This window comes from Pseudophryne corroboree, chromosome 1 (assembly GCF_028390025.1).
Source record: "Pseudophryne corroboree isolate aPseCor3 chromosome 1, aPseCor3.hap2, whole genome shotgun sequence".
Taxonomy (NCBI): Eukaryota; Metazoa; Chordata; class Amphibia; order Anura; family Myobatrachidae; genus Pseudophryne; species Pseudophryne corroboree.
Genome location: NC_086444.1, coordinates 876,542,313 through 876,686,491, shown reverse-complemented (window position 1 = coordinate 876,686,491; position 144,179 = coordinate 876,542,313). Strand labels below are relative to the sequence as shown.

Sequence of the window (144,179 nt, the reverse complement as noted above, 5' to 3'; positions counted from 1 at the left end):
GCACAAAAGGAGGTTGTATATGCAGTACCCCTTTTACAAATGTCTGAACTTCAGGTACTGAAGCCAGTTCTTTCTGGAAGAAAATCGACAGGGCCGAAATTTGAACCTTAATGGACCCTAATTTTAGGCCCATAGACAGTCCTGTTTGCAGGAAATGGAGGAAACGACCCAGTTGAAATTCCTCTGTAGGGGCCTTCTTGGCCTCACACCACGCAACATATTTTCGCCAAATGCGGTGATAATGTTTTGCGGTTACATCCTTCCTGGCTTTGACCAGGGTAGGGATGACTTCATCTGGAATGCCTTTTTCCTTCAGGATCCGGCGTTCAACCGCCATGCCGTCAAACGCAGCCGCGGTAAGTCTTGGAACAGACAAGGCCCCTGCTGGAGCAGGTCCTTTCTTAGAGGTAGAGGCCACGGGTCTTCCGTGAGCATCTCCTGAAGTTCCGGGTACCAAGTCCTTCTTGGCCAATCCGGAACCACGAGTATCGTTCTTACTCCTCTCCTTCTTATGATTCTCAGTACTTTTGGTATGAGAGGCAGAGGAGGGAACACATACACTGACTGGTACACCCACGGTGTCACCAGAGCGTCCACCGCTATTGCCTGAGGGTTCCTTGACCTGGCGCAATATCTGTCTAATTTTTTTGTTTAGACGTGACGCCATCATGTCCACCTTTGGTTTTTCCCAACGGTTTACAATCAGGTGGAAGACTTCTGGGTGAAGTCCCCACTCTCCCGGGTGAAGGTCGTGTCTGCTGAGGAAGTCTGCTTCCCAGTTGTCCACTCCCGGAATGAACACTGCTGACAGAGCTATCACATGATTTTCCGCCCAGCGAAGAATCCTTGCAGCCTCTGCCATTGCCCTCCTGCTTCTCGTGCCGCCCTGTCTGTTTACGTGGGCGACTGACGTGATGTTGTCCGATTGGATCAATACCGCCTGACCCTGAAGCAGGGGTTTCGCTTGACTTAGGGCATTGTAAATGGCCCGTAGTTCCAGAATGTTTATATGAAGAAATGTTTTCATGCTTGACCACAAGCCCTGGAAGTTTTTTCCCTGTGTGACTGCTCCCCAGCCTCTCAGGCTTGCATCCGTGGTCACCAGGATCCAATCCTGAATGCCGAATCTGCGGCCCTCTAGAAGATGAGCACTCTGCAACCACCACAGGAGAGACACCCTTGTCTTTGGTGACAGGGTTATCCGCTGCTGCATCTGAAGATGCGAACCGGACCATTTGTCCAGTAGATTCTTGCATGGAATCTTCCGAATGGAATTGCTTCGTAAGAAGCCACCATTTTTCCCAGGACCCTCGTGCACTGATGCACTGACACCTGGGCTGGTTTTAGGAGGTTCCTGACTAGCTCGGATAACTCCTTGGCCTTCTCCTCCGGGAGAAAAACCTTCTTCTGGACTGTGTCCAGAATCATTCCTAGGAACAGAAGACGTGTCGTTGGAATCAGCTGCGATTTTGGAATATTTAGGATCCACCCGTGCTGACGTAACACTATCTGAGATAGTGCTACTCCGACTTCTAACTGTTCCCTGGACCTTGCCCTTATCAGGAGATCGTCCAAGTAGGGGATAATTAATACGCCTTTTCTTCGAAGAAGAATCATCATTTCGGCCATTACCTTGGTAAAGACCCGAGGTGCCGTGGACAACCCAAACGGCAGCGTCTGAAACTGATAATGACAGTCTTGTACTACAAACCTGAGATACCCTTGGTGAGAAGGGTAGATTGGGACGTGGAGATAAGCATCTTTGATGTCCAGAGACACCATATAGTCCCCTTCTTCCAGGTTCGCTATCACCGCTCTGAGTGATTCCATCTTGAATTTGAACCTTTTTATGTAAGTGTTCAAGGATTTCAGATTTAAAATTGGTCTCACCGAGCCGTCCGGCTTCGGTACCACAAACAGCGTGGAATAATACCCCTTTCCTTGTTGTAGGAGGGGTACCTTGATTATCACCTGCTGGGAATACAGCTTGTGAATGGCTTCCAGAACTGCCTCCCTGTCGGAGGGAGACTTTGGCAGAGCAGACTTCAGGAACCGGCGAGGGGGAAACGCCTCGAATTCCAGTTTGTACCCCTGCGATACTACCTGTAGAATCCAGGGAGCCCACTGCGCGTTGAAATTCTTGAGACGGGCCCCCACCAAGTCTGAGTCTGCTTGTAAAGCCCCAGCGTCATGCTGAAGACTTGGCAGAAGCAGGGGAAGGCTTCTGATCCTGGGAAGCGGCTGCATGGTGCAGTCTTTTTCCCCTTCCTCTGCCCCGGGGCAGAAAGGAATGGCCTTTTGCTCGCTTGTATTTATGGGAACGAAAGGACTGAGTTTGAAAAGACGGTGTCTTTTTCTGTTGATGTGAAGTGACCTGGGGTAACAAGGTGGACTTTTCCAGCCGTTGCCGTGGCCACCAGGTCCGAAAGACCAGCCCCAAATAACTCCTCCCCTTTATACGGCAATACTTCCATATGTCGTTTGGAATCCGCATCCCCTGACCACTGACGCGTCCATAACGTTCTTCTGGCAGAGATGGACATAGCACTTACTCTTGATGCCAGGGTGCAAATATCCCTCTGTGCATCACGCATATATAGTAATGCATCCTTCAAATGCTCTATAGTTAACAATATATTGTCCCTATCCAGGGTATCAATATTTTCAGTCAGGGAATCCGACCACGCGACTCCAGCACTGCACATCCAGGCTGAAGCGATTGCTGGTCGCAGTATAACACCAGTATGTGTGTATATACTTTTTAGGATATTTTCCAGCCTTCTATCAGCTGGTTCTTTGAGGGTGGCCGTATCAGGAGACGGTAACGCTACTTGTTTAGATAAACGTGTGAGCGCCTTATCTACCCTAGGGGGTGTTTCCCAACGTGTCCTAACCTCTGATGGGAAAGGATATAGTGCCAATAATTTATTAGAAATTAGCAGGTTTTTGTCGGGAGAAACCCACGCTTTATCACATACCTCATTCAATTCATCTGACTCAGGAAAAACTATTGGTAGTTTTTTCACCCCCCACATAATACCCTTTGTCAAAGTCAGAAAAATATCCCCATACACACTGCCATATTTGCACCGCACACTGGTCCGCGCTGCGCATGCGTACGCTCTCCCGTGAAGGCGCATACCCGCAATAGCGTGCACCCGCGGGCGCACGGTATGCGTATTTACGGTAGAGTTTATGTAGTCGTAGCGTGCGACTCATTCGTTACATATTTTCACAATTAATGTAGTTTGTAGATCATGGTCCCTTTGATAGATTCTGAAAGTTTGGTTAATATAGAATGTCCCCGAGCTGAGGAATCCCTCTTTGTATCGTAGGAAGGGTCTAACAGGAGTCATGCAGTAGTGTTTGGTACCCATCGGAAGAGTATTTAAATAGCAATATTCCGGTGTTGGTTTGGAGCGTATTAATCGCTCGTGCGAATAGTTATGGACATAAGAAGTTTATGTCCATTTCTACTATTTACTCATACTCAGGTATGCGGCGGGAAACCTAGTTCCCCACCCACCTGAGCTGTTTGAAATCGTCACAGCCCACCTGTATGAATCAACCTATGACCTTTTGTTATGATGCAGGGCCGAATTCCGACGTCCAATGGACAATGGGATTGTAGGGACTGTAGGATTGCATTGTGTGTGGGGCATAAATAGGCAGGCCGACCACATCCAGCTCTCACTCTTCAACGGTTCTCATTGCTGAAAATCGGGTGCTGGATGTCCAGGCGCATGCGATCGTTTACCCTTGTGCGTAAGTTTCTCTCCGTAATCATTGTCTTTCTGTGAGCCATTTCTCTCATATATATATCTCTCTCTCTCTCTCTCTTCTCCTTCTCTCGTATCTCCCATTGACTAGTATTGTATTGTATTAGATCAGCATAGTATTGTATTGTATTTCTTGTATAGTTATTTGGTTAGGAAGTCTCTGTTATATTGTAGTGTATCATTTGTACTGTGATTCTTTTTGCAAGTATATTAGTTATAATACATATAATAGGCTTTGGACCCTAAACAAGTATCTGTGTATTTCCTATAGTTTTAAGTGTTCACTTGAGCGTCGGTGACGCTCAAGCAGCTTTGTAGTTAGTCAGGTTACACAAGGTTGCACTTACACCCTGTATTCACATTAAGGTATTCTGTGTATTTCATTGTCAAAGATATAGATATCAAGGTTTAGCGTTGTGAGCGTCTGCGCCGCTGGTGACCTCCTCGTGGTCTCAAGCGTCCGCTACGCCATAGCGAAGCATTACGTTTGTCTATAGCCAATAGCGTGCCTGCCTGTGATCATTTACTCGTGAGTAAACGTGACGCCTGAGCGTCTCGATCACGGCTAAGCGATCGATACGCAAATAGCGTACCTTTACAGTACTTCTCACGCATTCAGCGTACAGTGTTCTTAGACCTCATAAAGGGTTGTTTATACGATAAAGCAATCCAGAAGGCTTTGTCAATTGGGGGCCGTCCAGTCCTTCACATATCTGCACTAGGTAGATCAGCAGACATTATCCCTCAGCAAAGGGCGGGAGGTTGTCTCGCAGTGCTGATGGGATAAGCGTCTGCTTCGCTTAGGTAAAGGGTGCTGAAGGAATCCGGGAACCGGAGGTAAGAACAAAACGCTAGTGTTTTTTAAAACTGTTTATTTTTCTTCTGTCTTGCGTATATACGCACGCATACATATATATATCTGCATTTCTTTTCCATCTGTGTATTTCATTTTTCGTATATCACTATCCTGTTTGCCAGTTTTATAGTTGATAGAAAAGTGCCAAAAGAGATTTGCTGTTATTTCATAGTTCAAGAATAGAGGTAATAGTTAAAGTATAGACCAACACACGGTTTGCCTGGGAGATAAGGCGAAGTCAGTGTGGTGTGTGGTAGATGATCAGGGATCATCTACATTGATAAAAGTATAAATTGTGTTACGGTGGATCTTTGCTTTGCGTACACGTGTCCCTAACTGAGACTTGCGTACGCAATCCAAAGGCCGACGCACGCAGTGTACATTACGCAACGGAGCGTCTGTGTACGCCCACGTAACTCAAACCACAAGCTGACTTTAACAGGCGATAAATAGCGCAACGCGGTAAATAGCGCAATGCGGTAAATAGCGCAAGGCGATAAATAGCACAAATTGATTTCAGCTTTCCAAAAACTTAGTTTAAATACCTTACTTTACTGTAATACCTCTGGGGAGAGCTATCAGACTACGGGAAATGATTTTTCTGATCAGAAAACTATAAGAATGATATTGGTTTGAAAACGGTATGAGTGTATTGAATCCCGCTTTGTGGACTTTGTGATCTATGTGATAATCCCGCTTTGTGAACTTTGTGATCTATGTGGAACGTGATGAGCACGATCTGAGTGAAAACGTGCAACAGAGTGTGATAAAGTTTTCGTTGTATTACGCTCTGGCTGTTTTGGAGCACAGTAGGGAGACTCCAATGATCCTACCATTTATGGGCAACAAGTGTCTATAAGTGGTACGATTGGACCGCACGGTTGTATGTGTGACCAATAACGCAACGTGATATGAGGTCATATATCCATGCGTAAATCTTGCCCTCATACGTGTTGTAGGGAGCACATGCAAGCGTGATTTGTGTAAAGAAAAATGGAAAAGGGAATTTTCTCAGGAAAATCTCTAAAAATAGGGCCTGCAACGGCTACACGTGTCTGCTAGAAGGCGGACCGGAGATACCCGGAGCAGAAGAAGTTCAGTGGAAGAGCTTTAAGGATTTCCAACGAAGTTCTGTGTTTGGTGCATTTTAGGAAGTTTTTCTGTGTTAAAAAGGTCCACAATGGCAGCCAAGTGCACAATACAGAGACGGTCGGAGGTCAGGATTCAGACTCCAGAGGCTTGCAGACCCCGAGGGTCTGCTCGGTTAGTAATGTGGGGGAAATATGGTCCCCACTCTGAGACCTTTTGTGATGAATGGACACGAATGACTGCGGGGGATAAGGTACCATTTCCCGGGATAGGTAGTTTTGACTCAGAGGTGTTGCATAATTTAAGGAGAAGGATATGTCTCATTAAATCAGCAAAGAGACGAATCAAGCATTATGATTGTTTACAGATATGGCAACAGGAGGGTGAAATGCAAAGAAATGTAACTTACTTACCTAACTTTCATCTTGAGAGGAGAGAAATGGCAATGGAGGGGATTGTGGTTGCGGAGAAAAGCACAAGGGTGAACAATAAAAACGCTCTTAGCAACTGTAGTATAGATGATAAGAATAAGTGTAATAAATGTAACAAAGATAATTGTAATACTGTTGAATGTACAACTATTAACCCATGCAAGTCGCACCCCATGTTAAACTTTCCTCAGGAACACCAACCAGAAAGTGAACCCAGAACGATGTCGGCACCTCTTCCAGAAGCCATCACACAAGACGTCCAGGTGGACGCGACCCAGTCGGTAAAAACTGTAATCAAACCCCCTAATGGAGGGTCAGGTGAGGTCGTGTCCACAGGTATGTATGGTATTATACATCACGCACAAACAAATGTACCTTATATCTTAGAATCAATTCAGAATGACATTACTGGACTTAATCCTGTTAGGGTAATTGCAGTACCAAATGGGGAAACTGACTCTTCAGGAATCACTCCTGTCAGGAACATCGCCATGTACTGCCCTTTTTCCCGAACAGAATTAAGAGCAATTCTGTCTGAATTTCCTGATCCCAGGAAAGACTTAGTTGCTTGTCAAAGATACATTAGAGTGCTAGGACATACTGCAGAGCCAAGTAACAAAGATTGGAGGACAGTCTTGAGGGCATGTTTACCCCCCGATGTTGATTCATTGAAATTTATCACTGATTGTAAGCTAGATGAGGAAGTGCCACTAACAAACAAGTATAACCAAGATAATGTAAAAAGAATCAATCTACAGTTGAAAGAATATTTTCCTACAGTAGTAAAGTGGAATAAAATCTATACAATAAGACAAAAAGAAGGTGAATCCGCAGAAGAGTATTTTCACCGGGCTCTGCAGGATATGGCTAGGTACACAGGTATAGATGACATTGAAACTAATGTACACCACAGAGAGGTAGCTGTGTCCGTATTAGCGAACAACTTAAAAGACACACTAAAAATTAGGGTACAAACTTCAATACCTCATTGGAGAGGTATCTCGGTGGCGGCATTAAGAGAGTCCGCTATCGAGCATGACCGAAATATCCAAAGAACCAGGGAAGCGCAGGGAGAGCGGTTGATGACACTGAACATCCAAGCACTAGAGGATGCATCAAGTCGACCGGAACCCCAGGCCCCTAGCACATGGAGAAAGCCAAGGATTTGTTACCATTGTAGAAGAGAAGGGCATTATGCCAACAACTGTAATAACCCACATAAAGTTAGACCCCCTAGACCAAGAAATGAGCAAAATTACAACACACACCATTATAATCAGAGATCAGATAGGAGGAATTTTGAGCCACACCCATGATAGGTAGTCAAGAAAGGTGATCATACGACGGATGGTAAGCCTGAGGTAACGGTTAATAAAGTGGGAGGTCATTCACTGAAGACACAGGAATGACCAGGTGAAACGTTGTAAATGTATTTGTGAAGAAAAATGTTTTTCTCTCTCTCTCTCTATCCCCATCTTTGACGATTATCGGTAAGAATTCACACATTGCATATCCACTTGGTCCTTGCAGAAGTCTACCAAACCCCAGCATGACCTCCGCCACAATGTATTTCTGGCCAGATACAGACAGTGGAGTAATGCAGGTGCTGGTGGGGAGGGACTGCTCAAGGAGACCATTAGACACATAGATATGACAGCCTAATAAGTCTGACAATGTTTTTCTAATGCTAACAATGTTTTCTTAATGTTGACAATGTTTAAAAATGCTTTGTTTCTCTTTTCTTATTGATGGTTATTGTCGAGTTATGTAATGTATATATGCACATGAATTGTTCTCTATCTCTTTTGTTTTTTTTTGTGTTTTCTCTCTCTTCTCACTCATGTTTCCATGGTTTAAAGATGCTATGTCACCCCTCAGTTGGACCAATGGTAATGCCAGATTTTTGCTCCTTACAGAAAGATCGTCGGTTAGGAAGGGAATATTGCATCACCAGAATGTTCGTTTGGAAGACTGAGAGACAGCACCTTTGAGAGGACAGCAGAACAAGAAGAACAACAAGACGAGAGAACTTATTATCGTAACAAGTTCTCTCCCCCTCAAACTGTTTTCTTATACCCCCTTTACAAATTTCTTCTTTTCTCCTCCTGTAAGATGGACTTGCCCCAAGAGACTGTGATATGGATTTTTCCGTTAACCATGATGTTGACCAGAGCAGTCTGTTTCGGTGAGAGTACCAGTGAGGTCGAGAAAGGATCCAGACAGGTCCTGATGACTGAGACGGAGGTGTAAATTTCCAATAGCAACCCAATCACCAAGCAAAGGCGAGTACCGGGCACGATCTAACAACCATGTTATTTGTAAACAATTGTGAAGGATTGTTAGTTCAAAAAGAAAACTGTATCTGTAGGCTCTGTAACTATAATGCCAATCCAGTTTTAATATCCATATGGACCGGCATCCATTGAGTGACTATCACTCCTTAGTGGGTAGTGTGTTAAATAAAACAGATTGTTGGGTATGCTCTCAAGTACCTCAGGGTCATAGTAAATCAGGGCTAGTACCATTTCCTTTAACGGTAGGGGAGGTACTTGAGCTAAATGGTGGGAGACCGGTGGACAGGAGGTTTAATATCTCCAGCCCTCCTAGTTTGAAGCTCCACCAATACCATGTGGATAGGTCCCTCTTATGTTTTAATATCTCCAATCCCCGTAAGCCGGGAAATTGGGAAGTGTCATGGAGCAACCTTACCATGACCTTTTCACACAGAGCAGATAGAATGCCTACAGATACAGAGCTTGTACGCCACATAGCCAGTAGAGGAAAATCTTTCCGGTATAGATACACCCTAGGAAATAGAATTACTAGAGTTGGAGAAGTATCACCAGGATACTGTGCACATATCGTACAGTCTGATACGTGCATTAAGCAGATGGAAGAATTAGGATCAGGAGATTTCACCTGGAAGGTGTGTAATATGGTAATGTCCTTCTCCGTCCCTTATGTTCTCCCCGATGATGCATATTTCAAATGCGGGAGAAAGGCGTACAAGTGGCTTGCCCCAAACTCTGAAGGATTGTGTTATATTGGAAAAGTATTGCCTGAAGTGATGACTGTAACACATGACAAAATGAAAGACATACACCGTGGTGCCCAAGCTCCTTATACTCACACTCATTACGAGCACCGAGTTAAAAGACAACTGTCAGAAAGGTTAGAGCATCCGGCCTCTGATCTTATCCATGAATCCACCGGGATTCAGGTTCTGGTAGCGTTAGATTTCACTCGCACCGCTCGGGGAGTGATGAATTATAGATACATTTCCGCACTCGCCAATTTGTTAGATAATATCACTGAAATGTATGATGACACGTTTAGATACACCGGAAGAGAACTCCAAGCCTATAAAACAGAACTGGTACAGCATAGAATGGTTCTTAAATTACCTCACAGCAGTGACAGGCGGATATTGTGTTACATTGGCAACGCAGTACGGCGTGAAGTGTTGCACGTATATCACAAATAGCACCGAGGATCCGGTAGAGGTCATAGACCAAAAGATGGACGATATTCTCCAATTGAAGTGGGAATTTCGTCAAAAACACAATCTCACCCTTGCTGCTGTAGGTAATGAGCTGACTAGTTGGGTGTCATGGTTGAACCCGCGAAATTGGTTCTCCGGTTTGGGAGACTGGGCTCAAGGAGTCATAATGGATGTTGGAAAGTTTCTCCTATGTATCTTGGGTGTTGTTATATCTATTGGATTGATATTTAGATGCGGGCAGGCTTTAATGAGGTGCAAACAAAGTACAAGAGTGATGAGCTTGAGGAGTGAGGAAACTGTAATTAACCTGGATTTGATTTATGACCCAATGATAGAAACCATGATGTGATGAAAATGCGATTATAAGGTCCGTTTCTTTCACCTGTTTTTCTGCTTTTCCCCAAGATACAAAGACCCCCTTGGACGAGGAAGTTGACGAGACGCTATACAGACAACAGACAAGCACCAAAGATGAAGTTTTGACCACTTGAGAAATGGACATTTGATGAACTTTGCCATGGATCCCCAGTTTCCCTAGTATTTTTAAACTCACGCTAGCCCAACATTTTTTTTGTAAATCTGATGGCACTGACAAAGCTATTTGCTCATGCCCAAGGAGCAATACAGCGCAAAGAAGACGACTCTCAACAGATACCGAACAAAACTTCAACGACAGATGTACATTTACCTGACATAGAATATCATTGCATTCCCCATAAGTGTTCTTTATCTTCATCTCTACAACCCTCAGGTAATAACACACATAGTAAAGGGAATGCAGGCACAGATATCAGCAATCACATATCCCCCCATTCATGTATCATCAACTAAAATGTGCTCCCCATTTTGTTCAAAATCCGAAAAGAGCTCGGTAAAGTTTGACAGCCCATCCACAGACCTGTACCACAGGATAAGAAGGAATTCAAATGTATACTTCGCAATACCTCGAAGCTTGATTTACAACACGTACGGCACGATGATACATGACCCCCCCAAACATGGACTCATACACACATGCTTCTGCTATCACACTAGGTCATACCCTCTTCACACCTACTCCTCTCTCCTCCCTCACCCAACCATGGAAATGAATTAACCCCTGACATATATTTTTCTCCTTTTGAAATGTTTTCAGGAGGTGGCAGTTATTATTGACTGCCAAAGGGTGGACTGTCAAAGTCAGAAAAATATCCCCATACACACTGCCATATTTGCACCGCACACTGGTCTGCGCTGCGCATGCGTACGCTCTCCCGTGAAGGCGCATACCCGCAATAGCGTGCACCCGCGGGCGCACGGTATGCGTATTTACGGTAGAGTTTATGTAGTCGTAGCGTGCGACTCATTCGTTACATATTTTCACAATTAATGTAGTTTGTAGATCATGGTCCCTTTGATAGATTCTGAAAGTTTGGTTAATATAGAATGTCCCCGAGCTGAGGAATCCCTCTTTGTATCGTAGGAAGGGTCTAACAGGAGTCATGCAGTAGTGTTTGGTACCCATCGGAAGAGTATTTAAATAGCAATATTCCGGTGTTGGTTTGGAGCGTATTAATCGCTCGTGCGAATAGTTATGGACATAAGAAGTTTATGTCCATTTCTACTATTTACTCATACTCAGGTATGCGGCGGGAAACCTAGTTCCCCACCCACCTGAGCTGTTTGAAATCGTCACAGCCCACCTGTATGAATCAACCTATGACCTTTTGTTATGATGCAGGGCCGAATTCCGACGTCCAATGGACAATGGGATTGTAGGGACTGTAGGATTGCATTGTGTGTGGGGCATAAATAGGCAGGCCGACCACATCCAGCTCTCACTCTTCAACGGTTCTCATTGCTGAAAATCGGGTGCTGGATGTCCAGGCGCATGCGATCGTTTACCCTTGTGCGTAAGTTTCTCTCCGTAATCATTGTCTTTCTGTGAGCCATTTCTCTCATATATATATCTCTCTCTCTCTCTCTCTTCTCCTTCTCTCGTATCTCCCATTGACTAGTATTGTATTGTATTAGATCAGCATAGTATTGTATTGTATTTCTTGTATAGTTATTTGGTTAGGAAGTCTCTGTTATATTGTAGTGTATCATTTGTACTGTGATTCTTTTTGCAAGTATATTAGTTATAATACATATAATAGGCTTTGGACCCTAAACAAGTATCTGTGTATTTCCTATAGTTTTAAGTGTTCACTTGAGCGTCGGTGACGCTCAAGCAGCTTTGTAGTTAGTCAGGTTACACAAGGTTGCACTTACACCCTGTATTCACATTAAGGTATTCTGTGTATTTCATTGTCAAAGATATAGATATCAAGGTTTAGCGTTGTGAGCGTCTGCGCCGCTGGTGACCTCCTCGTGGTCTCAAGCGTCCGCTACGCCATAGCGAAGCATTACGTTTGTCTATAGCCAATAGCGTGCCTGCCTGTGATCATTTACTCGTGAGTAAACGTGACGCCTGAGCGTCTCGATCACGGCTAAGCGATCGATACGCAAATAGCGTACCTTTACGGTACTTCTCACGCATTCAGCGTACAGTGTTCTTAGACCTCATAAAGGGTTGTTTATACGATAAAGCAATCCAGAAGGCTTTGTCACCTTCTTACTGGTATTTGTAGTGTCAGAAATGTGCAATGCTTCCTTCATTGCCGTGATCATGTAACGTGTGGCCCTACTGGACATTACGTTCGACTCATCACCGTCGACACTAGACTCCGTATCTGTGTCTGGGTCTGTGTCGACCCACTGAGGTAACGGGCGTTTTAGGGCCCCTGACGGTGTCTGAGACGCCTGGACAAGCACTAATTGATTTGCCGGCTGTCTCATGTCGTCAACAGTTTTTTGCAAAGTGTTGACATTATCACTTAATTGTTTGAACACGATCATCCAGTCAGGTGTCGACTCCCTAGGGGGTGACATCACTAACGCAGGCAATTGCTCCGCCTCCACATCATTTTCCTCCTCATACATGTCGACACACACGTACCGACACACAGCACACACACCGGGAATGCTCTGATAGAGGACAGGACCCCACGAGCCCTTTGGAGAGACAGAGGGAGAGTCTGCCAGCACACACCCAGCGCTATATATATATACAGGGATAACCTTATATAAGTGTTATTCCCTTATAGCTGCTGTTTATATTGTCATTTGCTGCCAATAGTGCCCCCCCTTCTCTTTTTTACCCTGATTCTGAAGCAGGACTGCAGGGGAGAGTCAGGGAGCCGTCCTTCCAGCGGAACTGTGAGGGAAAATGGCGCTTGTGTGCTGAGGAGATAGGCTCCGCCCCTTCACGACGTCCTTATCTCCCGCTTTTTTGTGTAAAAATGGCAGGGGTTAAAATACATCCATATAGCCCAGGAGCTATATGTGATGTATTCTTTTGCCACCTAAGGTATTATCATTTATATTGCGTCTCAGGGCGCTCCCCCCCAAGCGCCCTGCACCCTCAGTGACCGGAGTGTGAAGTGTGCTGAGAGCAATGGCGCACAGCTGCGGTGCTGTGCGCTACCTTAGTCTGAAGACAGGATTGTCTTCTGCCGCCGATTTCACCGGACCTCTTCGTCTCTTCTGGCTCTGTAAGGGGGACGGCGGCGCGGCTCCGGTGACCCATCCAGGCTGTACCTGTGATCGTCCCTCTGGAGCTAATGTCCAGTAGCCTAAGAAGCCCAATCCACTCTGCACACAGGTGAGTTCGCTTCTTCTCCCCTTAGTCCCACGATGCAGTGAGCCTGTTGCCAGCAGGACTCACTGAAAATAAAAAACCTAAATTAAACTTTTATTCTAAGCAGCTCAGGAGAGCCACCTAGCCTGCACCCTTCTCGTTCGGGCACAAAAATCTAACTGGGGCTTGGAGGAGGGTCATAGGGGGAGGAGCCAGTGCACACCACCTGATCCTAAAGCTTTTATTCTTGTGCCCTGTCTCCTGCGGAGCCGCTATTCCCCATGGTCCTTACGGAGTCCTAGCATCCACTAGGACGTCAGAGAAACTCCCTTTCTTCAAAGGAGTATCATCATTTCCGCCATTACCTTGGTAAACACCCTCGGTGCCGTGGAGAGTCCAAACGGCAGCGTCTGGAATTGGTAATGGCAATCCTGTACCACAAATCTGAGGTACTCCTGGTGAGGATAGTAAATGGGGACATGCAGGTAAGCATCCTTGATGTCCAGGGATACCATGTAATCCCCCTCGTCCAGGCTTGCAATAACCGCCCTGAGCGATTCCATCTTGAACTTGAATTTTTTTATGTATGTGTTCAAGGATTTCAAATTTAAAATGGGTCTCACCGAACCGTCCGGTTTCGGTACCACAAACAGTGTGGAATAGTAACCCCGTCCTTGTTGAAGTAGGGGCACCTTGACTATCACCTGCTGGGAATACAGCTTGTGAATTGCCTCTAGCACAGCCTCCCTGCCTGAGGGAGTTGTCGGCAAGGCAGATTTTAGGAACCGGTGGGGAGGAGACGCCTCGAATTCCAGTTTGTACCCGTGAGATACTATTTGCAGGATCCAGGGATCCACCTGTGAGCGAGCCCACTGATCGCTGAAATTTTTGAGGCGGCCCCCCCACCGTACCTGGCTCCGCCTGTGGAGCCCCACCGTCATGCGGCGGACTTGGAAGAAGCGGGGGAGGACTTTTGCTCCTGGGAACCTGCTGTTTGTTGCAGCCTTTTTCCCCTACCTCTGCCTCTGGACATAAAGGACCCGCCTTTTCCACGCCTGTTTTTCTGAGTCCGAAAGGACTGTACCTGATAAAACAGCGCCTTTTTAGGCTGTGAGGGAACATGGGGTAAAAATAAGATTTTACTCACCGGTAAATCTATTTCTCGTAGTCCGTAGTGGATGCTGGGAACTCCGTAAGGACCATGGGGAATAGCGGCTCCGCAGGAGACTGGGCACAATTAAAGAAAGCTTTAGGTCACCTGGTGTGCACTGGCTCCTCCCACTATGACCCTCCTCCAAGCCTCAGTTAGGACACTGTGCCCGGACGAGCTGACATAATAAGGAAGGATTTTGAATCCCGGGTAAGACTCTTACCAGCCACACCAATCACACTGTATAACTCGTGATACAATACCCAGTTTAACAGTATGAAAACAACTGAGCCTCTCAACAGATGGCTCAACAATAACCCTTTAGTTAACAGTAACTATGTACAAGTATTGCAGACAATCCGCACTTGGGACGGGCGCCCAGCATCCACTACGGACTACGAGAAATAGATTTACCGGTGAGTAAAATCTTATTTTCTCTGACGTCCTAGTGGATGCTGGGAACTCCGTAAGGACCATGGGGATTATACCAAAGCTCCCAAACGGGCGGGAGAGTGCGGATGACTCTGCAGCACCGAATGAGAGAACTCCAGGTCCTCCTCAGCCAGGGTATCAAATCTGTAGAATTTTGCAAACGTGTTTGCCCCTGACCAAGTAGCAGCTCGGCAAAGTTGTAAAGCCGAGACCCCTCGGGCAGCCGCCCAAGATGAGCCCACCTTCCTTGTGGAATGGGCTTTTACTGATTTAGGATGCGGCAGTCCAGCCGCAGAATGCGCCTGCTGAATTGTGCTACAAATCCAGCGAGCAATAGTCTGCTTAGAAGCAGGAGCACCCAGCTTGTTGGGTGCATACAGGATAAATAGCGAGTCAGTTTTCCTGACTCCAGCCGTCCTGGAAACATAAATTTTCAAGGCCCTGACTACGTCCAGCAACTTGGAATCCTCCAAGTCCCTAGTAGCCGCAGGCACCACAATAGGTTGGTTCAAGTGAAAAGCTGATACCACCTTAGGGAGAAACTGAGGACGAGTCCTCAATTCTGCCCTATCCATATGGAAAATCAGATAAGGGCTTTTACATGACAAAGCCGCCAATTCTGACACACGCCTGGCCGAAGCCAAGGCCAATAACATGACCACTTTCCACGTGAGATATTTTAGATCCACGGTTTTAAGTGGCTCAAACCAATGTGATTTTAAGAAACTCAACACCACGTTGAGATCCCAAGGTGCCACTGGAGGCACAAACGGGGGCTGAATATGCAGCACTCCCTTCACAAACGTCTGAACTTCAGGCAATGAAGCCAGTTCTTTCTGGAAGAAAATCGACAGAGCCGAGATCTGTACCTTAATGGAGCCTAATTTCAGGCCCATAGTCACTCCTGTTTGTAGGAAATGCAGAAATCGACCTAGTTGAAATTCCTCTGTTGGGGCCTTTTCGGCCTCACACCAAGCAACATATTTCCGCCATATGCGGTGATAATGCTTTGCAGTTACATCTTTCCTGGCTTTAATCAGCGTAGGAATGACTTCCTCCGGAATGCCCTTTTCCTTCAGGATTCGGCGTTCAACCGCCATGCCGTCAAACGCAGCCGCGGTTCTTGGCCAATCCGGAACCACGAGTATTGTTCTTACTCCTCGTTTTCTTATTATTCTCAGTACCCTTGGTATGAGAGGCAGAGGAGGGAACACATAAACTGACTGGTACACCCACGGTGTCACCAGAGCGTCCACAGCTATCGCCTGAGGGTCCCTTGACCTGGTGCAATATCTCTCTAGTTTTTTGTTTAGGCGGGACGCCATCATGTCCACTTGTGGACGTTCCCATCGATTTACAATCAGCGTGAAGACTTCTGGATGAAGTCCCCACTCTCCCGGGTGGAGGTCGTGCCTGCTGAGAATGTCTGCTTCCCAGTTGTCCACTCCCGGAATGAACACTGCTGACAGTGCTAGTACGTGATTTTCCGCCCATCGGAGAATCCTTGTGGCTTCTGCCATTGCCATCCTGCTTCTTGTGCCGCCCTGTCGATTTATATGGGCGACTGCCGTGATGTTGTCTGACTGGATCAGTACCGGCTGGTTTTGAAGCAGAGGCCTTGCCTGACTTAGGGCGTTGTAAATGGCCCTTAGTTCCAGAATATTTATGTGTAGGGAAGTCTCCTGATGCGACCATAGTCCTTGGAAGTTTCTTCCCTGTGTGACTGCCCCCCAGCCCCGAAGGCTGGCATCCGTGGTCACCAGGACCCAGTCCTGTATGCCGAATCTGCGGCCCTCTAGAAGATGGGCACTCTGCAGCCACCACAGCAGAGACACCCTGGTTCTTGGAGACAGGGTTATCAGGCGATGCATCTGAAGATGCAATCCGGGCCACTGGTCCAACAGGTCCCACTGAAAGATTCTGGCATGGAACCTGCCGAAAGGAATTGCTTCGTAAGAAGCACCATCTTTCCCAGGACCCGCGTGCAGTGATGCACCGATACCTGTTTCGGTTTCAGGAGGTCTCTGACTAGAGATGACAGCTCCTTGGCTTTCTCCTCCGGGAGAAACACTTTTTTCTGGACTGTGTCCAGGATCATACCCAGGAACAGTAGACGTGTCGTCGGAACCAGCTGTGATTTTGGAATATTCAGAATCCAACCGTGCTGGTGTAGCACCTCCTGAGATAGTGCTACTCCCACCAACAACTGCTCCTTGGACCTCGCCTTTATTAGGAGATCGTCCAAGTACGGGATAATTAAAACTCCCTTTCTTCGAAGGAGTATCATCATTTCCGCCATTACTTTGGTAAACACCCTCGGTGCCGTGGAGAGTCCAAACGGCAGCGTCTGGAATTGGTAATGGCAATCCTGTACCACAAATCTGAGGTACTCCTGGTGAGGATAGTAAATGGGGACATGCAGGTAAGCATCCTTGATGTCCAGGGATACCATGTAATCCCCCTTGTCCAGGCTTGCAATAACCGCCCTGAGCGATTCCATCTTGAACTTGAATTTTTTTATGTATGTGTTCAAGGATTTCAAATTTAAAATGGGTCTCACCGAACCGTCCGGTTTCGGTACCACAAACAGTGTGGAATAGTAACCCCGTCCTTGTTGAAGTAGGGGCACCTTGACTATCACCTGCTGGGAATACAGCTTGTGAATTGCCTCTAGCACAGCCTCCCTGCCTGAGGGAGTTGTCGGTAAGGCAGATTTTAGGAACCGGTGGGGTGGAGACGCCTCGAATTCCAGTTTGTACCCTTGAGATACTATTTGCAGGATCCAGGGATCCACCTGTGAGCGAGCCCACTGATCGCTGAAATTTTTGAGGCGGCCCCCCACCGTACCTGGCTCCGTCTGTGGAGCCCCACCGTCATGCGGCGGACTTGGAAGAAGCGGGGGAGGACTTTTGCTCCTGGGAACCTGCTGTTTGTTGCAGCCTTTTTCCCCTACCTCTGCCTCTGGACAGAAAGGACCCGCCTTTTCCACGCCTGTTTTTCTGAGTCCGAAAGGACTGTACCTGGTAAAACGGCGCCTTTTTAGGCTGTGAGGGAACATGGGGTAAAAATGCTGACTTCCCAGCAGTTGCTGTGGAAACTAGGTCCGAGAGACCATCCCCGAATAACTCCTCACCCTTATAAGGCAAAACTTCCATGTGCCTTTTTGAATCTGCATCCCCTGTCCACTGGCGAGTCCATAAGCCTCTCCTAGCAGAAATGGACAGTGCACTTATTTTAGATGCCAGCCGGCAGATCTCCCTCTGTGCATCTCTCATGTATAAGACTGAGTCTTTTATATGCTCTATGGTTAGGAGAATAGTGTCCCTGTCTAGGGTGTCAATATTTTCTGACAGGGAATCTGACCACGCAGCGGCAGCACTGCACATCCATGCTGACGCAATAGCAGGTCTAAGTATAATGCCTGAGTGTGTATATACAGACTTCAGGATAGCCTCCTGCTTTCTATCAGCAGGTTCCTTGAGGGCGGCCGTATCTGGAGACGGTAGTGCCACCTTTTTAGACAAACGTGTGAGCGCTTTATCCACCCTAGGTGGTGTCTCCCAACGTGACCTATCCTCTGGCGGGAAAGGGAACGCCATTAGTAACTTCTTAGAGATTACCAATCTTTTATCAGGGAAAGCCCACGCTTCTTCACACACTTCATTTAATTCTTCTGATGGGGGAAAGACTACGGGTAGTTTTTTCTCCCCAAACATAATACCCTTTTTAGTGGTACCTGGGTTTATATCAGAAATGTGTAACACCTCTTTCATTGCTTCAATCATGCAACAAATGGCCTTAGTGGACATTAGACTAGACTCATCGTCGTCGACACTGGTGTCAGTATCCGTGTCGACATCCGCGTCTGCCATCTGAGGTAGCGGGCGTTTTAGAGCTCCCGAAGGCCTTTGAGACACTTGGACAGGCACGAGCTGAGAAGCCGGCTGTCCCGCATTCGGCATGTCGTCAAATTTTTTGTGTAAGGAGTCGACGCGTGCACGCAATTCCTTCCATAAGTCCATCCACTCAGGTGTCTGCCCCGCAGGGGGTGACATCCCTTCTATATGCAACTGCTCCGCCTCCACCTCATTATCCTCATCAAACATGTCGACACAGCCGTACCGACACACCGCACACACACAGGGAATGCTCTAACAGAGGACAGGACCCACAAAAGCCCTTTGGGGAGACAGAGTGAGAGTATGCCAGCACACACCAGAGCGCTATATAATGCAGGGACTAACTGAATTATGTCCCCTATAGCTGCTGTTATATATACTGCGCCTAAATTTAGTGCCCCCCCTCTCTTTTTTACCCTTTTCTGTAGTGTAGACTGCAGGGGAGAGCCAGGGAGCTTCCTTCCAGCGGAGCTGTGAGGGAGAAATGGCGCCAGTGTGCTGAAGGAGATAGCTCCGCCCCTTTTTCGCGGACTATTCTCCCGCTTTTTTCTGGATTCTGGCAGGGGTAATTATCACATATATAGCCTCTGGGGCTATATATTGTGGTATTTTTGCCAGCCAAGGTCTTTTTATTGCTGCTCAGGGCGCCCCCCCCCCTAGCGCCCTGCACCCTCAGTGACCGGAGTGTGAAGTGTGTATGAGGAGCAATGGCGCACAGCTGCAGTGCTGTGCGCTACCTTGGTGAAGACAGATGTCTTCTGCCGCCGATTTTCCGGACCTCTTCTTACTTCTGGCTCTGTAAGGGGGACGGCGGCGCGGCTCCGGGACCGAACACCAAGGCCAGTTCCATGCGGTCGGTCCCTCTAGAGCTAATGGTGTCCAGTAGCCTAAGAAGCCCAAGCTAGCTGCAAGCAGGTAGGTTCGCTTCTTCTCCCCTTAGTCCCTCGCTGCAGTGAGCCTGTTGCCAGCAGGTCTCACTGTAAAATAAAAAACCTAAATATATACTTTCTTTCTAGAAGCTCAGGAGAGCCCCTAGTGTGCATCCAACCTCGGCCGGGCACAAAATCTAACTGAGGCTTGGAGGAGGGTCATAGTGGGAGGAGCCAGTGCACACCAGGTGACCTAAAGCTTTCTTTAATTGTGCCCAGTCTCCTGCGGAGCCGCTATTCCCCATGGTCCTTACGGAGTTCCCAGCATCCACTAGGACGTCAGAGAAAATGCTGACTTCCCAGCAGTTGCTGTGGAAACTAGGTCCGAGAGACCATCCCCGAATAACTCCTCACCCTTATAAGGCAAAACTTCCATGTGCCTTTTTGAATCTGCATCCCCTGTCCACTGGCGAGTCCATAAGCCTCTCCTAGCAGAGATGGACAATGCACTTATTTTAGATGCCAGCCGGCAGATCTCCCTCTGTGCATCTCTCATGTATAAGACTGAGTCTTTTATATGCTCTATTGTTAGCAGAATAGTGTCCCTGTCTAGGGTGTCAATATTTTCTGACAGGGAATCTGACCACGCAGCGGCAGCACTGCACATCCATGCTGACGCAATAGCTGGTCTAAGTATAATGCCTGAGTGTGTATATACAGACTTCAGGATCGCCTCCTGCTTTCTATCAGCAGGTTCCTTGAGGGCGGCCGTATCCGGAGACGGTAGTGCCACCTTTTTAGACAAACGTGTGAGCGCTTTATCCACCCTAGGTGGTGTCTCCCAACGTGACCTATCCTCTGGCGGGAAAGGGAACGCCATTAGTAACTTCTTAGAGATTACCAATCTTTTATCAGGGAAAGCCCACGCTTCTTCACACACTTCATTTAATTCTTCTGATGGGGGAAAAACTACGGGTAGTTTTTTCTCCCCAAACATAATACCCTCTTTAGTGGTACCTGGGTTCATATCAGAAATTTGTAACACCTCTTTCATTGCTTCAATCATGCAACGAATGGCCTTAGTGGACATTAGACTAGACTCATCGTCGTCGACACTGGTGTCAGTATCCGTGTCGACATCTGCGTCTGCCATCTGAGGTAGCGGGCGTTTTAGAGCCCCCGATGGCCTTTGAGACACCTGGACAGGCACGAGCTGAGAAGCCGGCTGTCCCGCATTTGGTATGTCGTCAAATTTTTTGTGTAAGGAGTCGACACGCGCACGCAATTCCTTCCATAAGTCCATCCACTCAGGTGTCTGCCCCACAGGGGGTGACATCCCTTCTATAGGCATCTGCTCCGCCTCCACATCATTATCCTCATCAAACATGTCGACACAGCTGTACCGACACACCGCACACACACAGGGAATGCTCTAACAGAGGACAGGACCCACCAAAGCCCTTTGGGGAGACAGAGTGAGAGTATGCCAGCACACACCAGAGCGCTATATAATGCAGGGACTAACTGAATTATGTCCCCTATAGCTGCTGTTATATATACTGCGCCTAAATTTAGTGCCCCCCCCCCTCTCTTTTTTACCCTTTTCTGTAGTGTAGACTGCAGGGGAGAGCCAGGGAGCTTCCTTCCAGCGGAGCTGTGAGGGAGAAATGGCGCCAGTGTGCTGAAGGAGATAGCTCCGCCCCTTTTTCGCGGACTATTCTCCCGCTTTTTTATGGATTCTGGCAGGGGTAATTATCACATATATAGCCTCTAGGGCTATATATTGTGGTATTTTTGCCAGCCAAGGTGTTTTTATTGCTGCTCAGGGCGCCCCCCCCCCCAGCGCCCTGCACCCTCAGTGACCGGAGTGTGAAGTGTGTATGAGGAGCAATGGCGCACAGCTGCAGTGCTGTGCGCTACCTTGGTGAAGACTGATGTCTTCTGCCGCCGATTTTCCGGACCTCTTCTTGCTTCTGGCTCTGTAAGGGGGACGGCGGCGCGGCTCCGGGACCGAACACCAAGGCCAGTTCCATGCGGTCGGTCCCTCTGGAGCTAATGGTGTCCAGTAGCCTAAGAAGCCCAAGCTAGCTGCAAGCAGGTAGGTTCGCTTCTTCTCCCCTTAGTCCCTCGCTGCAGTGAGCCTGTTGCCAGCAGGTCTCACTGTAAAATAAAAACCTAATTATATACTTTCTTTCTAGAAGCTCAGGAGAGCCCCTAGTGTGCATCCAACCTCGGCCGGGCACAAAATCTAACTGAGGCTTGGAGGAGGGTCATAGTGGGAGGAGCCAGTGCACACCAGGTGACCTAAAAGCTTTCATTAGTTGTGCCCAGTCTCCTGCGGAGCCGCTATTCCCCATGGTCCTTTCGGAGTTCCCAGCATCCACTAGGACGTCAGAGAAATATATATATATATATATATATATATATATATATATATATACACACTGGTAACAACAGCCCGGCACTCTCTAGTAATAAAGGATGTAGAATGCCCCGGTGCCCTCAGGATCAAATGCGCACAACTTGAAGAAAAGGACTGCGGCACTCGGGGACGTTTTGAAAAATCACTGTATTAAATGCAATACATCGTACATCGACGTTTCGGGGATTTTAACCCCTTCCCTCAAGATGTGGTAGAGACAAGAAGAAGCAGAGAATCCCACTCACCTTTAAAGAATAATTTTGATTATTTACAGTGATTTCAATATGTGTGGTGATGGGACCTGGAGGATATATCCCCAGTTGCCACTTTCCTTATGATACAAGGTTACGGGTCTACCTACTATATATTAACATTTGAATTTCTCCTTTCCCTTTTTCCACACTTTGCATGCAGGGCATTTTTACCTTCTGTATACATGCTTTTCTGGGGTTAGAGATATCATTGGTGCCTGACTGTAATCTTTAGCCTGTAACAGCACGGTGTTTTACAGCAGCCAACTTGTACCTAGTGTATAGCGCTATGTTGTATGTCCCTTTTCTCTTCCCGTCCTCCAGTCTCCGGCCTGCGGGTACAGCGTCTGCGGTTGCCAGGTTACGGGCTTCCGCGCTCAGCAAAGACGTCACGGCATGTCATCTCTAGGCGCATCCCTCACGCCGGACACGGGGCTCCGGGACGGTACGCACGGGTGTCGTGGCGGGTTCTTCTTCTTTAAAGGTGAGTGGGATTCTCTGCTTCTTCTTGTCTCTACCACATCTTGAGGAAGGGGTTAAAATCCCCGAAACGTCGATGTACGATGTATTGCACTTAATACAGTGATTTTTCAAAACGTCCCCGAGTGCCGCAGTCCTTTTCTTCAAGTTATATATATATATATATATATATATATATATACACATAGAGGGTACCGGCTCTCCCATAAGCACTTTACAGCTGAGCGCCGGGTGCCTGTGCAGTAAGGCGTATGTACATGCAGAAAATGGCACAGCACTCCAAGGCGACTTTAAAATGAATCACTCAGTCAGCAGGGATACAGCAACGTTTCAATGTATTAACATTTTCCTCAGGCTTAACAGATATAAAGACATTACTTACATATATAGTAGACTCTCACCCGGTGCAGAACGCCGTCCTTCCGGAAACGGGACAAACACCCGCCCAGCGGCGTGAACGTCAAAAATGACGTCATCCATGTGCTCCCCATCACCATGGTAACCCGATGCACTGCAATTGAACACAGTTTAGCTACAATAGTACACAATGATAATCCAATATGAACGATCGTGAACCATATATAAGACCAATGCGTATAGATAAATATATGCATAATTAGTATAATATTAAGATATCTTCAATCTACAGAAAAGAATCTTATTTATCTAAAATAACTGAGAGTTAGATATTCATTTAAACCTCGTGGAGCCACAGTGTCCAATCTCTGGATCCACTGGGCTTCCCTCTGTAGCAATTTTAACCCTCTGTTACCACCTCTTAATGAAGGTGGGATATGGTCGATCATTCTGTATCTGACCGTGGTTAACGGATGGCGTGCCATACTAAAGTGGCGTGCGACAGGCTGCTCACTTTTACCCGTATTTATGGCTGCCTTGATGGCCGACCTATGGGCTGCCATGCGTTCCTTGAATGTTCTTTCGGTTTTACCGATATATGACAGCCCACAGGGGCATATCAATTGGTACACCACATACCTGGACCCACAAGTGAGTCTATGTTGGATGTGGTAGGTTTTACCTGTGTGTGGATGTTGGAATTTGTCACCTGGTATTAAAAACTGGCATGTCGTACAGGTACATCTATAACATCCCTTTCTCATGCCATAAAAAATGGATTGGGGCCTCGGATCATATACATCTGTTCTGACTAAGATGTCATGTAAATTTCTTGTTCTTTTATAGCAGGGCATAATTCTGGACTCAGACAACTTCAAATCAGGATCTGACTGTATAATATCCCAGTGTTTTTTTACTGAAGATTTAATAGTTTCACTTACTGCATTGAATTCCTGTACCCAAGGGATACAAGACTCAGATGCTGAATTATTCTGGGGGTATAGAAGTTGGTGTCTGTCCAATGCCAAGGCCTTAGTTTTAGCTGCCTTGAGCACTGTAGGATGGTAGCCACGATTTTTAAATTTATCAGACATGTGGTCAATTTGCTCCGCTGCTTTTGCTGGATCAGAGGTAATACGCTTGGCCCTAATGAATTGAGAGTAGGGGAGACCGCGTTTCAGAGGATACGGATGACAACTTTTAAAGTGCAACAGGTTATTCCTATCTGAAGGTTTTGAAAATAATGATGTTATTAGTCTACCATTGTTAACGGTTAATTGAACATCTAGATATTGGATGGTGTCTGCAGATATCGAATAAGTAAGTTTAATGGGATGCTCTCTCTGATTATGGATATCAATGATAGATATCAGTGACTTCCTGGAACCTTGCCAGATGACCAATAGGTCATCTATATACCTACAAAAGAAAATAATGTTTTTGGAAATCTCCGTATCCATAAAAAACAATTCTTCCTCTACGCCAAACATATATATATTCGAGTACGACGGGGCCACACTGGACCCCATCGCACACCCTTGTCGCTGCAAGTAAAACTTCCCGTCATATAAGAAGTAATTGTGACTTAATGTCATTTCCAACAATCGCACACATAAAGGAATGTCTGGTCCTGCATAATCAGCTTGAGCCCTAAGGAACTGGGCAACGGCCGCCAGGCCTCCCTCATGTGGTATAGATGTATATAAACTCTGTACATCAATAGTACAGAGTAATATGTCATCTGTCAATAAAGGTAATTCATCCAACCGCCTTAACAATGTACTCGTATCCAACAGATATCTAGGATTGCGCTGAATATACGGTTGCAAGATATCATCAAGAAAAATTGCTACTGGTTGGAATAATGATCCCCTCGCCGATATAATCGGTCGGCCTGGGGGTTTGACCATACTTTTGTGAATTTTGGGTGTAGTATATAGTACAGGAACAATGGGATGAGACGGAATCAGCGCATTTCTGATATCTGCTGGAATAAGATTAGACAATACAGCCATATCCAAACAATGTGTTAAATCTCTGGTGAATTGAGCAGTTGGGTCACATGTTAGCTGATAATACGTACAATCATCCGCCAACTGTGACTCAATCTCCTGCTTATAATCATTCAAATTTTGTACCACTAATGCTCCGCCTTTATCGGCCGGACGAAATACTAAATTTTTATTGGCCGCTAGTTGGGTCAGTGCCTCTCTTTGACCTTTGGTAAGGTTATCACGAACTGGCAATGGTTTTTCAATCAGCTTGTCACAGTCCTGTTCCACCAGCCGCATAAATGTACGTATAGACGCATTGTTTGATTGCGGATCAAATGTAGATTTAGGAAGAATCTTCTTGAGTTTTTCCGGCATTTGTATAGAAGGTGGATTTGGAGTAGGTGTAGCTGGTTGAGGCTGTTTAGCAAAAAATTCTTTTAATTTTAGAGTCCTGTTCAAATGATATTTTTCTACTTTCCATTGTAGTGGCTGTGGTTTTGGCATAGGGACAAATGATAGCCCTTTGGAAAGAACCTCCATCTCGACTTCATTAAATGTGTAATCAGACAGGTTGACTATGAGGCTTTCTTCACTTTTGGAGGTTTCGTGCCTCTGCCTCGCCCTTTGTCTTTTCCACTGTTGGCCCCGCCTCGTGTATGCTCGCCATCTTGGTCGCCTGGTTCTTTGGCTCGGGTGGCTACTCCTAAAGGGCCCCGTCTTTGCGATGGTGCTATAGTGGCCTCAGATTCACTCGCTGTGGAGGTATATTCATTAGATGACTCTTGATATCGCCTATTCTCTGGGCGACGGCGAAAAAATGGTTTCTTGGGACCATAATGCTGCTGGTTATCGTTCCACCTATAGACATTGTTATTTTCGTAATCTTGATCAACTTTAATTTTTTTGTCAGCTTTGAATTTGATCAGATCTCTTTTATAAGTCTGTAACTGATTGCTTAGTTTCTCATACCAATCTTAAGATTCTTTTCTGTAGATTGAAGATATCTTAATATTATACTAATTATGCATATATTTATCTATACGCATTGGTCTTATATATGGTTCACGATCGTTCATATTGGATTATCATTGTGTACTATTGTAGCTAAACTGTGTTCAATTGCAGTGCATCGGGTTACCATGGTGATGGGGAGCACATGGATGACGTCATTTTTGACGTTCACGCCGCTGGGCGGGTGTTTGTCCCGTTTCCGGAAGGACGGCGTTCTGCACCGGGTGAGAGTCTACTATATATGTAAGTAATGTCTTTATATCTGTTAAGCCTGAGGAAAATGTTAATACATTGAAACGTTGCTGTATCCCTGCTGACTGAGTGATTCATTTTAAAGTCGCCTTGGAGTGCTGTGCCATTTTCTGCATGTATATATATATATATATATATATATATATATATATATATATATATACACTGCTCAAAAAAATAAAGGGAACACTAAAATAACACATCCTAGATCTGAATGAATGAAATATTCTTATTAAATACTTTGTTCTTTACATAGTTGAATGTGCTGACAACAAAATCACACAAAAATGATCAATGGAAATCAAATTTATTAACCCATGGAGGTCTGGATTTGGAGTCACCCTCAAAATGAAAGTGGAAAAACACACTACAGGTTGATCCAACTTTGATGTAATGTCCTTAAAACAAGTCAAAATGAGGCTCAGTAGTGTGTGTGGCCTCCACGTGCCTGTATGACCTCCCTACAATGCCTGGGCATGCTCCTGATGAGGTGGCGGATGGTCTCCTGAGGGATCTCCTCCCAGACCTGGACTAAAGCATCCGCAAACTCCTGGACAGTCTGTGGTGCAACGTGGCGTTAGTGGATGGAGCGAGACATGATGTCCCAGATGTGCTCAATTGGATTCAGGTCTGGGGAACGGGCGGGCCAGTCCATAGCATCAATGCCTTTATCTTGCAGGAACTGCTGACACACTCCAGCCACATGAGGTCTAGCATTGTCTTGCATTAGGAGGAACCCAGGGCCAACCGCACCAGCATATGGTCTCACAAGGGGTCTGAGGATCTCATCTCGGTACCTAATGGCAGTCAGGCTACCTCTGGCGAACACATGGAGGGCTGTGCGGCCCCCCAAAGAAATTAGAGATGAGCGGGTTCGGTTTCTCGGAAACCGAACCCCCCCGAACTTCAGCCTTTTTACACGGGTCCGAGGCAGACTCGGATCTTCCCGCCTTGCTCGGATAACCCGAGCGCGCCCGAACGTCATCATCCCGCTGTCGGATTCTCGCGAGGCTCGTATTCTATCGCGAGACTCGGATTCTATATAAGGAGCCGCGCGTCGCCGCCATTTTCACACATGCATTGAGATTGATAGGGAGAGGACGTGGCTGGCGTCCTCTCCGTTTAGACTGTAGACTAGAGAGAGAGTAGAGAGTGACACTTGATTTACTAATTTTGGGGAGCATATTAGGACGGAGTACTACTTGCTGATAGTGTGACCAGTGACCACCAGTTTAATCCGTTCTCTGCCTGAAAAAAAACGATACACAGCAGTGTGACACAGTCACATACCATATCTGTGCTCAGCCTCAGTGTGCCCTCAGTGTGCTGCATCATCTATGTAATACTGTATATCTGACTGTGCTGAGTGCTCACTGCTCACACAGCTTAATTGTGGGGGAGACTGGGGAGCAGTTATAGCAGGAGTACATATTTTAACAGTGCACACTTTTGCTGCCAGAGTGCCACTGCCAGTGCCAGTGTGACTGACCAGTGACCACTACTACTTGCTGATAGTGTGACCAGTGACCACCAGTTTAATTAATCCGTTCTCTGCCTGAAAAAAACCGATACAGTGTGACACAGTCACATACCATATCTGTGCTCAGCCTCAGTGTGCCCTCAGTGTGCTGCATCATCTATGTAATACTGTATATCTGACTGTGCTGAGTGCTCACTGCTCACACAGCTTAATTGTGGGGGAGACTGGGGAGCAGTTATAGCAGGAGTACATATTTTAACAGTGCACACTTTTGCTGCCAGAGTGCCACTGCCAGTGCCAGTGTGACTGACCAGTGACCACTGACCACCAGTATATTGTGATTGTCTGCCTGAAAAAGTTAAACACTCGTCGTGTGGTGTTTTTATTCTATAAACGCATTCTGCTGACAGTGTCCAGCAGGTCCGTCATTATATAATATATACCTGTCCGGCTGCAGTAGTGATATATATATATTTTTTATATCATTATCATCCAGTCTATATTAGCAGCAGACGCAGTACGGTAGTCCACGGCTGTAGCTACCTCTGTGTCGGCAGTCGCTCGTCCATCCATAATTGTATACCACCTACCCGTGGTGTTTTTTTTTTTTTCTATCTTCTTGATACTAGTAGCTTACTTTAGGAGTCTGCAGTGCTGAGCTGACAGTGTCCAGCAGGTCCGTCATTATATAATATATACCTGTCCGGCTGCAGTAGTGATATATATATATATATTTTTTATATCATTATCATCCAGTCTATATTAGCAGCAGACGCAGTACGGTAGTCCACGGCTGTAGCTACCTCTGTGTCGGCAGTCGCTCGTCCATCCATAATTGTATACCACCTACCCGTGTTTTTTTTTTTATTCTATCTTCTTGATACTACTAGTAGCTTACTTTAGGAGTCTGCAGTGCTGAGCTGACAGTGTCCAGCAGGTCCGTCATTATATAATATATACCTGTCCGGCTGCAGTAGTGATATATATATATATATTTTTTATATCATTATCATCCAGTCTATATTAGCAGCAGACGCAGTACGGTAGTCCACGGCTATAGCTACCTCTGTGTCGGCAGTCGCTAGTCCATCCATAATTGTATACCACCTACCTGTGGTGTTTTTTTTTTTTCTATCTTCTTGATACTACTAGTAGCTTACTTTAGGAGTCTGCAGTGCTGAGCTGACAGTGTCCAGCAGGTCCGTCATTATATAATATATACCTGTCCGGCTGCAGTAGTGATATATATATATATTTTTTATATCATTATCATCCAGTCTATATTAGCAGCAGACGCAGTACGGTAGTCCACGGCTGTAGCTACCTCTGTGTCGGCAGTCGCTCGTCAATCCATAAGTATACTAGTATCCATCCATCTCCATTGTTTACCTGAGGTGCCTTTTAGTTGTGCCTATTAAAATATGGAGAACAAAAATGTTGAGGTTCCAAAAATAGGGAAAGATCAAGATCGACTTCCACCTCGTGCTGAAGCTGCTGCCACTAGTCATGGCCGAGACGATGAAATGCCAGCAACGTCGTCTGCCAAGGCCGATGCCCAATGTCATAGTACAGAGCATGTAAAATCCAAAACACCAAATATCAGTAAAAAAAGGACTCAAAAATCTAAAATAAAATTGTCGGAGAAGCGTAAACTTGCCAATATGCCATTTACCACACGGAGTGGCAAGGAACGGCTGAGGCCCTGGCCTATGTTCATGGCTAGTGGTTCAGCTTCACATGAGGATGGAAGCACTCAGCCTCTCGCTAGAAAAATGAAAAGACTCAAGCTGGCAAAAGCACAGCAAAGAACTGTGCGTTCTTCGAAATCACAAATCCACAAGGAGAGTCCAATTGTGTCGTTTGCGATGCCTGACCTTCCTAACACTGGACGTGAAGAGCATGCGCCTTCCACCATTTGCACGCCCCCTGCAAGTGCTGGAAGGAGCACCCGCAGTCCAGTTCCTGATAGTCAGATTGAAGATGTCAGTGTTGAAGTACACCAGGATGAGGAGGATATGGGTGTTGCTGGCGCTGGGGAGGAAATTGACCAGGAGGATTCTGATGGTGAGGTGGTTTGTTTAAGTCAGGCACCCGGGGAGACACCTGTTGTCCGTGGGAGGAATAGGGCCATTGACATGCCTGGTGAAAATACCAAAAAAATCAGCTCTTCGGTGTGGAAGTATTTCAACAGAAATGCGGACAACATTTGTCAAGCCGTGTGTTGCCTTTGTCAAGCTGTAATAAGTAGGGGTAAGGACGTTAACCACCTCGGAACATCCTCCCTTATACGTCACCTGCAGCGCATTCATCATAAGTCAGTGACAAGTTCAAAAACTTTGGGCGACAGCGGAAGCAGTCCACTGACCAGTAAATCCCTTCCTCTTGTAACCAAGCTCACGCAAACCACCCCACCAACTCCCTCAGTGTCAATTTCCTCCTTCCCCAGGAATGCCAATAGTCCTGCAGGCCATGTCACTGGCAATTATGACGAGTCCTCTCCTGCCTGGGATTCCTCCGATGCATCCTTGCGTGTAACGCCTACTGCTGCTGGCGCTGCTGTTGTTGCTGCTGGGAGTCGATGGTCATCCCAGAGGGGAAGTCGTACTCGTAAGCCCACTTTTACTACTTCCACCAAGCAATTGACTGTCCAACAGTCCTTTGCGAGGAAGATGAAATATCACAGCAGTCATCCTGCTGCAAAGCGGATAACTGAGGCCTTGGCATCCTGGGCGGTGAGAAACGTGGTTCCGGTATCCATCATTACTGCAGAGGCAACTAGAGACTTGTTGGAGGTACTGTGTCCCCGGTACCAAATACCATCTAGGTTCCATTTCTCTAGACAGGCGATACCGAAAATGTACACAGACCTCAGAAAAAGACTCACCAGTGTCCTAAAAAATGCAGTTGTACCCAATGTCCACTTAACCACGGACATGTGGACATGTGGACAAGTGGAGCAGGGCAGGCTCAGGACTATATGACTGTGACAGCCCACTGGGTAGATGTATGGACTCCCGCCGCAAGAACAGCAGCGGCGGCACCAGTAGCAGCATCTCGCAAATGCCAACTCTTTCCTAGGCAGGCTACGCTTTGTATCACCGCTTTCCAGAATACGCACACAGCTAAAAACCTCTTACGGCAACTGAGGAAGATCATCGCAGAATGGCTTACCCCAATTGGACTCTCCTGTGGATTTGTGGCATCGGACAACGCCAGCAATATTGTGTGTGCATTAAATATGGGCAAATTCCAGCACGTCCCATGTTTTGCACATACCTTGAATTTGGTGGTGCAGAATTATTTAAAAAACGAGAGGGGCGTGCAAGAGATGCTGTCGGTGGCCAGAAGAATTGCGGGACACTTTCGGCGTACAGGCACCACGTACAGAAGACTGGAGCACCACCAAAAACGCCTGAACCTGCCCTGCCATCATCTGAAGCAAGAAGTGGTAACGAGGTGGAATTCAACCCTATATATGCTTCAGAGGTTGGAGGAGCAGCAAAAGGCCATTCAAGCCTATACAACTGAGCACGATATAGGAGGTGGAATGCACCTGTCTCAAGCGCAGTGGAGAATGATTTCAACGTTGTGCAAGGTTCTGCAACCTTTTGAACTTGCCACACGTGAAGTCAGTTCAGACACTGCCAGCCTGAGTCAGGTCATTCCCCTCATCAGGCTTTTGCAGAAGAAGCTGGAGACATTGAAGGAGGAGCTAACACAGAGCGATTACGCTAGGCATGTGGGACTTGTGGATGGAGCCCTTAATTCGCTTAACAAGGATTCACGGGTGGTCAATCTGGTGAAATCAGAGCACTACATTTTGGCCACCGTGCTCGATCCTAGATTTAAAACCTACCTTGGATCTCTCTTTTCCGGCAGACACAAGTCTGCTGGGGTTCAAAGAACTGCTGGTGACAAAATTGTCAAGTCAAGCGGAACGCGACCTGTCAACATCTCCTCCTTCACATTCTCCCGCAACTGGGGGTGCGAGGAAAAGGCTCAGAATTCCGAGCCCACCCGCTGGCGGTGATGCAGGGCAGTCTGGAGCGACTGCTGATGCTGACATCTGGTCCGGACTGAAGGACCTGACAACGATTACGGACATGTCGTCTACTGTCACTGCATATGATTCTCTCCCCATTGAAAGAATGGTGGAGGATTATATGAGTGACTGCATCCAAGTAGGCACGTCAGACAGTCCGTACTTATACTGGCAGGAAAAAGAGGCAATTTGGAGGCCCTTGCACAAACTGGCTTTATTCTACCTAAGTTGCCCTCCCACAAGTGTGTACTCCGAAAGAGTGTTTAGTGCCGCCGCTCACCTTGTCAGCAATCGGCGTACGAGGTTACATCCAGAAAATGTGGAGAAGATGATGTTCATTAAAATGAATTATAATCAATTCCTCCGTGGAGACATTGACCAGCAGCAATTGCCTCCACAAAGTACACAGGGAGCTGAGATGGTGGATTCCAGTGGGGACGAATTGATAATCTGTGAGGAGGGGGATGTACACGGTGATATATCGGAGGATGATGATGATGAGGTGGACATCTTGCCTCTGTAGAGCCAGTTTGTGCAAGGAGAGATTAATTGCTTCTTTTTTGGTGGGGTCCAAACCAACCCGTCATTTCAGTCACAGTCGTGTGGCAGACCCTGTCACTGAAATGATGGGTTGGTTAAAGTGTGCATGTCCTGTTTATACAACATAAGGGTGGGTGGGAGGGCCCAAGGACAATTCCATCTTGCACCTCTTTTTTCTTTCATTTTTCTTTGCGTCATGTGCTGTTTGGGGGGTGTTTTTTGGAAGGGACATCCTGCGTGACACTGCAGTGCCACTCCTAGATGGGCCAGGTGTTTGTGTCGGCCACTAGGGTCGCTTAGCTTACTCACACAGCTACCTCATTGCGCCTCTTTTTTTCTTTGCGTCATGTGCTGTTTGGGGAGTGTTTTTTGGAAGGGCCATCCTGCGTGACACTGCAGTGACACTCCTAGATGGGCCAGGTGTTTGTGTCGGCCACTTGGGTCGCTTAGCTTAGCCATCCAGTGACCTCGGTGCAAATTTTAGGACTAAAAATAATATTGTGAGGTGTTCAGAATAGACTGAAAATGAGTGGAAATTATGGTTATTGAGGTTAATACTTTGGGATCAAAATGACCCCCAAATTCTATGATTTAAGCTGTTTTTTAGGGTTTTTTGAAAAAAACACCCGAATCCAAAACACACCGGAATCCGACAAAAAAAAAATCGGTGAGGTTTTGCCAAAACGCGTTCGAACCCAAAACACGGCCGCGGAACCGAACCCAAAACCAAAACCCGAAAAATTTCCGGTGCTCATCACTAAAAGAAATGCCACCCCACACCATTACTGACCCACTGCCAAACCGGTCATGCTGGAGGATGTTGCAGGTAGCAGAACATTCTCCTTGGCGTCTCCAGACTCTGTCACGTCTGTCACATGTGCTCAGTGAGAACCTGCTTTCATCTGTGAAGAGCACAGGGCGCCAGTGGCGAATTTGCCAATCTTGGTGTTCTCTGGCAAATGCCAAACATCCTGCACGGTGTTGGGCTGTAAGCACAACCCCCACCTGTGGACGTCGGGCCCTCGTACCACCATCATGGAGTCTGTTTCTGATCGTTTGAGTAGACACATGCACATTTGTGGCTTGCTGGAGGTCATTTTGCAGGGCTCTGTCAGTGCTCCTCCTGTTCCTCCTTGCACAAAGGTGGAGGTAGCGGTCCTGCTGCTGGGTTGTTGCCCTCCTACGGCCTCCTCCACGTCTCCTGATGTACTGGCCTGTCTCCTGGTAGCACCTCCATGCTCTGGACACTACGCTGACAGACACAGCAAACCTTCTTGCCACAGCTCGCATTGATGTGCCATCCTGGATGAGCTGCACTACCTGAGCCACTTGTGTGGGTTGTAGGGAGGTCATACAGGCACGTGGAGGCCACACACACTACTGAGCCTCATTTTGACTTGTTTTAAGGACATTACATCAAAGTTGGATCAGCCTGTAGTGTGTTTTTCCACTTTCATTTTGAGGGTGACTCCAAATCCAGACCTCCATGGGTTAATAAATTTGATTTCCATTGATCATTTTTGTGTGATTTTGTTGTCAGCACATTCAACTATGTAAAGAACAAAGTATTTAATAAGAATATTTCATTCATTCAGATCTAGGATGTGTTATTTTAGAGTTCCCTTTATTTTTTTGAGCAGTGTATATATATATATATATATATATATATATATATATATAATATATATATGTATATGTGATGTGCACCGGAAATTTTTCGGGTTTTGGTTCCGCGGCCGTGTTTTGGATTCGGACGCGTTTTGGCAAAACCTCCCTGAAATTTTTTTGTCGGATTCGGGTGTGTTTTGGATTCGGGTGTTTTTTTACAAAAAACCCTCAAAACAGCTTAAATCATAGAATTTGGGGGTTATTTTGATCCCATAGTATTAACCTCAATAACCATAATTTCCACTCATTTTCAGTCTATTCTGAACACCTCACAATATTATTTTTAGTCCTAAAATTTGCACCAAGGTCGCTGGATGGCTAAGTTAAGGTTCACAAGTGGCCGACACAAACACCTGGCCCATCTAGGAGTGGCACTGCAGTGTCGGGCAGGATGGCACTTCAAAAAAATAGTCCCCAAACAGCACATGATGCAAAGAAAAATGAAAGAAAAAAAAGAGGTGCAAGATGGAATTGTCCTTGGGCCCTCCCACCCACCCTTATGTTGTATAAACAGGACATGCACACTTTAACGAACCCTTCATTTCAGCGACAGGGTCTGCCACACGACTGTGACTGAAATGACTGGTTGGTTTGGGCCCCCACCAAAAAAGAAGCACTCAATCTCTCCTTGCACAAACTGGCTCTACAGAGGCAAGATGTCCACCTCCTCCTCATCGTCCGATTCCTCACCCCTTTCACTGTGTACATCCCCCTCCTCACAGATTATTAATTCGTCCCCACTGGAATCCACCATCTCAGGTCTCAGTGTACTTTCTAGAGGCAATTGCTGCTGGTGAATGTCTCCACGGAAGAATTGATTATAATTCATTTTGATGAACATCATCTTCTCCACATTTTCTGGAAGTAACCTCGTACGCCGATTGCTGACAAAGTGAGCAGCTGCACTAAACACTCTTTCGGAGTACACACTGGAGGGGGGTGGGGGGGGCCAACTTAGGTAAAATAAAGCCAGTTTCTGCAAGGGCCTCCAAATTGCCTCTTTCTCTGACGTCCTAGTGGATGCTGGGACTCCGTAAGGACCATGGGGAATAGCGGCTCCGCAGGAGACAGGGCACAAGAATAAAAGCTTTAGGATCAGGTGGTGTGCACTGGCTCCTCCCCCTATGACCCTCCTCCAAGCCTCAGTTAGATTTTTGTGCCCGAACGAGAAGGGTGCAGGCTAGGTGGCTCTCCTGAGCTGCTTAGAATAAAAGTTTAATTTAGGTTTTTTATTTTCAGTGAGTCCTGCTGGCAACAGGCTCACTGCATCGTGGGACTAAGGGGAGAAGAAGCGAACTCACCTGCGTGCAGAGTGGATTGGGCTTCTTAGGCTACTGGACATTAGCTCCAGAGGGACGATCACAGGTACAGCCTGGATGGGTCACCGGAGCCGCGCCGCCGTCCCCCTTACAGAGCCAGAAGAGACGAAGAGGTCCGGTGAAATCGGCGGCAGAAGACAATCCTGTCTTCAGACTAAGGTAGCGCACAGCACCGCAGCTGTGCGCCATTGCTCTCAGCACACTTCACACTCCGGTCACTGAGGGTGCAGGGCGCTTGGGGGGGAGCGCCCTGAGACGCAATATAAATGATAATACCTTAGGTGGCAAAAGAATACATCACATATAGCTCCTGGGCTATATGGATGTATTTTAACCCCTGCTATTTTTACACAAAAAAGCGGGAGATAAGGACGTCGTGAAGGGGCGGAGCCTATCTCCTCAGCACACAAGCGCCATTTTCCCTCACAGTTCCGCTGGAAGGACGGCTCCTTGACTCTCCCCTGCAGTCCTGCTTCAGAATCAGGGTAAAAAAGAGAAGGGGGGGCACTATTGGCAGCAAATGACAATATAAACAGCAGCTATAAGGGAATAACACTTATATAAGGTTATCCCTATATATATATATATATATATATATATATATATATATATATAGCGCTGGGTGTGTGCTGGCAGACTCTCCCTCTGTCTCTCCAAAGGGCTCGTGGGGTCCTGTCCTCTATCAGAGCATTCCCGGTGTGTGTGGTGTGTCGGTACGTGTGTGTCGACATGTATGAGGAGGAAAATGATGTGGAGGCGGAGCAATTGCCTGCGTTAGTGTTGTCACCCCCTAGGGAGTCGACACCTGACTGGATGATCGTGTTCAAACAATTAAGTGATAATGTCAACACTTTGCAAAAAACTGTTGACGACATGAGACAGCCGGCAAATCAATTAGTGCCTGTCCAGGCGTCTCAGACACCGTCAGGGGCCCTAAAACGCCCGTTACCTCAGTGGGTCGACACAGACCCAGACACAGATACGGAATCTAGTGTCGACGGTGATGAGTCGAACGTAATGTCCAGTAGGGCCACACGTTACATGATCACGGCAATGAAGGAAGCATTGCACTTTTCTGACACTACAAATACCACTAAGAAGGGTATTATGTGGGGGGTGAAAAAACTACCAATAGTTTTTCCTGAGTCAGATGAATTGAATGAGGTATGTGATAAAGCGTGGGTTTCTCCCGACAAAAAACTGCTAATTTCTAATAAATTATTGGCACTATATCCTTTCCCATCAGAGGTTAGGACACGTTGGGAAACACCCCCTAGGGTAGATAAGGCGCTCACACGTTTATCTAAACAAGTAGCGTTACTGTCTCCTGATACGGCCACCCTCAAAGAACCAGCTGATAGAAGGCTGGAAAATATCCTAAAAAGTATATACACACATACTGGTGTTATACTGCGACCAGCAATCGCTTCAGCCTGGATGTGCAGTGCTGGAGTCGCGTGGTCGGATTCCCTGACTGAAAATATTGATACCCTGGATAGGGACAATATATTGTTAACTATAGAGCATTTGAAGGATGCATTACTATATATGCGTGGTGCACAGAGGGATATTTGCACCCTGGCATCAAGAGTAAGTGCTATGTCCATCTCTGCCAGAAGAACGTTATGGACGCGTCAGTGGTCAGGGGATGCGGATTCCAAACGACATATGGAAGTATTGCCGTATAAAGGGGAGGAGTTATTTGGGGCTGGTCTTTCGGACCTGGTGGCCACGGCAACGGCTGGAAAGTCCACCTTCTTACCCCAGGTCACTTCACATCAACAGAAAAAGACACCGTCTTTTCAAACTCAGTCCTTTCGTTCCCATAAATACAAGCGAGCAAAAGGCCATTCCTTTCTGCCCCGAGGCAGAGGAAGGGGAAAAAGACTGCACCATGCAGCCGCTTCCCAGGATCAGAAGCCTTCCCCTGCTTCTGCCAAGTCTTCAGCATGACGCTGGGGCTTTACAAGCAGACTCAGACTTGGTGGGGGCCCGTCTCAAGAATTTCAACGCGCAGTGGGCTCCCTGGATTCTACAGGTAGTATCGCAGGGGTACAAACTGGAATTCGAGGCGTTTCCCCCTCGCCGGTTCCTGAAGTCTGCTCTGCCAAAGTCTCCCTCCGACAGGGAGGCAGTTCTGGAAGCCATTCACAAGCTGTATTCCCAGCAGGTGATAATCAAGGTACCCCTCCTACAACAAGGAAAGGGGTATTATTCCACGCTGTTTGTGGTACCGAAGCTGGACGGCTCGGTGAGACCAATTTTAAACCTGAAATCCTTGAACACTTACATAAAAAGGTTCAAATTCAAGATGGAATCACTCAGAGCGGTGATAGCGAACCTGGAAGAAGGGGACTATATGGTGTCTCTGGACATCAAAGATGCTTATCTCCACGTCCCAATCTACCCTTCTCACCAAGGGTATCTCAGGTTTGTAGTACAAGACTGTCATTATCAGTTTCAGACGCTGCCGTTTGGGTTGTCCACGGCACCTCGGGTCTTTACCAAGGTAATGGCCGAAATGATGATTCTTCTTCGAAGAAAAGGCGTATTAATTATCCCCTACTTGGACGATCTCCTGATAAGGGCAAGGTCCAGGGAACAGTTAGAAGTCGGAGTAGCACTATCTCAGATAGTGTTACGTCAGCACGGGTGGATCCTAAATATTCCAAAATCGCAGCTGATTCCAACGACACGTCTTCTGTTCCTAGGAATGATTCTGGACACAGTCCAGAAGAAGGTTTTTCTCCCGGAGGAGAAGGCCAAGGAGTTATCCGAGCTAGTCAGGAACCTCCTAAAACCAGCCCAGGTGTCAGTGCATCAGTGCACGAGGGTCCTGAAAAAAATGGTGGCTTCTTACGAAGCAATTCCATTCGGAAGATTCCATGCAAGAACGTTTCAGTGGGATCTACTGGACAAATGGTCCGGTTCGCATCTTCAGATGCAGCAGCGGATAACCCTGTCACCAAAGACAAGGGTGTCTCTCCTGTGGTGGTTGCAAAGTGCTCATCTTCTAGAGGGCCGCAGATTCGGCATTCAGGATTGGATCCTGGTGACCACGGATGCAAGCCTGAGAGGCTGGGGAGCAGTCACACAGGGAAAAAACTTCCAGGGCTTGTGGTCAAGCATGGAAACATCTCTTCATATAAACATTCTGTAACTACGGGCCATTTACAATGCCCTAAGTCAAGCGAAACCCCTGCTTCAGGGTCAGGCGGTATTGATCCAATCGGACAACATCACGTCAGTCGCCCACGTAAACAGACAGGGCGGCACGAGAAGCAGGAGGGCAATGGCAGAGGCTGCAAGGATTCTTCGCTGGGCGGAAAATCATGTGATAGCTCTGTCAGCAGTGTTCATTCCGGGAGTGGACAACTGGGAAGCAGACTTCCTCAGCAGACACGACCTTCACCCGGGAGAGTGGGGACTTCACCCAGAAGTCTTCCACCTGATTGTAAACCGTTGGGAAAAACCAAAGGAGGACATGATGGCATCACGTCTAAACAAAAAATTAGACAGATATTGCGCCAGGTCAAGGGACCCTCAGGCAATAGCGGTGGACGCTCTGGTGACACCGTGGGTGTACCAGTCAGTGTATGTGTTCCCTCCTCTGCCTCTCATACCAAAAGTACTGAGAATCATAAGAAGGAGAGGAGTAAGAACGATACTCGTGGTTCCGGATTGGCCAAGAAGGACTTGGTACCCGGAACTTCAGGAGATGCTCACGGAAGACCCGTGGCCTCTACCTCTAAGAAAGGACCTGCTCCAGCAGGGACCTTGTCTGTTCCAAGACTTACCGCGGCTGCGTTTGACGGCATGGCGGTTGAACGCCGGATCCTGAAGGAAAAAAGGCATTCCAGATGAAGTCATCCCTACCCTGGTCAAAGCCAGGAAGGATGTAACCGCAAAACATTATCACCGCATTTGGCGAAAATATGTTGCGTGGTGTGAGGCCAAGAAGGCCCCTACAGAGGAATTTCAACTGGGTCGTTTCCTCCATTTCCTGCAAACAGGACTGTCTATGGGCCTAAAATTAGGGTCCATTAAGGTTCAAATTTCGGCCCTGTCGATTTTCTTCCAGAAAGAACTGGCTTCAGTACCTGAAGTTCAGACATTTGTAAAAGGGGTACTGCATATACAACCTCCTTTTGTGCCTCCAGTGGCACCTTGGGATCTCAATGTTGTTTTGAGGTTCCTTAAGTCACATTGGTTTGAACCACTCACCACTGTGGACTTAAAATATCTCACATGGAAGGTGACGATGCTGTTAGCCCTGGCTTCAGCCAGGCGTGTGTCAGAATTGGCGGCTTTATCATATAAAAGCCCTTACTTAATTTTTCATTCTGACAGGGCAGAATTGAGGACTCGTCCTCAATTTCTCCCTAAGGTGGTTTCTGCTTTTCACATGAACCAACCTATTGTGGTGCCTGCGGCTACTAGGGACTTGGAGGACTCCAAGTTACTTGACGTTGTCAAGGCCCTGAAAATATATGTTTCCAGGAGGGCTGGAGTCAGAAAGTCTGACTCGCTGTTTATCCTGTATGCACCCAACAAGCTGGGTGCTCCTGCTTCTAAGCAGACTATTGCTCGTTGGATTTGTAGTACAATTCAGCTTGCACATTCTGTGGCAGGCCTGCCACAGCCTAAATCTGTAAAAGCCCATTCCACAAGGAAAGTGGGCTCATCTTGGGCGGCTGCCCGAGGGGTCTCGGCTTTACAACTTTGCCGAGCAGCTACTTGGTCAGGGGCAAACACGTTTGCTAAATTCTACAAATTTGATACCCTGGCTGAGGAGGACCTGGAGTTCTCTCATTCGGTGCTGCAGAGTCATCCGCACTCTCCCGCCCGTTTGGGAGCTTTGGTATAATCCCCATGGTCCTTACGGAGTCCCAGCATCCACTAGGACGTCAGAGAAAATAAGATTTTACTTACCGATAAATCTATTTCTCGTAGTCCGTAGTGGATGCTGGGCGCCCATCCCAAGTGCGGATTGTCTGCAATACTTGTACATAGTTATTGTTAACAAAATCGGGTTATTGTTGTTGTGAGCCATCTTTTCAGAGGCTCCTTCGTTGTTATCATACTGTTAACTGGGTTCAGATCACGAGTTGTACGGTGTGATTGGTGTGGCTGGTATGAGTCTTACCCGGGATTCAATATCCTTCCTTATTATGTACGCTCGTCCAGGCACAGTATCCTAACTGAGGCTTGGAGGTGGGTCATAGGGGGAGGAGCCAGTGCACACCACCTGATCCTAAAGCTTTTATTCTTGTGCCCTGTCTACTGCGGAGCCGCTATTCCCTATGGTCCTTACGGAGTCCCAGCATCCACTACGGACTACGAGAAATAGATTTATCGGTAAGTAAAATCTTATTTTTTCCTGCCAGTATACGTACGGACTGTCTGACGTGCCTACTTGGATGCGGTCACTCATATAATCCTCCACCATTCTTTCAATGGTGACAGAATCATATGCAGTGACAGTAGATGACATGTCAGTAATCGTTGGCAGGTCCTTCAGTCCGGACCAGATGTCAGCACTCGCTCCAGACTGCCCTGCATCACCGCCAGCGGGTGGGCTCGGAATTCTTAGCCTTTTCCTCGCACCCCCAGTTGCGGGAGAATGTGAAGGAGGAGCTGTTGACAGGTCACGTTCCGCTTGACTTGACAATTTTCTAACCAGCAGGTCTTTGAACCTCTGCAGACTTGTGTCTGCCGGAAAGAGAGATACAACGTAGGTTTTAAATCTAGGATCGAGCACGGTGGCCAAAATGTAGTGCTCTGATTTCAACAGATTGACCACCCGTGAATCCTGGTTAAGCGAATTAAGGGCTCCATCCACAAGTCCCACATGTCTAGCGGAATCGCTGTTTTAGCTCCTCCTTCAATGTCTCCAGCTTCTTCTGCAAAAGCCTGATAAGGGGAATGACCTAACTCAGGCTGGCAGTGTCTGAACTGACTTCACATGTGGCAAGTTCAAAGGGTTGCAGAACCTTGCACAACGTTGAAATCATTCTCCACTGCGCTTGAGTCAGGTGCATTCCCCTCCTTTGCCTATATCGTAGGCAGATGTATAGGCTTGAATGGCCTTTTGCTGCTCCTCCATCCTCTGAAGCATATAGAGGGTTGAATTCCACCTCGTTACCACCTCTTGCTTCAGATGATGGCAGGGCAGGTTCAGGACTGTTTGCTGGTGCTCCAGTCTTCGGCACGCGGTGGCTAAATGCCGAAAGTGGCCCGCAATTCTTCGGGCCACCGACAGCAACTCTTGCACGCCCGTGTCGTTTTTTTAAAATAATTCTGCACCACCAAATTCAATGTATGTGCAAAACATGGGACATGCTGGAATTTGCCCAGATGTAATGCACGCACAATATTGGTGGCGTTGTCCAATGTCACAAATCCCCAGGAGAGTCCAATTGGGGTAAGCCATTCTGCGATGATCTTCCTCAGTTTCCGTAAGAGGTTGTCAGCTGTGTGCCTCTTATGGAAGACGGTGATACAAAGCGTAGCCTGCCTAGGAACGAGTTGGCGTTTGCGAGATGCTGCTACTGGTGCCGCCGCTGCTGTTCTTGCTGCGGGAGGCAATACATCTACCCAGTGGGCTGTCACAGTCATATAATCCTGAGTCTGCCCTGCTCCACTTGTCCACATGTCCGTGGTTAAGTGGACATTGGGTACAACTGCATTTTTTAGGACACTGGTGACTCTTTTTCTGACGTCTGTGTACATTTTCGGTATCGCCTGCCCTAGAGAAATGGAACCTAGATAGTATTTGGTACCAGGGACACAGTACCTCAATCAAGTCTCTAGTTGCCTGTGAATTAACGGTGGATACCGGAAACACGTTTCTCACCACCCAGGCTGCCAAGGCCCGAGTTATCCGCTTTGCAGCAGGATGACTGCTGTGATATTTCATCTTCCTCGCAAAGGACTGTTGGACATTCAATTGCTTACTGAAAGTAGTACAAGTGGTCTTCCGACTTCCCCTCTGGGATGACGATCGACTCCCAGCAGCAACAACAGCAGCAGCAGTAGGCGTTACACTCAAGGATGCATCGGAGGAATCCCAGGCAGGAGAGGACTCGTCAGACTTGACAGTGACATGGCCTGCAGGACTATTGGCTTTCCTGTCTAAGGAGGAAATTGACACTGAGGGAGTTGGTGGTGTGGTTTGCAGGAGCTTGGCTACAGGAGGAAAGGATTTAGTGGTCAGTGGACTGCTTCCGCTGTCATCCAAAGTTTTTGAACTTGTCACTGACTTCTGATGAATGCGGTCCAGGTGACGTATAAGGAAGGATGTTCCTAGGTGGTTAACGTCCTTACCCCTACTTATTACAGCTTGACAAAGGCAACACACGGCTTAACACCAGTTGTCCGCATTTCTGTTGAAATAATTCCACACCAAAGAGGTGATTTTTTTTGTATTTTGACCAGGCATGTCAATGGCCATATTCATCCCACGGACAACAGGTGTCTCCCCGGGTGCCTGACTTAAACAAACCACCTCACCATCAGAATCCTCCTTGTCAATTTCCTCCCCAGCGCCAGCAACAGCCATATCCTCATCCTGGTGTACTTCAACAGTGACATCTTCAATTTGACTATCAGGAACTGGACTGCAGGTGCTCCTTCCAGCACTTGCAGAGGGCGTGCAAATGGTGGAAGGCGCAACCTCTTCCCGTCCAGTGTTGGGAAGGTCAGGCATCGCAACCGACACAATTGGACTCTCCTTGGGGATTTGTGATTTAGAAGAACGCACAGTTCTTTGCTGTGCTTTTGCCATCTTAACTCTTAAGTTTTCTAGCAGGAGGATGAGTGCTTCCATCATCAGGTGAAGCTGAACCACTAGCCTTGAACATAGGCCAGGGCCTCAGCCGTTCCTTGCCACTCCGTGTCGTAAATGGCACATTGGCAAGTTTACGCTTCTCCTCAGATGATTTTGATTTAGATTTTTGGGTCATTTTACTGAGCTTTAGTTTTTTGGATTTTACATGCTCTCTACTATGACATTGTGCATCGGCCTTAGCAGACGACGTTGATGGCATTTCATCGTGTCGGCCATGACTAGTGGCAGCAGCTTCAGCACGAGGTGGAAGTGGATCTTGATCTTTCCCTATTTTACCCTCCACATTTTTGTTCTCCATTTTTTAATGTGTGGAATTATATGCCAGTAATAGATCAACATATAATACTGGTGGTCACTGGTCAGCAAAACTCTGCACTGTACTCCTCCTATATAATACTGCTGGTCCCCACAATAAAGCAGTGTGAGCACAGATATATGTAGGACACTGAGCACAGATATGGAGCGTTTTTCAGGCAGACAACGTATACTGGTGGTCACTGGTCAGCAAAACTCTGCACTGTACTCCTCCTATATAATACTGCTGGTCCCCAGTCCCCACAATAAAGCAGTGTGAGCACAGATATATGCAGCACACTGAGCACAGATATGGAGCGTTTTTCAGGCAGACAACATATAATACATACATACATACATACATACGTACACATATACACACACTGCTCAAAAAAAATAAAGGGAACTCTAAAATAACACATCCTAGATCTGATTGAAATATTCTTATTAAATACTTTGTTATTTACATAGTTGAATGTGCTGACAACAAAATCACACAAAAATCAATAGAAAATAAGATTTTAAACCTACCGGTAAATCTTTTTCTCGTAGTCCGTAGAGGATGCTGGAGACTCCGTAAGGACCATGGGGAATAGACGGGCTCCGCAGGAGACATGGGCACTAAAAAGAACTTTAGGTATGGGTGTGCACTGGCTCCTCCCTGTATGTCCCTCCTCCAGACCTCAGTTAGAGAAACTGTGCCCAGAGGAGACTAACAGTACGAGGAAAGGATTTTATAAATCCAAGGGCAAGATTCATACCAGCCACACCATTCACACCGTAAAGCATGGAATATATGAACCAGTCAACAGTATGAAACAAACCAGTATCAGTCCAAAACTGATTCAACTGAAACATAACCCTTATGTAAGCAACAACTATATACGTCTTGCAGTATGACGTCCGCACTGGGACAGGCGCCCAGCATCCTCTACGGACTACGAGAAAAAGATTTACCGGTAGGTTTAAAATCTTATTTTCTCTTACGTCCTAGAGGATGCTGGGGAGTCCGTAAGGACCATGGGGATAATACCAAAGCTCCAAAACGGGCGGGAGAGTGCAGATGACTCTGCAGCACCGAATGAGCAAACATTAGGTCCTCATCGGCCAGGGTATCAAACTTGTAGAATTTCGCAAAGGTGTTTGAACCCAAGTTGCTGCTCTGCAAAGCTGTAAAGCAGAGACGCCCCGGGCAGCCGCCCAAGAAGAACCCACCTTCCTAGTGGAATGGGCCTTAACCGAATTCGGTATCGGCAATCCAGCCGTAGAATGAGCCTGCTGAATCGTGTTACAGATCCAGCGAGCAATAGTCTGCTTAGACGCAGGAGCACCAACCTTGTTGGCAGCATACAGGATAAACAGAGCCTCTGTTTTCCTAACTCGAGCCGTTCTGGCCACATAAATTTTCAATGCCCTGACCACATCCAGGGACTCTGAATCCTCCACGTCCCTTGCAGCCACAGGCACCACAATAGGTTGGTTCATATGAAAAGAAGAAACCACATTAGGCAAAAATTGGGGACGAATCCGCAACTCAGCTCTATCCACATGGAAAATCTGATAAGGGCTTTTGTGAGACAAAGCCGCCAACTCCGACACTCGCCGCGCCGAAGCCAAGGCCAACAACATGACCACTTTCCAAGTGAGATACTTTAATTCAACGGTTTGAAGCGGTTCAAACCAGTGAGACTTAAGGAACCGTAACACCACGTTAAGGTCCCATGGTGCCACTGGAGGTACAAAAGGAGGCTGGATATGCAGCACCCCCTTCACGAAAGTCTGGACCTCTGGAAGAGAAGCCAATTCCGTTTGAAAGAAAATGGATAGGGCCGACATCTGAACCTTAATGGAGCCTAACTTTAGGCCCAAATTCACTCCAGTTTGCAGGAAGTGGAGAAAACGGCCCAGATGGAATTCTTCCGGAGGAGCAGTCTTGGCTTCGCACCAAGACACATACTTCCTCCAGATACAGTGATAATGTTTCGAAGTCACCTCCTTCCTTGCCTTTATTAGAGTAGGAATGACCTCTTCCGGAATGCCCTTTTCCGCTAGGATCCTGCGTTCAACCGCCATGCCGTCAAACGCAGTCGCGGTAAGTCCTGGAACAGACAGGGCCCCTGTTGTAACAGGTCTTCCCTGAAAGGAAGAGGCCACGGATCTTCGGAGAGCATTTCCTGTAGATCCGGATACCAGGCCCTTCGAGGCCAATCTGGAACGATGAGAATCGCCTGAACCCCTCTTCGTCTTATGATTCTCAGCATCTTTGAGATGAGAGGAAGAGGAGGGAACACATAGACCGACTGAAACACCCACGGTGTCACCAGTGCGTCCACTGCAATCGCCTGAGGGTCCCTTGACCTGGCGCAATATCTCTGAAGTTTCTTGTTGAGGCGTGAAGCCATCATGTCTATTTGAGGCAGACCCCACTGACTTGCAATTTCTCCGAAGACTTCCCGATGAAGTCCCCACTCTCCTGGATGTAGATCGTGTCTGCTGAGGAAGTCTGCTTCCCAGTTGTCTACTCCCGGAATGAAGACTGCTGTCAGAGCGCTTACATGACTCTCCACCCATCGAAGAATCTTTGAGGCTTCTGCCATTGCCACTCTGCTCCTTGTGCCGCCTTGGCGGTTTACATGAGCCACTGCTGTGATGTTGTCTGACTGAATCAGAACCGGTAGACCTTGAAGTAAGGTCTGCGCCTGACGAAGGCCGTTGTATATGGCCCTTAATTCCAGAATGTTGATGTGTAGACAAGCCTCCTGGCTTGACCACAGACCCTGGAAGCTTCTTCCCTGTGTGACTGCTCCCCATCCTCGGAGGCTCGCGTCCGTGGTCACCAGAACCCAGTCCTGGATTCCGAACCTGCGACCCTCTAGAAGGTGAGCACTCTGCAGCCACCACAGGAGAGGGGTTCACTACGGCTGGCCGGCGGTCGGGCTCCCGGCGACCAGCATCCCGGCGCCGGGAGCCCGACCGCCGGCTTACCGACAGCGTGGCGAGCGCAAATGAGCCCCTTGCGGGCTCGCTGCGCTCGCCACGCTACGGGCACGGTGGCGCGCTATGCGCGCCACACTATTTTATTCTCCCTCTATGGGGGGTCGTGGACCCTCACGAGGGAAAATAAGTGTCGGTATGCCGGCTGTCGGGCTCCCGGCGCCGGTATACTGAGCGCCGGGAGCCCGACCGCCGGCATACAGAAGACCACCCCAGGAGAGATACCCTGGCCCTGGGGGACAGGCGGATCATCTGATGAAGCTGTAGATGTGACCCAGACCACTTGTCCAGAAGGTCCCACTGAAATGTTCTGGCATGGAACCTGCCGAATGGAATGGCCTTGTAAGACGCCACCATTTTTCCCAGCACTCGCGTGCAGTGATTTACCGACACCCTGTCTGGCTTCAACAGGTCCCTGACCAAGTCCTGCAGTTCCTGGGCCTTTTCCGTCGGGAGAAAGACCCTCTTGTTCTGTGTCCAGAATCATGCCTAAGAAAGGCAATCTGGTTGTTGGAACTAACTGACTTTGGCAGGTTTAGAATCCAACCGTGTTGTTGTAACACCCTCAGGGAGAGTGATACTTTTACCAGCAACTGTTCTCTCGATCTCGCTTTTATCAGGAGATCGTCCAAGTACAGGATAATTGTGACTCCCTGCTTGCGCAGGAGCACCATCATCTCCGCCATTAATTTGGTAAAAATTCTCGGGGCTGTGGACAGCCCAGACGGCAACGTCTGAAATTGGTAGTGACAATCCTCCACCACAAATCTCAGGAACGCCTGAGGTTGATAAATGGGGACATGAAGGTATGCATCCTTTATGTCTAGAGACACCATATAATCTCCCTCTTCCAGACTTGCAATGATCGCCCTGAGCGACTCCATCTTGAACCTCTTTAAGTATAGGTTTAAGGATTTTAAATTTAGAATGGGTCTGACCGAAACCGTCCGGTTTCGGGACCACAAACAGGGTTGAGTAATAGCCCATCCCCTGCTGCAGCAGGGGAACCTTGACCACCACTCTTTGGAGACACAATTTTTTAATTGCTGCCAAAACTACCTCCCTCTCTGGGGAAGAAGTCGGTAGTGCCGATTTGAAAAACCGGCAAGGGGGCACTTCTTCGAATTCCAGCTGGTACCCCCGGGAAACAATGTCTATTGCCCAGGGGTCCATCTGAGAATGAATCCAGACCTGGCTGAAAAGACGAAGATGTGCCCCCACTGGAGCGGATTCCACCCGCGGAGCCCCAGCGTCATGCTGTGGATTTAGTAGAGGCCGGGGAGGACTTTTGATCCTGGGAACTGGCTGTAGTTGGCAGCTTTTTCCCCTTGCCTTTACCTCTGGCAAGAAAGGAAGATCCCCGAGCCCTCTTGTATTTATGCGGCCGAAAGGACTGCATCTGATAATGTGGCGTTTTCTTAGGCTGTGAAGAAACATAAGGTAAAAGGGTTGATTTACCTGCAGTAGCTGTGGAAACTAGGTCCGCGAGACCTTCCCCAAACAACTCCTCACCTTTGTAAGGTAAAACCTCCATATGCCGTTTTGAGTCGGCATCACCCGACCACTGTCGGGTCCACAGTGCTCGCTTGGCAGAAACTGCCATAGCGTTCGCTCTGGACCCCAGTATGCCTATATCCCCCTGAGCCTCTCATATAAAGGACCGCATCCTTAATATGACCCAGGGTCAATAAGATAGAATCCCTATCCATATCAGCAGATAAGGTATCTGTCCACGCTAGTACAGCGCTACAAACCCAAGCCGACGCTATTGCCGGTCTGAGTAATGTACCGGTATGCGTGTAAATTGACTTTAAGGTAGTTTCTTGCTTGCGATTAGCAGGATCCCTGAGGGCAGCAGTATCCTGCGACGGCAGCGCCACCTTTTTGGAAAGGCGCGTCAACGCTTTATCCACCCTTGGGGATGATTCCCACCGTATCCTGTCCTTGATCAGGAAAGGATACGCCATAAGAATCCTTTTGGGAATCTGCAGCTTTTTGTCTGGCGTTTCCCAAGCACTTTCAAATAACTCATTTAATTCAAAAGAAGGTGGAAAAGTAACCTCAGGCTTCTTTTCTTTAAACATGTGGATTTTTGGATTAGGCACCACGGGGTCATCTATAATATGCAGCACATCCTTTATAGCAATAATCAATGAATACTCTTTGCCAATTTTGGCTGCAACCTCACATCATAATCGACACTGGATTCAGAATCCGTGTCGGTATCTGTGTCAACTACCGGGGAAAGGGGCGTTTTTGAGACCCAGAAGGCCCCTGTGACGCAGGGAAAGGCAGGGTATGACCCTCTGTACTGTCCCTGGATTCTGCTTTGTCCAAACGTTTGTGCAATAAATTAACATTTGCATTTAAAATATTCCACATTTCCATCCAGTCATGTGTCTGTGTTGCCGACGGAGACACCACACTCATACGCTCCACCTCATCCCTAGGAGAGCTCCCTGTAGTGCACCCAGTCTCCTCTAGGCACAGTATTAAACTAAGGTCTGGAGGAGGGGCATAGAGCGAGGAGCCAGTGCACACCCATACCTCAAGTTCTTTTTAGTGCCCATGTCTCCTGCGGAGCCCGTCTATTCCCCATGGTCCTTACGGAGTCCCCAGGATCCTCTAGGACAGAGGTTCTCAAACTCGGTCCTCGGGAGCCCACACAGTGCATGTTTTGCAGGTAACCCAGCAGGTGCACAGGTGTATTAATTACTCACTGACATTTTAAAAGGTCCACAGGTGGAGCTAATTATTTCACTTGCGATTCTGTGAGGAGACCTGCAAAACATGCACTGTGTGGGCTCCCGAGGACCGAGTTTGAGAACCTCTGCTCTAGGACATAAGAGAAATCAAATTTATTAACCCATGGAGGTCTGGACTTGGAGTCACCCTCAAAATTAAAGTGGATAAACACACTACAGGCTGATCCAACTTTGATGTAATGTCCTTAAAACAAGTCAAAATGAGTCTCAGTAGTGTGTGTGGCCTCCACGTGCCTGTATGACCTCCCTACAGCACCTGGGCATGCTCCTGATGAGGTGGCGGATGGTCTCCCGAGGGATCTCCTCCCAGACCTGGACTAAAGCATACGCCAACTCCTGGACAGTCTGTGGTGCAACGTGGCGTTGGTGGATGGAGCGAGACATGATGTCCCAGATGTGCTCAACTGGATTCAGGTCTGGGGAACGGGTGGGCCAGTCCATAGCATCAATGCCTTTGTCTTGCAGGAACTGCTGACACACTCCAGCCACATGAGGTCTAGCATTGTCTTGCATTAGGAGGAACCCAGGGCCAACCGCACCAGCATATGGTCTCACAAGGGGTCTGAGGATCTCATCTCAGTACCTAATGGCAGTCAAGCTACCTCTGGCGAGCACATGTAGAGCAGTGCGGCCCCCCAAAGAAATGCCACCCCACACCATTACTGACCCACTGCCAAACCGGTCATGCTGGAGGATGTTGCAGGCAGCAGAACGTTCTCCTTGGCGTCTCCAGACTCTTGTCACGTGTGCTCAGAACCTGCTTTCATCTGTGAAGAGCACAGAGCGCCAGTGGCGAACTTGCCAATCATGGTGTTCTCTGGCAAATGCCAAACGTCCTGCACAGTGTTGGGCTGTAAGCACAACCCCCACCTGTGGACGTCAGGCCCTCATACCACCTGTTTCTGATTGTTTGAGTAGATACATGCACATTTGTGGCTTGCTGGAGGTCATTTTGCAGGGCACTGGCAGTGCTCCTCCTGTTCCTCCTTGCACAAAGGTAGTGGTCCTGCTGCTGGGTTGTTGCCCTCCTACGGCCTCCTCCACGTCTCCTGATGTACTGGCCTGTCTCCTGGTAGCGCCAGGAACAACTCCTTTATTGGGGGTGTCTTGCTAATTGCCTATAATTTCCACCTGTTGTCTATTCCATTTGCACAACAGAATGTGAAATTGATTGTCAATCAGTGTTGCTTCCAGCATGTGAAATTGATTGTCAATCAGTGTTGCTTCCTAAGTGGACAGTTTGATTTCACAGAAGTGTGACTGACTTGGAGTTACATTGTGTTGTTTAAGTGTTCCCTTTATTTTTTTGAGCAGTGTTTTTGTTTTGTTTTTTCCCCTCCAGTGTCACTTCTGCCCAGGGTTCTTCGGAAGTTCAAAGAAGGAGGAAATCTCATTCTAGTCGCTCCAGCCTTCACCGGTCCCCAGATCTCCAAGGACTCTCGTCGGAGCGTCCCCTTCTACTTCCTCAACGAAAGGACCAGCAGGGTCCTTGTCTTCATCCGGACCTGGCCAGACTAGCTTTGATGGCATGGCTCTTGAAGCTTCCCTCCTGAGGACCAAAGGGCTCTCAGACTATGCTGAAGGCCCAGAAACCAGCTTCTGCCCAAAGTTACTACAGTGTGTGGCATGCTTACTTCACTTGGTGTACCTTTAAGAATTATAACCTCTATAAAATCAGAACTTCCAGACTTCTGGCTTTTCTCCAAAGACATTTAGATCTAGGACTTCGTCTTGCATCTCAAGGTACATATATTGGCCTTGCCTGTATGGTTTCAGCACAAGATTGCCTCCATACCTGTACACACGGTTCCTTCAGGGCATTATACATAATCAGCCTCCCTATGTCCCTCCTGTGGCTCCAGGGGATCTGTCTATTGTATTGGAGGCTCTTCAAGGAGCTCCGTTCAAGCCTCTGGAATCTGTGGATCTCAAATGGCTCACAGCCAAGGTCCTTTTCTTGCTGGCTATTGCCTCTGCAAGGAGGGTTTCAGACTTGAGTGCATTGTCATGTTGCTCACCCTTAATATTCCACCGTGACAGAGCAGTCCTTCAAACTATACCTGGTTACCTCCCTAAGGTGGTTTCATCTTTTAATCTTAAAGAGATTGTGGTTCTGGCTTTTGTCTCTTCAGACTGGTCAGCAAAAGAGCGTTCTTTGGATGTGGTTAGGGCTCTAAATGTCTATGTGGGCCGTACTGCCTCCATTAGGCAAAGATAATTTTTATTACAAAAATAAACTGTACTATTTTGAACTGTATTGCACTATATTTTTTTTATATTGTTCTGCTTTGAATTGCTGCAAGCAACTGCCTCATATCTTATGTGAAAGGAGGTTGTCTTCAAACTCAATTCCAGTGGTTTGAGGACAGTGTTGCCCTTTCTCCTTTCTTTTGGGACTTTGATTAGAACAATTGTAATAAGGCGATATTGTATTAATTTGAATATCGGGAAATTGTTGAACCAGTCAAGTGGTAGCCCCAGAGGCATTTTTAAATTCTACATTGCTAATAAACATATGCTGGCCAGGTGGATCAGAATGGTGATTGCACATGCCTATACTCGAGCCAGTCTTTCAGTTCCAGCTACGATTAATGCCCATTCCACTCAGTCTGTATGACCTTCTTGGGCAGCACGCTGTGGGTCATTTGCAGAGCAAATGTGCAAGACAGCTAAGTGTCTTCATTGAACACGTTTCTTATGTTCTATGCCTTTGATACCTTTGCCTTCCAGGATACTTCCTTTGGATGCCGGATTCTCCTAACTGCTCAGGCACGTCCCCTCCATTGAGGTACTGATTTAGGACATCCATGATGTTTCCCTGTGTACCCTGCTACAGAACATGAGTTATGGTAGACTTAACATTGTTAAGTCCCTTTCTGCGAAGTACATAGGTTCCACGGGGCGTCCACCATGACGCACCTGGCTTTTTTGGGTTTGTATGGCGTTGGCCTCTGGTTACTTTCTCCTATCGCAAGAATGTGTTCTTGTGTGCCTAACATTTTTCTTCTCTCTTGCCTGCTTCCTGCATTGGACTGGTTAACAAAACTGAGCTCACAGTGCCTGGAGGCAGGGTTATAGAGGAGGGACCTGATGCATCCTAGGACAGCTAAAGCTTTACCTGTTGGTGCCAGATCCATCTCTACACCCTCAATGTTTCCCTGTCAAACCTATGTACTTCGCAGAAAGGGAGTTAACAATGGTAAGTCTACCATGACTTACTTTTATTATGCTGGGCACACACTAGACGATCAGGAGACCATGGCCAACTACATGACCGACGCCGTTAACTGTGATCTATATAGCGCATATTGTTTATGGCTGCAATCAGCAGCATGATGGTGGGATGTCCCATTGGCTGTGCAGCACAGCCAATGGGACAACCCAGATGTTAGCAAGCGGGAGTGCATACACTACCCAATGTGCACGATATGTCTGTCTGGTTCGCTGGATGGGACAACATAGCCGTAGTGTGTACCCAGCTTTAGTTTTCCATAATAGATGGTCCAGTTTCCCCTCTGACAGCTGAAAGGTCTCTAATAATCAGGACCACATACAGTAGTAACCCCTTTTTCAGTTTACTAAAGGAGCAGTGTTTCCAGATGTAAAGAGGAAGCACTGCTATGCATTGTGTATTTGAGTGTAAGACCTAAATAATCACACCATATAGACCATACAGTTCTTGTCTATTTTGAAGCTTCCACTCATTTCAAACATTGAAGTGTTAATGCAGTCTATGTTACTCTGCCAGTCTCAGCCAGCACCTCCATAAACAGACCAAAGTCATCTGGAAGTGTAAAGCAAAAACCCTTGCTCGCCAACACAACCATTCAAATCCATTCATGGTTCTTTCAAAAAGCCTTGTACTTGTCACTCTGGGATTTATTCAGCTTGTGAACAGCTTCTACCCAACAATAAAGCAAAATCAACCTATACTGCAGCATGAGCTTTTATGGAAATTTTATTTGTGGCAGAACTATTTTACAGGAGGTTAATCCTTCTTGGCTGCAGCCTTTCTCATGGCAGACAACACATTGCTGAGTTCTTCTCTCTTTCTCTTGGCACGAATGTGAGTACCAATCTGAAAGAAAAGAGAAGTAATTAACCTAACAGTGCAGATCCAAACGATGGACATAATGTGTACATCTCAATCAGTTTATAAACCTGTATAGACTGAAGTCTTACGTGCCCTCTTACACAGACCAAAGCTGGCATAGTATACATCTTAACTAAATTTTATTTCCTTCCCCACTAAAATTTAATAAGATATGGGGCTCTTGGAGGAACTCTCGGCACTTTATTGATCCTCCGAATTGTTCCCGGAATGGTCCAGTCTCCCTCCCACAGATCTCGGCACGCAATTTGACCTGATTCTCTCTCTTTCTTTCTATATCCTCTAACTACTCCGCTGAATCGTATTGGTATAGCTTTTATTTACGGAGGATAAAATATCTATTATACTGCTGTTGGCTGTCATAGTTTAGAACCCTTTTTATTCTATGATTTCAGAATGTATTGATACTGAATGGCCATACAATAAAAATGTGTTTAAATATTTTAGCAGAAAAGAAGAATTTACTCACCGGTAATTCTATTTCTCGTAGTCCGTAGTGGATGCTGGGACTCCGTAAGGACCATGGGGAATAGAGGCTCCGCAGGAGACTGGGCACAACTATAAAGAAAGCTTTAGGTCTAACTGGTGTGCACTGGCTCCTCCTACTATGACCCTCCTCCAGACCTCAGTTAGGATACTGTGCCCGGAAGAGCTGACACAATAAGGAAGGATTTTGAATCCCGGGTAAGACTCATACCAGCCACACCGTATAACTCGTGATACAATACCCAGTTAACAGTATGACAACAACTGAGCCTCTCAACTGATGGCTCAACAATAACCCTTTAGTTAAAACAATAACTATACACAAGTATTGCAGACAATCCGCACTTGGGATGGGCGCCCAGCATCCACTACGGACTACGAGAAATAGAATTACCGGTGAGTAAATTCTTATTTTCTCTGACGTCCTAAGTGGATGCTGGGACTCCGTAAGGACCATGGGGATTATACCAAAGCTCCCAAACGGGCGGGAGAGTGCGGATGACTCTGCAGCACCGAATGGGCAAACTCTAGGTCCTCCTCAGCCAGGGTGTCAAACTTGTAGAATTTAGCAAATGTGTTTGACCCCGACCAAGTAGCTGCTCGGCAAAGTTGTAAAGCCGAGACCCCTCGGGCAGCCGCCCAAGAAGAGCCCACCTTCCTTGTGGAATGGGCTTTCACTGATTTGGGATGTGGCAGTCCAGCCGCAGAATGTGCAAGCTGAATAGTACTACAGATCCAGCGAGCAATAGTCTGCTTTGAAGCAGGTGCACCCAACTTGTTGGGCGCATATAGGATAAATAGCGAGTCAGTCTTTCTGACTCCAGCTGTCCTGGAAACATAGATTTTCAGGGCCCTGACTACGTTCAACAACTTGGAAGCCTCCAAGTCTTTAGTAGCCGCAGGCACCACGATAGGTTGGTTCAGATGAAAAGCTGATACCACCTTAGGGAGAAACTGGGGACGAGTCCTCAATTCTGCCCTATCCATATGGAAAATTAGATAAGGGCTTTTACATGACAAAGCCGCCAATTCTGACACACGCCTGGCCGAAGCCAAGGCCAACAGCATGACCACTTTCCACGTGAGATATTTTAGTTCCACGGTTTTTAGTGACTCAAACCAATGTGACTTTAGGAAATCCAACACCACGTTGAGATCCCAAGGTGCCACTGGAGGCACAAAAGGGGGCTGAATATGCAGCACTCCCTTAACAAAAGTCTGAACTTCAGGTAGCAAAGCCAGTTCTCTCTGGAAGAAAATCGATAGAGCCGAAATCTGGACCTTAATGGAACCCAATTTTAGGCCCATAGTCACCCCTGACTGTAGGAAGTGCAGAAAACGGCCCAGCTGAAATTCCTCCGTTGGGGCCTTCCTGGCCTCACACCACGCAACATATTTTCGCCAAATGCGGTGATAATGGTTTGCGGTAACTTCTTTCCTAGCTTTAATCAGCGTAGGAATGACTTCCTCCGGAATGCCCTTTTCCTTCAGGATGCGGTGTTCAACCGCCATGCCGTCAAACGCAGCCGCGGTAAGTCTTGGAACAGACAGGGCCCCTGCTGCAGCAGGTCCTGTCTGAGCGGCAGAGGCCATGGGTCCTCTGAGATCATTTCTTGAAGTTCCGGGTACCAAGCTCTTCTTGGCCAATCCGGAACAATGAGTATAGTTCTTACTCCTCTTCTCCTTATTATCCTCAGTACCTTTGGTATGAGAGGAAGAGGAGGGAACACATAAACCGACCGGTACACCCACGGTGTCACTAGAGCGTCCACAGCTATCGCCTGAGGGTCTCTCGACCTGGCGCAATATCTTTCTAGCTTTTTGTTTAGGCGGGACGCCATCATGTCCACCTGTGGCCTTTCCCAACGGTTTACAATCAGTTGGAAGACTTCCGGATGAAGTCCCCACTCTCCCGGGTGGAGGTCGTGTCTGCTGAGGAAGTCTGCTTCCCAGTTGTCCACTCCCGGAATGAACACTGCTGACAGTGCTAACACGTGATTTTCCGCCCATCGGAGAATCCTTGTGGCTTCTGCCATCGCCGTCCTGCTTCTTGTGCCGCCCTGTCGGTTTACATGGGCGACTGCCGTGATGTTGTCTGACTGGATCAGTACCGGCTGGTTTTGAAGCAGGGGTTTTGCCTGACTTAGGGCATTGTAAATGGCCCTCAGTTCCAGAATATTTATGTGTAGGGAAGTCTCCTGACTTGACCATAGTCCTTGGAAGTTTCTTCCCTGTGTGACTGCCCCCCAGCCCCGAAGGCTGGCATCCGTGGTCACCAGGACCCAGTCCTGTATGCCGAATCTGCGGCCCTCTTGAAGATGAGCACTTTGCAGCCACCACAGCAGAGACACCCTGGTCCTCGGAGACAGGGTTATCAGCCGATGCATCTGAAGATGCGATCCGGACCACTTGTCCAACAGGTCCCACTGAAAGGTTCTTGCATGGAACCTGCCGAATGGAATTGCTTCGTAGGAAGCTACCATCTTTCCCAGGATCCGCGTGCAGTGATGCACCTACACCTGTTTTGGTTTTAGGAGGCCTCTGACTAGAGATGACAGCTCCTTGGCCTTCTCCTCCGGGAGAAACTTTTTTCTGTTCTGTGTCCAGAACCATCCCCAGGAACAGTAGACGTGTCGTAGGGACCAGCTGTGACTTTGGAAATTTAGAATCCAGCAGTGCTGTTGTAGCACCTCCCGAGATAGTGCTACCCCAACCAACAACTGCTCCCTGGACCTCGCCTTTATCAGGAGATTGTCCAAGTACGGGATAATTAAAACTCCCTTCTTTCGAAGGAGTATCATCATTTCGGCCATTACCTTGGTAAATACCCTCGGAGCAGAGGATAGACCAAACGGCAACGTCTGGAATTGGTAATGACAATCCTGTACCACAAATCTGAGGTACTCCTGGTGAGGATGGTAAATGGGGACATGCAGGTAAGCATCCTTGATGTCCAGTGATACCATGTAATCCCCCTCGTCCAGGCTTGCAATAACCGCCCTGAGCGATTCCATCTTGAACTTTTTTATATATGTGTTCAAGGATTTCAAATTTAAAATGGGTCTCACCGAACCGTCCGGTTTCGGTACCACAAACATTGTGGAATAGTAACCCCGTCCTTGTTGAAGTAGGGGCACTTTGACTATCACCTGCTGGGAATACAGCTTGTGAATCGCCTCTAACACTACCTCCCTGCCTGAGGGAGTTGTTGGTAAGGCAGATTTGAGGAAACGGCGGGGGGGGGGGAGACGTCTCGAATTCCAGCTTGTACCCCTGAGATACTACTTGAAGGATCCAGGGATCCACCCGTGAGCGAGCCCACTGATTGCTGAAGTTTTTGAGACGGGCCCCCACCATACCTGGCTCCGCCTGTGGAGCCCCAGCGTCATGCGGTGGACTTAGAGGAAGCTGGGGAGGACTTTTGCTCCTGGGAACTGGCTGTATGCTGCAGCTTTTTCCCTCTACCTCTGCCTCTGGGCAGAAAGGACTCGCCTTTAACCCGCTTGCCCTTATTGGGCCGAAAGGACGGTACCTGATAATACGGTGCTTTCTTTGGCTGTGAGGGAACATGGGGTAAAAATGTAGACTTCCCAGCTGTTGCTGTGGAAACGAGGTCCGAGAGACCATCCCCGAACAACTCCTCACCCTTATAAGGCAGAACTTCCATGTGCCTTTTAGAATCTGCATCACCTGTCCACTGCCGAGTCCATAACCCTCTCCTGGCAGAAATGGACATTGCACTTATTTTAGATGCCAGCCGGCAAATATCCCTCTGTGCATCTCTCATGTATAAGACTGCGTCTTTAATATGCTCTACGGTTAGCAATATAGTGTCCCTGTCTAGGGTATCAATATTTTCCGACAGGGAATCTGACCACGCAGCTGCAGCACTGCACATCCATGCTGAAGCAATAGCTGGTCTTAGTATAATACCGGTGTGCGTATATACAGACTTCAGGATAGCCTCCTGCTTTCTATCAGCAGGTTCCTTTAGGGCGGCCGTATCCGGAGACTGTAGTGCCACCTTCTTTGACAAGCGTGAGAGTGCTTTATCCACCCTAGGGGATGTTTCCCAACGTGACCTATCCTCTGGCGGGAAAGAGTACGCCATTAGTAACCTTTTAGAGATTACCAGTTTCTTATCGGGGGAAGCCCACGCTTCTTCACACACTTCATTTAATTCCTCAGATGGAGGAAAAACTACTGGTAGTTTTTTCTCTCCAAACATAATACCCTTTTTTGTGGTACCCGGGGTAACATCAGAAATATGCAACACATTTTTCATTGCCTCAATCATATAACGTGTGGCCCTATTGGAAGTTACATCTGTCTCATCGTCGTCGACACTGGAGTCAGTATCCGTGTCGACATCTGTGTCTGCCATCTGAGGTAGCGGGCGTTTTAGAGCCCCTGATGGCTTTTGAGACGCCTGGGCAGGTACAGGCTGAGAAGCCGGCTGTCCCATATTTGGTATGTCGTCAAACCTTTTATGCAAGGAGTCGACACTGTCGCGTAATTCCTTCCACAGAACCATCCACTCAGGTGTCGACCCCGCAGGGGGTGACATCACATTTATCGGCATCTGCTCCGCCTCCACATAAGCCTCCTCATCAAACATGTCGACACAGCCGTACCGACACCGCACACACACAGGGAATGCTCTGACAGAGGACAGGACCCCACAAAGCCCTTTGGGGGGACAGAGAGAGAGTATGCCAGCACACACCAGAGCGCTATAATAATACAGGGATTAACTGAATTATTTCCGCTTATAGCTGCTATATAAGTTATACTGCGCCTAAATTTAGTACCCCCCTCTCTTTTTTACCCTTTGTAGCTTGATACTGCAGGGGAGAGCCAGGGAGCGAGCCTTCCAGCGGAGCTGTGAGGGAAAAATGGCGCCAGTGTGCTGAGGGAGTAAGCCCCGCCCCTTTTCCGGCAGACTTCTCCCGCTTTTTTCAGGAATTCTGGCAGGGGTAATTTATCACATATATAGCCTCTGGGACTATATATTGTGATGATTTGCCAGCCAAGGTGTTTATATTGCTGGTCAGGGCGCCCCCCCCCCCCAGCGCCCTGCACCCATCAGTGACCGGAGTGTGAGGTGTGCATGAGGAGCAATGGCGCACAGCTGCAGTGCTGTGCGCTACCTTGTTGAAGACCGAAGTCTTCTGTCGCCGATTTTCAGGACCATCTTCATGCTTCTGGCTCTGTAAGGGGGACGGCGGCGCGGCTCCGGGACCGAACGATCGAGGCCGGGTCCTGTGTTCGATCCCTCTGGAGCTAATGGTGTCCAGTAGCCTAAGAAGCCCAAACTAGCTCCAGTCAGGTAGGTTCGCTTCTTCCCCCCTTAGTCCCTCGCTGCAGTGAGTCTGTTGCCAGCAGATCTCACTGTAAAATAAAAAACCTAAAATATACTTTCTTTCTAGGAGCTCAGGAGAGCCCCTAGTGTGCATCCAGCTCAGCCGGGCACAAGATTCTAACTGAGGTCTGGAGGAGGGTCATAGTGGGAGGAGCCAGTGCACACCAGTTAGACCTAAAGCTTTCTTTATAGTTGTGCCCAGTCTCCTGCGGAGCCGCTATTCCCCATGGTCCTTACGGAGTCCCAGCATCCACTTAGGACGTCAGAGAAAAAATAGGATTTTGGTACTTACCAGGTAAATCCTTTTCTTTGAATCCATAGGGGGCACTGGAGTACTCTTGGGATATGGACGGCGTAGCAGAACAAAGGCACTGAATATTTAAATTTAGAACTCTCCCTCCCTCCATATCCCAGAGTACCTCAGTGTACGAACCCAGTGTTTTTACTGAGCGAACTACTATAGAGAGGTTGACAATGGAGAATTCCTATAACATAACGGACAACAACAAAGTTGACCCATAACGTTAATGTCAACTAAACAGTTGACAGCATAACCGATAGACCTTGATAGTTTGAACCAATCAGTGAAAATGTGTTACCATAAGCTCCTTTGAGCTTAATACAAACCAGGTAAAACGTGTTACCCTAAGCTCCTCTGAGCTTAAAACAACCCAGGTAAAACTGCTCTGGGTGGGCGTCCAGTGCCCCCTATGGATTCAAAGAAAAGGATTTACCTGGTAAGTACCAAAATCCTATTTTCTTTTTCATCCACTAGGGGTCACTGGAGTACTCTTGGGACGTACCAAAGCTTCCCTCGTGGGCGGGAGAGCTGTTTGACACTTGTAACAGTAGGCAGCCAAAGCTAGATGCTGATGCCGCAACCATTCATAACGTGTAAACGTGCACAAACGTGGTGCACTGAAGGCTATGTAGCCGCGTCGTAGACGCTCCACGACCCGCTGGGTCTGACATTCCCACAGAACCTGTGGGATGAGCTATTACTGACGTAGGCGACTGTAACTTAGCCTTAAAGTAAGCCTGACTTGTAGTCATTATTATCCAACTGGATAATGTCTGCTGAGAAACTGGCTAACCCCAGTTGGCAGCATCATATAGAACAAACAACGTATCCGTATCACGTACTGTAGACGTTCGGGACATATAGACGCGTAATGCGTGTACCACATTCAGAATTCTAGAATGTGCTGTCAACACAGGAACCACTATTGGTATATTGATGTGAAGAATAAGAAAGCGGAATTCGTCCGAAGATCTGCTTTGTCATGAGAAAACTCAAATACGGTGGCTTGGAATACAAGGCACCCAAATATGAAAACAAAACCCTTGCCGAAGCTAAGGCTAGAAGAAAAATGTTTTCCCAAGTGAGAAACTTAATCCCCATTTGTTGTAAGGGTTCAAAATATGAAAACTGTAAGAAATCTGAACCCAACCTCAAGTCGCCTGGCGCTGTAGGTTGGATAAATGGAGGCTGCACTTTGATGACACCTTGTAGAAAGGTGTGTACCGACGCAATAGAGTCAAACGTCTTTGAAAATAAGTTGACCACACAGATACCTGCACCCTCAGTGCAGATAAACGCAGTTCTCCATCCCACCCCGTTTGTAAAATAACAGAATACGGGTAACTTGAAAGATGATGTCGGAAACTTCCGAGCTTTACCACCTATATAAGCACACCAAATTTTTGTAATAATGAGCTGCCTTAAGCGGCTTGCTAGCTCGTAACATGGTTGGTATAACCGATACTGTAATGCCCTATTTCTTTTCTTAAGAGGGCGGTCTGAACCCCCACCCCGTCAACCGCAGCTGCGGTACATAGGTAATAGGTACATAGGTAACTATGGGTAAAAGAACGGTCCCTGTTGTAACAGGTTGGACGTATTATGAGCGGGCCAAGATCGTGTGCAAGTATTCCTTGGAGATTCGAGAAGCAAGCTCTCCGAAACCCATGAGATATCACTAGTATGACTGTGACGAACTGTCTTATGCTCCGTTTTGGCAACGGAGAGAGCAGCGGAAAATGGTGGAGCCAGATACACGATGCTGAATGACCACACGAATGTGAGAGACTCCACCGCCACTGCCCTTGTGATCTGTCGTTTTGTACACATACTGAGCTTTTGTAATTGTGGCGAGATGCCATCATGTATACCTGAGGGTAACCCCTTCTGTGGACTCACATATGAAACACCTCTGGATTTAATGTCCAGTTTTCAGGATATAAATCCTGACGGGTGAGATCATCTGTCTAACAGATGTCCACTCACGGAATGAACCCCGTTGACATCATCACATAATGGTGTTCTGGGCAATTGAGGATTCGAGTTACCTGCCGCATTGCCATGCGGCTTCTTGATTCTCCCTGGTTGTTGTGTATGCAACTCCCGTTGCGTTGTCTGACTGCACTTGGTCAGACTGAAAGCGAAGCATGTAGTGCATTGTAAATTGCACGGAGTTCCAGGACATTTATCGACAGCAATCTGTCGTGATCCGTTTTAGAACCTCTGTCGCTGATCTTTTTTAACTACAACTCCTGAACCTCTGAGACTCTCGTCCAGAGTATATACACCCTCGCCCCTCTGTGGGAAACGCGAGTGAAGGCCGGCGAGCTAAAGCGCTTTGAAAACACATCATTATTCTTAACAGGCGAATACACCAATGTACCGCTAGTGTGCGTGGCTTTTGCACTACTTACTAGATGTACATTTGTTCTTGCTGGTGTAGTAGGTAAATGTCTTTGATTTACCGTATTTATAATCTTACCTAGGAATTGACGTCGTTCAGACGGAATTAGATGCGATTGTTTTTGAACTTGACCTGCCACCGCAGTATACATTAGTAGCGCAAGTTAGAGGAACTCTGTTGAGACAGAGTTCTTATGAGCAGATCGTCTAAGTATGGAACGATTGTCACTGTCAGGACTCTGAGATGAGCTATCATCACCAACATCACTTTGGTAAATACCCGAGGCGTTGACAAGAAGCCAAACGGTAGACCTGAAATGGTTAATGGTTGTGGCGTTTTGCAAACGCTAGAACCTGTGTTGACCAAACCGGAATGGGTAAATACGCATTGTGAAGATCAAGTGCAATTATGCAATTTTGTGGCTCCAATATGCAAATACTAACCGCAGAAAATCCATTTTCAAACTGCAGTAAGTGACTTGCTGATTGAGACTGCGACGGAGCTGTCTGGTTTTGTTACCCCAAACAGAGGGGAATAAGTAACCCTGACTCTGTTGGTGTACTACTGCCTGGTTATAAAGACAGCTGAAACCCAGCAGAGACTAAATGGCAACCTGCCAAACCGTTCGACAGAGGCAGTCTTGTCCTTTAATCTGTAAATAGCCGAGACATCCATGAGTTGATGTCTGGAAACCCCGCAAATGTAACATGTAAAGACGCGCTTCCACATTGGAAAATGGAGATGGCCTAAGAGGTCGTTAAGCCACTGGCTTGCTGACTGTAGCGTCCTGTCGTTACAAGGCGTGACTGTTTTGTACCACCGCCTTGAAAAAACTGAAGTCTAAAGGGTTTAAACGCCGGCACAAGTATTTCCGTTTTGATACTGGATGCGGTAATGGCTGAATATCAAATTTAGGACCAACCAAGCTCTGGCCTTGTCGCGCTTAAACTAGCGACGATGAAAAGTGAGAATCGAAGTAACCGGCGTTAGCAGAAGCTTTACAGATATACTCTGCAGCTTCTTTTAACAGTGATCGTCATTGTTTCCATACATAGAGTCTAGTGACCCAAATGTATCTTGGGTCTTTATAATGTTTGACACAGACGCATTTACCAATGGCGGATCACGTCATTTTGGAAACGATTAAATAGTGGTTAGAGTCTACTCAGTCTCTGTAAAAATGGAGACATTGACTCACTGGGATTTAGCAATGTATGGTTGTCAAAAACCCCGCACTATCTGAGTGCTGGACTAATGTACCCTTCTCACTCGTAGTTATCGGTGTGAGATTTGACATAGAATCGTGCATTAAATTATAAGACCAGTTAAATAAACACCCTGGTACCCAAAGGGAAATTGGCCCTTTGGAAAGACTGTCTTTTGTTAGAGCTGGCGGAGTAACTTCCGAGACTCCGATGTTACCGCTCTTTTAATTTGAATTGCCAATGCTTAACATAGGATTTTTAAAATTATTTTTAGTCTGCGCTAGAGCCTTACTCGCTATGCAGACAGACACCCCAATAGGCAACGGACAGACACTTGCACGACTTATTGAAGTTATTATGTGTCATATATATAATTTTATTGCTGAACAACATATTTATATGAAACTCATGGTTGTTCCTCTCTACGGAAATCTTTAGTAAAAGGCGAAAGATTTATTCGATCTGAAGAGAAACCAGAGTATTCTTTATGTGAAAAGCAGTTCACATGGGCATGTGAAACCCGAACCAAATTCCCACTAACACCCCTGCGCCTCTGGTGGCTTAGAGATGTAGGGCAGGAATGTTCCAGAATTACACACTGGAAAACAACAGGAAGCATGGTTAAAATGGCCCCTTTGCCATGCTGACCCTGATAATCACAGAACAAATTACAAATGTTTCCGTGTTAATATAGCCTATTATACAGTATAATCACAGGCCGGGTACAACACATGCTCTATGAATAAATATATATATATAAGCTCAATAGCCTATGATAATTACAGACATTAATATATTTATACAGCATTAATATAGGCTCAATAGCCTATTATACAGTGATAACCACAGACCTTAATATAGGCTCCATAGCCTATTATACAGTGATAATCACCGACATTAATATATAGGCTGAATAACCTATTATACAGTGATAATAACAGCCATTAATATAGGCTCAATAGCCTATTATACCGTGAAAATCACAGACAGTAATATAGGACTCAATAGCCTATTACTCCCAGGACAGGTAACAATACATTATAAATACCTGTCACATATATATAGCTGCCTATACACTGTGCTGCTGTATATTTGATCCGCCAGATTCCACCGTGCCTCTTCCCCCCCTGTAACGCTGTGTCTCTGCGGGAAGCCTGCAGCCTCTTAGCGCTGGCACTTGTGGGTGGATGGTGCTGGGCGGCCGGACGGAGCGGCGGTCACCGTTTCTGTACTGAGACTGAGGGAGCGTCTGCGGCCGTATGGCGCTGGGCGGCCGGACGGAGCTGGGCGGCCGGACGGAGCGCTGGGACGGGCGGCTTGCAGACGTAGCGGCTGGGGCTTGGCGGGCGTATGAGCGGCGAAGCAGCATATTAACCCCAACATAGCGGGGCGGCAGCCTGCGCTGACCGCCCCGTTCCCCAGCCTACCTTGCTTGTCTCCTGATCATGGCTGCGACGGGGCTTCTTATGTGTAAGCTCCGTCCAGCTCTCCAGTGATGTAACTCATGGCTGTGACGGGGCTTCTTCTGTGTAAGCTCCGTCCAGCTCTGTAGTCCTGGCTGCGACGGGGCTTCTATGTGTAAGCTCCGTCCAGCTTTCCAGTCAGCTTTCCAGTGATCTAAGTCATGGCTGCGACGGGGCTTCTTCTGTGTAAGCTCCGTCCAGCTCTCTAGTCCTGGCTGCTCTTTGCAGGAGCAGTGGGCTGCCTGTGGCTGTGAGGGTGCTCTTTGTGAGGACCGACACGCCATGCGCTGCCCGTGCAGCGGCACTATCCCGGACCCATGTTTTTCTTGAAACTGGGAAGGGATGTGCTATTAAAAAAAAATGAAAATAAAAATGAAAAATTAATAAAGTCTTCCAACAAGTGTGGGAATCCCACAAGCCGATGTTAGTGCTTTGAGCACAGAAAAAACACTGGGTTCGTACACTGAGGTACTCTGGGATATGGAGGGGTGGAGAGTTCTAAATTTAAATATTCAGTGCCTTTGTTCTGCTACGCCGTCCATATCCCAAGAGTACTCCAGTGACCCCTAGTGGATGAAAAAGAAAATGCTGTGTCCTTGTCACCATTACAACACTACCTCCCACACTTCAGTGGCAAGAGGGGTGTTTATGTACCCCACTAGTGGTAATAGATCCTCAGTGGCATAAACACACAACCACCTGTGTGCATGCATTCCCATTGTAGTTTTCCCCACAGCCAATACATCACCACCTACGTATTGTACCCCCTTCCCCCAGTGGCATTACACCTTGCCCTCCCCATTATGAAAAGCACAGCCTGACCAGTCATCCTGCTGCAGCTGATCTCTGAACAACATAAGGAGGAGGAGAAATGAAGTTCCTGTCGCACCACATCTGAGGTGCAGTCAGAAGTGATGGGAACTAAATCACTGCTGGGGAGGGTTGAACAATGAGGAAATCTGTTCTGCACATTTCACCTTAAAACATGAAGGAAGAAAGGTGGCAGGAAAGGCTTATCTTGCTGTGGTTGTACCCCATGTGACGGCACCAGTTAAGTGGTTAATGTACAATTGTGCAAACAATATTTGGAGGTTTGTGAAAGCGGTATTGTAAGATATATGCAACAGTCTACTTTAGAACTAGAGACTAAGCAGGCATCATGTGACTGCAGGCTATTACATAAATCCATAAGCAATGCCGTAATTAAATTACCCAATAACATACCTCATTAGCTTCTAAGATTTGGTAGGTTATCAGCTTCTCATCTATCCTAATACAACCCCCATGATTAAGTATCCATGTTAGCCTGGACCAATGGTGAGCCAAGATGTACTGTAGTGCTGGATTACTGGAGTGAGCTTCAAAAAAGCTATAGAATGGAACACATCCAGACAGGTAGCATTCTTATTCCCATCTAGAACCTAGCTTCTTCCTAATCATAAAAAATGTTGCCTATTATCAAGTAACCAAACTGTTACAACTGGGGATGCTACTAAGTAGACAAATGTTTAATGTACCATTAACAGCCTTCACACTAAAGCATTTGTACAGTGAGGCTGTTGATCCTAGGCATTCAAATACTTACCAATATTATCGCCACCAATCGTCAGGAGGGGTGTTTATGTAAAGGGTAACTACTGTATTGTACATACCATCCAGATATGAGCTATTTTTATACTACATTTAAAAAAAAAAAAGAAACATTTTCCTTTGAACTAGCTTTCATAATTCTCCTATTTGATAGTACAGGGTTACTATAAAAGAAGGACTTTCAACGTTTTATATAAACCAAAGTATTTATATAGTTAAAATAATTACATGGATATGTTGTAGTGTATGACGGTTTCTATGACTCCAGTACAAATGTTCTCTGTGTGAGCCTTTCGTCACACGACAAATACCAATGTGATAATCCAGAGGTTCTCAAACGCGGTTCTCAAGGCACCAACGGTTCAGAAATCTGTCGGAAGCTGCAGTCTTTCCAACAAGGCGGCAGCTTCCGACAGCTATTGAATACACCCCATACTCTGGTGTGTTTGGAACTAATTGGATTATCATAATGATATCGGTCGTGTGACAAAAGGCTCACACACAGAACATTTGTAACTTAAACCCCTTTTACAGATACTAAAAAGCCGGGTTATTGCTGTGATAACCTGGGAGTGGCTTGGTGAAAAAAGTTAACCCGGGTCCAGTAACCCCGGAATCCAACACGGCTAGTTTGCAGGGTTGGTCCTGGGAAGGACGCAGGTCGCAGTGCAGTGTTAGCGGGTTAGCATGATCGATGCGACCTGTTCAATGCATATAGAAGAGGCAGCGTTTGGACATCATTTCATCTCCAAGCGCTGCCTCCGCATGTCGGCAGTGACATCACCAACCCGCCAATATGCCGGGTCGGACCGCTGTCTGAAACGGGTCCCTTGACTGGTTGCACCCGTGTACAGCTCCAGAGAGTGACCCTTCATTTTAGTATAAAAGCAGTATTAGACAAAGAAACTCACAGACCTATACAACATATCCATGCGAGTATTCTGACTATATCAATACTACTTTGCTTTATATAAATGTTTAAAGAGTCTATTTCTTTTATAGCATAGTAACATAGTATCTAAGGCTGAAAAAAAATAAGAATTTACTTACCGATAATTCTATTTCTCGGAGTCCGTAGTGGATGCTGGGGTTCCTGAAAGGACCATGGGGAATAGCGGCTCCGCAGGAGACAGGGCACAAAAGTAAAGCTTTCCGATCAGGTGGTGTGCACTGGCTCCTCCCCCTATGACCCTCCTCCAAGCCAGTTAGGTACTGTGCCCGGACGAGCGTACACAATAAGGGAGGAATTTTGAATCCCGGGTAAGACTCATACCAGCCACACCAATCACACCGTACAACTTGTGATCAAAACCAGTTAACAGTATGATAACAGAGGAGCCTCTGAAAGATGGCTTCCTAACAATAACCCGAATTAGTTAACAATAACTATGTACAATTATTGCAGATAATCCGCACTTGGGATGGGCGCCCAGCATCCACTACGGACTCCGAGAAATAGAATTATCGGTAAGTAAATTCTTATTTTCTCTATCGTCCTAGTGGATGCTGGGGTTCCTGAAAGGACCATGGGGATTATACCAAAGCTCCCAAACGGGCGGGAGAGTGCGGATGACTCTGCAGCACCGAATGAGAGAACTCCAGGTCCTCCTTAGCCAGAGTATCAAATTTGTAAAATTTTACAAACGTGTTCTCCCCTGACCACGTAGCTGCTCGGCAAAGTTGTAATGCCGAGACCCCTCGGGCAGCCGCCCAAGATGAGCCCACCTTCCTTGTGGAGTGGGCCTTTACAGATTTAGGCTGTGGCAGGCCTGCCACAGAATGTGCAAGTTGGATTGTGCTACAGATCCAACGAGCAATCGTCTGCTTAGACGCAGGAGCACCCATCTTGTTGGGTGCATACAATATAAACAACGAGTCAGATTTTCTGACTCCAGCTGTCCTTGCAATATATATTTTTAATGCTCTGACAACGTCCAGTAACTTGGAGTCCTCCAAGTCACTTGTAGCCGCAGGCACTACAATAGGCTGGTTCAGATGAAATGCTGACACCACCTTAGGGAGAAAATGCGGACGAGTCCGCAGTTCTGCCCTGTCCGAATGGAAAATCAGATATGGGCTTTTGTAAGATAAAGCTGCCAGTTCTGACACTCTCCTGGCCGAAGCCAGGGCTAGTAACATGGTCACTTTCCATGTGAGATATTTTAAATCCACCTTTTTTAGTGGTTCAATCCAATGAGATTTTAGAAATTCCAAAACCACATTGAGATCCCACGGTGCCACTGGAGGCACCACAGGAGGCTGTATATGCAGCACTCCCTTAACAAAAGTCTGGACTTCAGGAACTGAAGCCAATTCTTTTTGAAAGAAAATCGACAGGGCCGAAATTTGAACCTTAATAGATCCCAATTTGAGACCCATAGACAATCCTGATTGCAGGAAATGTAGGAATCGACCCAGTTGAAATTCCTCCGTCGGAGCACTCCGATCCTCGCACCACGCAACATATCTTCGCCAAATGCGGTGATAGTTTTGCACGGTTACTTCCTTCCTTGCTTTAATCAAAGTAGGAATGACTTCTTCCGGCATGCCTTTTTCCTTTAGGATCCGGCGTTCAACCGCCATGCCGTCAAACGCAGCCGCGGTAAGTCTTGAAACAGACAGGGACCCTGCTGAAGCAAGTCCCTCCTTAGAGGTAGAGGCCACGGATCTTCCGTGATCATCTCTTGAAGTTCCGGGTACCAAGTCCTTCTTGGCCAATCCGGAACCACTAGTATCGTTCTTACGCCTCTTTGCCGTATAATTCTCAATACTTTTGGTATGAGAGGCAGAGGAGGAAACACATACACCGACTGGTACACCCAAGGCGTTACCAGCGCGTCCTCAGCTATTGCCTGCGGATCTCTTGACCTGGCGCAATACCTGTCCAGTTTTTTGTTGAGGCGAGACGCCATCATGTCCACCATTGGTCTTTCCCAACGGGTTACCAGCATGTGGAAGACTTCCGGATGAAGTCCCCACTCTCCCGGGTGAAGGTCGTGTCTGCTGAGGAAGTCTGCTTCCCAGTTGTCCACTCCCGGGATGAACACTGCTGACAGTGCTATCACATGATTCTCTGCCCAGCGAAGAATCCTTGCAGCTTCGGCCATTGCACTCCTGCTTCTTGTGCCGCCCTGTCTGTTCACATGGGCGACTGCCGTGATGTTGTCCGACTGGATCAACACCGGTTTTCCTTGAAGCAGAGGTTCTGCCTGGCTTAGAGCATTGTAGATTGCTCTTAGTTCCAGAATGTTTATGTGAAGAGACGTTTCCAGGCTCGTCCACACTCCCTGGAAGTTTCTTCCTTGTGTGACTGCTCCCCAGCCTCTCAGGCTGGCGTCCGTGGTCACCAGGATCCAATCCTGTATGCCGAATCTGCGGCCCTCCAATAGATGAGCACTCTGCAACCACCACAGAAGAGATACCCTTGTCCTTGGAGACAGGGTTATCCGCTGGTGCATCTGAAGATGCAACCCTGACCATTTGTCTAACAGATCCCTCTGGAAAATTCGTGCATGGAATCTGCCGAATGGAATTGCTTCGTAAGAAGCCACCATTTTTCCCAGGACTCTTGTGCATTGATGTACAGACACCTTTCCTGGTTTTAGGAGGTTCCTGACAAGCTCGGACAACTCCTTGGCTTTTTCCTCCGGGAGAAAAACCTTTTTCTGAACCGTGTCCAGAATCATCCCTAGGAACAGCAGACGAGTTGTCGGCATTAACTGGGATTTTGGAATATTCAGAATCCAGCCGTGCTGTTTTAGCACTTCTTGAGACAGTGCTAATCCCCTCTCTAGCTGTTCTCTGGACCTTGCCCTTATTAGGAGATCGTCCAAGTATGGGATAATTAATACGCCTTTTCTTCGAAGAAGAATCATCATCTCGGCCATTACCTTTGTAAAGACCCGAGGTGCCGTGGACAATCCGAACGGCAGCGTCTGAAACTGATAGTGACAGTTTTGTACAACGAACCTGAGGTACCCCTGGTGTGAGGGGTAAATTGGAACGTGAAGGTACGCATCCTTGATGTCCAAGGACACCATAAAGTCCCCTTCTTCCAGGTTCGCTATCACTGCTCTGAGTGACTCCATTTTGAACCTGAACTTCTTTATGTACAGGTTCAAGGACTTCAGATTTAGAATAGGTCTTACCGAGCCGTCCGGCTTCGGTACCACAAATAGAGTGGAATAATACCCCTTTCCCTGTTGTAGAAGAGGTACCTTGACTATCACCTGCTGAGAGTACAGCTTGTGAATGGCTTCCAAAACCGTCTCCCTTTCGGAGGGGGACGTTGGTAAAGCAGACTTCAGGAAACGGCGAGGCGGATCTGTCTCTAGTTCCAACCTGTACCCCTGAGATATTATCTGCAGGATCCAGGGATCTACCTGCGAGTGAGCCCACTGCGCGCTGAAATGCTTGAGACGACCGCCCACCGCCCCCGAGTCCGCTTGAGAAGCCCCAGCGTCATGCTGAGGCTTTTGTAGAAGCGGGGGAGGGCTTCTGTTCCTGGGAAGGAGCTGCCTGTTGGTGTCTCTTCCCCCTTCCTCTGCCTCGTGGCAGATATGAATATCCCTTTGCTCTCTTGTTTTTAAAGGAACGAAAGGACTGCGGTTGAAAAGTCGGTGTCTTTTTCTGTTGGGGAGTAGCTTGAGGTAAAAAGGTGGATTTCCCGGCTGTAGCCGTGGCCACCAAATCTGATAGACCGACTCCAAATAACTCCTCCCCTTTATACGGCAAAACTTCCATATGCCGTTTTGAGTCCGCATCGCCTGACCACTGTCGCGTCCATAAACTTCTTCTGGCCGAAATGGACATAGCACTTACCCGTGATGCCAGTGTGCAGATATCCCTCTGTGCATCACGCATATAAAGAAATGCATCCTTTATTTGCTCTAAAGACAGTAAAACATTGTCCCTATCCAGGGTATCAATATTTTCAATCAGGGACTCTGACCAAACTACTCCAGCACTGCACATCCAGGCTGACGCTATAGCTGGTCGTAGTATAACACCTGTATGTGTGTATATACTTTTTTGGATATTTTCCATCCTCCTATCTGTTGGATCTTTAAGTGCGGCCATCTCAGGAGAGGGTAACGCCACTTGTTTAGATAAGCGTGTGAGCGCCTTATCCACCCTAGGAGGTGTTTCCCAGCGCGCCCTAACCTCTGACGGGAAAGGGTATAAAGCTAATAACTTCTTTGAAATTAGCATCTTTTTATCGGGGGCAACCCACGCTTCATCACATACATCATTTAGTTCTTCTGATTCAGGAAAAAATAAGAATTTACTTACCGATAATTCTATTTCTCGGAGTCCGTAGTGGATGCTGGGGTTCCTGAAAGGACCATGGGGAATAGCGGCTCCGCAGGAGACAGGGCACAAAAAGTAAAGCTTTCCGATCAGGTGGTGTGCACTGGCTCCTCCCCCTATGACCCTCCTCCAGACTCCAGTTAGGTACTGTGCCCGGACGAGCGTACACAATAAGGGAGGAATTTTGAATCCCGGGTAAGACTCATACCAGCCACACCAATCACACTGTACAACCTGTGATCTGAACCCAGTTAACAGTATGATAACAGCGGAGCCTCTGAAAAGATGGCTCACAACAACAATAACCCGATTTAGTTAGCAATAACTATGTACAAGTATTGCAGATAATCCGCACTTGGGATGGGCGCCCAGCATCCACTACGGACTCCGAGAAATAGAATTATCGGTAAGTAAATTCTTATTTTCTCTATCGTCCTTGTGGATGCTGGGGTTCCTGAAAGGACCATGGGGATTATACCAAAGCTCCCAAACGGGCGGGAGAGTGCGGATGACTCTGCAGCACCGAATGAGAGAACTCCAGGTCCTCTTTTGCCAGGGTATCAAATTTGTAGAATTTTACAAACGTGTTCTCCCCCGACCACGTAGCTGCTCGGCAAAGTTGTAATGCCGAGACCCCTCGGGCAGCCGCCCAAGATGAGCCCACCTTCCTTGTGGAATGGGCCTTAACAGATTTAGACTGTGGCAGGCCTGCCACAGAATGTGCAAGTTGAATTGTGCTACCAATCCCACGAGCAATCGACTGCTTAGAAGCAGAAGCACCCAGCATTGTTGGGTGCATACAGGATAAACAGCAAGTCAGATTTCCTGACTCCAGCCAACCTGGAAACTATATTTTCAGGGCCCTGATAACATCCAGCAACTTGGAGTCCTCCAAGTCCCTAGTAGCTGCAGGTACCACAATAAGCTGGTTCAGGTGAAACGCTGACACCACCTTAAGGAGAAACTGGGGACGAGTCCGCAGCTTTGCTCTGTCCGAATGGACAATCAGATATGGCTTTGTGAGATAAAGCCGCCAATTCTGACACTCGCCTGGCCGAGGCCAGGACCAACAGCATGGTCATTTTCCATGTGAGATATATCAAATCCACAGATTTGAGTTGTTTAAACCAATGTGATTTTTTAGGAATCCCAAAACTACGTTGAGATCGCCCAGTGCCACTGGAGACATCAAAGGGGCTGTATATGCAGTACTCCCTTAACAACTTCTGGACTTCAGGAACTGAAGCCAATTTCTTTCTGGAAGAAAATCAACAGGCCGAAATTTGAACCTTAATGGACCCAATTTGAGACCCATAGACACTCCTGTTTGCAGGAAATGTAGAAATTAACCTAGTTGAAATTCTTCCGTGGAGCCTTCCTGGACTCACACCCTGGCACATATTTTCACCTAAGTGGTGATAATGTTGTGCGGTCACCTCCTTCCTGGCTCTGACCAGGGTAGGGATGACCTCTTCCGGAATGCCTCTTTCCCTTAGGATCCGGCGTTCACCCGCCTTGGCGTCAACGCAGCTGCGGTAAGTCCCGGAACAGACACGGTTCTTGCCGAATCAAGACCCTTCTTAGTATCTCTTGAAGTTCCGGGAACCAAGTCCTTCTTGGCCAAACCGGAGCCACGAGTATAGTTCTTACTCCTCTCCTTCCTATCATTTTCAATACATTGGGTATGAAAAGCAGAGGATGGAACACATACACCGACTGGTACACCGACGGTGTTACCAGAGCGTCCCAGCTATTGCCTGAGTGTCTCTTGACCTGGCGCTTCAGGTGGGACGCCATCATAACCACCTTTGGTCTTTCCCAACGGTTTACAATCATGTGGAAACTTCCAGATTAAGTTTCCACTTTTCCGGGTGGAATTCATTTATGCTGAGGAAATCTTCCCAGTTGCCCACTCCCGGAATGAACACTGCTGACAGTGTTATCACATGATTTTCCGCCCAGCGAAGAATCCTTGCTGTCATTGCCCTCCTGCTTCTTGTGTCGCCCCGTCTGATAACGTGGGCGACCGCCATGATGATGTCCTACTGGATCAGCACCGGTTGACTTTGAAGCAGGAGTCTTCCTAGGCTCAGAGCATTGTAAATTGCCCTTAGCTCCAGTATATTCATGTGGAGAGAAGTCTCCAGACTTGACCACACTTCCTTGGAGATTTTTTCCCTGTGTGACTACTCCCCAGCCTCTCAGGCTGGTATCCGTGGTCCCCAGAACACAGTCCTGAATGCTGAGTGTGCTGCCCTCTAAAAGATGAGCACTCTGCAGCCCCCACAGAAGAGACACCCTTGTCCTTGGAGACAGGATTATCCGCTGATGCATCTGAAAATGCGATCCGGACCATTCGTCCAGCAAATCCCCTGAGATCTGCCGAATGGAATCGCTTCGTAAGAAGCCACCATTTTTCCCAGGACTCCTGTGCATTGATGCACTGATACTTGGCCTGGTTTTAGGAGGTTTCTGACTAGGTCGAATAACTCCTTGGCTTTTTCCTCCCGGAGGAACACCTTTTTCTGGACTATGCCCAGAATCATTCCTAGGAACAGCAGACGTATCGTCGGAAAACAGCTGCGATTCTTGGAATATTTAGAATCCAGTCGTGCTGTCGTAGAACTACTTTAGATAGTGCTCTTCCGACCTCCAACTGTTCTCTGGAACTTGCCCTTTTCAGGATATCGTCCAAGTAAGGGATAATTTAGATGCCTTTTTTCTTTGAAGAAACATCTTTTCGGCCATTACCTTGGTAAAAGGCCCGGGGTGCCGTGGATAATTCAAACGGCATCGTCTGAAACTGATATTGACAGTTCTGTACCACGAACCAGAGGTACCCTTGTTGAGAAGGGCAAATTTGGACATGGAGGTAATCCTTGATGTCCAGGGACACCATATAGTCCCCTTTTTTCCGGTTCGCTATCACTGCTCTGAGTGACTCCATCTCGATTTGAACCTTTTATGTAAGTGTTCAAAGATTTCAGTTTAGACTATGTCTCACCAAGCCGTCTGGCTTCAGTACCACAATATAGTGTGGAAAAATAATACCCTTTTCCTTGTTGTAGGAGGGGTACTTTGATTATCACCTGCTGGATATACAGCTTGTGAATTGTTTCCAATGCTGCCTCCCTGTCGGAGGGAGCCGTTGGTAAAGCAGACTTCAGAAACCTGCGAGGAGAAGATGTCTCGACTCTCCAATCTGTACCCCTAGGATAATACTTGTACTATCTAGGGGTCAACCTGCGAGTGATCCCACTGCGCGCTGAGACTCTTGAGACTACCCCCCCACCTTGAGTCCGCTTGCACGGCCCCAGCGTCATGCTGAGGACTTGGCAGACGCGGTGGAGGGCTTCTTTTCCTGGGAAGGGGCTGCCTGCTGCAGTCTACTTCCCTTACCTCTATGTCTGGGCAGATATGACTGGCCTTTTGCCTGCATGCCCTCATGGGAAAGGAAGGATTGAGGCTGAAAAGACGGTGTCTTTTTCAGCTGAGATGTAACTTGGGGTAAAAAGGTTGGATTTCCCAGCTGTTGCCGTGGTCCCCAGGTCCGATGGACCGACCCCAACTAACTCCTTCCCTTTATACGGCAATACTTCCATGTGCCGTATGGGATCTGTATCACCTGACCACTGTCGTGTCCATGACATCTTCTGGGTGATATGGACAACGTACTTATCTTGATGCCAGAGAGCAAATATCCCTCTGTGCATCTCACGTACATATATATAGAATGCATCCTATTAAATGCTCTATATGAATAAAATATTTTCAGTCAGGGAATCCGACCAATCCAACCCAGCACTGCATCTCCAGGCTGATGGCGATCGCTGGTCGCAGTATAACCACCGTATGTGTGTATATACTTTTTAGGATATCTTTCCAGCTTCCTATCAGCTGGCTCCTTGAGGGCGGCCGTATCTGGAGACGGTAACGCCACTTGATAAGCGTGTGAGCGCCTTATCACCCTAAGGGGTGTTTCCCAACGCGCCCTAATTTCTGGCGGGAAAGGGTATAACGCCAATATTTGCTATCGGGGTAACCCCACGCATCATCACACACCATTTTATTTTATCTGATTCAGGAAAAACTACAGGTAGTTTTTTCACTCCCACATAATACCCTTTTTTGTGGTACTTGTAGTATCAGAAATATGCAACACCTCCTTCATTGCCCTTAACGTGTGGCCCTAATGAGAAATACGTTTGTTTATTCACCGTCGACACTGGATTCAGTGTCCGTGTCTGTGTCTGTGTCGACCGACTGAGGTAAATGGGCGTTTTTAACGCCCCTGACGGTGTTTCTGAGACGCCTGGACCGGTACTAATAGTTTGTCGGCCGTCTCACGTCGTCAACCGACCTTGCAGCGTGTTGACATTCTCACGTAATTCCCTAAATAAGCCATCCATTCCGGTGTCGACTCCCTAGAGAGTGACATCACCATTACAGGCAATTTCTCCGCCTCCTCACCAACATCGTCCTCATACATGTCGACACACACGTACCGACACACAGCACACACACCGGGAATGCTCTGACAGAGGACAGGACCCACACTAGCCCTTTGGGGAGACAGAGGGAGAGTTTGCCAGCACACACCAAAACGCTATAATTATATAGGGACAACCTTATATAAGTGTTTTCCCTTATAGCATCTTTATATATATCTCAATATCGCCAAAATCAGTGCCCCCCCTCTCTGTTTTAACCCTGTTTCTGTAGTGCAGTGCAGGGGAGAGCCTGGGAGCCTTCTCTCCAGGCTTTCTGTGAGAGAAAATGGCGCTGTGTGCTGAGGAGATAGGCCCCGCCCCTTTTTCGGCGGGCTCGTCTCCCGCTATTTAGTGAATCTTGGCAGGGGTTAAATATCTCCATATAGCCTCTGGGGGCTATATGTGAGGTATTTTTCGCCAAAAAAGGTTTTCATTTGCCTCCCAGGGCGCCCCCCTCCCAGCGCCCTGCACCCTCAGTGACTGCCGTGTGAAATGTGCTGAGAGGAAAATGGCGCACAGCTGCAGTGCTGTGCGCTACCTTTAGAAGACTGCAGGAGTCTTCAGCCGCCGATTCTGGACCTCTTCTTACTTCAGCATCTGCAAGGGGGCCGGCGGCGCGGCTCCGGTGACCATCCAGGCTGTACCTGTGATCGTCCCTCTGGAGCTGATGTCCAGTAGCCAAGAAGCCAATCCATCCTGCACGCAGGTGAGTTCACTCCTTCTCCCCTAAGTCCCTCGTTGCAGTGATCCTGTTGCCAGCAGGACTCACTGTAAAATAAAAAACCTAAGCTAAACTTTCTCTAAGCAGCTCTTTAGGAGAGCCACCTAGATTGCACCCTTCTCGGCCGGGCACAAAAATCTAACTGGAGTCTGGAGGAGGGTCATAGGGGGAGGAGCCAGTGCACACCACCTGATCGGAAAGCTTTACTTTTTGTGCCCTGTCTCCTGCGGAGCCGCTATTCCCCATGGTCCTTTCAGGAACCCCAGCATCCACAAGGACGATAGAGAAACTATAGGTAGTTTTTTCACACCCCACATAATACCCTGTTTAGTGGTACCAGTAGTATCAGCTAAATGTAACGCCTCCTTCATTGCCAAAATCATATAACGTGTGGCCCTACTGGAAAATACGGTTGATTCGTCACCGTCGCCACTGGAATCAGTGCCTGTGTCTGGGTCTGTGTCGACCGACTGAGGCAAAGGGCGTTTTACAGCCCCTGACGGTGTTTGAGGCGCCTGGACAGGCACTAACTGATTGTCCGGCCGTCTCATGTCGACAAACGACTGCTTTAGCGTGTTGACACTATCCCGTAATTCCATAAATAAAGGCATCCATTCTGGTGTCGACCCCCTAGGAGGTGACATCCCCATATTTGGCAATTGCTCCGCCTCCACACCAATATCGTCCTCATACATGTCGACACACACGTACCGACACACAGCAGACACACAGGGAATGCTCTTAACGAAGACAGGACCCCACTAGCCCTTTGGGGAGACAGAGGGAGAGTTTGCCAGCACACACCAAAAGCGCTATATATGACAGGGATAGCCTTATAATAAGTGCTCCCTGTATAGCTGCTTTTATAATATAATTTTTGCCACTATTTTGCCCCCCCTCTCTTGTTTTACCCTGTTTCTGTAGTGCAGTGCAGGGGAGAGACCTGGGAGCCGTCCTGACCAGCGGAGCTGTGTAAGGAAAATGGCGCTGTGTGCTGAGGAGATAGGCCCCGCCCCTTTTCCGGCGGGCTCGTCTCCCGCTCTTTAGTGTATTCTGGCAGGGGTTAAATATCTCCATATAGCCCCGGAGGCTATATGTGAGGTATTTTTTAGCCAAATAGGTTTTCATTTGCCTCCCAGGGCGCTCCCCTCCCAGCGCCCTGCACCCTCAGTGACTGCCGTGTGAAGTGTGCTGAGAGGAAAATGGCGCACAGCTGCAGTGCTGTGCGCTACCTTTAGAAGACTGAGGAGTCTTCTGCCGCCGATTCTGGACCTCTTCATGTTTCAGCATCTGCAAGGGGGCCGGCGGCGAGGCTCCGGTGACCATCCAGGCTGTACCTGTGATCGTCCCTCTGGAGCTGATGTCCAGTAGCCAAGAAGCCAATCCATCCTGCACGCAGGTGAGTTCACTTCTTCTCCCCTAAGTCCCTCGTTGCAGTGATCCTGTTGCCAGCAGGACTCACTGTAAAATAAAAAACCTAAGCTAAACTTTCTCTAAGCAGCTCTTTAGGAGAGCCACCTAGATTGCACCCTTCTCGGCCGGGCACAAAAATCTAACTGGCTTGGAGGAGGGTCATAGGGGGAGGAGCCAGTGCACACCACCTGATCGGAAAGCTTTACTTTTGTGCCGTCTCCTGCGGAGCCGCTATTCCCCATGGTCCTTTCAGGAACCCCAGCATCCACTAGGACGATAGAGAAAAGACAATTGTCCATCGAGTTCAACCTATTTGTGGTCTCCTATAAAGGATTATTTGGTCTAAAATTTTGACTGATGCCGATGTCAGCGGTTGCGTTTTAGCCCTCTTTTTATAGTAACTATAGTGCGTGACAACTGTGCACTATAACCCTGGATATCCTTATCCATTAGGAATTTATCTAACCCATTCTTCAAGGTGTAGACTGAGTCCGCCATTACAACTCCCTCAGGCAGGGAATTCCAAACATGTATTGACCTTACCATGAAAAATAAGAATTTACTCACCGGTAATTCTGTTTCTCGTAGTCCGTAGTGGATGCTGGGAACTCCGTAAGGACCATGGGGAATAGCGGGCTCCGAAGGAGGCTGGGCACTCTAGAAAGATCTTAGACTACCTGGTGTGCACTGGCTCCTCCCACTATGACCCTCCTCCAAGCCTCAGTTAGGTACTGTGCCCGGACGAGCGTACACAATAAGGAAGGATTTTGAATCCCGGGTAAGACTCATACCAGCCACACCAATCACACCGAACAACTCGTGATATGAAACACAGTTAACAGTATGAAACGATAGAGCCTCTCAACAGATGGCTCAACAATAACCCGATTTAGTTAACAATAACTATGTACAAGTATTGCAGATAGACCGCACTTGGGATGGGCGCCCAGCATCCACTACGGACTACGAGAAACCGAATTACCGGTGAGTAAATTCTTATTTTCTCTAACGTCCTAGTGGATGCTGGGAACTCCGTAAGGACCATGGGGATTATACCAAAGCTCCCAAACGGGCGGGAGAGTGCGGATGACTCTGCAGCACCGAATGAGAGAACTCCAGGTCCTCCTCAGCCAGGGTATCAAATTTATAGAATTTTGCAAACGTGTTTGCCCCTGACCAAGTAGCTGCTCGGCAAAGTTGTAAAGCCGAGACCCCTCGGGCAGCCGCCCAAGATGAGCCCACCTTCCTTGTGGAATGGGCATTGACAGATTTTGGCTGTGGCAGGCCTGCCACAGTATGTGCAAGCTGAATTGTACTACAAATCCAACGAGCAATAGTCTGCTTAGAAGCAGGAGCACCCAGCTTGTTGGGTGCATATAGGATAAACAGCGAGTCAGATTTTCTGACTCCAGCCGTCCTGGAAACATATATTTTCAGGGCCCTGACAACGTCTAGCAACTTGGAGTCCTCCAAATCCTTAGTAGCCGCAGGCACCACAATAGGCTGGTTCAGGTGAAACGCTGACACCACCTTAGGGAGAAACTGGGGACGAGTCCTCAATTATGCCCTATCCATATGAAAAATCAGATAAGGGCTTTTACATGATAAAGCCGCCAATTCTGACACTCGCCTGGCTGATGCCAGGGCCAATAACATGACCACTTTCCACGTGAGATATTTCAGATCCACGGTTTTTAGTGGCTCAAACCAATGTGATTTCAAGAAATTCAACATTACGTTGAGATCCCAAGGTGCCACAGGAGGCACAAATGGGGGCTGAATATGCAGCACTCCTTTCACAAATGTCTGAACTTCAGGTACTGAAGCTAGTTCCTTTTGAAAGAAAAATCGACAGAGCCGAGATCTGTACTTTAATGGAGCCTAGTTTTAGGCCCATATTCACTCCTGCTTGCAGGAAATGCAGAAATCGACCCAGTTGAAATTCCTCTGTTGGGGCCTTTTTGGCCTCGCACCATGCAACATATTTCCGCCATATGCGGTGATAATGTTTTGCCGTAACATCTTTCCTGGCTTTAATAAGCGTAGGAATGACTTCCTCCGGAATGCCCTTTTCCTTCAGGATCCGGCGTTCAACCGCCATGCCGTCAAACGCAGCCGCGGTAAGTCTTGGAACAGACAGGGGCCCTGCTGTAGCAGGTCCTGTCTGAGCGGCAGGGACCAAGGGTCCTCTGAGATCATCTCTTGAAGTTCCGGGTACCACGCTCTTCTTGGCCAATCCGGAACCACGAGAATTGTGTTTACTCCTCACTTTCTTATTATTCTCAGTACCTTTGGTATGAGAGGTAGAGGAGGGAACACATACACTGACCGGTACACCCACGGTGTCACTAGGGCGTCCACCGCTATCGCCTGAGGGTCTCTTGACCTGGCGCAATACTTCTCTAGTTTTTTGTTTATGCGGGACGCCATCATGTCCACCTGTGGACGACCCCATTGATTTACAATCATTTGGAAGACTTCTGGATGAAGTCCCCACTCTCCCGGGTGGAGGTCGTGCCTGCTGAGAAAGTCTGCTTCCCAGTTGTCCACTCCCGGGATGAACACTGCTGACAGTGCTAGTACATGATTCTCCGCCCATCGGAGAATTTTTGTGGCTTCTGCCATCGCCGTCCTGCTTCTTGTGCCGCCCTGTCGATTCACATGGGCGACTGCCGTGATGTTGTCTGACTGGATCAGCACCGGCTGGTGTAGGAGCAGGGATTTTGCTTGACTTAGGGCATTGTAAATGGCCCTTAGTTCCAGAATATTTATGTGAAGGGCAGTCTCCTGACTTGACCATAGTCCTTGGAAATTTCTTCCCTTTGTGACTGCCCCCCAGCCTCGTAGGCAGGCATCCGTGGTCACCAGGACCCAGTCCTGTATGCCGAATCTGCGGCCCTCCAGAAGATGAGCACTGTGCAGCCACCACAGAAGAGACACCCTGGTTCGTGGAGACAGGGTTATTAAACGATGCATCTGAAGATGCGATCCGGACCACTTGTCCAACAGGTCCCACTGAAAGATTCTGGCATGGAACCTGCCGAATGGAATTGCTTCGTAAGAAGCTACCATCTTTCCCAGGACCCGCGTGCAGTGATGCACCGATACCCGTTTTGGTTTTAGGAGGTCTCTGACTAGAGAAGACAACTCCCTTGCTTTCTCCTTCGGGAGAAACACTTTTTTTCTGGGCCGTGTCCAGAATCATTCCCAGGAACATTAGACGTGTCGTGGGGACCAGCTGTGACTTTGGGATATTCAGAATCCAACCGTGCTGGCTCAGCACTTCCTGAGATAGTGCTACTCCCACTAACAACTGTTCCTTGGATCGTGCCTTTATTAGGAGATCGTCCAAGTATGGGATAATTAAAACTCCCTTTTTTCGAAGGAGTATCATCATTTCCGCCATAACCTTTGTAAATACCCTCGGTGCCGTGGAGAGTCCAAACGGCAGCGTCTGGAATTGGTAATGGCAATCCTGTACCACAAATCTGAGGTACTCCTGGTGAGAATTGTAAATGGGGACATGCAGGTAAGCATCCTTGATGTCCAGGGATACCATGTAATCCCCCTCGTCCAGGCTTGCAATAACCGCCCTGAGCGATTCCATCTTGAACTTGAATTTTTTTATGTATGTGTTCAAGGACTTCAAATTTAAAATGGGTCTCACCGAACCGTCCGGTTTCGGTACCACAAATAGTGTGGAATAGTAACCCCGGCCTTGTTGAAGTAGGGGTACCTTGATTATCACCTGCTGGGAATACAGCTTGTGAATTGCCGCTAGCACTGCCTCCCTGTCTGAGGGAGCAATCGGCAAGGCGGATTTTAGGAAACGGCGGGGTGGAATCGCCTCGAATTCCAGCCTGTATCCCTGAGATACTATTTGAAGGATCCAGGGATCCACCTGTGAGCGAACCCACTGATCGCTGAAATTCCTGAGGCGGGCCCCCACCGTACCTGGCTCCGCCTGTAAAGCCCCACCGTCATGCGGCGGACTTGGAAGAGGAAGCGGGGGAGGACTTTTGTTCCTGGGAACCTGCTGTTTGCTGCAGCCTTTTTCCCCTGCCTCTGCCTCTTGACAGAAAAGACCCTCCTTTTCCCCGCTTGTTTTTCTGGGATCGAAAGGACTGAACCTGATAAAATGGCGCCTTCTTAGGCTGTGAGGGGACATGGGGTAAAAATGCTGACTTCCCAGACGTTGCTGTGGAAACTAGGTCGGAGAGACCATCCCCAAATAATTCCTCCCCTTTATAAGGCAAAACTTCCATGTGCCTTTTGGAATCTGCATCTCCAGTCCACTGGCGAGTCCATAAGCATCTCCTAGCAGAGATAGATAGTGCACTTACTTTAGATGCCAGCCGGCAGATTTCCCTCTGTGCATCTCTGTATAAGACTGAGTCTTTGATATGGTCAATTGTTAACAGGATCGTGTCTCTGTCTAGTGTGTCAATATTTTCTGACAGGTTATCTGACCATGCAGCGGCAGCACTGCACATCCAAGCTGACGCAATCGCTGGTCTGAGTATAATGCCTGAGTGTGTATATACAGACTTCAGGATCGCCTCCTGCCTTCTATCAGCAGGTTCCTTAAGGGCGGCCGTATCCTGGGACGGTAGTGCCACCTTTTTTGACAAACGTGTGAGCGCTTTATCCACCCTCGGGGGTGTTTCCCAACGTAACCTATCCTCTGGCGGGAAAGGGAACGCCATTAGTAATTTCTTAGGAATCACCAATTTCTTATCAGGGGAAGCCCACGCTTCTTCACACACTTCATTTAATTCATCTGACGGGGGAAAAACTACAGGTAGTTTTTTCTCCCCAAACATAATACCCTTTTTTGTGGTACCTGGATGTAAATCAGAAATATTTAACACCTCTTTCATTGCCTCAATCATGCAGCGAATGGCCTTAACGGGCATTAAATTTGACTCATCGTCGTCGACACTGGCGTCAGTATCCGTGTCGACATCTACTTGTGCCACCTGAGATAACGGGCGTTTTAGAGCCCCTGATGACTTTTGAGACCCTTGGACAGGCACGAGCTGAAGACTCGGCTGTCCCACAGTCGGCATGTCGTCAAATTTTTTATGTAAGGAGTCTATACGTGCACTCATTTCTTGCCATAATACCATCCACTCAGGTGTCTGCCCCGCAGGGGGTGACATCTCTGCTAAAGGCATCTGCTCCCCCTCCACATCATTATCCTCCTCAAACATGTCGACACAGCCGTACCGACACACTCCACACACACAGGGAATGCTCAAATAGAGGACAGGACCCACAAAAGCCCTTTGGGGGGACAGAGTAAGAGTATGCCAGCACACACCAGAGCGCTATATATATACAGGGACTAACTGAGTTATGTCCCTAATAGCTGCTTATACTGTATACAGTGCCAATTTAGTGCCCCCCCCTCTCTTTTCCCTCTTACTGTACTGTAGAAATGCAGGGAAGAGCCAGGGAGCTTCCTTCCAGCCGAGCTGTGAGGGAAAAATGGCGCCAGTGTGCTGAGGAGATAGGCTCCGCCCATTTTTCGCGGCCTATTCTCCCGCTTTTTTTGGGATTCTGGCAGGGGTATTTACCTCATATATAGCCCCAGGGGCTATATATTGAGGTATTTTAGCCAGCCAAGGTGTTTTTATTGCTGCCTCAGGGCGCCCCCCCCCAGCGCCCTGCACCCTCAGTGACCGGAGTGTGAAGTGTGTATGAGGAGCAATGGCGCACAGCTGCAGTGCTGTGCGCTACCTTGGTGAAGACAGGATGTCTTCATGCCGCCGATTTTCCGGACCATCTTCCTGCTTCTGGCTCTGTAAGGGGGACGGCGGCGCGGCTCCGGGACCGAACATCAAGGCTGGGCCTGCGGTCGATCCCTCTGGAGCTAATGGTGTCCAGTAGCCTAAGAAGCCCAATCCGGCTGCAAGCAGGCGAGTTCGCTTCTTCTAAGACTATAACTTTCTAAGAGCTCAGGAGAGCCCCTAGTGTGCATCCAACCTCGGCCGGGCACGAAATCTAACTGAGGCTTGGAGGAGGGTCATAGTGGGAGGAGCCAGTGCACACCAGGTAGTCTAAGATCTTTCTAGAGTGCCCAGCCTCCTTCGGAGCCCGCTATTGCCCATGGTCCTTACGGAGTTCCCAGCATCCACTAGGACGTTAGAGAAAAGCCTTTACGCCGTATTGTGCAGAATCTCCTCTCCTCTAACCTGAGCGAGTGTCCACGAGTCCTCTGTGTTGATCTAACCAAAAAGAGGTCCCGCGCAAGCTGTGTATTGTACCCTTATATATTTGTAGATGTTGACCATGTCCCCTCTTAGTCTCCTCTTTTCCAGTGTAAACATGCCTAGTCTTGCAAGCCTTTCCTCGTATTCCAGCATCTCCATGCCCTTAATTAGTTTGGTCGCCTCTGAACCTTTTCTAGCTCCAGGATATCCTTTTTGTAGTATGGTGCCAGAATTGTACACAGTATTCAATGTGTGGCCTCATAGTGATTTAAATAACAGGAGTATAACACTCTCGTTCCTTGCATCAATTCCCCGTTTTAAGCATGCTAATATCTTGTTAGCCTTCTTTGCTGCAATCCTACTTTGGGTACTGCTGCTTAGTTTGCTATCTATGAGAACACCTAAGTCCTTTTCCAGTACAGAATCCCCTAATTTTACCTCATTTAGTATGTAGGTGTTATTTTTATTTCGTTACCACAGTGCATTACCTTACACTTGTCTGTATTGAAGCGCATTCTCCATTTGGCTGCCCATGCTTTTAATTTAACTATGTCGTTCTGAAGCGACTCAGCATCCTCCTCCGTATTTCTAGCCTTACACAATTTGGTATCATCTGCAAAAATTGACACCATTCTCTCTAGACCTTCTGAAAATGTTGAATAGCGGTCCTAATACCGAGCCTTGTGGCACACCACTTAGCACTTCAGTCCATATTGTGCTTCCTAGCCCTATTTCTAGTAGCTTGTAGATAAGTCGCATGTGTGGTACAGTGTCGAAAGCTTTGGCAAAGTCTAAAAAGATTACATCCACCTCTTTACCCTGATCGAGGTTTGCACTTACGGTTTCATAAAAGCCAAGTAAGTTGGTTTGACAGGATCTGTCGTTCACAAATCCACGTTGATTCCTTTTAATGACCTTATTGGCTTCAAGGAACTTCTGAATACAATCCCTTAGAATACCTTCCAATACTTTCCCAGACTATAGATGAGGACTAACTGGTCTATAATTACCTGGTTCAGCTTTACTTCCCTTTGGAATATAGGCACTACTTCAGCTATACACCAGTCTTTGGGAACCATACCTGATATTACTGAAACCTTAAAGATCAAAAATAGCGGTTTTGCAAGTTCAGAGTGTAGCTCCATTAGAACCCTTGGGTGAATTCCATCGGGACCCGGTGACTTATTAATCTTTAAATGGTTTAATCGGTCACAGACTACCTCCTCGCTTAAATAAGTTACTATCAGTTGGATACTCCTCCCGATACTTTAGTATGATCCATAACATCTCTGAGGAATGTATAGTGGATCGAGATAGCTCTACGTTGAGGGACTGCATTCATCAAGAGGGTGTCTAGGGGGTTGTCCCAGTCTTTTTCAGAAAAGTGTTGTATGACGTGGTTTATATAAAAGCGCGCCTGTAAGAAGGCCAAAGGATAAGGTCTAACCATAGCGTAGTTAGTGGATAGTTCTGTGAAAGTGAGAGAGCGTTTCTCCTTTGATACCAGAGTCCCAATGTTCTCCACTCCCGCGAGTCTCCACAGAGTGAAGGGATGGGCAGCCATGCCGTCTAGGAACTGGGGATTTTTGACCAGGGGTAGGTGTAGGGAATAGAAACCATTAAGTCCAGCTTTGTGACGTAAGATATGCCAAAGCCTCCGTGTTGACCAAAGTAAAGGATTCAATTTGATATGTTCCTCCACTTCTCGATCGTGCTGGTGTAATAAGCCTATTAATGCTGTGTCCCTCAGAAACTCTTGTTCCAAAGAGACATCGGTATAAATCGATGTCCTTTGTAACCAATCTCTTAAATGTCGCAGGAGAGCTGATTGATTATACCCTGTGATGTCAGGGAAATTTATCCCACCATTTGATTTTGGTTGGTGTAATTTCCGCAAAGCTATGCGTACGCATCCTCCTTTCCATATGAATTTTCTAATGGAAGCGTTTATTTGAGCAGTGTCCGTTTTAGTCAAAATTATTGGAAGGTTTTGTATTGGGTATAGTATTCTAGGCATTGCTACCATTTTTAAGAGATCTGCCCTTCCCAAAAAGGAGAGCGGCAGGCGCTCCCAACGCCTTACATCGTCCATAAGGGTATGTATTATCTTTTTAATATTGAACTGGTATAAGTTGGCCGGATTTCGGGGCAGAATTATTCCTAAGTAAGGGATAGATGTTCTGGCCCATTGTATAGACAAATGGGACGCCCATCGGGGTTGGGTTGCTGTGCCCTTAAGGAGCATTGCCACTGACTTGTCCATATTAAGTTGTAGGCCCGATATGGAACCATATAAGTGGATCGTATGTAGAATTTGATCTAAGGAGTGTTCCGGGTTAGATATGTACAACAATATGTCATCTGCGAATGCAGAGATCTTTATTTCCCTGCATCCAATCCTGACACCCTGGAAGACATGCCATTGTTGAAGAGTGCGCAATAAGGGATCTAGTGCTATGTTAAAGAGGAGGGGTGATAAGGGGCAACCTTGGCGGGTGCCTCTTTCTATTGTAATTCTTGGGCTTATGAGGCCATTTACCAGTAGGGAGGTTTTGGGATCATGATATATGCACTTTATTAGATTTATAAATGTATCATCAAAGTCCCTTTTTTCTAATACAGTATATAGGTGTGACCATAGTATTGAGTCGAAGGCCCTATGAATGTCAAGGCTGACTAGTATATTTTGAGTGGGTGTTCTGTTTTGGGCCGCTACAACCGCCGCTATGGCCGTTCTGATTGCCTTAACTGCATGACGCCCCTGTACGAATCCCATTTGATGGTCCGAGAGGATGGATGGCAATATAGTCTGTAGACGTGATGCCATAATTTTGGCCAATATTTTGTAATCTACATTTAACAGGCTTATAGGTCTGTAAGAAGTCAACAAGCTCGGGTCTTTATCAGGCTTGGGAAGTAAAGTCATGAAAGCCTCATTAAAGGACAGACAGGGAGTTTTCTTTTCATGTATGGACCTAAATAATTCTAGCAAGGTCGGTGTGAGGTGAACTTGCAGAATTCGGTAGTAGTCGCTTGAAAGACCATCAGGTCCTGGAGTTTTTCCATTAGGAAGGTTAGATATAGTCTTATTGATTTCTTCCATGCTTATCGGGCCTGCAAGCGCTTCTCTCTGATCAGACGTCAGTTTAGGGAGCACTGAGTCTGAGAGAATAGTTATCTGGTCAGATAGGTTTATAGGGGTTGAGCGAAACGCATTTTCAAAGTAGTGACGGAATTGTGCGTTTATATCTGAAGACTTGGTCAATAGGGCTCCCGTTTCAGGATGTTTTAATGTGGTGATAATGTGACGTTTTCTGAATGGCCTAGACATTGTTGCTAATAGTTTCCCTGCTTTATTACCCCAGCGGTAGTATTTGTTCCGTGTAAAGTCTATTGACTGTTTTGCCTTAGTGATAAGATATGTCTCCAGTAGTTGGCGCGCCTGTTTATACAAAGTTTTAGTCTCATCCGAAGGTGCATTAGTGTATTGAGCAAAGGAGGTTTGCATCTCAGCACGGAGTGCTTCGTATTCCTTCCTAGCGTTTTTGTTTTTCTGTGAGACGTAGTTAATTATGTGTCCCCTCATAACCGCCTTAGAGGCACTCCAGAAGAGGACGGGATTCTCCCAGTGTTCAAGGTTACCATCGACATAGTTAGTCCAATGACTAATCAGGTAAGTCTTGAACTCGTCAGATTGTGCTAGATAGTGCGGAAACCTCCATATTCGATTACGGGGGTGCATGTGTGAATGAGTCAGAGATATGGAAACTGGAGCATGATCTGACACCATTATATCATGAATATCTGTGTGAATTATATTATTGAATAGAGTATCCGAGATAAGGATTCTATCGATACGTGAGAGAGACCCATGTACCATTGATAGGTGTGTGTATGTTTTGTCTGTAGGGTTCAAGAGGCGCCAGGGGTCTGATAGGCCTAAGTCTAGCTTGAAGGACTGGTATAGGTGAGCATAGAAGTTAGAGGGTCTGTGTACTGGTGGCCTTTTGTCTAAAGATGGATCTTCTACCATATTAAAATCTCCCCCTATAATAAAGGTATGGTTCGTCCTGCCCTGGAGGATGTGGCCAAGGTCTCGGATAAATATATGTGGATTTATATTAGGGGCATAGAGGTTGACTAAAGTGTATTGAGTATGGTACAAGTCAATGTCCATTATGATGTAACGACCCTCCGGGTCTACAATTTGTTCCAGGATAGTGACCGGGAGGTCTTTGTGGAATACTATCGCTACTCCTCTCGCCTTACGATGATAAGGGGCGGATACACAGGCGCCCAACCACGGGGCTTTAAGTGTGTTTTCTTCTGTGGTGATCCAATGTGTTTCTTGCAAAAATATGACATCTGGGGTAAATCGTTTAAGGTGGGTAATAACTCTTTCTTTTTACCGGAGTATTAAGTCCACCTACGTTCCATGATATTATGTGTAAAGGTTTGAATGTGGGGGGGCTATCACTATCTAAATGTGGAGACGACATGACTACCCATCCCCCCACCAGGGGTCAAGTATCCATAAGGGGATGTCACCAGGTAGGAGATTTCGGGGACAGCTCATCCCCCAAATGGAAAGGGGGCCACCAACACCCATTTTGATATGAAAGGCAGGGAACCTAGAGATAAAGAAGAGCCATAGCAGCCTCCCAGGACCCGCAGTGAGCAATATACAACTAATAAGTATTTTCCAAGTTACCTCTAAACACCATCTTTTCAAATTTTCAAACAAACCAGTACGTTGGTGGGCATCATCTAAAATTAGATGTGCGCACCTGAAACTCAAATTAGAAATATAACAAACACACAAGAATAAAACAATTCCAGTAACAGAGGAAGTGTTTCATCAATAGTTCAATAGCCCTATTTCAGGGAATCTATAGTGATTATGGTTCCCCTACCCTGTAATCGACCTTTTTGTGTTTGTAAGTCATCTACGAGGAGAGTGAGGGGACAGCTGAGGGGGCTTAAAGTATGATTTAGCCTCCAGTGGGTTAGAGAAGTAAATTGGCTTTCCATCCTCTATCACCCTTAATTTTGCTGGGTAGAGCAAAGAAAATCTGATTTTTTTCACCATGAAGGAAGGTGCATATCTCTGAAAATTCTTTACGTTTCTGCGTGACTGACGCTGAAAAATCCTGGAAGATCAGTACCCAACTTGTCTTTTAAAGGGCCTATACTCTACTTCTTTAATCTCTTGCTATTAATGTATTTAAAGCATTTTTGGGGATTTGCTTCGCTTTCCTTTGCTACTAGTTTTTCAGTTTCAACTTTAGCCGCTCTTATTTCCTTTTTGCATATTTTGTTACAGTCCTGAAATGACTCCACTTCCGTCAGATTTGTATTATTTTTTTTTAAATGCTCGCCTTTTCTTGCCCATAAGTTCCTTTATCTTTTTGTTAAGCCACATCGGTTTATGATTTTTATTCCTTTTTTTTTGCTGCTCGTAGGAATAAAATTGAGAGTATTTTTAGCTAGCAGAGATTTCAGTACATCCCATTTCTCCGTAGTATTTTTTCCTAGAAACAAACCTTCCCATTCAATATCCCTGAAAAATACCCTCATCATTTCAAAGTTGGCTTTGCTAAAGTTTAGAGTCCTAGTTGAGCCAGTATAGGACTGTTTATGAAAACGGATATTGAATGTGACCATATTGTGGTCGCTGTTTCCTATGGGTTCCCCTACTATAATACCTGATACCAATTCCCCATTGTTTGTTAAAACCAGGTCTAAGATTGCATTTTACCTGGTGGGTTCCTCAATTAGTTGAACGAAGTAGTTATCATTTAGTGTGTTTAAAAACATATTGCCCCTAGCAGTATCACATGAATCGTTTTTCCAGTTTATCTCTGGATAGTTAAAATCTCCCATCACTACTATGGCACCTACTCCTGCTGCTCTTTCAATATGCTTCAGTAACAATTCCTCATCAGATACATTAATACCAGGCGTCCTATAGCATACACCCAATACTAACTTTATTATTCCTTTATCACCGCATGCAATTTCTACCCATAACGTCTCGACAGTGTCTACAGTCCCCTCCTGAATATCTTCCCGTATGTCAGGTTTTAAAAACGGCTTTACGTAAAGACACACCCCTCCACCCCTTTTATTTAGTCTGTCTCTCCTAAACAGCATATAGCCCTCTAGATTGACTGTCCAATCATGAGATTCGTCCCACCAATTTTCAGTTATGCCTACAATATCATACTGTTTGCTTGCTGCAAGTATTTCTAGTTCGTCCTTTTTACCTGTAAAGCTTCTAGCATTTACATACATACATACAACCAAGATAAGTATTTCCCCTTGCATCTGGAACATCTTTCACCTTATGTAGCAACGATGACCTGTAATAGTTATTAGTTAGTGCTTTGGTAAAACCTCTTTTAGTACCCTTACCGGCTGCTCTTACCCTCCCCCCAACTTCTTCCGCATTTAATTTACTACCGCCATCCCCACTATTCTCACTGCATGACCCGTAGTTTCTAGCTAAACCCTCCCCCCCAGGCTTCTAGTTTAAAATCTCCTCCAACCTTCTAACCATCCTTCCCCCCAGCACCGCCGCCCACTCCTCATTCAGGTGCAATCCATCATGACAAAAGAGATGGCTCCTGACTGAGAAGTCCACCCAGTGTTCCAGGAACACAAACCCCTCTTTCCTGCACCAACCCCTCCTTTCCTGCAATCCCTATTATCTACCATCACCATCTCCTGATTAACAGTAACTCCAGGAACATGAAACATTCCATTTGATATGTAGTCATGTCACATATAAAGTCTGTGAAACATAGTGTAGTTCCAAATTGCTTCCTTACCCTCTTCTTGATGAATTTGAGAGCCCGTTTGTCCTTTGACACTTTCAGCAACTCCATAGCACGTCTCTCATATGGAGCAAAGCCACAAACTTCACGGATCATGTCACGGACAAACTTGGTGTGCTTAGTCAGGCGCTGCAAGGAAATAATAAAAATTTACTCACCGGTAATTCTATTTCTCGTAATCCGTAGTGGATGCTGGGGACTCCGTAAGCACCATGGGGAATAGACGGGCTCCGCAGGAGACTGGGCACTCTAAAGAAAGATTCAGTACTATCTGGTGAGATTCAGTACTATCTGGTGTGCACTGGCTCCTCCCTCTATGCCCCTCCTCCAGACCTCAGTTAAGAAAACTGTGCCCGGAAGAGCTGACATTACAAGGAAAGGATTTTGGAATCCAGGGTAACACTCATACCAGCCACACCAATCACACTGTACAACTTGTGATAAGCTTACCCAGTTAACAGCATGAACAACAACTGAGCATCACTCAACCGATGCTACATAACCATAACCCTTTGTTAAGCAATAACTATATACACGTATTGCAGAAAGTCCGCACTTGGGACGGGCGCCTAGCATCCACTACGGACTACGAGAAATAGAATTACCGGTGAGTAAATTCTTATTTTCTCTAACGTCCCAGTGGATGCTGGGGACTCCGTAAGGACCATGGGGATTATACCAAAGCTTCCAAACGGGCGGGAGAGTGCAGATGACTCTGCAGCACCGAATGGGCAAACACAAGGTCCTCCTCAGCCAGGGTATCAAACCTGTAGAATTTTGCAAAAAGTGTTTGAACCCGACCAAGTAGCAGCTCGGCAAAGCTGTAATGCCGAGACCCCTCGCCCAAGAAGAGCCCACTTTCCTTGTGGAATGGGCTTTCACTGATTTCGGCTGCGGCAATCCCGCCGCAGAATGAGCCTGCTGAATCGTGTTACAGATCCAGCGAGCAATAGTTTGCTTTGAAGCAGGAGCACCCAGCTTGTTGGATGCATACAGGATAAACAGCGAGTCAGTCTTCCCGACTCCAGCCGTTCTGGTTACATAAATCTTCAAAGCCCGAACTACGTCCAGCAACTTGGGAGTCCTCCAAGTCACGAGTAGCCGCAGGCATCACAATAGGTTGGTTCAAATGAAAAGATGACACCACCTTTGGCAGAAACTGCGGACGAGTCCGCAATTCTGCCCTGTCCATATAGAAAACCAGATAGGTGCTTTTACATGACAAAGCCGCCAATTCTGACACACGCCTAGCTGAAGCTAAAGCCAACAGCATGACCACTTTCCACGTGAGATACTTTAGTTCTACGGTCTTAAGTGGCTCAAACCAGTGGGATTTCAGGAAATCCAACACCACGTTAAGATCCCAAGGTGCCACTGGTGGCACAAAAGGGGGCTGAATATGCAGCACTCCCTTAACAAACGTCTGAACCTCAGGCAGTGAAGCCAGTTCTTTTTGAAAGAAGATGGATAGGGCCGAAATCTGGACCTTTATGGACCCTAATTTTAGGCCCATAGTCACACCTGACTGTAGAAAGTGCAGGAATCGACCCAGCTGGAATTCCTCTGTAGGGGCCTTCCTGGCCTCACACCAAGCAACATATTTTCGCCATATATGGCGATAATGCTTTGCTGTCACGTCCTTCCTAGCCTTTATCAGCGTAGGAATAACTTCATCCGGAATGCCCTTTTCTGCTAGGATTCGGCGTTCAACCGCCATGCCGTCAAACGCAGCCGCGGTAAGTCTTGAAACAGACAGGGCCCCTGTTGCAACAGGTCCTGTATGAGAGGCAGAGGCCATGGTTCCTCTGTGAGCATTTCTTGCAGTTCCGGGTACCAAGTCCTTCTTGGCCAGTCCGGAACAATGAGTATTGTTTTCACTCTTCTTTTCCTTACGATTCTCAGTACCTTGGGTATGAGAGGAAGAGGAGGAAACACATAGACCGACTGGAACACCCACGGTGTTACCAGTGCGTCCACAGCTATCGCCTGAGGGTCCCTTGACCTGGCGCAATACCTTTTTAGCTTTTTGTTGAGGCGGGACGCCATCATGTCCACCTGTGGCAGTTCCCACCGACTTGCAATCTGCGTGAAGACTTCTTGATGAAGTCCCCACTCTCCCGGGTGGAGGTCGTGCCTGCTGATGAAGTCTGCTTCCCAGTTGTCCACTCCCGGAATGAACACTGCTGACAGTGCTTGCACGTGTTTCTCCGCCCAACGAAGAATCCTGGTGGCTTCCGCCATCGCCACTCTGCTTCTTGTGCCGCCCTGACGGTTTACATGAGCCACTGCGGTGATGTTGTCTGACTGAATCAGCACCGGTTGGTTGCGAAGAAGAGGCTCCGCTTGACTCAGGGCGTTGTATATGGCCCTTAGTTCCAAGATATTTATGTGCAGACAAGCCTCCTGACTTGACCACAACCCTTGGAAGCTTCTTCCCCGAGTGACTGCCCCCCATCCTCGGAGGCTCGCATCCGTGGTCACCAGGACAAAGTCCTGTATGCCGAACCTGCGGCCCTCGAGAAGGTGAGCACTCTGCAGCCACCACAGAAGAGACACCCTGGCCATGGGGGACAGGGTGATCAGCCGATGCATCTGAAGATGCGATCCGGACCACTTGTCCAACAGATCCCACTGAAAGATCCTCGCATGGAACCTGCCGAAGGGAATGGCTTCGTATGATGCCACCATCTTTCCCAGGACTCGCGTGCAGTGATGCACCGACACCTGTTTCGGTTTTAAGAGGTCTCTGACTAGAGTCACGAGCTCCTGAGCCTTCTCTGCCGGGAGAAACACCTTCTTCTGGTCTGTGTCCAGAATCATGCCCAGAAAGGGCAGATGTACCACAAATCTGAGGTACTCCTGATGAGGTAGATAAATGGGGACATGCAAGTAAGCATCCTTGATGTCCAGAGACACCATAAAATCCCCCTCTTCCAGGCTTGCAATGACCGCTCTAAGCGATTCCATTTTGAACTTGAATTTCTTCAGATAAATGTTCAGGGATTTTAAATTCAAGATGGGTCTGACCGAACCGTCCGGTTTCGGTACTACAAACATAGTGGAATAGTAACCCCTTCCCTGTTGAAGGAGAGGAACCTTTACAACCACCTGCTGGAGGTATAACTTGTGAATTGCTGCCAGCACTACCTCCCTTTACATGGGGGAAACTGGCAAGGCCGATTTTAGGTAACGGTGAGGGGGCGTCACCTCGAATTCCAGTTTGTATCCCTGAGACACAACTTGTACAGCCCAAGGATCCACCCGTGAGCGAACCCACTGGTGGCTGAAATGTCGGAGACGCACCCCCACGGCTCCTGGCTCCGCCTGTGGAGCCCCAGCGTCATGCGGTGGATTTAGTGGAAGCCGGGGAGGACTTTTGTTCCTGGGAACTAGCTGCGTGGTGCAGCCTCTTTCCTCTACCCCTGCCTCTGGCAAGAAAGGATGCACCTCTGACTTTCTTGCTTTTTTACGTACGAAAGGACTGCATTTGGTAATACGGTGCTTTCTTAGGCTGTGGCGGGACACAAGGCAAGAAATTTGACTTCCCAGCCGTAGCTGTGGAAACTAGGTCTGAAAGACCGTCCCCAAACAATTCCTCACCCTTATAAGGTAAAACCTCCATGTGTTTTTTTAGAGTCGGTATCCCCCGTGCATTGCCTAGTCCATAAGACCCTTCTGGCAGAAATGGACATTGCGTTTACTCTAGAGCCCAGCAGGCAAATGTCCCTCTGGGCATCCCGCATATATAGGACCGCGTCCTTGATATGTGCCAGGGTCATTAGAACAGAGTCCCTGTCCAGGGTATCTAATCCATGCTGCTACCGCACTACACATCCAGGCCGAAGCAATTGCTGGCCTCAGCAGCGTACCAGAATGTGTGTAAACAGACTTCAGGATAGCTTCCTACTTTCTATCCGCAGGATCCTTTAGGGCGGCCGTATCCTGAGACGGCAGGGCCACCTTCTTAGATAAGCGTGTCAACGCCTTGTCTACCCTGGGGGAGGATTCCCAGCGTAACCTGTCCGTTGGCGGGAAAGGATACGCCATCAGCAATCTCTTGGAAATTACTACCTTCCTATCAGGGGAATCCCACGCTTTTTCACATAATTCATTCAATTTATGTGACGGGGGAAAAGCCACTTCTTGCTTTTTCTCCCCATACATATAAATCCTCTTGTTAGGGACAGGATTTTCCTCAGAAATGTGTAACACATCCTTCATTGCCACAATCATGTAGCGGATGGCTTTAGTCATTTTAGGCTGCAACTTTGCATCATCGTCATCGACACTGGAATCAGATTCCGTGTCGACGTCTGTGTCAACTAACTGGGATATTGGGCGCTTTTGAGACCCTGACGACTTCTGCGCTGTGGGAGCAGGCATGGGTTGAGACCCCGACTGTCCCAGGGCTACAGCTTTATCCAATCTGTTATGTAAGGAGCTTACATTATCATTTAACACCTTCCACATATCCATCCAATCAGGTGTCGGCCCCGTCGGGGGCGACACCACATCTATTTGCACTTGTTCTGCCTCCACGTATCCTTCCTCATCAAACATGTCGACACAGGCGTACCGACACCGCACACATACAGGGAACGCTCTGACTGAGGACAGGACCCCACAAAGGCTTTTGGGGAGACAGAGAGAGAGTATGCCAGCACACACCCCAGCGCTATATAACCCACGGATTACACCGTACCTTAGTGTTTACCCAGTAGCTGCTGTTATTTATTTATTTATATATATATATATATATATATATATATATATATATATATATATATATATATCTCTGCGCCTAAATTAAATGTGCCCCCCCTCTCCTTTTTACCCTCTATTGCACCTGTATACTGCAGGGGAGAGCTTGGGGAGCGTCCTTCCAGCGGAGCTGTGAAGAGAAAATGGCGCTGGTGTGCTGAGGAAGAGGGCCCCGCCCCCTCAGCGGCAGGCTTCTGTCCCGCTTCTCATGTGTAAAAATGGCGGGGGCTTGCACATATATACAGTGCCTGACTGTATATATGTATACTTTTGCCATCAGGTATCTTAATTGCTGCCCAGGGTGCCCCCCTGCGTCCTGCACCCTACAGTGACCGGAGTGTGTGGGTGTGCTGCGGGAGCAATGGCGCACAGCTGCAGTGCTGTGCGCTACCTTAAGTGAAGACAGGAGTCTTCTGCCGCCGATTTCGATGTCTTCTTGCTTCTGCTGCTTCTGTACTTCTGGCTCTGCGAGGGGGACGGCGGCGCGGCTCCGGGAACGGACGATCAAGGTTAGGTACCTGTGTTCGATCCCTCTGGAGCTAATGGTGTCCAGTAGCCTAAGAAGCGCAACTTAGCTGCAGTGAGTAGGTTTGCTTCTCTCCCCTCAGTCCCACGTAGCAGAGTCTGTTGCCAGCAGAAGCTCTCTGAAAATAAAAAACCTGACAAAATACTTTCTTTTCTAGCAAGCTCAGGAGAGCCCACTAGGAGCACCCAGCTCTGGCCGGGCACAGATTCTAACTGAGGTCTGGAGGAGGGGCATAGAGGGAGGAGCCAGTGCACACCAGATAGTACTGAATCTTTCTTTAGAGTGCCCAGTCTCCTGCGGAGCCCGTCAAATTCCCCATGGTCCTTACGGAGTCCCCAGCATCCACTAGGACGTTAGAGAAAAACAGAAATAATGTGTTAAGATCACATTCTAAGTGATTATCTAAGCTCAAGAGATGTCAACTGACAGCTACAAGAAAGCCTCAATTGTGTCATCATGGAAGAGCCCAAGGTCATTCAAACAGTGAAAAAACGTACAGTGAGCCAAAGACTAATGCATGCCCACAGGTTAACGATAAATACTCGGGGCTAATCAGTTACTTTGCACCATTTCTAGGTTCTACCATTTCTAGAGGATTGTAAATCATCTGCAACCCCCCCACCACCACCACACACAACCTTCAAGTGCATAAGTCAATTGTTTTCTTCCTAAATGTTCCTGCATACTCACCCCTCTCCTGCGACAGTGTCTGATCTTTGCAACGTTCTTGGTCACTCGATGGCCTTTATTGAGGCCCACTGCCATGGGGTACCTGATAGCCATTCTGCAAAGCATAAATCACACCCTTCAGAAAACATACAACTACAAGAAATATGATAAATCTGAATTATAACAATTCTCCATTATTAATTGTTCATTTGTTTTCGCTCTGTCCATCAGGTGTAGGTCTAGCACAGTCATTAAAATGTAGCTAACCAGTATGCTTTATAGTATGGGTATTATGTTAGTGCTCCATAGCACTTTGTGCACCAATTTATTTTAGCCTTAGAAAACTTTCAGCCTATACACGCTATGGGGCAGATTCAATTGTGGTTGATGCCTGCGGTCTAGTGTGTGCATATGTAGTCTTCACACTAGGCTGTTTTAGCGGCACCCTGCTAAAAGTTTGCCTGCAGCAGCGTGAATGGATGTTGTGCGCACACACACGGCATCTATTCACATTAAATGGTGCTGTTGGGGAAGCTCATTTAACGGATACATTACTGATGCCTAATGCATTTATGAAGAGAACTGCTAAGCAACAAAAAGGTATATAAAACCTTAGCATAGATATGGAGTATAATTCACACCAGGGGGTAAATTTACTAAGATGGGAGTTCTATTTAAGATGGGATGTTGCCCATAGCAACCAATCAGATTCTACTTCTCATTTATCTAGCACCTTCTAGAAGATAATACCTGGAATCTGATTGGTTGCTATGGGCAACATCCCATCTTAAATAGAACTCCCATCTTAGTAAATTTACCCCCAGGGCTTAATTTAACTTTATTTACAGTTTATTATATAGTAGCGCATATTCCATTGTGCTTTAAAATTAGAAACCGTGATAGAACCTCAATGCTGCTGCCCGGCTCATCTTCCTCACCAAATGCACTACGTTCACCTCCCCTCTCCTACAAGCCCTTCACTGGCTCCCCTTCCCTTTCAGAACCCAATTCAAACTTCTCCCACTCACTTACAAAGCCCTCACCCACTCCTCTCCCATTTACATCTCTGACCTTATCTCCCTTTACACTCCCACCCGTCCTCTTATGCACGCCGACTCTCTTATCTTCTGATTACTTCCTCCCATTCCGATCTCCAAGATTTTTCACATGCTGCTCCCTTTCTCTGGAATTCTTTACCTCTCCCCCTCACTCTCCACCTCTCTACAAAACTTCAAACAGGCTCTTAAGGTCCATTTCTTTACCAAACCCAGCCAAATCTCATTCTAACCCTCTGTTCCTCACTCTCTGTGTACCCCATCTGTGTCACCCCCGTCTGTCTGCCTCTCCCCTTTAGAATGTAAGCTGTCACGAGTAGGGCCCTCTTCCCTCATGCGCTTATACTTTTCTTACTTTAATAATCCTCAATTGCCCAAATCACGCAGTTTTTTGGTCACCTGGAACTTATCTCTATGTCATTTACTGGTGTAGTTATGCTTAGTTACCCTGTACTTGTCCTATATTGTCTTCAACTATAAGTCACTGTTTTCCTGTTTTGATTATGTGCATATGTACTCTAATTGGGCGCTGCGGAACCCTGGTGGCACCATATAAAGGATAATAAATAATAATAGAACAAAAATGGGTAAGACAGACAAGCGTATGGGCCCTACACACAAAGATTTCACTGAACGATATGAACGTTCTCGTTCATTAATGAACGAGAACTCGTTCAGTGTGTAGGCACCAACGATACGCGGCCCCGCGCTAGTTAATCGTTTTGCTTATGCATGCAAGCCAGTATGGACAACCTCATCCATATTAGCATGCACTGCTATGGAGCCGGGTGATGTGGGCAGCTCAGCGACGGGTCACCGAGTGTGTAGGGCCCCTTACACTCTATAGGGAAATAAGACACTGAATACACAAGGATAGGTGTTATCTATTGCATAGTAGTCCGGCCAGATTGCAAAGGTTCTTTATCCAATTGTAAAGTGCAGAAGAACATGCTTGGTGCTATATAATACCGCTTTCATACTGTCGGAGGCGGGTCGCCCCTGGGAGCCTGACACGGGAGCTCCCAGTGTGCGACCCGCCTCAATAACCCCTTTCACACCGCAGACTGCAACCCGGCAATATGCCGGGTGGGTGACGCGGCATGGGCAGTGCTGGGAGATCACATGACCTCCAAGTGCCACCCGTACACACACTGAACAGGAAACGGGTCGCACTGACCCGGCTCCCGTTAACCGCACAGCGAGCCAGGTTGAACACGAGTACCCCGCTCGCTAGCAGGATTGAAATACCAGGTCACTCGACGCGGTATATTGACCCTGGTACCTTTGACACTGCACAGGAACACGGGTTATGCGCGCTCTTGTGCCAATAACCCGTGTTCAAAGCTGCTGGCGTGAATGGGGTATAAGTAAACATCAATAAGGGTCAGGGACCAAGTTGCACCTCTGACATCAGTGTGGCAGACCAATAATAACTACTGGTGCCTGCAGGGAAGAGTAACCGAGCAGCAGAGCTGGCAGCCATGTGTATACAGGCACAGCAGCTATTACGCGGCCAATGTAGCACTACAAGTGGAGGATGGAAAAACCACACTGAGGGGATCCCGTTGTAAGCGCCCATTAGGCGACGAGGACAGATGTACAGCACCAATGCCGGCTGCACTCGGCAATCAATGAATGCCCTCTAGGGTCGCACTGCTGCCGGCACCGCGCACACACAGAGTAACAGACACGTACAGAGAAGCACGCCGGGACTACAGGCCTGACACCAGAGCCAGCAGCACACACAGCAGCGGCCACATACATGAAGCGGACAGCATACACTGCCCCCCGGGTGCTACAGCCCCGGCAATAACCCCGTGACAGGCCCGTCCGTCATCCCACCCACGTCCCCTCTATACAGCCGGGTGCCCAGCCGGAGGATGGCGGAGATAGCGGTCGGATTACAGGTGGCGGCATTACTGCACATACCTGCTAGCTCTGATGGCGGACACACCGGAAGGAAGGAGCAGAACCGGAAGTGCCGTATTTCATACAGCGCTTTAGTCCTCCATGTCATGAAATAGACTAGAGCGGCTCTGCTGCTGCCGTTCTAGCCTGACTTACCATAGATATCGCTGCTTACATTCGTGCAGTGTGTGTGGTGTGGCTGTACTACTATTGGGTGATACTGTATGTCTCTATCTACATCACGTCTGAAAACAAGTGATGTTTTAACATATTTTCTCTTCTAACAAATGCTGTTAATGTAATTAGTAGGGATGATCAGTGCATAGTGATGTTACATTCTTAGTGATATTTAGGAACTACAGTAAGGTCTAAAATGCTTCAGAGCATACTTGCCTACTTTTGAAAACCACTTTCATGGAGATTTCAGGTGGCAGCAGGATACGCAGCGCTTTCCGTTGGGGGAGAGGGGTATCTGGCCATGCATGCGTAGGTCCACCTATGAGGGTATTTATTTCCACTCGGGTGTGTCCTGATGAAAACTATATTACTAAAAGCAGAAGGAAAAAAAGCGTAATAATATAGGTACACTATATATTAAGATAGTGTGTACTGTACACTTGTGAGGAGACTGACAGAGAACCTACAGTATATACACTGGTGTGCGATTGTGTGATAGATAGATATATATATATATATACACACACACACACACACATTACACTCAGTACACACAGCACCATAATACATTACTTTATACATAGACTGTCACGGTTCGGCGGATCGGGTTCCGGGACCAGTGGTACTTACCTGTCCGGATGCTCTGGTGCGGTCCCTCCGGTGGGGGTGCGGGCTGCTGGCGAGGGGCACAACTTGCAGGCATGTCTGGGAGGAGAGGGCTCAGAGGCAGCAGCAAACATTTGTGCAGCTTCCAGCTTCAGAGGTCCGGGATGGGCGTCGCCGCCTTGGAAGGGTCAGCTAATGTAAAACACTCAGTCACCTGCAAGGTTTGCAAAACCAATGGGAGACAGTCAGCAGGTATAAATCTATGGATTTCTGGGTAAGCAAATTGCCAGTGCAACTGCAACGTCTCTCACACAGCCTTGTGTGTGCTAGTTCCCTGTGCTCCACAGCATTGCTTCTAAAGCATCCTGTTCCCTGAGTTCTCACCTGGAGTGCTGGATCTACACCCGGTTATTTCTCCTCGTATGCTGACCTCTCCGAGTCACCATCCCTCTCAGCGAGTCTCAGTTACCCCAGTCTACAGTCTTCCTATCCGGGTTTCCGCCAGACGTTCGTCCACAGACGTACAGGTCCTGCCGACGCAACCGCTCTAACAAGTAAACAGCTAGGGCACCTGTGGAACCTCCTTTAAAGCTCTATGAAAAGACTTTCATTCAACCTGCTCGGCTAATCCTGCCTAAAGTCACCGATACCAAACCGCACGCCACAATTCCGGATTCACAAAACCCAGTCCCCGTGACAGTTTGCACTGGCCCTATGGATCCGGAGGGTGCTCATGGTTCCGGTACGGATCTTCTGCAGGGCATAGCAGCTCGTCTGGAGAGTCTAGAGGAATCCCAGCGCCAATTAGCTCAATTTATTCAAGGGATGGCTACCCGCCAGGATTTCATGCAAGCCGATATTGCTCATGTCGCCACTGGTCGACGCCCGGAGACTCAGCAAGTGCCGACCGCCCCAGTTCCTATGGTAGCTTCCCCTTCATCCCTGCGGCTACCGACGTCCACCAAATTCGACGGGAACCCGAAGATGTGCCGCGGGTTCTTAAACCAGTGTGAGATTCATTTCTCTTTACAGCTTTTTAAGTTTCCATCACAGAAGGCAAAGGTAGCATATATCGTCTCCCTCCTGGCCGGTCCAGCCCTGGATTGAGTGTCACCCCTGTGGGAGAGAGCTGATTCTCTACTTGACAAATATGATGAATTCATTGCTACCTTCCAAAAAATTTTCGATGAGCTCGGAAGAACCACGTCGGCATCAATCGAGATAATGCGCCTCCGGCAGGGAGACCGGTCTGTGGGACAGTATGTAGTACAATTCCAGACCTATGCTTCAGAATTACGGTGGAATGAGGAGGCACTAGTATCGGCCTTCTGGAAAGGTCTGTCTGACAAAATCAAGGACGAGTTGGCTACCCGGGACCTTCCGCCCAAATTAGACTACTTTATTTCCCTTTGTACCAAGATTGACCTTCATTTTAGAGAGCGCCAGTTAGAGAAGAATCGTGGGGAGCGCCCAAGGTTCCGTCCTCCTCCGCCTTCTTCCTCGAGTGTGTCAGCTGAAGCGTCCCAGGATGAGTCTATGCAGATCAATAGGGCTCGTCTCTCGCCAGAGGAGCGTCAGAGAAGGCGCAGGGAGAACTTGTGCCTATACTGCGGAGGTTCAGGACATTTGGTAGCCTGTTGCACCCAGCGTCCGGAAAACTAGCGCTCCTAACCAGAAGAGGAGACATTAGGTTAGGAGTGGTGACATCGTCTCCATCTCGTTCTGAGCCTGTCCTAGAGGTTTCTTTGGGCCTGCCACAGGGTTCTAAACGGTTTTTCTCTCTCCTAGATTCGGGAGTTGCTGAAAACTTTATCACGGCAGATGTGGTACAGCGACTACGGATTTCTACAGTTGAGCTTTCCCGACCAATTGCCCTTTCCGCTGTAGATGGAAGTCGAATCTGCAGTGGAGTAGTTACCCACCAGACCCTTCCCCTTCAGCTATGTGTAGGAGCTCTCCATAAGGAGTTACTTAATTTCTTAGTCATTCCAATAGCTACTCATGAAATTGTTTTGGGACTTCCTTGGCTCCAGAAGCACAACCCAAGAATCGATTAGGTGAATATGCAAATTTTGGCCTGGGGAGAGTCGTGTGCTCAAACTTGTCTTACCAGTGTTAAACATGTGAATAAGAGCCAACTGGAGATCCTGCCACAAATTCCGTCTCAGTATTCCTCCTTTTCTGATGTCTTCAGCAAACAGGCAGCAGAAGTCTTACCACCCCACAGACCCTGGGACTGCCCTATTGACCTGATTCCGGGAAAGATTCCTCCTAGAGGGCGAATATATCCTCTATCGGCCCCTGAGACCAACTCCATGTCGCAATACATCAAGGAAAATCTAGCTAGAGGATTTATTCGGCCTTCTACCTCTCCAGCCTGTGCGGGGTTCTTTTTCGTCCAAAAAAAGGATGGTGGTCTTCGTCCCTGCATCGACTACCGGGGTCTGAACGACATAACAATAAAAAATCGTTGCCCTTGATCTCAGAGCTATTTGACCGGGTTAAGGGTGCCTCTGTCTTCACCAAGTTGGACCTCAGGGGAGCATACAACCTGATCCGGATCAGAGCGGGTGACGAATGGAAAACGGCGTTCAACACTCGTGATGGGCACTTCGAGTATTTAGTCATGCCCTTCGGGCTTAGCAACGCACCAGCAGTTTTCCAAAATTTTGTAAATGAAATCTTCAGTGATTTACTCTATAGTTCTGTAGTAGTCTATTTAGATGACATACTAATTTTCTCGACCAACCTGAAAGATCACCGTTCTCAAGTCCAAGAGGTGCTGCGGAGGCTTCGCCAACATCATTTGTACTGCAAATTGGAAAAATGTCTTTTCGAACAATCCTCCATGCCCTTCCTGGGCTACATAATATCTGGTTCAGGATTAGAGATGGATCCAGCCAAGGTACAAGCGGTTCTAAATTGGTCCAAACCCACCACCCTTAAAGCAATCCCAACGCTTTTTGGGTTTTGCAAATTTCTACCGGAGATTTATCAAAGGAATCTCCTCTATAGTGGCACCTATCACCGCTCTCACTCGAAAGGAGGCTAATCCCAGAGAATGGTCAACATCTGCAGACGAAGCTTTCCAATGATTAAAACAGGCTTTTACTACAGCTCCAGTGTTGAGGCAACCAGATGTCAATAAAGCCTTTGTTTTAGAAGTAGATGCTTCGGCCGATGCTGTGGGAGCAGTTCTCTCCCAACGTCTGAATGACAACAAACTTCATCCTTGCGGGTTCTTTTCCAAGAAGTTCTTACCAGCAGAAAGGAACTATACGATAGGAGAGCAAGAACTACTGGCTGTTAAGTTAGCACTGGAAGAGTGGCGGTATCTATTGGAGGGGGCTAAGTTTCCTATCACTATTTTCACTGATCACAAGAATTTAATATTTCTCAGGAATATTCAGTGTTTGAATCCTCGTCTAGCCCGATGGGCAATGTTCTTCTCAAGATTTAATTTCTCCCTAACCTTTCGACCTGGTTCTCAAAACCAGAAGGCAGATGCTCTCTCCCGATCCTACTCCTCTGAGGATTCCAACGACTCTCCTTCTCCTCAGCCTGTATTGGAGTCTCGGAACTTCGCCTCCACTAAACTACAGCCTCCATTGGGAAAAGTGTTCGTACCTCCTCACCTACAGAAGAAATGACTGACCTGGGCCCATACCTCTCGGTTTTCCGGTCATGCTGGAGTCCATAAGACACCGGCCTTATCCAACGCTCGTATTGGTGGCCTGCACTGAAGTCTGATGTTTCCTCTTATATCGCCTCCTGCACCAAGTGTGCACAGCATAAGATCCCTCGTCTTCGGCCAGTGGGAGAGCTAATACCCCTAACTATTCCTAAGATGCCATGGACCCACCTTTCTATGGACTTCATCACGGATTTACCCTCTTGTAAAGGATTTACTACTATTTGGGTAATCATAGACCGCTTCTCTGAGATGGCTCGTTTCGTACCTCTTAAGGGTCTTCCCACCGCACCCGAGTTAGCTCAGCTTTTCATTGCAGAGATCTTCAAGTCCCACGGTCTTCCGACCGAAATTGTTTCTGACCGGGGAGTCCAGTTCGTGGCTAGATTCTGGAGGGCTCTCTGTGCCGCCCTACGGGTACAGTTAAAATTCTCAACGGCATATCATCCTCAAACCAATGGAAGTACAGAGAGAGTCAATCAAGACTTGGAGATGTTCCTCAGAATTCATGTCTCTTCTTCTCAAGACGACTGGCTAGAACTACTACCATGGGCAGAGTTTGCTCAAAACAACTCCTACCACTCTTCTACAGGTCATACCCATTTCTATAGCGTATATGGGGGGTAATTCCAAGTTGATCGCAGCAGGAAATTTTTTAGCAGTTGGGCAAAACCATGTGCACTGCAGGGGAGGCAGATATAACATGTGCAGAGAGAGTTAGATTCGGGTGGGGTGTGTTCAATCTGCAATCTAATTTGCAGTGTAAAAAATAAAGCAGCCAGTATTTACCCTGCACAGAAATAAAATAACCCACCCAAATCTAATTCTTTCTGCACATGTTATATCTGCCTCCCCTGCAGTGTACATGGTTTTGCCCAATTGCTATCAAAAATCCTGCTGCGATCAACTTGGAATTACCCCCATGGCTTCCATCCTCGAGTTCCTCACTTCCTGGCTTTACCAGCTCAAGATCTTCCTGCGGTTCAGGAATCTCTCAAGAGACTTTCCGGAGTTTGGCGAAAAGTTCACCAAAATCTACAAAAAGCCTCCGCTCGCTATAAGTTCTGGGCTGATAAGAAGAGAAGGGTGGTACCTAAATTGGCAGTTGGAGATCAGGTCTGGCTCTCTACACGCAATTTAAGGTTACGTGTTCCATCTATGAAGTTCGCTCCTCGCTACATTGGGCCCTTCCCAGTTGAACAAATCATCAATTCCGTAACTTATAGGCTTAAGTTACCCGCGTACCTGAAAGTCTTCCCAGCCTTTCATGTTTCTCTTTTGAAGCCTTTAGTGTTAAACAAGTTTTGTAAGATCCTTCCTCGCTCTCCAAAGGTTGTCACGGATCGTGGTATTGAATTCGAGATCAAGAAGATCCTTGACTCCCGAGTAAGACATGGACGTCTACAATATCTTCTGGATTGGAAGGGCTACGGTCCTGAGGAGCGTTCCTGGGAGGATTCTTTGGATGCTCATGCTCCCGCTTTACTTCACAAGTTCCATGAAGAAAATCCCAGCAAACCTGGCGGCTGTCCAGTGGCCATCCCTAAAAGGGGGGTAATGTCACGGTCCGGCGGATCGGGTTCCGGGACCAGCGGTACTTACCTGTCCGGATGCTCTGGCGCGGTCCCTCCGGTGGGGGTGCGGGCTGCTGGCGAGGGGCACAACTTGCAGGCATGTCTGGGAGGAGAGGGCTCAGAGGCAGCAGCAAACATTTGTGCAGCTTCCAGCTGCAGAGGTCCGGGATGGGCGTCGCCGCCTTGGAAGGGTCAGCTAATCTAAAACACTCAGTCACCTGCAAGGTTTGCAAAACCAATGGGAGACAGTCTGCAGGTATAAATCTAGGGATTTCTGGGTAAGCAAATTGCCAGTGCAACTTCTCTCACACAGCCTTGTGGGTGCTAGTTCCCTGTGCTCCACAGCATTGCTTCTAAAGCATCCTGTTCCCTGAGTTCTCACCTGGATTGCTGGATCTACACCCGGTTATTTCTCCTCGTATGCTGACCTCTCCGTGTCACCATCCCTCTCAGCGAGTCTCAGTTACCCCAGTCTACAGTCTTCCTATCCGGGTTTCCGCCAGACGTTCGTCCACAGACGTACAGGTCCTGCCGACGCAACCGCTCTAACAAGTAAACAGCTAGGGCACCTGTGGAACCTCCTTTAAAGCTCTATGAAAAGACTTTCATTCAACCTGCTCGGCTAATCCTGCCTAAAGTCACCGATACCAAACCGCACGCCACAATTCCGGATTCACAAAACCCACTCCCCGTGACATAGACCCCACATCACACCCAGTACACACAGCACCATAATCCACTACATTATACACACAGCCAGAGCCGTAGCTAGACATTTTGGTGCCCTGTGCCTGAAAAAAAAATTGGTGCGCCCACCCACCCACATGCTAGACAGGGACTGCGCGCCGAAGGCGCACATCAAAAATATATGGGTGTGGCTTCATGGGAAAGGGGCATGACCACATAATTCAGATTACATTACCCTGCACAGTATTGTACTTTTGGCACATTACACCACACAGTAGTACCCCTTATACACATTACGCCAGACAGCCCCTTATATACATTACACCAGGTAGACTCTTACACATATTACCCCAGGTAGACTCTTATACACATTACACCAGGTAGCCTACGCCAGGTAGCCTCTTACACACATTACGCCAGGTAGCCTACGTCAGGTTGCCTCTTACACACATTACCCCAGGTAGCCTCTTCCACACATTACACCAGGTAGCCTACGCCAGGTAGCCTCTTACACACATTATGCCAAGTAGCCTATGCCAGGTAACCTCTTACACACATTACAACAGGTAGCCTCTTACACACATTACCCACAGTAGCACATTACATTACACCACCCCATATTACATACAGTAGCACATTACATTTTACACCCCCCCATATTACACACAGTAGCACATTACATTACACCCCCCATATTACACACAGTAGCACTAGCACATTACTATATACACTCCCCCATATTACAGACAGTAGCATATTACACACACACACCCATATTACACACAGTAGCACATTACATTACACCCCCCATATTACACACAGTAGCACATTACACACATCCCCACATTACACACAGTAGCACATTACATTACACTCCCCATAGTACACACAGTAGCACATTACAACACCCCCCCTCCATAGTAGCACATTACATTATACATAGTCCCCACACCCCCAATAACCCCCAGTAGACACAGTACCCGCCTGGTTTGTTGCTCCCTCCTGTGAAAAGCAGGGTGGCACTGGCAGCCCTGGGACAGTGCAGTGGGGGAGGTAGCACAGAGCAGCCACATCCAGCAGTAGGAAAGCTGGGCTGTTACACGAAGCCTACTGTTAGTGTGGTGGGCGGGGCCAGCCACAGCGATGCAGAGCCCCTGGCTGCCGGGTCATGTGCTTCACTGGTGGCTGCTGTGCTTATTTACACCCTGCTGCTGGTCAGACTGCCTGATTCTGGTAAAGTGCAGTGACCAGGACTCTCACAGCACACAGTCTGCCTCTCCGGCACAGGCTCCGCCCCCCGCATTTCCGGAATCGCGCATGCGCAGTGCGGATTTACGGGGATGAAGAGTTAAAAACCGGGAGGGCTGACAAGGTATGCGGGGCAGCGGGAGGCTCATGTAAAAATCGGGAGCCTCCCGCTGAATGCGGGAGGGTAGGCAAGCCTGCTTCAGAGCTTTTCGGTGTTTCACTGTTACCGCTGTGTAACTTTACTATGGGGCTTCCTGGCTGGCAGGGTGCTACACTGTCACCCACTCTGCGGGCATTCTACGATGCATAACCTGTGTGGTACACGTAAGGCCTAATTCTAAGAGGCTTTTTTAATGCTGACCATTCCATGGATTCGATTGTTCAGTAGAGAGCTGCAGCTGCTAACAATCTAACACCCGCGTTTCATGAAACAATATGGGGTGGGATATATAAACCATCACATATTGAATGTGATGTATACCGCCACTCATCGGGACAGCTCTCCTGGTAAGAGCTGTCCTTTGCAGTGTGGGGACTTGGAAGTCCTTCAGCGCATGCGTCGTGTGATGTATGCACCCCACCAGGCCAGCAAAGGCCAGCCACCCCAGGGCAGCACACTAGTGAGAGGATAAGGTGTTAGTAAAACCCCTTTCACACCGCACAAATAACCCAGTATCGACCCGGCACATTGTTAAAGGGCCCATGGCGAATTCCTGGGGTGCCTGGCCCGGTAATTCAACCCGGGAATAAAGCAGTGTTATTCCCAGGTTGAATACCAGGTCAGTGGCAGTGTGAACTGGTTGCCGGGTCGATGCGACCCAAAACCCGTTCACTACACAGGGATATGGGGCGCAGAGATGAGCTCATCTCCCAGCACCGCTCCCATCCCCAAAGATGGCACAGTCCCCGCCCCTGTATAGCAACCCGACACGGGAAGGCAGCATGTAGGGTGAAATGCCGGGTCCCACCCGGTAAGGACCCGTTTTCCAATTACTGTATGGGACCCGGCATTTGCGATATGAAAGGGGTCTAAGTGTTAATAAGAAAGAGCCTGATTCAGAGGTTGACGCATAGCACAGTTGGCCGATGATTTTTGTGCTGCACAGTGGCGCTGTGCATGTGCTGTGATGGTCTTGCAGCAGTGGTCTTAGATTATGAAGCTGTGACCGTTTGTTGGAGATAACGGGGGGAGGGGGATGTGGCTACTAAAACACAGGCATGTCGCGATCATTTCGGGAGTGTGTTGGAGCTAGCGACTGCGTCCCTGTACGCAATGGTTCTGGCCCTGGTGTCTTACTTGCAGCAGACATTCTGAGCAACCACAGGGTTGCTTAGATGTCTGAGTATGCGGATTTGTGCACAATAAACGGATCTGAGAAGCAGGCAGTGGGCGTCTCAACAGGGCAGTTGAGAGCCTGGCTGGGCCCAGGTACTTTTCAGGGGTGTGGCCTAATCACAGGAGTCATGCACCCTTAGAAAAAAAATACTGAAAAAAATGGTATTTTAAGTGCATCTATGGCCACACAGCAGCGTGTGCTGGGTTAAGGAGAAGAGCTACATCTGTGGCTGGAAGGTAAGGGGGTGTGGGCCTGGGCCCCTACTGGGTCCTCGCTGGGCCCCTACATCAGACCTGGGCCCGGGTAATTTGTTCCCTCTCACCCCCTCTCTCGGCACCACTCAATACAAATACCAGCGGTTGTGCATTACATATATTCTCACATCCACTATATTTAAATTATAAAAATGTGTGTACACATACCCCCCAACTGTACCTTATTTTTATGGTCTGTACTTGCCAAAAAGGGCTTTGTACCGATTTTTGACTCTCCAAATTAACATTAAAAGTGTAGGAAAGGGGATGAGGCCACGCCCCTTACCAGTGGAAACGCCCCCTTTCCTAATTTGTACCGGTTTTCATGTGTAAAATGTTGGAGGGTATGTGTACATAATATATGTATAATATTTTAACATACTTTGATAGCACTGAAAACAAATAATTCTGAAACACCGTAAACAATCCTTAGTCACAAGAGTATTACTGAACAAGAGTTCCAACCTGGACATATTATCATGCAGTTGTTCCTTTATGTCCCTTAGGCGATGACGATAGCTTTCCCAATGCTGTGCTATGGTGGACAGATGATATTAATCTGCAGCAGAGGGGTATAAACATCTTATTCCATCTATAAATATGGCCAGTCTTAACAAGTAACCAAAACACTATCAGTCTCAGAATGAGTATGAAGCTGTAGAATTTCCCTATCTCTGCATTTTGTTCCCAGGTCTACGTTCGCCTTTGTGGAAAATGTCATTCATTTTGCCACCATTTTTATTAAAGAACTTCAGAGAAAAGCCTTCCCATATATCCTCTAGTTGTGCACTAAGCACGTCAGTATCATAGTAATCCAGGGCCGGCTCCAGGCATGTTCGAATAGAGCGGCCGCGCAGGGCGCCACCCTTAATGGGCGCCGCGCGCTGGCGCCGCCATATTCGTACCTGGAGCCGACCCTGCTGTGCAGCTCTCCCCGGCCTTTAACTGTGGTGCGCGATATGTGCGCTGCGCGGCGCTGGCGTCTGACGTCAGACGCCGGCGCCGCGCAGCGCGCATAGAGCACACCACCGTTAGAGTCGTCCAGTCCCAAGCCTGCAGACAGCCACACTCCCGCGCAGCGCGCATCGATCATCGATCACACCACCGTTGGAAGAGTCCTCCGGTCCCGGCCCGCGCCCTCTGACAGCAGCACTCCCTCCCGCGCCGCAGGTATTGTGGGGGGCATTTATGGATCTGTCACTGTGGGGTCATATCTGCACTGTGGGGCCATCTGCACTGTGGGGGCATTTATGGATCTGTCACTGGGGGCATATCTGGCACTGTGGGGGCATTTATGGATCTGTCACTGGGGGCATATCTGGCACTGTGGGGTCATCTGCACTGTGGGGGCATTTATGGATCTGTCACTGTGGGGGCATATCTGGCACTGTGGGGTCAGCTGCACTGTGGGGGGCATTTATGTATCTTGCACTGTGGGGGCATTTATGTATCTGGCACTGTGGGGGCATATCTGGCACTGTGGGGTCATCTGCACTGTGGGGGCATTTATGGTAGTGATGAGCACCGGAAATTTTTCGGGTTTTGTGTTTTGGTTTTGGGTTCGGTTCCGCTGCCGTGTTTTGGGTTCGAACGCGTTTTGGCAAAACCTCACCGAATTTTTTTTGTCGGATTCGGGTGTGTTTTGGATTCGGGTGTTTTTTTCAAAAAACCCTAAAAAACAGCTTAAATCATAGAATTTGGGGTTCATTTTGATCCCAAAGTATTATTAACCTCAATAACCATAATTTCCACTCATTTTCAGTCTATTCTGAACACCTCACACCTCACAATATTATTTTTAGTCCTAAAATTTGCACCGAGGTCGCTGGATGGCTAAGCTAAGCGACCCAAGTGGCCGACACAAACACCTGGCCCATCTAGGAGTGGCACTGCAGTGTCACGCAGGATGGCCCTTCCACAAAACACTCCCCAAACAGCACATGACGCAAAGAAAAAAAGAGGCGCAATGAGGTAGCTGTGTGAGTAAGCTAAGCGACCCTAGTGGCCGACACAAACACCTGGCCCATCTAGGAGTGGCACTGCAGTGTCACGCAGGATGGCCCTTCCAAAAAACACTCCCCAAACAGCACATGGCGCAAAGAAAAAAAGAGGCGCAATGAGGTAGCTGTGTGAGTAAGCTAAGCGACCCTAGTGGCCGACACAAACACCTGGCCCATCTAGGAGTGGCACTGCAGTGTCACGCAGGATGGCCCTTCCAAAAAACACTCCCCAAACAGCACATGACGCAAAGAAAAAAAGAGGCGCAATGAGGTAGCTGTGTGAGTAAGCTAAGCGACCCTAGTGGCCGACACAAACACCTGGCCCATCTAGGAGTGGCACTGCAGTGTCACGCAGGATGGCCCTTCCAAAAAACACTCCCCAAACAGCAGCACATGACGCAAAGAAGAAAAAAAAGAGGCGCAATGAGGTAGCTGTGTGAGTAAGCTAAGCGACCCTAGTGGCCGACACAAACACCTGGCCCATCTAGGAGTGGCACTGCAGTGTCACGCAGGATGGCCCTTCCAAAAAACACCCCCCAAACAGCACATGACGCAAAGAAAAATGAAAGAAAAAAGAGGTGCAAGATGGAATTGTCCTTGGGCCCTCCCACCCACCCTTATGTTGTATAAACAGGACATGCACACTTTAACCAACCCATCATTTCAGTGACAGGGTCTGCCACACGACTGTGACTGAAATGACGGGTTGGTTTGGACCCCCACCAAAAAAGAAGCAATTAATCTCTCCTTGCACAAACTGGCTCTACAGAGGCAAGATGTCCACCTCATCATCATCCTCCGATATATCACCGTGTACATCCCCCTCCTCACAGATTATCAATTCGTCCCCACTGGAATCCACCATCTCAGCTCCCTGTGTACTTTGTGGAGGCAATTGCTGCTGGTCAATGTCTCCACGGAGGAATTGATTATAATTCATTTTAATGAACATCATCTTCTCCACATTTTCTGGATGTAACCTCGTACGCCGATTGCTGACAAGGTGAGCGGCGGCACTAAACACTCTTTCGGAGTACACACTTGTGGGAGGGCAACTTGGGTAGAATAAAGCCAGTTTGTGCAAGGGCCTCCAAATTGCCTCTTTTTCCTGCCAGTATAAGTATGGACTGTCTGACGTGCCTACTTGGATGCGGTCACTCATATAATCCTCCACCATTCTTTCAATGGGGAGAGAATCATATGCAGTGACAGTAGACGACATGTCCGTAATCGTTGTCAGGTCCTTCAGTCCGGACCAGATGTCAGCATCAGCAGTCGCTCCAGACTGCCCTGCATCACCGCCAGCGGGTGGGCTCGGAATTCTGAGCCTTTTCCTCGCACCCACAGTTGCGGGAGAATGTGAAGGAGGAGATGTTGACAGGTCGCGTTCCGCTTGACTTGACAATTTTGTCACCAGCAGTTCTTTGAACCCCAGCAGACTTGTGTCTGCCGGAAAGAGAGATCCAAGGTAGGTTTTAAATCTAGGATCGAGCACGGTGGCCAAAATGTAGTGCTCTGATTTCAACAGATTGACCACCCGTGAATCCTTGTTAAGCGAATTAAGGGCTCCATCCACAAGTCCCACATGCCTAGCGGAATCGCTCTGTGTTGGCTCCTCCTTCAATGTCTCCAGCTTCTTCTGCAAAAGCCTGATGAGGGGAATGACCTGACTCAGGCTGGCAGTGTCTGAACTGACTTCACGTGTGGCAAGTTCAAAAGGTTGCAGAACCTTGCACAACGTTGAAATCATTCTCCACTGCGCTTGAGACAGGTGCATTCCACCTCCTATATCGTGCTCAGTTGTATAGGCTTGAATGGCCTTTTGCTGCTCCTCCAACCTCTGAAGCATATAGAGGGTTGAATTCCACCTCGTTACCACTTCTTGCTTCAGATGATGGCAGGGCAGGTTCAGGCGTTTTTGGTGGTGCTCCAGTCTTCTGTACGTGGTGCCTGTACGCCGAAAGTGTCCCGCAATTCTTCTGGCCACCGACAGCATCTCTTGCACGCCCCTCTCGTTTTTTAAATAATTCTGCACCACCAAATTCAAGGTATGTGCAAAACATGGGACGTGCTGGAATTTGCCCATATTTAATGCACACACAATATTGCTGGCGTTGTCCGATGCCACAAATCCACAGGAGAGTCCAATTGGGGTAAGCCATTCTGCGATGATCTTCCTCAGTTGCCGTAAGAGGTTTTTAGCTGTGTGCGTATTCTGGAAAGCGGTGATACAAAGCGTAGCCTGCCTAGGAAAGAGTTGGCGTTTGCGAGATGCTGCTACTGGTGCCGCCGCTGCTGTTCTTGCGGCGGGAGTCCATACATCTACCCAGTGGGCTGTCACAGTCATATAGTCCTGAGCCTGCCCTGCTCCACTTGTCCACATGTCCGTGGTTAAGTGGACATTGGGTACAACTGCATTTTTTAGGACACTGGTGAGTCTTTTTCTGACGTCTGTGTACATTTTCGGTATCGCCTGCCTAGAGAAATGGAACCTAGATGGTATTTGGTACCGGGGACACAGTACCTCCAACAAGTCTCTAGTTGCCTCTGCAGTAATGATGGATACCGGAACCACGTTTCTCACCACCCAGGATGCCAAGGCCTCAGTTATCCGCTTTGCAGCAGGATGACTGCTGTGATATTTCATCTTCCTCGCAAAGGACTGTTGGACAGTCAATTGCTTGGTGGAAGTAGTAAAAGTGGTCTTATGAGTACGACTTCCCCTCTGGGATGACCATCGACTCCCAGCAGCAACAACAGCAGCGCCAGCAGCAGTAGGCGTTACACGCAAGGATGCATCGGAGGAATCCCAGGCAGGAGAGGACTCGTCAGAATTGCCAGTGACATGGCCTGCAGGACTATTGGCATTCCTGGGGAAGGAGGAAATTGACACTGAGGGAGTTGGTGGGGTGGTTTGCGTGAGCTTGGTTACAAGAGGAAGGGATTTAGTGGTCAGTGGACTGCTTCCGCTGTCATCCAAAGTTTTTGAACTTGTCACTGACTTATGATGAATGCGCTGCAGGTGACGTATAAGGGAGGATGTTCCGAGGTGGTTAACGTCCTTACCCCTACTTATTACAGCTTGACAAAGGCAACACACGGCTTGACAAATGTTGTCCGCATTTCTGTTGAAATACTTCCACACCGAAGAGCTGATTTTTTTGGTATTTTCACCAGGCATGTCAATGGCCCTATTCCTCCCACGGACAACAGGTGTCTCCCCGGGTGCCTGACTTAAACAAACCACCTCACCATCAGAATCCTCCTGGTCAATTTCCTCCCCAGCGTGTCACAACTGAGGGCCTGAGCTGACGGGAGGCAGCCTCAGTTGTAGGGGCTGAGATGTAACGGAACCTGGGAGGTTGTATCAGACCCCTAGACATGTAAGTAACATGTAGAATAACTGCCCGAAGGCGTGACCACGACAACCAGGATAAAAGTCAATGATGTTTATTATGACAAACTCCGTAACACAGCAGCAGTAAAAGGAAACATAAAAGTCAACAGAGGATAAATACAATTCCTGGGTACTACAGGGTGGCAAGGGCCACAGGCACTGGTAGTGTGAGACAGTTCTTATAATCTTCTAGTTGGAAAGTCCTTACCAGGCCTGACTGTAGCAATGGAAAGAACCCAGGATCGTACCAGCTGATGTTCCAGGAAAGGCTGGGCTGCTGAAGGTAAAACGGCTGCTGTGGATACTGGCTGGAACCAGACTGTTGTTGGTACGGAGTGGATACTGGCTGGAACCAGTTAAATAATAAACGAACTTGAGAGCGATGAAATAATAATGAAGTTTGGAGTTTGAGAGCGGTGAAATAATAATTCCGGTGGAGAGTGGTAAACTGCAGAAAAGGACACCGGCCCTTTAAGAGAAGCTATACACTGCTGGAAGCTGGGCTGGAAGCAGGTGATTGTTTGCTGGAAACAGGTGAGTCCAGAATGGATCGGAGAGTCAGGCTACACCGCAGATGGAATGCTGGTGCGGGTCTCTATAGCAGAAGTCTGGAGACAGGAGCTGGAACCTGGAAGACAACCACAGGAGAGAGACAAACTGGAACTAGGTTAGACAACCAAAGCACTGACGCCTTCCTTGCTCAGGCACAGCTTACTTATACCTGCAGCAAGGAAGGGGTTGGCTAGGCAATTATGCAAATCAACAATACAGACAGCAGATTGGTGGAAATGCTCAGATGACAAAATCCAAGATGGCTGCGCCCATGCAGACACTTGGAGGGAAGTTTGGTTTGTAATCCATGTGAGAATTGAAACAGTAATGGCGACGCCGGCCACAGGAGACAGGAGACGCCAGACTGACAAGCGCACATTTAACCACGCGGGCACAGCGGAGGCCGCGGCTGATGAAATCACCACTCTGACATTCTGCATGTGGAAACTCAGGAACAGCGGGATCCGGACCTGGAACGCTGAGCCAGCCTTAGGAGGCATCTGAAGGGTAAGTAATGGCGTCCAGATACCCGGATCGTGACAGCACCCCTCCCTTTAGGAGTGGCCCCAGGACACTTCTTAGGCTTTAAAGGAAACTTTGCGTGGAAATTTCGGACCAAGGCAGGAGCATGGACGTCTGAGGCATTGGTCCAAGAGCGTTCTTCAGGACCATAGCCCTTCCAGTCAATGAGGTATTGTAACTGACCGTAACGGAAACGTGAGTCCAAAATCTTGGCCACCTCGTACTCGACTCCCCGTTGAGTCTGAACTTTGGGAGCTGGAGGAAGTGCGGAATGAAACCGATTCAGGATCAGCGGTTTCAACAAAGAAACATGAAATGTCCTGGGTATTTTCAAGAAGGATGGTAACTGTAACCTGTAGGCAACAGGATTGATGACTTGTTCAATCTTGAAGGGTCCGATGTAGCGAGGTGCAAATTTCATGCTGGGAACTCTCAACCTCAAATTCTTCGTGGACAGCCACACACGATCACCCACCTTGAGAGCAGGAACCGCTCTACGCTTTCTATCGGCAAACTTCTTATACCTGAATGAGGCTTTAAGCAGGGCTGCGCGGACGTTCCTCCAGTTATTTGAAAACTGACGCAAGGTGACATCCACTGCTGGAACAGAAGTTGCGGGAAGCGGTTGGAATTCTGGAACTTTAGGGTGGAATCCATAATTAATGAAGAATGGTGTAGAAGAAGATGAGGAATGGTATTGATTGTTGTGGCTGAACTCGGCCCAAGGAAGGAGTTGAACCCAGTCATCTTGAGAGGAAGACACATATATACGGAGGAAGGCCTCCAAGTCCTGATTCACCCTCTCGGTTTGACCATTGGTCTGAGGATGGTAAGCCGTGGAAAACTTTAACTTGACTTGGAGGGCTTGACACAAACTTCGCCAAAATTTGGCTACAAATTGTACTCCACGATCCGAGATGATCTCTTCAGGAAGGCCGTGAAGTCGGAAGATCTCTTGTATAAACACTTGAGCCAACTTGGAAGCTGACGGAAGACCGGTGAGAGGGATGAAATGTGCCATCTTGGTGAACCGGTCAACTACCACCCAGATGGTATTAAACTTGTTGCAGATAGGTAGATCGGAAACAAAGTCCATCGACAAATGGGTCCAAGGTCGACGGGGAACAGATAATGGAACCAGTTGCCCCGCAGGCGACTGGCGGGAGACTTTGTGTTGGGCACACTTTGGGCAGGAGGCAATAAATTCCATAACGTCCTTCTTCAGAGTTGGCCACCAGTAGGACCTAGAAATAAATTCAAGGGTTTTCTGAATGCCTGTATGTCCAGCAAAACGGGAAGCATGGGCCCAATGCATGAGCTTCTTCCTTAGAACTGGCTTAACAAAACTTTTCCCTGGTGGAGGCGTAGAGTCCATCCCTACCGTGGAGAATGCCAACGGATTAATAAAAGGATGCTTGTCTGCAGACTCGGACTCATTTTCTTGCTCCCATGAGCGGGAAAGGGCATCGGCCTTACGATTCTGAGAACCCGGACAGAACTGGAGTTTAAAGTCAAACCTAGAGAAGAAAAGTGCCCATCTGGCCTGACGAGGATTCAGACATTGTGCGCCTTTGAGATATAAAAGATTTTTGTGGTCGGTAAGTATGGTGATTGAGTGGGAAGCTCCCTCCAACAGGTATCTCCACTCCTCCAGAGCGAGCTTGATGGCTAGCAACTCCTGATCGCCAATGGCATAGTTGCGCTCAGCTGGGGAGAACTTCCGGGAGAAGAAACTGCAAGGATGTAGATGTCCATCTTTGGCCCTCTGGGATAACACTGCTCCTACTCCAACGGAGGAGGCATCTACCTCTAAGATAAAAGGAGAGTCGGTGTCGGGCTGTTTCAGAACTGGTGCAGAGATGAACCGTTGCTTCAGAAGGTGAAAGGCCTGTGTAGCTTCCTCGGACCACTTGGACGGATTAGCACCTTTCTTGGTTAATGCAGTGATAGGCGCCACAATGGTGGAAAAGTCTCGTATAAATTTTCTATAATAATTGGCGAACCCTAAGAACCTCTGGACCCCTTTGAGGCTTAAGGGTATAGGCCAATTCTGGATTGCTTGGAGTTTCTCAGGATCCATCTCTAGTCCGGAACCGGACACAATGTAACCTAGAAACGGAATGGTTTTAACTTCAAACACACACTTCTCCAATTTACAATAGAGGTGATTGACACGGAGACGGGAAAGAACCTCTTTTACCCAGAAACGATGATCTTCGAGATTATTAGCAAAGATGAGGATGTCGTCTAGATAAACCACGACATGGCGGTACAAGATGTCCCTGAAAATCTCATTCACGAAGTGCTGGAAGACTGCTGGAGCGTTGCTCAATCCGAAGGGCATGACGAGGTACTCATAATGTCCGTCACGGGTGTTAAAGGCGGTCTTCCATTCGTCACCCTGACGGATTCGGATGAGATTATAGGCACCCCTCAAGTCCAGCTTTGTGAAAATAGTTGCACCACTAACTCTATCAAAGAGCTCGGTAATCAGGGGTAAAGGGTATCGGTTCTTGACGGTAATGTCGTTCAGACCTCTGTAGTCGATGCACGGACGCAGACCACCGTCTTTCTTCTTAACGAAGAAGAAGCCTGCGCCGGCTGGAGAAGAAGATGGTCGGATGAAACCCTTCGCCAGGTTCTCTTTGATGTACTCTTCCATGGAGTGTGTCTCAGGCAGAGACAACGGATAAGTTCGGCCTCGCGGTGGAACCTTCCCTGGAATGAGGTCGATTGGGCAGTCCCATTCTCTATGAGGAGGAAGGATATCAGCAGAGGCTTTACTGAACACGTCCGTGAAGTCTTGATATGGAGGAGGCGGAACATCAGATGACCTGGGGAAGGAAGAACAAACAGGAAGAACTTTGGCTAAACAAGTCTCAGCACAGGAGGAACCCCATGCCAGTATTTGCGTAGTCGTCCAGTCAATTGATGGGTTGTGGAGACGGAGCCATGGAAGGCCTAAAACCACTGGATGTGTGGCTCTTGGAATCACTAAAAAAGAAATATACTCAGAATGAAGAACTCCCACTCTCAGACGAACTGGAAGAGTCCTTAAGGAAATGACTGCGTCAAAAATCTTGCTGCCATCCACGGCAGTCAAAGAGATGGACGAGGACAGTCTCTCGGTGGGTAGGGACCACCGTTTAACATAAGCTTCGGTTATGAAATTCCCAGCTGCTCCGGAATCAAGGAGGGCAATGACGTTCCTGTAACGTTGAGCAATTTGGAGCGACACTGGGAGGTTACAGTCATGAGGAGATGGAGAGGAGATCATTACTCCTAGCCGGCCCTCTCCTTGGCGAGCTAGGATCTGGAGTTTCCCGGACGTTTGGGACAGGCATTGATAGTGTGCGACGGAGCTGCACAGTAGAGACAGAGAGACTCAGAGAGACGTCTTCGGCGCTCAGCGGGAGATAGACGGGAACGACTAATTTGCATAGGCTCATCCTTGGATGGAGATGGTTGACGAGGAGGAGGAGCAGAAGATTTAGGAGTAGATGATCTTCCTCGCTCAGTTGCTCTCTCTCTGAAACGTAGATCAACCTTCGTGCAAAGAGAAATTAGCTCATCCAACTTAGAGGGTAAGTCTCTGGTAGCTAACTCATCCTTGATGCGTTCTGATAAGCCGTGCCAGAATGCAGCATACAGGGCCTCGTCGTTCCATGCCAGTTCGGATGCCAGGATTTTAAACTGTATAAGATACTGTCCCACAGTACGTGTTCCCTGGCGTAAACGGAGAATCTCAGATGAAGCAGATGTTATCCGGCCTGGCTCGTCGAAGATGCGCCTGAATGTTGCTACAAAGTCAGTGTAGGAGGATAGCAGGGGATCAGACTTCTCCCATAAAGGTGATGCCCAGTCAAGGGCTGAGCCACTGAGAAGGGAGATGATATAGGCAATTTTGGTACGGTCACTGAAGAAATTGCCAGGTAGAAGCTCAAAGTGGATTTCACATTGATTGAGAAATCCCCTGCAGAACCTTGGAGATCCATCAAATTTTGCTGGCGTTGGAAGATGAAGATGTGGACTGGAAATGGGTAAGGTGGGTGGGGTTACAGCTGGTGTCACTGTAGTGGACGCACCGGACGTGCCAGGTCCACGGAGGGTCGTTTGAATCCCATCCAGCCGTGTAGAGAGATCCTGGAGACAGCGGATGATGTGGCCCTGTGCAGCCTCCTGATGTTCAAGTCGGGCTGTCAGTTCTTGCATCGGCCTGGCCGCTTGATCCTGGTCTCCGGCTGGATTCATTAGGTCAGTGCTTACTGTCACAACTGAGGGCCTGAGCTGACGGGAGGCAGCCTCAGTTGTAGGGGCTGAGATGTAACGGAACCTGGGAGGTTGTATCAGACCCCTAGACATGTAAGTAACATGTAGAATAACTGCCCGAAGGCGTGACCACGACAACCAGGATAAAAGTCAATGATGTTTATTATGACAAACTCCGTAACACAGCAGCAGTAAAAGGAAACATAAAAGTCAACAGAGGATAAATACAATTCCTGGGTACTACAGGGTGGCAAGGGCCACAGGCACTGGTAGTGTGAGACAGTTCTTATAATCTTCTAGTTGGAAAGTCCTTACCAGGCCTGACTGTAGCAATGGAAAGAACCCAGGATCGTACCAGCTGATGTTCCAGGAAAGGCTGGGCTGCTGAAGGTAAAACGGCTGCTGTGGATACTGGCTGGAACCAGACTGTTGTTGGTACGGAGTGGATACTGGCTGGAACCAGTTAAATAATAAACGAACTTGAGAGCGATGAAATAATAATGAAGTTTGGAGTTTGAGAGCGGTGAAATAATAATTCCGGTGGAGAGTGGTAAACTGCAGAAAAGGACACCTGCCCTTTAAGAGAAGCTATACACTGCTGGAAGCTGGGCTGGAAGCAGGTGATTGTTTGCTGGAAACAGGTGAGTCCAGAATGGATCGGAGAGTCAGGCTACACCGCAGATGGAATGCTGGTGCGGGTCTCTATAGCAGAAGTCTGGAGACAGGAGCTGGAACCTGGAAGACAACCACAGGAGAGAGACAAACTGGAACTAGGTTAGACAACCAAAGCACTGACGCCTTCCTTGCTCAGGCACAGCTTACTTATACCTGCAGCAAGGAAGGGGTTGGCTAGGCAATTATGCAAATCAACAATACAGACAGCAGATTGGTGGAAATGCTCAGATGACAAAATCCAAGATGGCTGCGCCCATGCAGACACTTGGAGGGAAGTTTGGTTTGTAATCCATGTGAGAATTGAAACAGTAATGGCGACGCCGGCCACAGGAGACAGGAGACGCCAGACTGACAAGCGCACATTTAACCACGCGGGCACAGCGGAGGCCGCGGCTGATGAAATCACCACTCTGACATTCTGCATGTGGAAACTCAGGAACAGCGGGATCCGGACCTGGAACGCTGAGCCAGCCTTAGGAGGCATCTGAAGGGTAAGTAATGGCGTCCAGATACCCGGATCGTGACACAGCGCCAGCAACACCCATATCCTCCTCATCCTGGTGTACTTCAACACTGACATCTTCAATCTGACTATCAGGAACTGGACTGCGGGTGCTCCTTCCAGCACTTGCAGGGGGCGTGCAAATGGTGGAAGGCGCATGCTCTTCACGTCCAGTGTTGGGAAGGTCAGGCATCGCAAACGACACAATTGGACTCTCCTTGTGGATTTGTGATTTCGAAGAACGCACAGTTCTTTGCTGTGCTTTTGCCAGCTTGAGTCTTTTCATTTTTCTAGCGAGAGGCTGAGTGCTTCCATCCTCATGTGAAGCTGAACCACTAGCCATGAACATAGGCCAGGGCCTCAGCCGTTCCTTGCCACTCCGTGTGGTAAATGGCATATTGGCAAGTTTACGCTTCTCCTCTGACAATTTTATTTTAGATTTTTGTGTCCTTTTTTTACTGATATTTGGTGTTTTGGATTTTACATGCTCTGTACTATGACATTGGGCATCGGCCTTGGCAGACGACGTTGCTGGCATTTCATCGTCTCGGCCATGACTAGTGGCAGCAGCTTCAGCACGAGGTGGAAGTCGATCTTGATCTTTCCCTATTTTTGGAACCTCAACATTTTTGTTCTCCATATTTTAATAGGCACAACTAAAAGGCACCTCAGGTAAACAATGGAGATGGATGGATACTAGTATACTTATGGATGGACGAGCGACTGCCGACACAGAGGTAGCTACAGCCGTGGACTACCGTACTGCGTCTGCTGCTAATATAGACTGGATGATAATGATATAAAAAATATATATATATATATCACTACTGCAGCCGGACAGGTATATATTATATAATGACGGACCTGCTGGACACTGTCAGCAGCACTGCAGACTCCTAAAGTAAGCTACTAGTAGTATCAAGAAGATAGAAAAAAAAAAAACACCACAGTAGGTGGTATACAATTATGGATGGACGAGCGACTGCCGACACAGAGGTAGCTACAGCCGTGGACTACCGTACTGCGTCTGCTGCTAATATAGACTGGATGATAATGATATAAAAATATATATATATATATATATATCACTACTGCAGCCGGACAGGTATATATTATATAATGACGGACCTGCTGGACACTGTCAGCAGCACTGCAGACTCCTAAAGTAAGCTACTAGTAGTATCAAGAAGATAGAAAAAAAAAACACCACAGCTAGGTGGTATACAATTATGGATGGACGAGCGACTGCCGACACAGAGGTAGCTACAGCCGTGGACTACCGTACTGCGTCTGCTGCTAATATAGACTGGATGATAATGATATAAAAAATATATATATATATATCACTACTGCAGCCGGACAGGTATATATTATATAATGACGGACCTGCTGGACACTGTCAGCAGCACTGCAGACTCCTAAAGTAAGCTACTAGTAGTATCAAGAAGATAGAAAGAAAAAAAAACACCACAGGTAGGTGGTATACAATTATGGATGGACGAGCGACTGCCGACACAGAGGTAGCTACAGCCGTGGACTACCGTACTGCGTCTGCTGCTAATATAGACTGGATGATAATGATATAAAAAATATATATATATATCACTACTGCAGCCGGACAGGTATATATTATATAAAGACGGACCTGCTGGACACTGTCAGCAGCACTGCAGACTCCTAAAGTAAGCTACTAGTAGTATCAAGAAGATAGAAAAAAAAAAAACACCACAGGTAGGTGGTATACAATTATGGATGGACGAGCGACTGCCGACACAGAGGTAGCTACAGCCGTGGACTACCGTACTGCGTCTGCTGCTAATATAGACTGGATGATAATGATATAAAAAATATATATATATCACTACTGCAGCCGGACAGGTATATATTATATAATTAATGACGGACCTGCTGGACACTGTCAGCAGAATGCGTTTATAGAATAAAAACACCACACGACGAGTGTTTAACTTTTTCAGGCAGACAATCACAATATACTGGTGGTCAGACAGTGGTCACTGGTCAGTTACACTGGCAGTGGCACTCTGGCAGCAAAAGTGTGCACTGTTAAATAATATGTACTCCTGCTACTGCTCCCCAGTCTCCCCCACAATTAAGCTGTGTGAGCACTGAGCACTAAGCACAGTCAGATATACATAGATGATGCAGCACACTGAGGCTGAGCACAGATATGGTATACTGTTACTGTGTCACTGTGTATCGTTTTTTTTCAGGCAGAGAACGGATTATATTAAATAATAATATAATAAAAAAACTGCACTGGTGGTCACTGGTCAGTCACTAGTAAACTCTGCACTCTCTGAGTACTCCTAAGCTCCAGTAAATCAAGTGTCTCACTCTCACTCTCTCTCTTCTAATCTAAATGGAGAGGACGCCAGCCACGTCCTCTCCCTATGAATCTCAATGCACGTGTGAAAATGGCGGCGACGCGCGGCTCCTTATATAGAATCCGAGTCTCGCGATAGAATACGAGCCTCGCGAGAATCCGACAGCGGGATGATGACGTTCGGGCGCGCTCGGGTTAGCCGAGCAAGGCGGGAAGATCCGAGTCTGCCTCGGATCCGTGTAAAAAGGCTGAAGTTCGGGGGGGTTCGGATTCCGAGGAACCGAACCCGCTCATCACTAATTTATGGATCTGTCAGTGTGGGGGCATATCTGGCACTGTGGGGTCATCTGCACTGTGGGGGCATTTATGGATCTGTCACTGTGGGGGCATATCTGGCACTGTGGGGTCATCTGCACTGTGGGGGCATTTATGGATCTGTCACTGTGGGGGCATATCGGCACTGTGGGGGCATTTATGTATCTGGCACTGTGGGGGTATATCTGCACTGTGGGGGCACTTATTTATCTGGCACTGTGGGGGCATTTATTTATCTGGCACTGTGGGGGCATTTATTTATCTGGCACTGTGGGGGCATTTATGTATCTGGCACTGTGGGGGCATTTATGTATCTGGCACTGTGGGGGCATTTATGTATCTGGCACTGTGGGGGCATTTATGTATCTGGCACTGTGGGGGCATATCTGCACTGTGGGGGCATTTATTTATCTGGCACTGTGGGGGTATATCTGGCACTGTGGGGGCATTTTTGTATCTGGCACTGTGGGGTCATATCTGCACTGTGGGGGCATTTATGTATCTGGCACTGTGGGGGCATTTATGTATCTGGCACTGTGGAGGCATTTATGTATCTGGCACTGCTGGGGGGCATTTATGTATCTGGCACTGTGGGGACATATCTGGCACTGTGTGTCCATTTATGTATCTGGCATTGCTGGGGGGCATGTCATGTGTTGCTGGCACTGCTGGGGGGCATGTCACGTGTTGCTGGCACTGCTGGGGGGCATGTCACGTGTTGCTGGCACTGCTGGGGGGCATGTCACGTGTTGCTGGCACTGCTGGGGGGCATGTCACGTGTTGCTGGCACTGCTGGGGAGCATGTCACGTGTAGCTGGCACGGCTGGGGAGCATATCATGTAGTGTTCCCGCTAGGCAATGTGTCTCAGTGCTCTGCCTGGCGCAAAGTGTCTCAGTGATCTGTCTGGCGCAATGTGTATTAGCTGCACTACTGTGTGGTGTAATGCGAATTGCCACTATTATGTGGCCACGCACATTCCCCACGAAGCAATGCCCCTAAATTTTTGCTGCGCGCCTTCGCCGCGCACTTTACATTCTTTAGCGTGTAGGTAGGGGAGCACCAAGCATTACAGTATGTACATCATTTTGCCCTCCTAACTTCAAAATGTGCCCTCCCTGTGATCAGCACCCTGCCCTAAAAAGTTAACACTATCATGTGTAGCTGGCACTGCTGGGGGGTATATTGTGTGTAGCTGGCACTGCTGGGGGGCATGTCATGTGTAGCTGGCACGGCTGCGGGGCATGTCATGTGTAGCTGGCACGGCTGCGAGGCATGTCATGTGTAGTTGGCACTGCTGCGGGGCACGTCATGTGTAGCTGGCACTGCTGGGGGGCATATCATATCTAGCTGGCACTACACATTATGTTTATCTGACACTATACTGGAGACATTGTGTGTAAGGAACACTACTGTGGCTTTTATGTGTAAGGCTGCTAATTGTGTGCGTAGAGGGGGTGTAAAAATATATTTATAGTCTGATAATATGAAGTGACAAGGCAACGCCCACTTTTCCGGAGGCCACGCCCACTTTTCTGGAGCGAGGGGGGGGCGCTTTTACATTTTCTCGCTCAGGGTGCTGGTAGGCCTGGAGCCGGCTCTGTAGTAATCCTCCCATCTCCAGAAGGTTTGCCTTTTATCTATGGGGTCATTCTGTGTCAAATCACACTTTTTGTTAAAATTTTACCTCATCAGCTCAGGTTTTGTTCAAATTTGGTACATGGAGAGTATATTATGTAGTCTAATATGCTGTTTCCAAAATATGGCTATGTAAAGTTTTCAAAAACGCACATCAAGCATATTTTCAAATTGCCACAGCAGCTTTTCTAATTAAGCTAGAGAGATGGGTGTGGTGTAATTGTACTGTGTTTTTTATGCCCTTTCTTATATACAATACAGTAGGCTTTGTGAGGAAAAACTTTTTCCAAATTCAAATTGAAATTTTTGATCATGATTATCTCAAAAAGTGCGCCGACAAACTATACTAATGTTAAATGTTTGTCAAAATGTTAAAGTAGGAGGATAATGGGTTCATAGTAAAATATAATTTTAAAGCAAGTTTATAAAAAAAAAAATCAGGTGTATTACAAGTCGAATAGGTAATAATAGATTTGATGGCTTCATTAATTTAATTATATACAGTAAATCAAGTTGTATAGAAATACTTGACATTGTATTAGTCAGTCAACAATGTTAGCTGAAGATAGTTTGACAATGCCTCAGTGGTTTTGAGAATGCCTTAAGTGTCATTAGGAGACATGACATAAATTCTTCCAGTTGGGTCGACTTTGCATAAGACATCAATTAGAGGTATCCATAGTACATCAGTCTTCCTTGGATAGAAGAAAGATGGTGAAGGTCCTGCTGGATGAAGGAAGGTCACTTTTAATTCGTCTTTATCTTCATTCTTGTCCATCACATAAGCAAGCCATCATTTATTGTTATACACACAGTAGCGGCTCTTGCAACGGGCAAGCAGGACTTTTGCCCGGGGCGCCGCCGCCGTGGCAAGAGCCGCTACTACCTAGGATGGCGGTGGCGGTGGTTATGAAAAGGTCCTCTCCACGAAGGGAATCTAGACGCGCAGTGAGGTAGCATCTAGTTTCCCTTCGCGGAGAGGACCTTTCTGTGCGGCGCTATGGGAGAGACGTCATGACGTCTCTCCCATAGATCAGAGAAGCGGCGGTGGAGATGGAGTGCAGTGGTCGGGAAGCAGGAACGGGGCTGGTAAGTATTTTTAATTTTTTTACTAGGGGCACAGCTACTGGTGGGCACACTAAGGGGGGCACAACTACTGGGGCCACAACTAATGGGGGCACAGCTGCAGGGGGCACAACTACTGGGGGCACAGCTGCAGGGGGCACAACAGCTACTGGGGGCACAGCTGCAGGGGGCACAACAGCTGCAGGGGGTACAACAGCTGCAGGGGCACAACTACTGGGGGCACAGCTGCAGGGGGCATAACAGCTACTGGGGGCACAGCTGCAGGGGGCATAACAGCTGCAGGGGGCACAACAGCTACTGTGGCCACAGCTCTACAGGGTGCACAACTATACAGGGGGCAAAACTACAGGGAGCAAAACTGACCACACCCCTTTCCTATGAAGCCACACACAATTTTTATGCGTGTGCCTGCGGTGCGCACTATCCCTTGTTGATTTATGGAATCTTATATAACATATATTTATTATATCATATATTGATATAATGGTTTATGTATTTTATATCTGCAAATATATTATAATAGGCTTACAAATAGGTGGGCTCATAACAAAAGGGGTGATGTTTAGTACTGGTCCAATCACACAATATGTAATGCGTGGACGTTCCTATTTTCATACCTGTGATTGGCTCAGATTAAAGGAGCTATATCTCTACTGTCCAGGAAATATTTCCAGGCAAAGCCTAAATATACTTTACAGAGATATATAATCCTGGCTCATTGAACATATAAGTACTATACTTTGACTACAAGTCAGTTGTCCCAACTTGCAGAGCCTTATATAATATATGCAGATTTCATGTATAACTTTAGTGATTCCGAAAATGAGTTCAAGACTTGGAATACCAGCTCTATTTTGTCTAGTACATTTATTATAGGTGATACAAATTACAAGATAAGATAACACAATGATAATAAATCTTATAATTTATCTAAACTTCCTTAACCATGGTACATACATAAAACACAAACAGTTTTACAAACTTAAACAATTAATACACATACTATACACTTGCAAGAATATGTGAGGGCATAATTCATAGCTACCGTCTTAGGATCCTGACTCCCTCTGGACTTTGTTCCTTCCTCCTCTCCTTCTAACTCTCTATCTATCAGACTGCCCCTTATATCCTATATTCTACCAATTCAAAACTAGTATATGCCCACAGTTTCCAATGGAGTACATAATTATAGGTTTTGACAGATTCCAAAGTGTAATAAAACGTTCTCTGCTAACTCCGTCCCACGGTGGTGAGCATGTAGAGAATTTTGGGATCATAAAGTTTGGTATTCCTTTATCCATCAGAGATCTACCTTTGTATGGATGTGTAAACGATCTATTTCGCCTAGGCCCTAGGGTGTTAGCATAAATGATTGTGACCTGTTTATAGTGCGTTTGATCCTATATTATCATTGCCTCTGGCCAGCAGTATAACTGGACAATAGGCCAGCTGGTTGATGTACTCTCTAAAGGTATGAAGATCTTTGATTGTGAATTCCAATGTACCCTGTTCATACCAGTAACTGTTTGCATATTATGAGACCTGAGCTAGGTGACCTATTGACTTTATCCACCAAGTTATGATTATTTATTTGCTGTGTGTGAATCAAGTATACAGTATACATATATCTACATATCATGTAAACTTTGATTTAATTGTACTTGGTATAGCGCAGATCAGACGTTAATCCTTTGATTAATACAGATATGAATAATGGCATGGAAGGGATGAATTTGTGTAATGCTCAATGTATTGTGTATTCTGGCTATATGGCTTACACAGAGAAAACCTGTCTCTTACATAATGACCCATAATCTTGCAGTAAAACACACAGAAATACATGCTACTAAATTCTCAAAACATAAGACTAATACATTCAAACCTATTTAAGTTATACCTTACAATAATATATATATACACACACTCTTAACTGGTTAAAATCACATTGGGTAATAAATCATATTATTTAATTTACATAATTTGTTCTAACTTTGGTACCTACTAAATTATATTGTTATGTAATGGTCTATATGGCAACAGTCGCCCCCTTGTGGCCGTGAGAATTGATGATGATGGCCACACATACATTAACATAATAATTGCTTATATCTTGCATCTACCAGTTTTTCTAGCTTACTGCGTTCCTGCCTTATAAGGCGCTTAAGCCACAATATCAGTGAAATTAAAATGATTAGCAAGATTGTTTGACCGATCAGCAAGCCCTTTAAACCAATCTCCAGCCAGGTGTTTGTCATGGTTATTTCAAAATCTCCATCATGCAGTAATTTATTTAGTGTGGCATCTGCCTTCTCAACCATGTTATTAATTTGAACTATGTGTGTGTCTTTCCTATCCAGGAGTTTCTGTAAATCTAAGGTTAAACTATCTATGTGTATGTTGAACACAGGTATATATTCTCCAAGGTTTGAGATTTCTGGTTCACTATCTATATTTATGTCCTCTTCATAAACGGGGATTGGGGTGATAACCGTCTGACCAATGGTGGTATACTCATGTGGGCTAAAGCAGAAATTTGGGTTTGGCACTGGACATGACTTTTCCCCATACAAGAACTCTCCGTGATTTGTGACTATGCAGTACTGTCCATTCATGTTGTATGTAACCTTCACCGCTGGAGTTCTCCATTTTGTTAGCTGCACTGGACAAGCAATGTCTCTGGCTGTATAGCTGGTTGATGTATTTGGCTTTGCACTGTGTTCAGGTCCTCCCATATCCATATCTTTGCTGGGAATGGTGGCAAGTTCATTTATATCTGTGATTAGGGTACTTGGTTTACTTGATTCTAGGCCGCAGATTGGCGTCTCAATTTCGAAAACATTGCAGCGACACAAGTATTGGTTTCCCTTGACTGCACAGCAAGCAGTATGTGGAACTTTCCAGATGTCGTCGACTCGGACCAGTAGTTCTGGTAGGTCCAGCCGCTCTTTGTAAATGTCCTTTTCCAAATATCCAATGGAGTGAACTGTAGACAGTTTGTCAAATAAAGACTTGCTTGGGTCGAACACAGGTAGAGAAATGGTAAAGGAGACATATAGGATATCGCTGACTGCACAAGGTTGCTGCTTGTTGTAACAACGGGGTGAACCTCTATTTGGGTGGGGGGTCACAGTGCCTAAATTCCTAATTGTGGAGATGGGCAGAGGTCTGCAACCATCTCTTGGGGTATTTTCCCCATGCCCAATGTCAGATTGCGAGCAATACCAATTGGTCAGGTCATTATCTCTTAAAATGTCAGGTATTCTACCAGATTGTAGGTCTCTAATTACATGTGTGATTGCGTTGAGGACATAATTACCATATGCAGTGCATATTATTTCTTTCCCCACCTGATTTTGTCTGGCTTCTCTATTGTTCAGTTCAATGATTTCGTTTATCTTGGCTTGGGTCTCTGAAAACAATCTTGCTATATCATGCATGTTATAAACAGTAAATTTTTCTTCACTGGCCAGACCCTCAATGCCCTGCAGGACAGGCTTCAAAACATATTGCCCCTCTTTCTGCTCAAAATTGCCTATGTGTCTGCGGATGACTTCCAAATCCGCCCTATTCCAAATTGACATCCCGGAACCAAACAGTCCAGGGATGGATCCAATGATCCCATCTAAGCTTTGTAATTTCCTGGATCTAAAAATACCTTTTTGGTTAGGGGTTGCCTGTCCTGTGTATGGGTCTTGAGTTCTGCTCTGGTGAGAAGCAACAATATCTACTAGTAATGAAGCATAGAATAAAGAAACATTACTATTTACACAATAACCAAATTCTGCCATATTCCATTTTGATAGATTTAGGACTACTGGTACATGTATATATTGTACATTGTTTATCAAGGAACCAGGAATGGAGGTGGCAGTAAGGCCACTTGTGGGTCCTTCACTTGTTGGTGGGCACTCAGCTGTTTTAGTAGATGGCAGTGATTTAGCCTTTGTTGTGGTACTTGGGGGAGTAGGGTCTCTTTTCTGGGACACATTCAGTGTGATGCTCCCAGGAACATAAGTCCTCTTTACTGTGGGTGGATTCCCATACATGGGAATGGGGATGATAAAACCATATATCCAGGTTCCTGTGTCTGTAGGGTTTGCATGGCTAAGCAATAGTGATCCATTTGGAAAAACATGTATTCTACCCATGTAATGTGGTGAGTTTCCTGCGTTTCCATTATCCCAGGCTTTAATTTCTTTGTCTGCTGGGCCCCACCAGGATACCTGTTTCCCTGTTGTGCCTTGTACTGACACTGGAAGGAGGATGGATTCTCCCTCTTTACAGTGAATCGGATTGGCTTCCACTCTAATTGAAATGTTGACCTCACTGGTACACTGGATCTGGAGGCCCACCACGAAGGACAGGACCAAAGTTGGGATTCTCATTTTTCTGAAAAACCAAAACAAAACAAAATAAAATTATAAGAAAGAAAGAGATGCGCTACTCAGTTGACCCTTCTCCTTTGTACAGTTTCATCTGATTGGCATGTACCCATTTGTCCTGCACTTTCTTTGCATCGTTGATTCTTAATTTGTATACTGAGGGACTCAGTCTGTCCACTATTGAAAATGGTCCTCTCCATTTCTTGCCCAGACCATGGTCTGTGGGTCGGAGTTCTAGAAACATGACCCTTTCTCCAACTTCCCAACAATTTTCTCTTACACCTTTGTCAAAATAAGCCTTTGCTTTTCTCTGTGCTTTCCCTAACTGCTGTGCTGCAAACAGATGAACCTCTGTGAGTGCTTTTTGCAGTTTTGTAAGGTACTGATCCATTGATAGTCTATCAATAGTAGGGGTGTGTAGATCTATCCAAAGGTGCTCTGGCAATCTCATTTGCCTGCCTGTCATTAATTCAAAGGGGGTCAATCGGGTCGCTGATGAAGGTGTGGCCCTTATTGCCATTGCCACTAGGGGTAGCAAATTATCCCAGTTCTTACCATTTATGCCAACAAACTTTCTCAACATAGTTTTGATCTGTCTGTTGGCACGTTCCACCTGTCCAGAAGATTCAGGATGAAAAGGGACATGGAAGCTTTGTTTTATTCCCAGCATTTCCAGGCATGTTTGCATCACATTACCTGTGAAATGTGAACCTTGGTCTGATTCAACCGATGTTGGAAGGCCCCACCGTGTGAATATCTGATCAACCAGAATTTTTGCTGTGCTCAGGGCTGTGTTACTTTTAGAGGGAAAAATTTCTACCCATTTTGAAAATAGGTCAGTCACAACCAACACGTATTTGTTATTTTTAGCTGTGGCAGGCAGAGGGCCCATGTAATCAATTTGTAAGGCATTCCAGGGACCTTCCCTTCTCTGGATTCTCAGTGGAGCATTTATCTTTCTAGGTGCTGGGTTAACTTGGGCACATACCACACAGTTGTCACAGTATTGCTGTACATCTTTTACCATATCTGGCCACCAACCTATTGTTTTTAGTCTCTGCTGTGTCTTTTCTACACCCTGGTGTCCACCTGTGGGGAGGTCGTGTACAAGATATATCATTTCATTCCTGTACTCTTTTGGGACTACCCATGTTGTATCTTCCCCATTGTGGATAAGCATTTCCTTGTCCTCTGTTAGTGTTAGATTTGGTGTGTGTTTTGCCAATGTATTTCCCTCTGTTAAGTCCAACTCCTCATTCCTCAACTTTTGTATGATTTCTTTAATTTCAGGGTCCTGCATTTGGATCTCTGAAATGTCTGGTGCATTTATCATCTCTGGCCTTTTTGCCACTGCACATACAAGAGGGCACACTTTTGGCTCTGGGCTTGCTTTCGGTATCTGCCACAGCTCCCCCTCTTGTGCCCCTTGTTTGGCTAAAAGGTCAGACATTTCATTCTGTTCATGGTGTGGTGATGCAGGTGAATGCCCTTTGACTTTACAGACCCAGGGGACATGTGTTAGACTCTGTGCCAGGGAAACTATGTACTGGAGAAGGTCTGCATATTTAAGAGGGCTTCCATCAGATGAGGTATACTGATGAGTTTGCCAAAAGGGCAAAAATTCAGTAAGGGCATTACACACCCATGCTGAGTCCGAGTACAATGCGATTTCATGTTTGTGGTCTTGGAATAATTCAAGGGCATGTGCTACTGCTGCCAGCTCAGCGTACTGTGCAGACTTTACATCACAAGATCGAAAAACAGATTGTGGTGTGGTTTGGGGATGCATTATGTACAGACCAAAACCTGCATGGGGTGACCCATGTACATAAAAACATGAACCATCTGTAAAGATCTGGGTGGTTTGTTCAGGGGCTGTAGCCTCCTGTGGCATTGCTCTAAACAAATGTTTTGAATGGTCAGCTGGGAGTAAGTCACATGTGTGTGTCAGTCCCTGGTATATTAGTCCATATGCACAGGTGGATGGACTGTTAGTTGCCTTCACTGTTATATCTCGATCCTGCAACAAAAGGGCCCAATGTGCTAACCTGGCATTAGAGACATTCCCATCTTTGATTCTGTCTGTGAGGAGGAACCTTGTTGGTGTGTGCGTGGAATGTAAGATGATAGGGTTCAGGCCTATCATGTATGTGAACTGTTTTACTGCCCAAAATGTGGCAAGAAGGTGTTTTTCACACACAGAGTATTTTAATTCCACTGGTGTCAGTAACTTTGATGCATAAGCTATGGGCCTTTGCTGTGCATGTATTTCCTGTGACAGGACTGCAGACATGGCTGTTTCTGTTGCTGCTGTCTCTAAGTGAAAGGGTAACTGTGGGTCTGGATTTGCAAGGGCAGGGGCACTAGCTAGTGCTTCTTTTAATGTTTCTACTGCCTTTGTGTGACTGGGGGTCCATTCCCATTTTATATCCTTTTTGAGGAGAGAATAGAGAGGTGCAGATATTTGTGAAAAATCAGAAATGAAGGACCTAGAGTAATTTACCAACCCCAGGAAGGATCTCAGTGTAGGTATGCTGACAGGAAGGGGTAAACGAAGGATGGTTTTTACCTTATCTGCCGATATTGTTCTCCCATCAGCCGTAACACTGATCCCCAGGAAGGAAACAGATTCCCGTAAAATCTGAGCTTTAGATGGGTTACACTTCAAACCTGCGTCTTTGAGGATGCCAAGGAGTTCTCCCAGTAGCTGAAGATGCTCTTCCTTTGTCTCTGTTGCTAGTAAGAGATCATCTACATACTGCAATAAATTCTTGTGGGAAGAAAAATCAGTTAAAATTTCTCTCATCGTAGTATGGAAAAATGATGGAGAATTATGGAAGCCCTGTGGAAGACATGTAAACGTGTATTGCTTTCCCAGAAATGTGAAGGCAAATTTGTATTGACACTCTTCAGATAGAGGCAGAGACCAAAACCCATTTGAAATATCTAAAACTGTGAACCATTTATGCTCTGGGCTTAACATTTTTAGAATGTCTGGCATTGACGCAACAGTGGGTGCGCAGCTAAGCGTAAGGCCATTAAGTTTGCGGTAGTCAATTGTGAGCCGCCAGGAACCATCCGGTTTCCGTACTGGCCATATTGGCGCATTGTTAGTGGATACACATGGTCTGATTACACGCTGCTCTAACAGAGAGTCAATTGTTTCTTGAATGAAGCTTATGGCCTCCTGTGGGAAATTGTACTGCTTCTGTGGGGGAGGGTCAAGACCACTGACTTCAATCACCTTGTTTACCTTCCCACAGTCATGTTTGTGTTTAGCAAAAGCATCCTGAAACTGTTCAAGTAATGGTAATACCAAATCTTTGTCAGGATGATCAACATTAGCCTTAAGCACATCATATTTCGCATTATTGGGTTTTACAGCAGCAATTACATGGGAATCTGGTATAATTACAACCTCAGGTGTTACATTAGGAGAACTCTGCAGAAGTAAAAGGTTAGTCAGATCCAATATACACCCATTAGGGATCATAAAGTCAGACCCTAATAAATTAGTTTCACTTGGCAGTGAGGCTAATGCAAATGTGTGAATTGCAGATACATCTCCTATTTGTATTTGGAGAGGGTTTGACAGCACTGTATCTACCTTATTCCCTGCAAAGCTTTGGAGATGTATTGTTTTTCCTGCTGACAGAGGAGAGTGATGTGGCTGATCATCATGTAGGATTGATATGGCGGCACCGGTGTCTAGTAACATTGTGTGCTGGTGGCCCCTGACCAGAACCGAGACTTGAGGGCGCCCGCACCTATCTAAAGTGATTGGTGCAACTATCCTTGGGGCCACTGACTGTCAATTTTTCTCCTTTTGTGTGTCAGCTTGCTGCACTTTGTTTGCTTTTTCTAAATTCTCATACTTCTCTTTTATGGCCTGTAGCTGGTGTCTTAGCTCTGTGTAAGTGGGACCCTGGTGTTTAAACTCTGTGTCCTTTCCTCTGTTCCCAAAATGTTGTGAGTAACCCATGTGTCTATTCCAAGCTCCATCATTTGAATGTCCTTGGTATCCTCTACCTCCACCTCTAAAAATGGATCTCTCTTTAAACATTCCCCCTCTCCTTTGTGACCCTGTGTTCCATCGTGGGTTAAATGGTGTGTTTACCTCCCCTGGAATGTGGGGCCCTTCAACCACCATTGGTTTACCTTCTGACTCTAATGCTGCAACCCTCTTTATAACACATTTCTCATTCCTTTCTGCCATCTTACGTTGCTTACTGGCCTGTACTGCTTGAAAGGACCGCTGCATTAATCCCATTATTTTATCATAGCTATGCTTTACGGTATCTATCAAGTGTTCACACTTAGCTTTAATTGTGGGGTGCGAGTTATGCACCAACAAGTTTTTGAAATCTTTGCTGTTTTTCTGACTGTTGTAATTTTTGCTGTTTCCTGCACTATATGCTGCCCACAATCTATTTGCATATATTAATGGGTTCTCCTCACTTTGCTGTTTGATTTCATATGCAACCATTGTGCCTGCTACTGAAGGGTTAATTATCTTTTGTAGCTCCTCTACAGTTTCTTCATATGTACCTTTACCTTCTTTAATCAGATCTGGCAAAGCGCTCCAAGCAGCTAATGGAATTGTTAATTGCAGTACCTTAACCTGATCAGTGAGATTTCTAATTCCTAGAAGTTCACACCTCTGCTGAACATTAGCTGCATGGGAGGTGATGTGTTCTCCTGAACTCATTTTTCCAATCATATCTGCCACTCCCATAAGTGTTTTTATGGGTTGTGGGGGATGATTGGCACTAGGGGCCCTTGAGTGAATGGCCTCTCCTTCACTATTGAATCCCAATAGGGTGTTCCTACTCTCAGTGAGGAATGCTGGCTGTTTATGAGCCCTGTGTGCCTCAATTTCTGTCTGTACTTCTTCATCACTACTATCTGTGCCTATTAATATAGAGCACTCCCTATTCGCTGCTGATTCTGCAAACTCTCCCATTGCTATGGGTACCCTGAGGGTAGATTCAGTAGAATTCCCCTCTCCCCAGCAGTCCTCTCTGTCCTCATGATTTGTGTCCCATTGTTCTCTTTCATATGCATAGATAGGATATGGGGCAGTGGCTGCAGTTCCTATCCTAATGTTTGCAGCAATATGTCCTTTCAGAACAGATATCTCTTGCTTAAGCTGCATCTCCCTGTCCACACAAGGGGTATGGTCAATTGCTTTCCCTTTCATACATTCTGTGAGCTGTCCCTGCATAACTTTATATGCACTTATTATCTCATCTCTCTCTGTTGTAACCTCTGTTAGAGCTCTCCTACATTCTGTGGATTCCCTCTGAGCATTTTTATGTTTCTGTAACACTTCATCCTGGGAGATTTTACCCATGTCATTAAGTGTTGTTAAAGTTTTAATTTGGATATTTAGCTGATCTATTTTTTCCTTGCTTTCTGTTTCTTTTAAATTAGATTCTTCTCTACATTTTTGTAGGGTTTTAGCTAAACTGCTTAATTTAGCATCCATAGCCAAACAGGCTGCATACAAGCCTGCAATGGCTATTCCTTTCTGTTTCCTTTTCTTTGATGATTTAATTTCATCATCAAACAAACCCTGGACATAGCTCCATGGGTTTTCTTTTAATTTGGCATCACAAGCAAAGTCTGTACACTTTTGCTTTGTGATGTATTTCACTACAATGCTGTCTATATTTGACATTGTAGCCATTTTACAGATTTATTCCCTTTCGTTATATGTATTCTATCACTGAGAATTACAAACTTTTAGTATTTGGGAACAATATTTCCTATATTTTGCACGTGGTATCCTCCCTTATCTGTTCGCTAGCCTGATAAGTTAAACTCTAACACCCGTGTTTTTTAATTTCTTACTTTAGGCCTTTTTTAGAAAATAAAATTCTCTAGTCATTTGCAACTTATTCCACTGTGATCTTGTATTTTGCCCAGCGGGCTTATAGCCCTTGCGCTGCCCCTAAATATTGTATTTAGTCAAAATTGATACTGAATAATTCCAAGTCCCTTCCGTGGTCGCCAATGTTGATTTATGGAATCTTATATAACATATATTTATTATATCATATATTGATATAATGGTTTATGTATTTTATATCTGCAAATATATTATAATAGGCTTACAAATAGGTGGGCTCATAACAAAAGGGGTGATGTTTAGTACTGGTCCAATCACACAATATGTAATGCGTGGACGTTCCTATTTTCATACCTGTGATTGGCTCAGATTAAAGGAGCTATATCTCTACTGTCCAGGAAATATTTCCAGGCAAAGCCTAAATATACTTTACAGAGATATATAATCCTGGCTCATTGAACATATAAGTACTATACTTTGACTACAAGTCAGTTGTCCCAACTTGCAGAGCCTTATATAATATATGCAGATTTCATGTATAACTTTAGTGATTCCGAAAATGAGTTCAAGACTTGGAATACCAGCTCTATTTTGTCTAGTACATTTATTATAGGTGATACAAATTACAAGATAAGATAACACAATGATAATAAATCTTATAATTTATCTAAACTTCCTTAACCATGATACATACATAAAACACAAACAGTTTTACAAACTTAAACAATTAATACACATACTATACACTTGCAAGAATATGTGAGGGCATAATTCATAGCTACCGTCTTAGGATCCTGACTCCCTCTGGACTTTGTTCCTTCCTCCTCTCCTTCTAACTCTCTATCTATCAGACTGCCCCTTATATCCTATATTCTACCAATTCAAAACTAGTATATGCCCACAGTTTCCAATGGAGTACATAATTATAGGTTTTGACAGATTCCAAAGTGTAATAAAACGTTCTCTGCTAACTCCGTCCCACGGTGGTGAGCATGTAGAGAATTTTGGGATCATAAAGTTTGGTATTCCTTTATCCATCAGAGATCTACCTTTGTATGGATGTGTAAACGATCTATTTCGCCTAGGCCCTAGGGTGTTAGCATAAATGATTGTGACCTGTTTATAGTGCGTTTGATCCTATATTATCATTGCCTCTGGCCAGCAGTATAACTGGACAATAGGCCAGCTGGTTGATGTACTCTCTAAAGGTATGAAGATCTTTGATTGTGAATTCCAATGTACCCTGTTCATACCAGTAACTGTTTGCATATTATGAGACCTGAGCTAGGTGACCTATTGACTTTATCCACCAAGTTATGATTATTTATTTGCTGTGTGTGAATCAAGTATACAGTATACATATATCTACATATCATGTAAACTTTGATTTAATTGTACTTGGTATAGCGCAGATCAGACGTTAATCCTTTGATTAATACAGATATGAATAATGGCATGGAAGGGATGAATTTGTGTAATGCTCAATGTATTGTGTATTCTGGCTATATGGCTTACACAGAGAAAACCTGTCTCTTACATAATGACCCATAATCTTGCAGTAAAACACACAGAAATACATGCTACTAAATTCTCAAAACATAAGACTAATACATTCAAACCTATTTAAGTTATACCTTACAATAATATATATATACACACACTCTTAACTGGTTAAAATCACATTGGGTAATAAATCATATTATTTAATTTACATAATTTGTTCTAACTTTGGTACCTACTAAATTATATTGTTATGTAATGGTCTATATGGCAACACCCTGCATCACCGTCGGGGGGGGGGGGGGGTTGCGCCAAAGGAATCTTTCACCCTGGGCGCCACAAGGTCTAGAACCGGCCCTGTATGCACAATAAATATATAGCCATTTATGTGTGTCAGCTGGAGTTTGGCTAGAGATTTTGTAACAAATACTATAGATGATGTTGTAGCCTTAGAAAAGGTTTTCATAGATATTTTTTATGTACTTGAATCAATAGATAAAAAAGCATGATACTGTTGTATTCACCGAATAGTTACTGACTGGCTGAAACGATCATTCAGAAATGTTTCAGACTGTATATACAGTAGTCTTCTTGCGTTGTGAATGTCAAATTAATTCCAGATGTATTTTCTAATGCCCATTTATAAAGTTGGAGAGATGTGAGGATTTGGTTCTCATATGGATGTTGTACACTCTCCATATACCAAATTTTATAAAAATCTGAGCTGGTGAGATGAAATCAGTGTGTTGATTTGACACGGAATGACCCAAGAAGAAAATCACTGACATCCCCTCTATTACTGATAAAGATACATGCAAAGCCTGATATACTTTGGAATACTGGGTTCATAGTTAAAAATAATTTTAAAGATCCATGTGGACGACATAAGATGTCTTATGCATAGTCGACCCTATAACTCCAACTGGAAGAGTTTATATAATGTCTCCTGATGACATTTTAAAAACCACTGAGGCATTGTCAATCTATCTTCAGCTAACATTGTCAAGTATTTCTGTTCAAGTAGATTTATAGAATTAAACTAACGAAGCCATCAAATCTATTATTACCTATTACTACTTGTAATAGACCCTTTTTTTTTTAAATAAACTACCTTGCTTTAAAATTATTTTTAACTATGAACCCATTATCCTCCCACTTTTCAATTTTGACAAACATTTAACATTAATATAGACTATTTCCTGAATTTTTTTTAACTTTTTGTCGACACATTTCTTGATATAATCATGATCAAAAATGTCAGTTTGAATTTGGAAAAAGATTTTCCTCACAAAGCCTATTGTGTTGTATATCATATCAAAGGACATTAAAACAGTAAAATGAGTCATACAGTTTAAGTATTGTGGTTCTCTGGTATCCCAGGCCAGTGGGTTAAAATGTTCAAATGTAAGAGCCACTGTTGTAACACTACAAGCGCCAAAATGCACTAGGGCATCAGTACATACTTGGCATACTGCCACAAGAGCAGCCACTACAAGTGTTGGCCCCCATAGGGAAACAAAAACTAAATTGTGCCCCGTTAATTAATTAAAAATAAGAATGTACTCCTTAGTACTGTATACCAGATATAGATATGTGCCACTTCAGTATAATAAATACAGATCTGTGTCCCCTTGATATAATAAATATTTAACTGTGATCTTAGGGACGGATTCAGCACGGATCGCTGTTGCTACTAAAAAGTGTGATTTTTTTTGCAAACGCAATTGCAAAGAATCACACAGTTGCCGCCCAGAAATGGAGAAAGACACCGACTGCAGTTTTTGCAATGCATATGCAGTTACTTATGCATCGCAATCCAAACGCAAAATTGTCACAAATTGGCGTGGACTTCCCTGCTGATGGGTCACACACTTACCGTGCATGTCATCTAGGACCACGGCATTCCAGCATGAAGTCTGCACTTGTGACCAACCGTGCCCACTCCCTGGTGCCCAGGCAGTGCTCTCAGTCATACTTTCTTGATACTGGGCCGCAATCCATGCCAGCACAGAGGCATTGGCGCTACCATATTGGCCCTGGTCAGCTGACTGCAAATCAGCCAACCCATACCAAGCCAGGACTAGACTCTGTCACCTGATTCACTCCAGGCAATCACAGCCAACCCAGTGGTATAAATCCCCAGCACTGTCTAGCCTAGTCTCATCTAGGTGAAGAGTTCCTGAGCTCTTGCTATTCAAATAGCTTGCTTTTTCTCTATGGTGCAGTTTTCTCTCAGCAAGTTGCATTCACCTGTTCCTGAGTCTGTGTGTGATCCTTCCTGGGCTGCACAGACAATTCCAGCCTGTTGATTGACTTCCTGATTCTCATTCTGTCCAAACATTGGTACCATCCGATCCTACTACAGTTTCTATTCTGGTTCTGGTTCCTACCATCATACAAGAGTTCACTCCATTCCTGGAGTAGTAACCCAGTCCAAGCCTGGTAAATCTACTGAACACTCTTCTGCAATACCAATCTGATTCCAGCACAAGGGGAGTTTCTAATATCACCCTGTTTGCAGTAATAATAACCCAGTTACAAGCTTGGTCAATCAACTGTTTCCTCTCATCAGCCTGCATTCCAACTGCATCCGCTCTGGAGCAAGTACACAGCAGCCTATGGACTTCAACCCGACTCCGTATTCACACATACCCAGGGCCGGACTGGGACTAAAAATAGGCCCTGGCATTTTTGAAGCACACTGGCCCACCTTTGTGACTCCTCCCCTTACTATTCCTGACTCCTCCCACTTATTAGTCTATGCTCTTACAAATATAATTAATATTCTAACAACATACAAGCGTACATCATTTTCTATTAAAATACACACAACCTGTGGTTGAAGTGGAAATTTTTAAGTGGGGGTATGGAAATGTGAAGTTTGTAAATAAGCGCGCGCCGAAGGCGCGCGCGCTCCGGAAAAGGGGGTGTGACCACTCAAAAGGGGGCGTGTCCTTCAGTGTAGTTTATCACACCATACACCCCTTATACGCATTATGCACCACAATAGTAGGACCCCTTATACTATCTAGTACTGGTGCCTCTTTCACATTATACCACACAGTATGAGCCAAAATTCACATTATAGCACCCAGTATGAGCCGAAATTTACATTATAGCACCCAGTATGAGCCGAAATTTACATTATATGCCCCCAATAGTGCAGTGCCAGATCCACAATTGCCCCCACAGTGCCAGGTATACAAATGCCCCCACAGTGCCAGGTATACAAATGCCCCCACAGTGTCAGGTATACAAATGCCCCCACAGTGCCAGGTAAACAATTGCCCCCACAGTGCCAGGTATACAATTGCCCCCACAGTGCCAGGTATACAATTGCCCCCACAGTGCCAGGTATACAAATGCCCCCACAGTGCCAGGTAAACAATTGCCCCCACAGTGCCAGGTATACAATTGCCCCCACAGTGCCAGGTATACAAATGCCCCCACAGTGTCAGGTATACAAATGCCCCCACAGTGCCAGGTAAACAATTGCCCCCACAGTGCCAGGTATACAATTGCCCCCACAGTGCCAGGTATACAATTGCCCCCACAGTGCCAGGTATACAAATGCCCCCACAGTGCCAGGTAAACAATTGCCCCCACAGTGCCAGGTATACAATTGCCCCCACAGTGCCAGGTATACAAATGCCCCCACAGTGTCAGGTATACAAATGCCCCCACAGTGCCAGGTAAACAATTGCCCCCACAGTGCCAGGTATACAATTGCCCCCACAGTGCCAGGTATACAATTGCCCCCACAGTGCCAGGTATACAAATGCCCCCACAGTGCCAGGTAAACAATTGCCCCCACAGTGCCAGGTATACAAATGCCCCCACAGTGCCAGGTAAACAATTGCCCCACAGTGCCAGGTATACAAATGCCCCACAGTGCCAACCAATTGCCCCCACAGTGCCAGATATACAATTGTCCCCACAGCAGCCAGTGCTGCAGCTACTTACCGCTGCTGCACTGCTGCTGCTGCTGCTGCTCCTCCGGGCTGTGAGGGACGGGGGTGAATCAGGAGAGCAGAGCGCCCGCCAGCGCGGCTGTGTCTGGTGCTGCGGCGGCTTCTTCAAACCAGCCGCCGGTTCGTGAGCCAATCAGAGCTCGCGGACCGGCGGCTTCTGATTGGCTGCCGGTCCGCGAGCTCTGATTGGCTCACAAACCGGCGGCTGGTTTGAACGAAGCCGCCGCAGCACCAGACACAGCCGCGCTGCGGGAGCTCTGCCCTCCTCTCCTGACAGCTGAGACATGCTGCCGCCGGACTGAGCGGCAGCGTGTCTCAGTGACCGCTGGACCGGCCCAAGTGGCCATCGGCCCTTCTGGCATTTGCCAGAAGTGCCAGATGGCCAGTCCGGCCCTGCACATACCATATTCCTGACAAAATCTGCAACATCTAAGGGAAAAATTCAATCTGCACCAAGCCAGAGCATCCACAAATCTGCACATGCTGTTGCATGCAAGTGAATGCAGATGAGTTTAGAGACCCGCCCATCAAGCGGCCATGACACGTCTGCGTTTTTGCCATCACTCCCAGAAAACACTATGTTACCATCCCTAAACCCTGACTTCCTGTCAATCACTGTGTGATCGATTCACTTTATGTTGCGAATGGATCAGGATCCACATGAGCAGTCTTTTGATAATCAGCCGAATTGCAAAAACTTTAAATTGCGATCCATGCTGAATTAGGCCCTTAGTATATATAATTATATTATATTAATAGTGCATATCTGTCCTGAGACTGATATACGCAGCGCCCACTCCTCACCTCTCTGATGGCTCCCACTGTCACCTAACAGGTTCATGGCCGGGAGTGAGAGGAGAACCCTGTAGCGCCGACATAGGATAAGTATAACAACAGTCAGACTAGGTCCACGTTACTAGTAATAAATATTCATTTGTGTGCCCTCAGTATAATAAATATTAATCTGTGCCCAGTAGTATTCTAAAGATCATTCTTTTCCCCCTTAATATTAGAAATATTGGTTATTATCCCTCTCCTCCCATTTCTATCCATTTTCTATTGCATCCCTTAGTTATTTATATACACACACACACACACACACACACACACACACACACACACACACACACACACACACACTTTCCCATATTTTGTTCCCAACCTCTTTATTTACTTTCTTTCCTCTAGAAGCTCCATTTCCACTTGTCCCTGTGAACTCTAGTCCCCATTACTAATTTATTATTCACACCACTTTTGTTCTATACTTTACTCATCCTTCTTTACCTAGGTCAACCATGAGTATCGGAATTCTTTTCACTGTACCCCTAGGCTAAATTATGAAATTTAGAAAAAAAATCTTAAATTAAGTAAATTGTGTTTATACATGGTTG

General features: G+C 46.9%; 1 protein-coding gene and 1 non-coding gene across 2 annotated transcripts; both read right to left on the bottom strand.

Annotated features, from left to right (window-relative positions):
• Window positions 1-53,326: 53,326 nt before the first annotated feature.
• Window positions 53,327-100,340, bottom strand: RPL36 (ribosomal protein L36). Its single transcript, XM_063920086.1, has 4 exons — window positions 100,234-100,340; window positions 97,271-97,364; window positions 91,288-91,422; window positions 53,327-53,464 (listed from the first exon to the last, which is right to left on the bottom strand). The coding sequence occupies exons 2-4, from the start codon at window positions 97,361-97,363 to the stop codon at window positions 53,375-53,377; spliced, it is 318 nt and encodes a 105-aa protein (XP_063776156.1). The 5' UTR covers window position 97,364; window positions 100,234-100,340; the 3' UTR covers window positions 53,327-53,374.
• Window positions 63,618-63,737, bottom strand: LOC134961454 (U5 spliceosomal RNA). The gene has a single exon (XR_010187910.1). It is a non-coding gene; the product is annotated as a U5 spliceosomal RNA (small nuclear RNA).
• Window positions 100,341-144,179: the final 43,839 nt, after the last annotated feature.

Excerpts from the sequence above, each read along its gene's own strand:
- RPL36 (XM_063920086.1), bottom strand. The coding sequence starts at position 97,363 with ATGGCTATCAGGTACCCCATGGCAGTGGGCCTCAATAAAGGCCATCGA. Across the intron at positions 91,423-97,270 it reads GACACTGTCGCAGGAGAGGG|CGCCTGACTAAGCACACCAA; the intron begins GTGAGTATGCAG and ends ATTTCCTTGCAG. Across the intron at positions 53,465-91,287 it reads TCAAATTCATCAAGAAGAGG|ATTGGTACTCACATTCGTGC; the intron begins GTAAGGAAGCAA and ends CTTTTCTTTCAG.